The 143,121-nt window shown below is 47.3% G+C and overlaps 2 protein-coding genes across 2 annotated transcripts; one reads left to right on the forward strand and one right to left on the reverse strand.

Annotated features, from left to right (window-relative positions):
• The first annotated feature begins 5,715 nt into the window (after positions 1-5,715).
• PLD4 (phospholipase D family member 4) lies at positions 5,716-20,831 on the forward strand. The gene is made up of 11 exons (XM_013940947.2): positions 5,716-5,752; positions 8,684-8,773; positions 10,757-10,968; positions 11,618-11,801; positions 13,227-13,347; positions 13,739-13,866; positions 14,124-14,324; positions 14,767-14,906; positions 17,535-17,700; positions 18,715-18,811; positions 20,254-20,831. Exons 1-11 carry the CDS (start codon positions 5,750-5,752, stop codon positions 20,460-20,462), a joined length of 1,551 nt encoding a protein of 516 aa, XP_013796401.2. The 5' UTR covers positions 5,716-5,749; the 3' UTR covers positions 20,463-20,831.
• Positions 20,832-26,173: 5,342 nt separating this feature from the next.
• Positions 26,174-69,273, reverse strand: AHNAK2 (AHNAK nucleoprotein 2). Its single transcript, XM_067295689.1, has 9 exons — positions 69,181-69,273; positions 68,349-68,352; positions 59,393-59,463; positions 58,507-58,596; positions 57,704-57,742; positions 56,953-57,094; positions 55,990-56,168; positions 49,198-55,203; positions 26,174-49,161 (listed from the first exon to the last, which is right to left on the reverse strand). Exons 1-9 carry the CDS (start codon positions 69,271-69,273, stop codon positions 27,178-27,180), a joined length of 28,608 nt encoding a protein of 9,535 aa, XP_067151790.1. The 3' UTR covers positions 26,174-27,177.
• Positions 69,274-143,121: the final 73,848 nt, after the last annotated feature.

Here is a 143,121-nt window from a genome sequence, read left to right on the forward strand (position 1 = left end):
GGGCTAAACAATTTTTTAACTGCCTCTTTATGTTGGTGTTTATAAATACAGCGTAACAAAAGAATTGTCAGCAACTGAAAACTAACAGTGCAGCTGGGTCCATTGTGGCTCACATCTGTGGCCTGGATGGATCCCCTCCTAATAGTACAAGAGTCTCCTTTCCCCCACCCCCCTTCAGTTACAGGATTGAAGTCTGCAAGTCCCCATCTTCTGAGGATGGTCTTCTCAGTTTGGTATGCTGATGTTTTATTTCATTTTTATACTGTTTTATCTCATTGCCATGATTAACTGTGGTATTTTAAAAAGTTAAATCCAGCCTGGATATGACAAAGCTCCAGCAGTTACGTGGTTAAAGAAAAGTGTCATCTTACATATATTGAACTTGGTTTATCTGTGTGTGAAATTCTTTTCATTTACCCTTCATTACATCACTGTCCTCCTTTCTTCCTTGAGTTCCTCTTTGCGAACTTCGCATCCTTCATGGTGCTTTGGAAACACTATTGATTCCTCCTTTCCCTTTTGCACAGCCTTCAGGTGCTCGAGGCCCCACCGACTGGTGCAGGGTAGGACTCTGGCTCCACTTCTCTGCATTAGCACACCTCTGTGGGAAGTAAAATGTGTGTGGCAGACAAAGCAGCATTGGCCAGCAATGACCAAAACACAGACAAAGGAAAAAAAGACTGATATGCAACCCAGCCAGGAACAGTGGGAGATTTCCATCCTCTGGTGACCTTTGCATTAGATCCTTGAAAATGAGCTCTTTTATGTTTAGAGTTGGCCCTCCTAACAAGGGAGGATTTTTATTAAAAAGGTCTTCTGCCTCTCTTAAAAAGCTTTCTCAAGCTTTTCTGTTTCAGTCTGTATATGCTACGTCTGGAGAGAAAGCTTTTTGTGCTCTCTAAAATACAGGTTTAAGTTGTACACTAACTATATTACATCTCCACAGTCTTCCCCAGCAGTATTGAATGATATTTGAGTTTGGATGCTATGCGAAGTACCCTTTTGGAATCAATAGTGTATCCACTTCATTAATTTTTAACAGTATGACTGAATAAAAATAAGAGGTAGTGGAACTGTGGCCAAAACTATTTGCAGCATAATGAAAGCTGTTATCTGGCAGAATTTAAAAATAAACGATAAAAGGCAGAAGTAATGATCTCCTCTGTGCATCTTCCTGCTGAGCGTTCAGCTGAAATCCTGCCTTGCTCTTTAACATCCTCATCTGTGTTAGGAAATACACAGTCTAATTTTCTGTATGTGTATAGAAAGGAATACCAGAAAGTGTTCCCATTAGCAGGGCTTGCAGGATCCCTCCTTGGAGCACAATTTTAAATCATCAGAGAGACAGATTCTGATTTACTGACCTCGAGTGAAGAATTACAAATAGACCCTTATGCTTGTATAGGGTCCTGCCTCCTTTTCTGCTAGGGCACTTGTGGACTGTTTAAAAGCAAGACCCTGCTGACCTCAGTTTTTCTGAGTAGGTGGAGTTGGCTTGGAACAAGAGAGGGCAATGTGGCTGTGGGTGTGAAACTCCCTTAGGAGGAGTGCGACGATTTGCATGCAGTGCCGCAGAGATGCGGAGTACTGGTGCACAGGATTTGTGCTTGATGGTGTTATCTAGGCACGATGTTTGATTTTTAATGCACTGACTGCTTAGGTCTCTAAACAATGTGGGCTGTGCAAGGGAAGCCAAAAAATGAACAGAATAAAATATTGCTTACGAAGATGCTATCCTCCTTAAGTATTTTTTTTTCTCCTCTTAACTGAAGTTACTGAAAATTTTTTTTTTTTTTTGAAAATATTGTACTTGTCAAAGGACCTAGCAGTGCCAGAAGAGGCTTGTTCAAGAGTACCTCTTCTGTATATGTCAACACCCAACTCGCAGGAACTAAAGGAAGGAAAAAAAGACCAAAAAAGCAAAAAAACCCAAAACCTAACATCCACCTGGTAAAACTTTGTAGACAAGGAAAGCTCCAGAGGTGCCAGTGAAATTTGGTTTCAAGGAGAAGACCCATGGCTTTAGCACAGCAGTAACCGTAGGCAGCGGCCAGCTGTTAAGGGTGGTGTGTTTGCCATAGGTGTGGATCTCTCTTCTGCCTGTTGATAGCCAGGCAGGCTCTAAGAGGAGGGTTGTAACAGAGAGGGTAACATGGCTTCGTCACAGCACAGCTTCTCTGTGGAAGTGAGAAAAGCCTTCTTTATCTTCAGGAGGATGTGAGAAGAGTGGTTGCATCAGGCCAGTGATTTCCTCAGCCTGCTAAATATTTTGCAAATCAAATAGGAGGAATATAATTTATGAAATACAAAGCCAGATATATTAAGGACCGAGAGAACATACTGAAGCTTTTTCTAATACTTGTAGTTCATATTTCCCAGCTGCAGTTGGAAGGCAAGTGCCACACAAAAGGAGCAACAAGACTGAGATGGCAAAGGACCCTCTGAAAGAGTAATCATTAGAGCTGTGCAAATCACTGATTTTTTTTTTAAATCAAAATGAACATTTTTTTCAGCCCAAATCCGAATGAGAAAATTAATCATTTTACAAATAATAAATTTTAGATTGACAAAATGAAATTGATGAATGATAATTTTTTTAGATTGAACAAAGTGTTTCAAGTTGTGTTAAATGTTTCAAGTTAAACTCTTTGAGTCTAAAGTTAGATAATTTGGTGGATTTACTGAATGTTTTAAAAGATGGAAGTTCTCATTAAATCTTGAAATTAAAAATATTTTCAGACAAAAATGTATTTAGACTTTGTATTTAGACTTTTTCTCTCTAGGCTTGTTGGCCTCAACAGTTCACCGTGCTTAACCTGAAATGACAAATTTTTTCAGCTAACTTGAGTGTTCAGTCTTTTGACATAAAAATAGTATAAATAAAGCATTTTTTCTTTCCAAATATACAGACCCTGGCTCTTTCTGCCTCCCATCTTTTTGTTGATTGTTGGTGTTTAGAGCCCAGCCGGTTAGTCTTCATGAAAACGAAAGTATAATTTTGTAGTAATGTCTACTGTGGTAGCAATGTTCTTATTTATTTATAGCTCTTTGAGATGAAAGCATGTTAGACTAGCAGCTTCTTCTTAGCAAACCTCCCACATATATGTTAAAAGATGTTTCACTCTATCTTTCAGTGTAGCTTTAGAGCAAACTGGAGTCAAAGCATGTTTTTTAGAGGGAATATGTTAACCACAGAGTGGCATACGACTCTAAGGTGAGAGTTTTATTTACTTTGCGTGTAGGAAGGTGGCGAGCCAGCCAGAGCAACTGGTAGAAGGAGCCTTGTCTGCAAGACACAGAAGAGGAGGAATGAGATTACTTGTTTGCCCCAAACCTTGACCTTTCTTTCCTTTTCCTTACCTACCCCCATCATATCAGTTGGTCAAAAAACCCGTATTACTTCTCCCCACAAACCCACTAGCATCCTTAAAGACTCCTGGCTACAGCCCTGCTAATTAGATCTGAAATGCGTAATTGATGTTGGGCGGGTATGTGAGATCAGATAAGCAGAGGGAAACCAGGCCTTTGCAAGTTGGAAAGGAGGACAACAAGATTAATCAGAGTTGTATGTTAGAGAGCTGCCAAGAATGAGGAGAAATATGATTCCTTTTTCTGGAAACATGTTTTTGGGGAGCTGTTGTTTCCAAGTGGTCTCTGGAAACCAGTCCCTTTTCACCGTCTCAAGTTGAACATTCATAAACTCTTAAGCACATCAAAAGCCATTTCTGAGAATCCCGGCTGGAGATTGCTTGTGCTCTGTTGTTCAGAGTCAGAAACTTCAGGGAGAGATAGGCACTGGGTGGTCTGCAGAGGAAAATAGTGCTTATTTTGAGTTAGAGTTTGTGCTGTTGGAGAGTTGATAATCCTGTGATATAACCCAGCCTCTCTTAGTCTGAACTAAACTGGTGATACTGGAACAATTAATGATTCTTTAGTCTCTTGGAGACAGGAGGTTGTTGTTAGCTCACACTTCCAAACTTTGTTTAATACATCAAGGGAATATTAATAAACAAGTATGATGTAGCATTACTTTAGTGTTAAAGCTGGAAGTGACCAAAGTTAAAGTCTGAACATAATACAAGTATGCTGCTTCTTGTGCGGTAAAATCCTGAACTCACTGAAATCAGTGGCAGCTTTTGTTATTTATGTCAGTGTAATTCATGCCAGGATTTCAGTCCTGTATATAAACAGAGCAATGCAGGTTGTTGCTAAGCTTGCTTACATACACATCACAGACAGTGACTTGAATTCATTAGGCAGTTAGTTGGAATACTTATCTTGGATGCTTAGTCTCTCTGCAAAGTCAGTGGAGGGACTGGGGTACTTTCCAGAAGCAATTTGGACCTTTGGTGCGGTTGTTCACTGGAGTTGCCTCTTTCTGCAGACTGCAGAGGAAGCCTATGTCAAGCAGGATCCTGACTTCAGTTTTGTGGTAACTTGAGTTAAAAGGGGTGGTGGTAGGCCTTCGACTTGGCCCATCCCTGTTTTGATGGAGATTTAGGATGGTCCTGGTGATGGGTTATTGTCTACAGCAACAGCCCACAGACGAATTCAGGAGGGTGATGGCTCGTCAGGCAGGTGTCCTATCTGCTCCTCTGTCATCTGCTTTTTGGCCTTCTTTGAGTTACTGCTTGTGCTTTGATCACAGAGGAAGCAGAGGATTCATAACACCTTCATCTTTCCAGAGAAAGGCCTCTTTCTGCTGTATCCTGACCTTTTTTCTGACTCTTCCTAGCTTTTCCATCTACAGTAGCTTATGACAAGATATTATAATGCCTCGTGACCCTTCTTGGCTCTCGGTAGTCTCCTCAACTCTTCTCCCTGTACAGAAATGTTCCAGGAACATGCTGAACTAGGGAATTACAACCTTCAGTTCAATGGGATCAAGTCTCAAGGAACTGTTGGGAGGGTAACAGCAGGGTTGCTATACTGAGCCTTATCAACAGAGGTGCAGCCTTTGGATTCTTACAGGTGATGAGAGGACATCGTTTCTTAGAAGACGCTTCACACTTAACATGCACATATAACCTTCTCTCTCAAAAATTTTACTGCAAATTCTGAATATAACTTGTTTAAGATGAGGGATGTAAACTGCACCATTTCGAAGGAGCTAGCTTGCTCCCTTAAGCTAGTCCAAGTGATGAATGTTCCCTTGAAAACAGAGGGGGAGCAAAGAAGGGAAGATTGCACAGGGGATTTTACTAAGCAAAGTGCTTGCTTGAGGATCTGGGTAGAGAGGTGATTTGGGAGGGGTTGGTTTGTTCTTTGGCTTAAAAATGAAGCTTCTGGTGAGTTCAGCAATGAAGCAGTGAGAATACTGCCATGTCTGGTATGCATGCTACACTGAAAATTGACTAATCCTTTCAACCGGAGTCTTCTAATGCTGACCTAGGCTCTGATCTTACACCACTGAAGGCAGCGGGTATTTAGCCATTCAGGTCAGTGTAAGGAAGGTCAGGGACTGTGGAAAGCAATGCCAATGAGTTATGCTGAATAGGTGGAGATCAGTCCCTGGAGTCCAAGAATTGGGTTGCCACAGCTAGATGGGAACTTGGGATTTCTAACTGTCAGTAAGCGTTGTGAAATTCTGTGTTTAAGAGGAAGTAATATGTAACAGGAGGAGGAAAAAAAAACTGAAGAACCTGAAACGAATCTGCTGGCTAAAAGCGTATGCACCGTCTCCTGTAAGTGTAGTTGTGAGTAAGATCAAACTACAGTAGGACATCTGCAAAAGAAGAGGTCTCCCAGGATGGTAAGTAGATTGAATTATTACACCATCATTGTGGGAGTGCTGGGGCTGGTAATGGAGAGATGAATGCGCTTTGTTCATTTGAGGTACATATGTTTTATGTAGCTGTTTGCTTCTGGGGAAGATATTTTATACTTGAGTCTCATCCTTGTAAGGGTTTGAAATCCTGGGTCTGAAAGTTTGTTGCTGATAGAGAAAAGAAGTCCCAAAAGTTATTTTGGGGGGTAGAGAGAAAGCAACCTAATGTTACAAACTACAGTCGCCTGTGTGTATGCTGCAGGTCCTGCTATTAGCCTGTGTTCCAGGCAGTGAAGCAGTGCTTGTGTTTATTGCTTTTGGATGAACTTTAGTTATTGAAACTGGCAGCTGGTAGAAGCCAGAAGCTTAGAGGGAGCCATGGTTAATTACTGACCAGCTACAATATTATTATTAAGATTTCTGATTGAGTCTACGATGTTTTCTTCCTTGAAAATTGAACTGGAAGTAGCATCCCCTTCCCCCCATTTATATATTTTTGTACAGGTCTTATGAGTTGTGTATAGCAGCCAGGAATCTAACCCATCGCAGATCAAAGTTATCTAAAAGGCCTTAATTTAAACCAAATGGTAGACTGGTCTATTATGGCACACAGGAGATCTGTTCACTCTAATATTTTTATGAGAAATGCTGCTTTTTGAAGTCATTTTGTAACTGCTGCTGAAAAAGAGAACTGAAACAAGCTCAGTCTCACAAGCTCAGTCCTCCTGAAGCCATCACATGGCTGTAAGCACACCTATAGCTGCAGTCTGCCACAGCGATACTGCTAGGATCACAACACGTACCGTGGGGAGTAATTTAGCTCTGGGGGCTAGAGGGGCACCATGGCACCTACTGGGACTCCCTGTCACGCTGGTTCTGGGCTGCAAACCACCCTGCGCAGCCAAAGGGGACGGTTTGCTACCAGATAGCCCAGCTGGTTAGGACAGCTGCTGAAGCCAACCAGCACAGGGATAAAATGGAGACCAGATGGTGCCATCTTTTCCCCTAGGACAACCAGACCCAGGAGTGTGCAGGAAACTTATGAGCAGCTGCCAAGGCAGCCAAGGTAGAGAGCTGTGCAGCCCACTCGGCAGCCTGGCAGGCTTTCCCTGGCCTAGGCTGACAGGCTGCTGTTGCTTTTTTCAAGCATCTTTCTCCTCCTCCTTTAAAAATCCCTTTGCCTCAGACAAATGTCTTTGTCCTGTGCTTAGAACAGTCTATGAACTGGGGTTTCAAGGGCATTAGGATCTGACGCTCACCAGGGAATCACTGACTACATTTCATTGCTGGCAGCAGCTTGGTTTCTTCAGGGCTGGGGGAGTGAGTGTTTTAGTCTGCTGGTATTTATAACTATTTCTGGGCTAAGTACTTGCATGTGGATTTAGGGGCAGCAAAAGAAAGCGCTTGTGAAAAGTGCGAGTAAAACCATCTTAGAACTTAAGCGCTACTGTATTGAATACGATTCATAACAACAGGCAGACCCTGAAATGGAAGCTCAGATTTAATCTCTGTGGCTCTCAAATATTGTTAAGTGTGACTGCTCATATCCTTTCCATCTTTCTCATTCCCCCTTGTCTGCTCTTTCACCTTGGGTCATGTCACTTCTTATGTCCCTCTCCTCATTGTTCCTTGTCTCCTAGGACATCCTCCATCTCTTCTGTTCACTCCCACTAGTTCTTGTGAGTTGGGTCCCACAAGAAGACTTTGGGGCTGTGTCCACCCTGTGTCCAACTCCTGGACCATGCGGTCCCAGCATCAGCACAGAAAGGTGGAGCAGGCAGGGAGAAGGGTCTGTGTGGCCATGCTGCCTTACATGGTGGTGGGGACAGGCAGCATGCACCCATCCATTTCAGGTACTGATACCAGTGAAGATATGGCAGGACAGACTGGACAAGCCTGCTAGAACACTTCCTTCCTCAAAACTAGCTCAAGTATGACCACCCACAGAGCAACCACATATCTGATACCATTACAGCATGATCATACTCCAGGCTACAAATGCCCAAGGGCTCAGGGATAGGAAGTAGTAGTTTGGGGACTGGACAGGTGGTGATGTTATCTGATATCACTTTTTGAAATCTGCCCTACCCTAGGATGTGCATCTTGCTTCTGAGAATGAAAAATGACGTCTGACTCCTGTGGGGTAAATTGTCCCCTGCAGGGATGATTCATGACCCATTAGGCATGTAAGAAGTGTTTGATTTGAACATTTGAAAAGGCAAATTAGGGGAGCAGCCAACTACCCCTGCCCCAACATCTGTTTTGAATCTTGGGCATGTTTTGGTGGATGCCTCTGCTGGTGATAACACAAGAGTAGGAGCAATCCTACCTTAAGAAGAACAGAGGTTAACTTATTCCCTAGGGTCACGGTTGCCACTGAGGAGAAAGAGGAGCTTAGATCTTAGCCTACCTCGTCCATGTCCCATGTAGAGAGTCCCTTCCTGAAGAGACACCAACACTGAAGACAACTCACATGCACAGGGGAAGAGCAGAAGACTTAACAAAGTCACAAACACATTGACATTGATGCTGTACGCTATCTGCCATGGCTTGTGCACTTTATTATTGCTTGTTGGAAAATGTGTTAGCTTGCATCAGAACAAAAGTGGGTGTTGAAGGATAACTTGAAGAGACAGCGATGCAGTTGTTTACACATTAATTACTGACATGTTCTCTACACATAGACAGCACTGGGAAAAAAATGCAGGGGACTGTCTCTCTCTCTCTCCCCCTTTGGAATCTGTTAATGTCACTCAAGATCCATAATACAGTGAGAATGTTGCACAGATCTGTACTTAAATCTCAGAGCACTATATAAAGCAATGGCAGTAACCTGGTTTTCTCTCTGTAACTGGCTTTATACAAATGTTGCCATAAAGCTTTATTTTTCCCATTGCATACATTTCTGTTTTTCAGATTGTGAAAAAAGCATTAAAAACATCCCTGATGTTTAATGAATCCTCCAACATGAAATTAAGCGCGAACAATCAAAAAGGCGTCAAAATGGTAATTATTTGGATACACTACATTTGCTTACAAGAGCTGAGATTACACTGACAATTCTGAAAAGAAATAACAGATTAAGAAGAATGATTTTATTGCCTGTTTTAGAAATCCATGTAGGTTTTGATCCTATTTGTAAGCAAGCGAGTGACAAAACCCTCATTGATTTATCCGGCAGGCTGATCAAACCTTGCCGAAAGGGAGTAATGTGGAGCCTAATCCCTGCAGCCTTTGCTCAGGAGAGTAATCCTTGTTCATACAAATAGCCTCACTTCCACCATCAGCACAGAGGTTCGTGAGGGCCAAATAAGTAAATAGAATTAGTATTTCTTCTGGTGATGTAAAACAGAACGGACTGAAGTCAGTTTCTGTGAACATACCATATTCTGTACAAAGCAAGTGGAATTTGGTCTGTGTAACACAGATGATGAAATTATTTCTAAGACCTCATTTTCCCCTTTCACCCTGCTTTGGGAGGTCTTGTGTGTGTTGTATAACATTGGACTAATTGTCATTCAGGCTTAGTCTGAACATAACAAGTTTCTGGAATTATCTGATTTATTCAGGGTGCTTAGAGCACCCTGGACATCACAGTGTGAAGTGTGGTGACAGCCAGGATGTGACTTCAAAATAGCTCTCTTACCTTACACATTGTCTTCTAAAACCTGTGTGATGCTTAAGTCTTGTCAACATGTTCCTGGGATGAAACGCCAAACTATTAAAAAGTGCTGGGATTTTTTTTGGCCATCAATGAGAGGCAGAACAGGCCAAGAGGTAAGATTTTAAGTAAATCATCAGTTTAAAGGCATTTTTCTCATTCTAGATGCTGTCTGAAATTGATGGTAGCACTGTAGATCTTGAGAAAAGCATAGAAAATGAAAAGTAAGAAACTTTATCCATATAAAAACCTAAATGGATGTTTTCAGAGCCACCTGGGACATTGCCATTGGGTTGTTTACAGTGTATATGACAGCTAAAGAGTAAAACTGATGTCTGCACAGTTTTCTTATGTGTTATTTGGGGAGTTCACATTTATAGCTACAGCCTCTAGACAACTCCCAAAATGGGTTCCCCTGCCTGGAGGTCTGAAAGCTCAAATCTGCGAAGCGCAGATTGCCTGCCATGGGTGGTGAGAGCTCCCAGGTCCCAAGAACTGCCAGAGGGAGCAAGACACGCTAATAATGGTCGAGGCAAGTTGCTCTGCACTGGTGGCTGTCTTTTTCTCCTTAACGCAGAACATACAGGGCCTGGTGCTGTGAGTTTCAGAATGAGTGGCTGGACTCCAGATCTGGATACACCAAGTAGCCCGGATATTTCTTTTTTCATCCACATTCAAAAAAAAAAAAAAAAAAAAGGAAGTACAGAAAAAGGGAAATAAAGCTGATTAACCACATTAGAACTGTGAGGAAATACTATTTGCTCACCATATGGATAAATGAGATTCGTGCAGTTTCACTTAAGTAAATGAGGTTCAAGTTAGAAGGCAAAAACAAAATTTGTTCAGAAACCACAAAATGTCCTTCTGTTTCTGACTTACATTTTCAGACCTTTTTTTCCCCCCTGACATCATAAACTTCCTCATTGTGGTAGTGCTGGGCTTGATTCCACAGCTAACATTGTTATGGATATCCTTGTTTTGTTTTTGGTAGAAATTTTATTGAACTCCCATTCTTTTTGTGCTAAAATAGAAGTAATCATTTCAGATAGGGTTTGGGGAAAAAAACAGGGTTTTGATATGTTGGCACAGGAAAAATTGAAACAAAACTAAAATCTTAGTCCTCCCATAAACCAACCTCTATATAACTTGTGGTCCTTGCTTTAAGTGATATATCTAAGTATACTGTTTGCCGGTAGCTGAAAACAGAACTGCTCTTCAACGATTTACTCACTTACCTGCAACAGGTAGCTATCCATTAGCTGGTGTATCAGTGACTTGGAGATCACTTGAGCTTGGTCAAATCTTACCCTATTTGGCTTCTATTCTAGCTCCCGATCTTAGAGGCAATTTTGATGCTTAGTCTTGTTGTCCTCATGGCTGTTTATTTTATGGAACAAGATATTGTAATTGATCCTGAGGGAGAAGAAACAGTTGTCAGCATTTATCAAGAGGTGGAGGAGGAGCAAATCCTCTACAGGGATCTCCTGGGAGACAGAATAACTGAAGAGGACACTACCAACAGATCCAATGATTCCTGCAGGTAAACTGAGCCTGAAGGTTCATGGAGAAGTAATCACCTGGTAGAGAAGTAGCTGAAGTACCACTAATATGGGAAGAGTGGGCAAGTAGTTTAGGCATCGGGTCATTAGTAGTTGCTTAGTATGATGGTTGGTAGGGGCAGTAACACAGCTCCACTGCTGCAGCTGTGCTTTCACGTTCAGCCCAGCTCTGTAGCTGCTCCACCACCTCCAACCATTCTCCCTTCTGTGGCAGCGGGTGGGAGGGCAGCAGGGCGAGCATCAGGCGAAGCAGCCCTCTGCCAAGCTCACCTTCTTTCAGAGGCTGGAGGGGGCAGTGGTGGTTTGTCACGGGGAGAAAGTGGAGAAGGTACCAAAGCGACAACCACCCCTGGAAGAAATTTTTGTCCTCATCCTTATGATGGTAAAATTCAAAGTTCAAAATGGTTATTGAGAAGCCATTTTGCTGGATTTGGGAGGACAATGTACATATATGCTTGGCTATAAAAACTGATAAAGAAACAGATAGAGAAAAATCCCAGCTTGTTTGTCCAACTCAGCTTGTTTGCTGCTGGGGTTGACTTTCAAAACAGCCTATTGTACTACATGACAGAGTGCTGGGTTTCCTGCAGGGTGTCCCTTTGAGTCACAGTGGTTTGTTTGCCGTTGCAGCTTTGAACTTGTGGAAAACATTCCTTATGATCTAGCCTTTGAGATAAATAGCACAGCTGCCAAACCCTTGTACAGAGCCTGGATGAGTCTCCTTGATATAGCCCAAGAAAAAATTCACGTAGCTTCTTACTATTGGTCTCTTACTGGGAGAGATATCAACGTCAACGATTCATCTTCAAAACAGGTAGGAGAAAATCAACAACAAGCACATCTGTGGTTGTATGTCCCATGTACCTGTGGCAGATGGCAGACTGACTGTGCGGTCTGTCTCCCAGCAACATCATTTGACTCCTTCCTACAAATCCAGAAAGGTTTTCCATGCTGGTCTGAAGCAGCATGCCAATTTTCCTCTTCAAGCTTTCCTCCTAGACTTATCTGGGCTCTGTCCATATCTCTGAGTATTTATATCCTGTGTTTTAAAAGCAACCAAGAGGTCAGTCTCAAAACCACACTTGCCTGTCTTGCAGATGGTGAATCTGTGGTAGGGATAGCTGGTGGCATGGCTGAAGAGCCTACAGGATGCTATATACACAAGTGAGCACACCAGTCCACCCGGGCTATCTGGAAGACTCAGGCTTGGGCTTTTGGCTGCTTCGGACACTGCTTTTTCCCTGTGTACAGACATAGCATCTGTGTTGTCCCCTGTTTGACAGGTGTCCTTGAAGCATGCCATTGGACAGTAGCTGAGGACATCTGTTCTTCTCTGCAGGGTTCTCCTCTGGGGCACCCTCTGTGACCAGGTTTTCTGCAGGGCCTCTCTGCCTCCATCTCCAATAGCAAATGATACTGGCCAGAGGACGGGCTCAGTCACTGGCCTGCCACCATCCATCACACTTAATTGCTAGTATGTTCCTTGGTGTAGTTTTGGTGTGTGACAGTTAGCAATCTCCCAGGCAATCCCGGGCAGGGTCTGGAGCACAGTAGAGGCAGAATGGACAAGGCCACTTTATTTCAGGCAGGTAGAGAGTTTAGCCATCTGTCAGGAATTGTGCTGTTTGCCTGCTGGGCCAGAGACCAGATGCTGGCCTGTTTATTACTATGGACATGGCCTCTGTCTGCCTCCTGAGCCTTCTTCCTCATCATCCTCATGGACTCTCTGGGACTGCTCTCCCTAGTTTCCTCCCCAAGTGCATGCGGGGTTGTAAGTTTACTCATTTCCTCCACGTGAGAAGTAAAAGAGACAGAGGTACAGCTGAGGCCATTCCTTTTAAAGGGACAGCTCAGTCTAGGACTTTCACTTTTATCCTCAGTGAGAAATGACACAGAATATTTGTTGAGCATCAGCATCCAACAGTGGATCTTCATTGGGGGATTCACCTTTGAGGTTTGGAATGCTTGTGATTGTACTTTGAAATCTTATATCTAATAGCATTCAATAACAGAAAATAAAGTTTGAGTCATACATTGGATCAGAATCTTTGTTTTTTTCTCTAGCTGAAACACTCCTAAAATAGGTGACATTTCTGACCATCCTTGTGTCTGGTTTCTTTAAATGAAACATCCAGTAAATCCACACTTGCATATATCATAAAAAATGTACTATGACAAAATATAATAACAAGTTATAGCAAACAATATTAACAAACAAATAACAAAAAATATCATGCAGGGTGAAGATATTCTGAAGAGGTTTGAAAGATTACTTACAGAGAATGTTTCTGTGTACATTGCAGCAAGTATGCCAACTTTGGCTTCAAATTCAACTGACCTTGACGTTTTAGCTGAAAAAGGTAATTATCTCACTTCAGTGATGTCCTCAGCACTTCAATATTGCAAAAAGATGTCTGAGAGAAATTGGCCTTTGAGGTCTGCTCTGGCATGGTGCTTAAATGTGCTCTGAACTTGATGTCATACTGTTCACAGGATGAGCACTGTGTATGCACTAGGTCACAATTTTTGTGTATGTGGTTATGTCCTTAAGGATTTTTCTGAAAGTTCAAGTTTTGTGTATTTTTGCAAATTATTGTATTCCCAGGAATCAGTGCTTGTGAATTTTGGTAGATATTACTGGCTACAAGTAGTAGATAACCAGACATGTTCTGACTGTAAGGTGAACAGCATAGATTAACATCTCCATATTGTATCTGAACCTTTTTTACCCCCTTCCCTATCTTTCTTTAGGGGCTCATGTTAGAAAGATCAATTTTGGACATTTGACACGAGGTGTGTTGCACAGCAAATTCTGGATTGTAGACATGAAACACATATATATTGGTAGTGCAAACATGGACTGGAGATCTTTATCTCAGGTAGGGTCTGCTGCAGCATATTCAACCATTCAAACACCTTCCCATCTTCCCTTCCCTCAAAAATCTGGGGAAAACTTGCACCCAAGCACATAACAGAGATGAAATCCAGATGACAGATCTGAGAACAATGCATCAAATGCATTCATCATGCAAAATCCTAATGTAAAATATTGACTGAGTGGGGCAAAGAGCAAAGAAGCCCCAGAAGGTAGAGGTGGATCTTTCTTGGGCTGTGACATAGCTTGCTCTCTCTGCAGGTGAAAGAAGTCGGTGCTGTGATATACAACTGCAGCTGCTTAGCCAAAGATCTCTGGAAAACATTTAGTACTTACTGGGATCTTGGACATGTTAATGCCACCATCCCATCCCCCTGGCCTCTTAATTATTCTACCAACATTAATAAGTCTCATCCTCTGGAAGTGGAGGTTAATGGAACCTTGACAAAAGTCTATTTTTCTGTAAGTATGTTTTAAAATAAAAAGATTGACTGTAAAATATGCTTAACCCTTGGGCAGAAAAGTTTCTTCAGTGCTTCTCAATTACTTGTGCTCCAGTTGGGTAATAATTCATTCAAAATGTTTCTCTGGAACTACCCACAGAGTAAGGTAGGGTTCAGCTAGGCTTGCTTCTGTGTGAGTCAGGATCATGTTGGCAGAGCTAGGTTTGGGCTATCAGGTCACACAGCAAGGACAGGGTGTGGGAATCCTTGAATCATATATGGGCTCAATATGTCAGTGAGCATCTGACCCATCAGGGCATGGAACACATGAGAAGCGATAGCGCTCCACCTTAAAGGCATTGTGTTATTGTAATGAAAACTGAACAGAATTGAATAGAAATGAATCAAAGTCTGTCAAAAGAAGGATGAAATCATTGACCTGCATGTTTTCTTCTTTATAGGCTTCTCCTCATACATTTTGTCCAAAAGGTCGCACCTATGACCTCTTTTCTATTATCAGTGTTATCAGTGAGGCAGCAAAATTTGTCTATGTTTCGGTTATGGAATATTTCCCTACCAGCCGTTTCATTCATCCAGAAAGGTATGATTTTGATCCTGATCAAATTAGTTGACTTTATCAGTTACTTTTGTAGCAACTTGGGTTTTTTATAGGAAAAATGTCACCTTTCTGAAATGAAAATATTCAGTTTTCATGAGCGAACTGAGGCTTTGCTCCCCCATCCCAACTGTCTTGTAGGCTGTATGAATACTGATGGTACAGGAAGAATGGTATACAGTACTGCCCTTGTGCTTTGCTAGCATTTTAGAAGCAACCTCCCATGCACTTTACACAGCAAGAAATAACTGCAAAGTGCCAGACTATGGACAATCAGGTCCAATTCCATTCAAGGTACAACATAGCAATTTTATAAATACAGAAAGAGAAGAATGGGAAGAGCAGAAATATACTTGAGATAAGACTTTCCAGAGAAAAATATTGCTCTGTTTCCCTCTTCAGCTCCTGTTTCTTCCTTTCTGTTCTTCACCTCTGAAGGTTCTTGAGTTCTGGCTCTGCTGTCTGCTCTTTGATATATTTGACACACAATTTAGAGGCTGACTCTTAACTCTGTCCTTGCTGACCTCTGCCATGGCAGCAGAAACAGTCCCTAAAAGATACTTCTGGGCTTTGATTCTTCTCTTTTATAATTCCATCTAAAGACATCCAAGTTCCTCAAGCATGCTGGACACATGCAGCAGCAGTTTTCAAAGAGAGGAAAGTGGTGGTGATCTGGAATGATCAAATTGTGCATAGTGGACCACTGCCAAGGTCCCTGTGGGCTACCCAAGGTCACTGCAGAATTATGCAGACTCTGCACATCTTCTTAGATCTGAGTAACAGGGAAAGTTAGTGAATCATGGGACAACCACAAAGACTCCAAATCTTAGATATGCTTGAATTAGGATGTTTACATGCAACCAAGTGCTCTGAGCATTATCTGCTTATAACATTTCTGTAACAGTTCTGTAAATAATCTGACTGAGAATGAAATTCAAGCAAAATACACATAGTTATGTATACAATGTGGCTTGTAAAGAATAAGGTGAGCTCTAGGTTACCATTTACCCACAACTATATCATTCATCATGTCCTCTGGAATAACTTGTGTAAAGCCTCTGTTGTTCAGCTGTGCATATGTAGCAGTGTGTGTTAGCACAAAGTCTGCAGAATGATAGATAGACACTGATAATTCCACTGTCCTTGAAACAAAATCTCAAGGACTAGCTTCCACTTGAAGAATATTTTTGTAAATCAAACGGCTTAGAGGATTTTCTGTTTCTGTTGTAAGTTTGAATTTCTGCATTTCTCATCTCCTGCTTTTTGACTAAGAATAGGTTCACAGAAAGTCTCTTTTTCCCCTTAGGAATGAGTGTGTTAATGCTCCTCATTCTTCATCTTAAGCCTTAATCCACCATTTGTGACATCTAGGGCCTGATCTGATGCAAAGGAGAGTCTGAAAGGCCCAGGGAAGGCGCACTGGGCCTCAGGCTATCTCCACAGCAACCAGCTGTAGTGTAATGAATTGAGGCTGATTAGTTCAGGTTAGGTTCTTCTAGCAGCTGAGGCAGCAGGAACAAAGCTTCTGTTTTAATGCCTGAGCGTTAATCAACTAGAAAGTGATATATTAAAAAAATGGATACTGTTCAAAAAGAGTATTTCTAAATAGCATGTTTTTCCAAGTTTTTCAGGATCTGCAAGTAAGTTGCAGACAGCCTGAGTCTGAAAGCACATGGCTGGTCTGTTGATTGCGAAGGGACTATATGTGAGGAAGGATTTGAGGAGTCAGGCCTTTGTATATACATCAGATTAAAAGGAATAAGTTAGGGAAATTAATTCATCATTGCTCATGGGAGTGCTGGACCTCTCTTTGTGTCAGTCCTCCAAGCTGTAATAAAGACGTTTGCCTTCCTCTATTCAGTGCTTTAATATCTACAAACCCAAAGTGTTACACAAGCTTTTGAAGCTATTAGTCCTAGGCCTTGCACTGCCCAGTCCTTAGTGTTGAGTAGTTAGGTGGAGGATGTTAAAAATTTTTCCCTGTGCTGTTGCCAACAGAAGTGCCAGGAAAATTGACAGGCCACATGTTCAGAGAGCACAGCTGTGTTTGTTATCTTGGGGGCACGCTGCATACTAAATAAAGCAAGGACGATGGGGAGGAAGGGAGCCTTTCTGCCTTGGCTGATGGCGCAGGACCACCATGGAGACTAGAAACAGTCTCCAGGTGCCTGAAATGGCCATATTCTGCAAAATGGCTCTTAGGCTTTCCTCTGGGCTCTGCATTGTCCTCTACTTTGGGCTGTATGATCTGGTTTTCCATTGGAGTTTCTATTACTATTTTTATTTCCCTAAGGAAATGAGATTGATAGCCTCACACTGTGTGTGTATATGTGTATATGCATTCATCCGCCTGAGGTCGCTTTACTGAGTTTTAAACTTTTTGATCAATTTCAACCAAATTTGGCAGAGAGCTGGAGGTCTCAAAACACACTGGGAAAAGAAGGTAGAAGTGAGAAACCCTATTTATACCCCCAATGAAGGTATGAGTTCTCTTAAAGACATCAGAGAACCCACTTGTACATGGTATCACTTGTATTCTCAGTTTACTGCCAGAGCTTTCTAGTGAACCTGTTGCAGACATACCCCTCTCTCCACCTACTTTCTTTTCTCTAGATACTGGCCAGTCATCGACAATGCTCTGAGACGGGTGGCATTCAACTACAAAGTACAAATACGGCTTCTAGTCAGCTGCTGGGCCCACACTGACCCGGCCATGTTCCACTACCTGAAGTCGCTGCGTGCTCTCAACAACCCACGTATCAACATCAGTGTCAACGTGGTAAGACAAGAAAGCTGACTTTGAGAAGACAGCTTGAGGATTTGGGCCCCACACACTGATTTCAGTGTCTAAACTGTCAGTTGCGTGTGCAAGCAGAAGGTTTTGGTGGAGTGGACTGTTTCCATTGTCAGTCTGACAGCCTCAGACCCTTGAGAAAATCGGATCCAAGAGATAACCTTTGAGGAAGCAGCTATTGCAAGGGATATTAAGGCATATGCTTGCCTGTAGCACTTGTGACAATAGCAAGGCAGTAGCTGTCACTGAGCACCATGTCAGTAACAGTCTATATGGCAACTTACTGCTCTTATCAACCTTTTCATGTATGAAGTATCTTAGATGGGGCTAATTACTAACAGATTTTTACAAATTAAAGCTCTGCTAGCTGCCTCTACAAATTGACCCATTTGTCAACACTAAGTCTTACACAGAGGTCATAGGCTAGGCTGGGATCCATAGGGAGGGGAGGAGATGGTTAAGCTCCCAACATGGTGTAGATACCAGGGCAGAGAGAAGTAACAGAAGTAAGGTGCAATGATTTTTTTCACGTAAAAGGAACAGAAATTTTAGATTTTAGTAAGAGCTGACACAAAAAGTGAGACATTATTGTCTGCAGTGCCGTTTCTGTCTGTGATCAGTCCATTGCAGCACAAAATAACAGCGGCAATCAGTGGTAAATGCAGATCTATTAAACAGCTGCCTAAAACTGCATTTAATTGTCTGCCCCATAATGATAATAGCTGTGTCACTAATGGAACATTGTGAAGCAAACATTATCGTTATCTGATCTCAATTGCTTATCCAATTTTATGTCTAGTGGAAGTACTATTTGTTAGTTTTCTTGGATAATAGCAAAATCTCTTTTATGGTGCATTTAATATCAGTGTGGAATATTCTCTTCCCTTCTTTCTGTACTATTCTGTTCTTTGAAAATATGGAAAATCCACTTTGTCCAATTATTCGGTCTGTTCCTCGCTCTGGCATTTCTATATGTGTGTTTAATTTCTCTCCATTTAGAAACTTTTCATTGTTCCAGTTCTGAATCACACAAACATTCCTTATGGGAGAGTGAATCACAACAAATACATGGTCACTGATAAAGTAGCCTATATTGGTAGGTATTCTGTTCTTCCAAACAGTTACAATATCTTCAGATATATACTCCTGGGACTGAGATAGGATGGGGTGCAATATCAAAAAAAAAAGGTAATTTTGCTAGGTGGAGTAGATAAACATATCAAAATATATGGCTTTATCACAATGTCTGCCCTGGATGAAGTAGAGATGTGAAGGAGAAAAAATAATGTAGGTCAAGTTCAGCAAGAGATTATTTCATATGATTGTGAACCATTAAGAGTGGAGTGTGACAACTCTTGAGCACACAATCTGCAACAAGCACAGTAGAAATTTCACAGGCTATGCTCAGAGTGATACAGTGACAGCTAATGCTCTAGAATGTAACATTATCATGCTTTAATAAAAAGAAATTGCTAGGAGGAATTAATTCCACGCACTATTTGTTGGACAGAATTCTAGGAATGGAAATGAGAAAACAAAAGTATCAATCGCTGCTCAATTCCTGACAGTCATGATGGTGATTATTTCTCAGTCTCATTTTAGGATCCCTTAAAAAAGGGAATGTGAAGGGGGTCTGTCATCTCAGTCAGATCATTCTCCAAGCAATGCAAACCAGCAAATAGCCCAATCTTCCAGTGGGCTGAGGACTGGCACCTCCAATTGACTTCAATAGAATTTGTCTCTTACTAAGTTGTCTTTTGAAGATAGATATGCGGATAATTTGTTTTCATGCCTAAGGACCTCCTGGAATTGACAGAAGATTTTTCTGGCTAAGGCAAGCACCAGGAGAAATACTAAGTGCTAAAATGTGTATTTTTGCACAGTGTTTGATGTTCTTAATGATGGTGGCTTTGGAGAGAGCCTCATACAATATTTACAGCTGGATTCCCACCCTTTGCCTGGCAAAACGTGTTAAAAGCAGGCATTGCATGTTTAACTCAGAACAACTACTGAGGATTTATTCATCAAGAGTCCAGTTTCTCCTTTTCCTTTAACAAGTAAAGTTCTGCTCTGGAGCTCATTTTCGGTTATTCCTTTGCTCCTGACAATATACAAACTGCTTGAGATTATTTTACTGGTAGCATACTGGCCCACAGAAAAAGAGAGAATTAAGTACATCAGGGTTCTTTTTTTTTAAATGCAGAAGTCTATATCAAACACTGGCTTTTCCCCTTCTTAATATCCAAATGCTGTACTTTTCCCCCCAAATTTATAATGAGCAGACTCATGCATCTCTGCCACAGGCCCGAAGGAATCAGACTTACGAAGCTTCAGGGTAGCAGTTAATACTGACTTTCTAAAGTTGAGGTCTGAAATAAGAAAGAGTTGACCTGATTTTTGCTGCTCCATCGGCCCTAATGAGATTTGTCATTGTACAGCAAATCAGTAACTCAGGCAATGTGTACTTAACAAGTATGAAGATCAAACAAAATACTGAAAAATGAATGTTTTCTAATTAGCTATTTTTCCATTGCATAGGGACTTCCAATTGGTCAGAAGATTACTTCATTAATACAGCTGGTGTGGGACTTATTATCAAACAGAATTCAACCAACCTGCAAAGAAGGCAACTGCCTATCCAGGAACAACTGAAAAAGCTTTTTGAGCGGGACTGGAATTCCAAATATTCAGTGAATTTGGAAGATGTGCATGGGCAGAAAGACTGTAACTGGAGAGGTAGATTATGATGTGAATTAAAATATAAATTTAAAATAGAAACAAAATGATATTTAAATCTTGTTCCCTGTGAACTTTATGTCTTTGTCAAAGAAATCACTTCCTCGTGGTGTCCAAACTGCTTGATGATGTGAGAACTTCTCATAGTTGAGTCTACCTGCATAATCATTAGTCAGTGTGTGACATTTTCTTTGCTGTATATGATTATCCCATCTCGGAGTTAATAAAATATGCACATAATTATATGACAAGCTATCTGATATTAAAGTGGACATGGAAGGAATAACCAGATATTACAGAAACAGAACATTATTGCTGTGCTGTGCTACCTAAGGAAGCTATATATTTCAACATTAATGTTCTACTAACAGTGTCTGCTTACGTGCATTTAAGCATTTCTTAAATAAAATAAAAAATGACAGCTAAAAGCTTTGAGCCATATAAGCAACCACCTACAATACTAAAGGCACATTTTTAAAAGCATTTAGGCATTAAAGGTACAGGGAAGTACCTGCATTTAAGTGTCTGGAGGGCAATTGCCCATCAGAGTTAAAAGCCCGAGACTTAAATCGTGGAGCTGTCTCCCAGCTCAGTCACTCCAGATCCCTGCGTGCGCGGGAGCGCTTGGATGTGTCCGGGCATGAGCGTAGGGGAACTAACCGGAGGGAGGGAGGGAGGGAGGCGGCGAAGGTGCGGTGTGGCTGCTAGTGCGGCCATGGGGCGCGCTGCGACAGCCCGCTTGCTCTTTTTTAGGGCAGTCCCGCTGCCGGCCCTGATAGGCGTGAGCCAGCTGCTGTCCACGTTGGGACGCAGGGTCACGGGGGGACCCGCAGACCTGGCCCTCGTGCCCTTACGTCCTTCTCTGCCGCTGCGAGGCGGGTTCTGCCCTCGGGGCCTCTCTCCATGGGGGCCACGGGCGCCCGCCGGCTGCTCTTCCGAGGGCCCCGTTACCCCGTCGGTTGAGCGTGATGTTAGGGTGTAGATGGGGCAGATCGATATGTTGCTTAGAAACAGGGGAGCGCAGGGATCCCCGCAGAGGTGCCCGATGCCCAGGCCTGGGGCTGCCCCGCTCCCTCCTGGGGCGGTGGGTCGGGCTCCTTGTCCCGTGGGCAGCAGCTGGCCCGCGCGGCGCCCCAACGGCCATTGCTGGAGGGCTGCGCGGGGCCTTCCCCCGCGGTCCCGCTGAGGGGAGCACCTCCCTCCCCTGTTGGCTCCGGCCGTCCTCCAGAAAGGGACGCTTCCCTCCTCAGGGTGGTGATGCCACCCGCCCTTGGGTGCCACCAGACCTGCCACCAGCGGGTCTGGCTCCCGACCGGCCGCAGCGGCAGGTGCGGTGCGGCCCCCTCGCGGCCCTTCCTCGGAGCCCTCCGGCAGCGCGGGTTGGGGAGCCGCGGGTCTGCGACACACTGCCAGTGACGGGGGACGTGGTCTGGGTCTTCACCGCGTGGAAAGGGTGCCGCTGGGCCAGCACAAAGCTTGCCTGAAGCAGCTCCCGGGGTGTTCTGGTTACGCACGTCTGTGCCACCCGACGTGGCATAGATCACAGGGGGTGTCGCAGGTACCTGCCGCAGGGACCCCCCAGACACCGGCCAGGCGGCACAGCGCGGCGGGGGCGTTCGTCCCCACTGCCCTCCGTCCTGTCCTGGCGGAGAGGCTGCGCGGCGAGGGCAGGCTTGGGGCCGCCGCGTCTCCCCTCCCAGCTCGGCGGGCAGACGCTGCTGTGGGTCTGGGCCGCCACGAGATGGTGGTGTCTGAAAACGCGAGCGCGCTCTAAGCCAGCGGCGTGCTCGTGGCGTGGCAGGCCTGCCTTGGCGGAGGCGAAGGGAGGTTAAGGGAGATCTGAGAGGCTCAGGAGACGGCGCGATGTTAGATGACTCCAAGAAGAGCGTGTGGAGTCGGAGCGTGAGCTCTTCGCTTTGGCATTGATGTGCAGCCGGGGAGAGGGCCTGCAGGAGACCCTACGGCGAAAGCCTGGCGCGCGGCTCCTCTGCACGGCTTCAGAGACGAGGCGGGCGAGCGTCCTGCTCCAACACCCCCATCTCTGCAGGTCTGCAACCACCCCAGACCTCGCCAGCCCTGAAAGGCACCTGGCAGCTCAGGGTCTCACGCCACCAATCAGGTCAGTGCCCCGTTCAGTTATATTTCGCAGTCAGCCTGAAACGCACCGGTAAAACATGCTGCTGATCTTTAACACCATGTGTTAGCCACCATGCTGACAGCCCAGAGGTCTGAGGCCATCTCACGTGCCACAAGCACAGTAGGGACTGGGTAGAGGGAGTACAAGCTTCCCATCGGGGTGCCTCCTCCCCACCCTCCGGAGGATGCAATTTGTGTTCTGGTGCTGTTGAATCCCTGTCCTGTGCTGAGAATAACAAGGGGAATTGCCATGGTGCTTTCTGTGGACTGATTTATAGTGTTGTGAATGCCTACAAACCCCCATAAAAATAAGACCCCCCCCCCACCATGTGTGCCGGAGATGATCTCAAGCAATTTTCCATTGTAACATTTTTTTGGTTTCCCAGCAGCTCATTAGCCAGCTCTTCCAGGCCTTTCCAAGATTCCTTGGATTGATGTATTCATTATTACAAACCAATGTGTGTTGTTGTTAAGGCAGATTCTTAAGGCTTTTATTTATATCTACAAGTAACACTGAAATTTGTGAGTATTCACATATTTGTGAACATACTGATGAGAAGCAGTTGCTTTTAGCCCTCTCCTCCCCCATTGCCCTTTTTAGATTCTATTTAATATTTTGAGATTTCCCATTCACTAATTATAATTTCTTGCAAACTAGAAACCACACCTTGCTGGTTTTCACTAGCTCTGTTTCACAGGTTTATTATCCTGTACCAGAAAATACAAGTAATGCTGTGCTATATTAATACTTGTATGCAGGAACCACCTCTGGACAGATTTTTCCGAGTGCCCCGCAACGAGCACATCTGAATAGTAGGGTTAGTTTGAAAATCTTTTTGAAAAGTTTTGTCTATAATCCACAAAAGTACTTTGCCTCTGTTTGCTCCTCTAGATGGCACTCGAAGCTACATTTTCCTTGTGGTTTTGGGGGGGTAAATTTTGCAAGAATAAGGAGAAGAAAACTTTCTTTGGCTGTTGTGAGCTCAAATCTGCAAGCACTAAGCTGTTCAATGGGGCACAGTTACTGGGCGAACTGGGAGGCTTGTTTTTGGTAATTTAAGATTCCTGTGGGTTGAGATTCAGCTTATAAAGGAAAAATTGCTGCTCACAAGAGTGGTACTTTGTTCTCTTTAACAGCATCACCTGTGTTGTTTTTCCTCCAGAGATGAAGGAGGGGGTTACAATTAAGACAACAAACTGGTTCTCAGGGGATCCTGAATTTAATTGCCTAGTTTCTTGTAAGGCTTTTGAGGCCCCTTGGTAACTTGATTCTCATTTTGTTCTCACTTGTTCTCCTTTGCAAAGGTAGAATGTGGTGTAAATGATAACCAGGCCGTGAAGCTCTCAGTATTTTCATTTTCCAGTTGTGAAACAGGCTTAATAATAATCCCCCCCCCCCCCCCCCAGTTGCTTGTACCTTTCATTTAGATCTTAATTTCTTCAGGGTAAGGGCTGTCCTCAGCCTCAGCTGGGGCCTCCAGTATTATTCATCAACATCTATTATCCTTTGGAAGTCAGCTAAACCCTGGTTATAGGCAGCTCAGATGTTTCTCAGTATTGGTCTTCTTGGGCTTGGGGCTACTCTCCTAGGATCAGCTTGGGTCTGGAAGCACAGTACCCATGTTACAATGGAGCACTAACTGGCCCTGCAGTACCTGAGCGGGCTTCATGCAGAACTTCCGCACTGCTCTTCCAGCAGCCTCATTTCTAGAAGGGCTTGGTTTGATGCCATGCCTGGTCAGCACTATTGACAGCAAGACAGACTGCAGCAAGACAGAACCTAGCTGGCTCTGCAGGCTCATGATTCTGACAACACAGCAAAGTCACCTGGCTTCATGCATTGGGCACCAGCTCAATCCAAAAGCTATAATATCATCTGTTTGAGATTCACACCCCCCCCCCCCCCCCCCCGTTATCCAAGGTTTTCCTCTCCCAGTTATTCTAGATAATTCATACCTTGTTTGCTTTCACCCAGCTACTGAGAGAACTTCTCACCTGCCATTTATGCTGCCTCTATGCACATTTAATTTTTTCAATGCCATAAATATCTCCACAGACTCTGCTCTTCTGCCTGGGGCACTGATTCCCAGACCTCTGTATTACCTCATTCAGGATTAATGTCTTGCTTTTGGGATATCAGAGATTCTAGTTCAAAAATAGTAACAAAATAGCCAAACAATAAAGATGCATTCATGTCTGAACAATTCATGACATTATTGGAGGGGGTGAAGCAGCTTTCTTTTTTAATGTGTTTATACCTTTCTTAGCATGTCAAATCAGAGTTGTGGGTTTGTTTGACTGGAGACTGCACATGAGTGTTTAGCTGAACAGCCCAAGTTTTCAGATGTTCAAAAATAAGCAGCAGTAATCAATGAAACAAACCTACAGTAAATATGAAAGTAACCTGAGAGTCTCAGACTGAGAATGCAGGTGGGATTGAACCACAGGACTGTGTTGACAAAATGTCTGTATGTTCTGTGGGTTCGTCTCTGTGAGCCTTGCACCCCTTTGAGCTCTGTTCTTAGCTATTCCTGTAGTCAGACACCTGTGTACTACCTTGTCAATCTGGTTGCTTTTTTCCAAATCTTCACCTCTCCCAGAACTGACAGAGGACAGTTTTATTGCTGCTTCTTTTTTCTACTGTTCTTTCCTCATCTATTTCATTCATCTTTTAAAACATCATAGTGATTATTGCTCTGAGGCCATTACCATCTCAGAGATCAATTTTAATTGCCTTCATTCTTTTGCCACTCCCAACAGGCACCTACATATGTTGCTGTATAGGTGGATTCCTATTTGTGGGCCTAAGTAAATGCACACTTACCTGAGAACCATTTTATGTGAAGGCCACCTTGAGGGCTAATGTGAACTGCTGTTAGAATGGGGTGTCCTTTATTACACTCATTACATTTCCCTGGTCCTTTATTATACTCATTACATTTTCCTGGCCTCAATTTTTCTGGTTTGGTCATAATTCTTTTCCTCAGTTCTGGGGTAAGTTGTTGCTGGCTGATGTGGTAATTTTGGGTCTATTGAACAATGACATATAAACTTAGGGAAGCTTCAGAGAAGTGTTGCATGATCCAAAGAAATGGTACATGCCTAATACTTATGTGAACAAGCTCTTCAGAGAGAATATCAGAAACACAAGGTGCCAGCAATTCTCCTTAGAGTATTTGAGCCTGCCTCAAAGACATGGGAATGAAGAACACGTCAAGTTAGAGATGGTTTGACAACCAAGTACACTCCCTTTACAAGCCAAATTTTAAATGTTTTGCTGTATTTGCTTTCCCTGTACTAAACAGAATATGGGAAAAGAAAATATGGGATGAGAAAAGTACAATAAAGAAGCATGACTGCACATGCAAATATATAAAACTAAGGATTATAATGGCTGAAAAGTCTCAGATTAGTTTGAAAACATTACCTCCACATTTAGAAACTGTGCTGGCATGCAGTGGCCACTTCAGCAGTTAGTGAGGTATACTCAAACCTTTTGCAAATTTAAGCCATCTTTGCAGTAGCAGTTGCAGTTTTCAGAATCAGAAAATGCTAACAGATCAGTCAGTAACTCATGCTACTCATGTTATTATTCATATGGTGAGTTTATTGTGAATTAAGAATACAGTCAGTGTTTTAATGATACCTGTGAATGCTGTCACATATGCACTCTGGTTTTGGCTGTGCACTTGAGAGAAGCATTAATATAAACAAAGAGGTAAATAATTATATACATCTACTTTCCCAGAAAATCTTTGAAGCAATTCCACCAAAGTGTGACAGATCATTCTGTGTATTTTATGCATTTAACTAGTCAGTAAATATATACATAAAAACTTTATTTACCCACATTTTTCTCATTTTTATTTGTCACCATGTTTTATTCTGGTATTTTGAAACTTTGAATCAATTATATGTTTTTTGGTCTCGAATTTATTTATTTATTTTTTTAAATCTTTTAAGGCAAAGTATGAACCACCACAATAATCAAAAAAAGAAAAGAGGGGAAGGGGTAAAGTGTTATTCTATCTACACTAGTATTTTGTTTTTATTTTTCATTTTAAAATATGGAATATACATATACTCTAGCTGAAATAAAGAAAATATTTTAATAAAAAAGCAAAATAGGTCAGGCAGGTTTCAATATAAAATCTAAATGGGTAAGTATAGTTCTCATAGTATTAGTTTATACTCCTTTCTGCAAATAATCTATAATCTAAACATAATCAGTGTATTTTTGAGAAGCCTATTTAATAAGTCTTTTTCCTGTCTTTGAGCCTTTCAGTGGTTTACTTTCACAGTTCATGTATCTTTTCAGACTTTGCTAAAACTATGAACTCCCCTGTATCTGTAGAAGTTGTTTGTTTCTTTTGGGGTAGATTTGAAGAAACAAATGATTTTATTAGTGTGCAGTACAGCACATTCATGTACTTGAAAATTTATATATAGTAAATTATGTTCAACAAACTGTCTTCATAAATGTCAGTTTTAAGTTTTGTTTCATTTTCAGTTACTGGAAAATTCAGAAAACAGATTTTTTTTCTCTGTATGTTCAGATTAGTTTCATTGGGGGTTGGGAAAAGACAATTCTCATTTGGTTGCATCTCCAGGAATATTTGACTGACTACCTTTTTCTTCCTCCAACAAGATTAGTTCAGTTCTTGCTGAAGATGTAACGATATTTCGAGAAACCGGAACATTAGATGAAGTCCCATCAGTTTCATTTTTTTCACTCTCTGTTATTGTTTCTTTAGGTGACAAGCTTTCTTGTGCATCAAAAAATATATCAGGTTTATCTGATGGACTGTCTTCATCTGAGCTTGTTCTGTCTTTATGTCCTGTCTCCTCTTCTTTGTCAACAATCTTTGCCTTTTTGGAAGGAGATGTGAAACCAAGCTTGGGAAATCTAAACCATCCAGGTTTTTCAGTTTGCTTAGAAGAATCATTGTCTAATGTGTCAGTGGGTTTCATGTCTTCTGGAACTGATTTTTTTACTTCTGTTTTTAAATCTGAGCTTGTTTCATCACCAGAAGACGAAAAGCCAATATTGGGAAGCCAAAATTTGAATCTTACAGGAGATCTTTTACTATCAGTCTTTTCTTTTTGATCAGTTATGCCTTTTTCTTCATCTTCTAGTGCTTCAGCTACATCGTCATCTTTAGAGAGAGGAGCTACCATTATTCCCTCCGGTGACTTATCAGGATGACTGTCTTCGGGTTTACTGGAAGGCTTTACTTCAACAGCAAATGTTTCTAACTTTGGCAAACTGACACCACTAGATACTGCTCCACTAGATTCTTCAGTCTCAATGTGTGTTTTTTCAGATAATTTAAGCTCTTCATTGCCAGTTGTCTGTGCTAATGCTTCAGAGTTTTCATCAGAATATTTAGGTTTGCTCACTGATACATCAGTTTTATATTCTGTAGAAGATTGCTGAACTAGCACATCTAAGTTACTATGTGATTCAGGCAGCTTCACCTTGAGCAATGAGAATCCCAAAGTAGCAGTTTTAACTTCTGATGAGAGAATCTCTGATTCTTTCAGTATCTGAGTAGTGTAAATCTCACACCTTTCAATAGCAACATGTTCAGGCTCCACTTTCTCATGTATTTCTTCACCCTCTACATACGACCAATGAATATCTTGCCCTGTATTAACAGAGGAGTCTATGGTAGTAGTCATTTGTGCTGTTTTAATGTCAGGTTCAGACAGCATTAGAATTTTGCTTTTTGCCTTTTGAATACCATCCTCTAGAGCCTCTGGTGTTGCAGGGGTTGCAGAGCTTGCTTCCAGTTGCACTACTTCAATGTCAGTACTAGTTCCTTTAGAATCTGTTGTCAATTTTAACACTGAAACATCAGCTTCAGTTGGGAAAGCTCTGAAAGTGAATCTTGGTATTTTTAATTTTGGAATTTTTATATTTACCTCCAGGTCGTCTTCTGGTGTGCCCACAGTGTCCATTGTCATTCTGGCAGATGGTTCTGTAAGATCACTTTTTAGGCCAAAGGATCCTTCTGATTTTTGAAACTGGATTTCTGCTGTGCCTATTTCACTTTTAGGCACTGAAACAGCTTCTGACTTAGGCAAATTGATATCATCTTCAGAACCCTTCACTTTTGAACGCAACACTCCAAACTTTGGAATCTTAAACTTGTATGTTTTAATTTTACTTGTTTCTTCTCTGTCTTCTACTTGCACTTCCGTTCCTGCAGACATGTCCTTTTCAACACTTTCCACTTGAAATTCTATTTCAGGATCTACTCTGCCAATTTTAACATCCATTTCCACTCCTGGAACTTCTATCTTCAGATCTTCCAGCTTAGCTGCAACATAAACATCATCTTCTGACCCCTTTGTTGTAGACCATTCACACACAGGCCTTTTCAGTTGGCTTCCTTGACCATCTTTTCCTATAATTTTCATCTCATCCTTTAGCTTTCCTGTCTTAATTGCTGCATCTTGACCTTGGATGGCCAGCTCTGCCTTTGGAAGACTAACATCCATTTTTTCCCGTGTTGCATCTAGAGTCATTTCAGCTGATGAAGGTTTAAATTCTACTCTTGAAGTCTCTAACTCGATGGAACTTTCTACTTTGGGGATTTCTATATCCTGTGATTTGACTTTGTGCTCTTGAAGAGTCAGATCCCATGTAGGAAACTTATTTGGGCTGCCTTTGTCAATTTTTGAAGCACTTATTTCTGTTTTAGACAATTCTGCTGAAGATACTCTGAATTCCAAAGTATGCATTTTTTGTCCTTCAGCACTGCGCTTAACTACATCTGCATAAGTTTCAGTTTTTGGAATATCCACTTTACTATCTGTACTTTCTGCAGATAATGAAATATCTCCTTCCATCTTTGGCAGGCTAACATCAGAACTCTTCACAGAATCTCCTAATTTTAGAATGTCCTCTTCTTCAATAGTAATTTCAGTGGCTGCATGTGGCAATGATAAGATATTTTCGGGAATATTTATTTCAGTTTGTATTTCAGCAAAGGGAATGCCTATCTGAGGCTTTTCCAGACTTCTTTCAACATCAGCATCACCTTTTTTTTCCTTTAAGGATGTCCGGCCAAATGCAGGTATTCTGAATTTTGGCATTTTAAACCATCCCTGATGTTCTTCAGTCTGAATTTCTTGAGCTTTTATTTCATGTTCTTTTAATTTTATATCCTTCTCCTCAGGGCTCTCAATAGCTCCCTCTGTCATTGATGTAGTCACTGATCGGAGACTAATGTCTACCTTGGGACCTTCAGTGCCAGCTGTCAGAACCTGAGGTGTTATGATCTTCCCAGCATAAACCTCCACTCCTGGATCTGAAGTATCAGATTTAAATTCTGATGCTGGAACTCCCACAGCAATGTCAGCAATTTCTGTTGTCATTTGTAGCTGAGGTAGCTCAGCTTCTGTTTTTGGAGAGCTGATCTCAGGCTCTGGCCCTTTCACTTTTGTTAGGGAGATTCCAAATTTTGCCTTCTGGAAGTTGGGCATTTTAATCTTCCCTTCAAGACCTTCCAATTTCACCTTTCTTCCATCCACAACTGATGATCCTTCACTTCCTGTTTCAGGGCTCTTCAGTTCAGTTGAGGCTTCTCCTTTGGGAAACTTAATCCCTGTTTTTTGACTGGTATCTTCATCAGCAGAACTTGATTTTAGGACAACCTCTTGAAGACTGCCCTCTGAGGCAGGCAGAGCAGCATCAGCCTTTGCTAAGCTGACACCCATGTCAGTTTGGGAGGCTCCAATTTCTGTTCTGGAAAACTCCAAAGCAGGGATCTTAACCTCAGCCATTTTTATACTTATTTGTGCCCCCTCTTCTGTGCTTTTGGAATGACATCTTTCTATATCAAGTATCTGTATTGAATCATCACCATCTTCTTCTATTTTAGGAATAGTAGCATCAGCTTCAACTTTTGGCAATTTCACCTGAGATTTGGGAATCTTGATTTTGGAGAGTGAAATTTTAGGCATGCCAAATTGCAGCTTTTTAATTGGACTTTTTTGTTCACCTTTTCCTGCAGAAATTTCCAGATCAAGGGCTGTGCTAGGACCTTGATCATCAGTTGCAGTTCCTGTCACTTCTGTGTCTATTCTGCCTGACACTACAGTAAGTTTATCATCTTCCAGATGTGCTCCAGAATCTGGTTTAACACATGCTTCCTTTTTTGGTGACCTACTAAAGGATGGAAGTTTGAATTTGGGCATTTTGAAATGTCCTTCTTTCTCTTCTCCATCTATATCTCCATGCTTTATTTCCCCTTTAACTTTTGGTGCTGTATCTGAATCCTGAATATCACTGTCTGTCTTTGGGATAGAAATGTCACCTGATGGGAGGCGGACATCAATCTTTGATGCCCTATTGTCAGCTTCAGGCATTTGGGCTTTAGGGATGGAATTTTCTATTTCTGCAGCAGATTCCACCTCCAAATTTGGTGCTTCAACACCGATGTCAGCAATTTCTATCATCGCTTTTAACTGGGGAACACTGATCTCTGATTTGGATTGTATGACCTCCTTTTCTGGCACTTTTCCTTTCAAATGTGTAATTCCAGACTTTGGCATTTGGAATTTAGACATTTTAGTTTTTCCTTCAGGACCTTCATGTTTTATTTCTACAGTACCCATAGCAATTTCACTTGATGTTCTTTCAACCGCTGTCTCAGGACTCTTCAACTCAAGGGAGCCTTCAGTTGTTGTCATCTTAATATCTGAGCTGGAGAGGCTGGCATCAGCAGCAGCTGATTTCAATGTCAGGTCAACCTGTTGAAGACTGACTTCACATGCAGGAAGTATGACCTTACCTGTAGACATGCTAACATCCATGTCTACTTTGGGAGCTTTGACTTCTGATTTGGAAAATTCCAGGGTAGAGATTCTAACTTTTGGCATCTTTATACCCATTCCTGCCCCATCTCCACTGCTTCCTTTCTCAGACCTCTGCACTGAAACACCTCCTTCTTTGGGACCACAAACATCAGTTTCTAGTTTGGGCTGAGAGACATGGACTTTCTGACCCTTCACTTTAGGGAGTGAGATCTTTGGCATGATAAACTGGGACTTTTTCATTTTGCCCTTTTCACCATCTTTTTCTGTTGATGTATCCAATTCCACACTAGGATATTGATTCTCAGAGATAGTTAGGGTTAATTCAGATTCTGTATCTCCAGACAAAGCAGGTGGGGTGGGTTCCTCCAGATGTCCCTCAACTTCAGAGGGAACAACTGCTTCTTTCTTTGGGGACCAACTGAATGAAGGCAGTTTGAATTTTGACATTTTAAATTTGCTTTCTTTCTCCTCAATATCCTTCTCTACCGAAATTACTTCCTGTTCTGCCTTGCATTCTAAATTTGAATGCCCAATTTCCATTTCTACCTTTGGCATGGTAACTTCCATTGATGGAAGACTGACATCCAACTTTGCTGTATCCAGAACAACTTCAGGTGAAGGCTTTTGCATTTTTACACCTAATTCAGCTTCAGGAACTTGAGTTAGACTTTCACTACCAATATCAGCTATATCAGATGTTATCTTCTCCTTGGAAATTTCAGGTTGAACTTTAGAATGAATGTCAGTTTCTGATGGTTTTCCCTTAGACCAAGAAATTCCAAATCTTGGTTTTCGGAATCTGGGTATTTTAACTGTATATTCTGTGTCACCCACAGATATTTCAGCAACTGGTGTTTTACCTCCTGACTTCAGAATACTTTGCTCCAAAGAACCCTCCTCAGTTAAGATTTCAAAATCTGTGGCAGAAAGATTCATATCAGCAAGAGATGATATTTTGGATTCAGATTCTGGTACATTCATTTCATATTTAGTCAGAGTTACATCCCCTGTTGGTAATGCAGAATCCTGTTCAATTTTAGAAGAACCAATGTCAACTTTAGAGAAACCCAAACTAGGAATTCTAAATTTAGTATATTTAGAGGCAGTTTCTCCCTTATCATCAGGGGGAGGTTTTGGTCCAACACTGCTGGAAAGAATATCAGGGGTCTCCTTGGCTAATACATAAGATTCCGCCTGAGCAAAATCAATATTGGACGTGCTCTGCACCTGTGCTTTAGAACTTTTGGAGAGAGAAAATTTTGGCATTTTAAAAAGAGAACTTTTAGCTTTACCCATCTCACCATCTTTTCCAGAGGAGGAAACTATGACATCACCACTGACAGGAGCCTGGATCTCGGCCGCGGGCAGGGTCAGCTCGGCTTCGGCGGTTCCCGAGGGCACCGTCACCTGGGGCTCCTTGAGGCTCACGTCCACGTCGGCGGCGACGGCGCCCTTGGCCTCTCTGCTGCTGGACCAGCCAAAGGAAGGCATGCCGAACTTGGGCATTTTGAACTTGCTGTCCTTCGCCTTCGAGGCCTCCTTCTCTGGGGCTTTTGCTTCCCCTTCGAGGGCGAGGCCCGCCTCGGGCGCCTGCAGGTCGACGCTGGCCTTTGGCAGGGTGATGTCGACGGAGGGCAGGGTGATGTCCACCTTGGGAGCCTTGGTGTCCGCTTTGGGCATTTTGAGGGAGGGCATTTCCACCTTCCAGCCAGCCCCTTCGGTTTTGGCACCGGGGACGTCGGCTTTGAGGCCCAGCGCGGGGCCTTCCCCTGTGGCGGTCACGGTGGCGGAGGGGAGGTCGACCTCTGCGGTGGGCAGGCTGACCTCTGCTCCGGGCCCTTGGGCCTTGGGGGGCGACACTCCAAATTTGGGCTTGTCGAACTTGGGCATCTTAATCTTCCCTTTCAGGCCGGCGGCTTCCACCTCGGCTCCCTCCAGCGAGCCTTCGGCGGAGGGCCCTTTCAGGTCCACCTCGGGCCCCTGGAGGCTGAGGGAGCCTTCGAGCGAGGGCAGCTGGACGTCGGGGGCCGAGAGGCTGACGTCGCCCGCGCCGGCCTTGAGCTCTGCCTCCGGGAGGCTGACGTCGACTTTGGGCAGGCTGACGTCCGCGTCGAGTTTGGGAGCCTTGACGGTTGGCTTGGAGAAGACCACGCTGGGCACCTTGACTTTTGGCATGTGCAGTTTCATGCCGCCGCCCTCGACCTTCCCGGGAGCGGCGTCCAGGCCGCCTTCGGCGTCGGGGCCCTGCAGGGCGAGCTCGCCCTCCGGGATTTCGGCCTGGGCTTTGGGCAGCGAGACCTCGGCCTTCGGCAGGCTGACCTGCACGTGGGGAGCCTTGGCTTTGGGCAGTTTGACGCTGGGCATCTTGACGTCGGGCATTTTGAATCTGCCTTTCTCGGCGTCTCCGGCGCCGGCGGCGGCCTCGATGGTCAGCTCGACGCCGGGAGCCTGGATCTCGGCCGCGGGCAGGGTCAGCTCGGCTTCGGCGGTTCCCGAGGGCACCGTCACCTGGGGCTCCTTGAGGCTCACGTCCACGTCGGCGGCGACGGCGCCCTTGGCCTCTCTGCTGCTGGACCAGCCAAAGGAAGGCATGCCGAACTTGGGCATTTTGAACTTGCTGTCCTTCGCCTTCGAGGCCTCCTTCTCTGGGGCTTTTGCTTCCCCTTCGAGGGCGAGGCCCGCCTCGGGCGCCTGCAGGTCGACGCTGGCCTTTGGCAGGGTGATGTCGACGGAGGGCAGGGTGATGTCCACCTTGGGAGCCTTGGTGTCCGCTTTGGGCATTTTGAGGGAGGGCATTTCCACCTTCCAGCCAGCCCCTTCGGTTTTGGCACCGGGGACGTCGGCTTTGAGGCCCAGCGCGGGGCCTTCCCCTGTGGCGGTCACGGTGGCGGAGGGGAGGTCGACCTCTGCGGTGGGCAGGCTGACCTCTGCTCCGGGCCCTTGGGCCTTGGGGGGCGACACTCCAAATTTGGGCTTGTCGAACTTGGGCATCTTAATCTTCCCTTTCAGGCCGGCGGCTTCCACCTCGGCTCCCTCCAGCGAGCCTTCGGCGGAGGGCCCTTTCAGGTCCACCTCGGGCCCCTGGAGGCTGAGGGAGCCTTCGAGCGAGGGCAGCTGGACGTCGGGGGCCGAGAGGCTGACGTCGCCCGCGCCGGCCTTGAGCTCTGCCTCCGGGAGGCTGACGTCGACTTTGGGCAGGCTGACGTCCGCGTCGAGTTTGGGAGCCTTGACGGTTGGCTTGGAGAAGACCACGCTGGGCACCTTGACTTTTGGCATGTGCAGTTTCATGCTGCCGCCCTCGACCTTCCCGGGAGCGGCGTCCAGGCCGCCTTCGGCGTCGGGGCCCTGCAGGGCGAGCTCGCCCTCCGGGATTTCGGCCTGGGCTTTGGGCAGCGAGACCTCGGCCTTCGGCAGGCTGACCTGCACGTGGGGAGCCTTGGCTTTGGCCAGTTTGACGCTGGGCATCTTGACGTCGGGCATTTTGAATCTGCCTTTCTCGGCGTCTCCGGCGCCGGCGGCGGCCTCGATGGTCAGCTCGACGCCGGGAGCCTGGATCTCGGCCGCGGGCAGGGTCAGCTCGGCTTCGGCGGTTCCCGAGGGCACCGTCACCTGGGGCTCCTTGAGGCTCACGTCCACGTCGGCGGCGACGGCGCCCTTGGCCTCTCTGCTGCTGGACCAGCCAAAGGAAGGCATGCCGAACTTGGGCATTTTGAACTTGCTGTCCTTCGCCTTCGAGGCCTCCTTCTCTGGGGCTTTTGCTTCCCCTTCGAGGGCGAGGCCCGCCTCGGGCGCCTGCAGGTCGACGCTGGCCTTTGGCAGGGTGATGTCGACGGAGGGCAGGGTGATGTCCACCTTGGGAGCCTTGGTGTCCGCTTTGGGCATTTTGAGGGAGGGCATTTCCACCTTCCAGCCAGCCCCTTCGGTTTTGGCACCGGGGACGTCGGCTTTGAGGCCCAGCGCGGGGCCTTCCCCTGTGGCGGTCACGGTGGCGGAGGGGAGGTCGACCTCTGCGGTGGGCAGGCTGACCTCTGCTCCGGGCCCTTGGGCCTTGGGGGGCGACACTCCAAATTTGGGCTTGTCGAACTTGGGCATCTTAATCTTCCCTTTCAGGCCGGCGGCTTCCACCTCGGCTCCCTCCAGCGAGCCTTCGGCGGAGGGCCCTTTCAGGTCCACCTCGGGCCCCTGGAGGCTGAGGGAGCCTTCGAGCGAGGGCAGCTGGACATCGGGGGCCGAGAGGCTGACGTCGCCCGCGCCGGCCTTGAGCTCTGCCTCCGGGAGGCTGACGTCGACTTTGGGCAGGCTGACGTCCGCGTCGAGTTTGGGAGCCTTGACGGTTGGCTTGGAGAAGACCACGCTGGGCACCTTGACTTTTGGCATGTGCAGTTTCATGCCGCCGCCCTCGACCTTCCCGGGAGCGGCGTCCAGGCCGCCTTCGGCGTCGGGGCCCTGCAGGGCGAGCTCGCCCTCCGGGATTTCGGCCTGGGCTTTGGGCAGCGAGACCTCGGCCTTCGGCAGGCTGACCTGCACGTGGGGAGCCTTGGCTTTGGGCAGTTTGACGCTGGGCATCTTGACGTCGGGCATTTTGAATCTGCCTTTCTCGGCGTCTCCGGCGCCGGCGGCGGCCTCGATGGTCAGCTCGACGCCGGGAGCCTGGATCTCGGCCGCGGGCAGGGTCAGCTCGGCTTCGGCGGTTCCCGAGGGCACCGTCACCTGGGGCTCCTTGAGGCTCACGTCCACGTCGGCGGCGACGGCGCCCTTGGCCTCTCTGCTGCTGGACCAGCCAAAGGAAGGCATGCCGAACTTGGGCATTTTGAACTTGCTGTCCTTCGCCTTCGAGGCCTCCTTCTCTGGGGCTTTTGCTTCCCCTTCGAGGGCGAGGCCCGCCTCGGGCGCCTGCAGGTCGACGCTGGCCTTTGGCAGGGTGATGTCGACGGAGGGCAGGGTGATGTCCACCTTGGGAGCCTTGGTGTCCGCTTTGGGCATTTTGAGGGAGGGCATTTCCACCTTCCAGCCAGCCCCTTCGGTTTTGGCACCGGGGACGTCGGCTTTGAGGCCCAGCGCGGGGCCTTCCCCTGTGGCGGTCACGGTGGCGGAGGGGAGGTCGACCTCTGCGGTGGGCAGGCTGACCTCTGCTCCGGGCCCTTGGGCCTTGGGGGGCGACACTCCAAATTTGGGCTTGTCGAACTTGGGCATCTTAATCTTCCCTTTCAGGCCGGCGGCTTCCACCTCGGCTCCCTCCAGCGAGCCTTCGGCGGAGGGCCCTTTCAGGTCCACCTCGGGCCCCTGGAGGCTGAGGGAGCCTTCGAGCGAGGGCAGCTGGACGTCGGGGGCCGAGAGGCTGACGTCGCCCGCGCCGGCCTTGAGCTCTGCCTCCGGGAGGCTGACGTCGACTTTGGGCAGGCTGACGTCCGCGTCGAGTTTGGGAGCCTTGACGGTTGGCTTGGAGAAGACCACGCTGGGCACCTTGACTTTTGGCATGTGCAGTTTCATGCCGCCGCCCTCGACCTTCCCGGGAGCGGCGTCCAGGCCGCCTTCGGCGTCGGGGCCCTGCAGGGCGAGCTCGCCCTCCGGGATTTCGGCCTGGGCTTTGGGCAGCGAGACCTCGGCCTTCGGCAGGCTGACCTGCACGTGGGGAGCCTTGGCTTTGGCCAGTTTGACGCTGGGCATCTTGACGTCGGGCATTTTGAATCTGCCTTTCTCGGCGTCTCCGGCGCCGGCGGCGGCCTCGATGGTCAGCTCGACGCCGGGAGCCTGGATCTCGGCCGCGGGCAGGGTCAGCTCGGCTTCGGCGGTTCCCGAGGGCACCGTCACCTGGGGCTCCTTGAGGCTCACGTCCACGTCGGCGGCGACGGCGCCCTTGGCCTCTCTGCTGCTGGACCAGCCAAAGGAAGGCATGCCGAACTTGGGCATTTTGAACTTGCTGTCCTTCGCCTTCGAGGCCTCCTTCTCTGGGGCTTTTGCTTCCCCTTCGAGGGCGAGGCCCGCCTCGGGCGCCTGCAGGTCGACGCTGGCCTTTGGCAGGGTGATGTCGACGGAGGGCAGGGTGATGTCCACCTTGGGAGCCTTGGTGTCCGCTTTGGGCATTTTGAGGGAGGGCATTTCCACCTTCCAGCCAGCCCCTTCGGTTTTGGCACCGGGGACGTCGGCTTTGAGGCCCAGCGCGGGGCCTTCCCCTGTGGCGGTCACGGTGGCGGGGGGGAGGTCGACCTCTGCGGTGGGCAGGCTGACCTCTGCTCCGGGCCCTTGGGCCTTGGGGGGCGACACTCCAAATTTGGGCTTGTCGAACTTGGGCATCTTAATCTTCCCTTTCAGGCCGGCGGCTTCCACCTCGGCTCCCTCCAGCGAGCCTTCGGCGGAGGGCCCTTTCAGGTCCACCTCGGGCCCCTGGAGGCTGAGGGAGCCTTCGAGCGAGGGCAGCTGGACGTCGGGGGCCGAGAGGCTGACGTCGCCCGCGCCGGCCTTGAGCTCTGCCTCCGGGAGGCTGACGTCGACTTTGGGCAGGCTGACGTCCGCGTCGAGTTTGGGAGCCTTGACGGTTGGCTTGGAGAAGACCACGCTGGGCACCTTGACTTTTGGCATGTGCAGTTTCATGCCGCCGCCCTCGACCTTCCCGGGAGCGGCGTCCAGGCCGCCTTCGGCGTCGGGGCCCTGCAGGGCGAGCTCGCCCTCCGGGATTTCGGCCTGGGCTTTGGGCAGCGAGACCTCGGCCTTCGGCAGGCTGACCTGCACGTGGGGAGCCTTGGCTTTGGGCAGTTTGACGCTGGGCATCTTGACGTCGGGCATTTTGAATCTGCCTTTCTCGGCGTCTCCGGCGCCGGCGGCGGCCTCGATGGTCAGCTCGACGCCGGGAGCCTGGATCTCGGCCGCGGGCAGGGTCAGCTCGGCTTCGGCGGTTCCCGAGGGCACCGTCACCTGGGGCTCCTTGAGGCTCACGTCCACGTCGGCGGCGACGGCGCCCTTGGCCTCTCTGCTGCTGGACCAGCCAAAGGAAGGCATGCCGAACTTGGGCATTTTGAACTTGCTGTCCTTCGCCTTCGAGGCCTCCTTCTCTGGGGCTTTTGCTTCCCCTTCGAGGGCGAGGCCCGCCTCGGGCGCCTGCAGGTCGACGCTGGCCTTTGGCAGGGTGATGTCGACGGAGGGCAGGGTGATGTCCACCTTGGGAGCCTTGGTGTCCGCTTTGGGCATTTTGAGGGAGGGCATTTCCACCTTCCAGCCAGCCCCTTCGGTTTTGGCACCGGGGACGTCGGCTTTGAGGCCCAGCGCGGGGCCTTCCCCTGTGGCGGTCACGGTGGCGGAGGGGAGGTCGACCTCTGCGGTGGGCAGGCTGACCTCTGCTCCGGGCCCTTGGGCCTTGGGGGGCGACACTCCAAATTTGGGCTTGTCGAACTTGGGCATCTTAATCTTCCCTTTCAGGCCGGCGGCTTCCACCTCGGCTCCCTCCAGCGAGCCTTCGGCGGAGGGCCCTTTCAGGTCCACCTCGGGCCCCTGGAGGCTGAGGGAGCCTTCGAGCGAGGGCAGCTGGACGTCGGGGGCCGAGAGGCTGACGTCGCCCGCGCCGGCCTTGAGCTCTGCCTCCGGGAGGCTGACGTCGACTTTGGGCAGGCTGACGTCCGCGTCGAGTTTGGGAGCCTTGACGGTTGGCTTGGAGAAGACCACGCTGGGCACCTTGACTTTTGGCATGTGCAGTTTCATGCCGCCGCCCTCGACCTTCCCGGGAGCGGCGTCCAGGCCGCCTTCGGCGTCGGGGCCCTGCAGGGCGAGCTCGCCCTCCGGGATTTCGGCCTGGGCTTTGGGCAGCGAGACCTCGGCCTTCGGCAGGCTGACCTGCACGTGGGGAGCCTTGGCTTTGGGCAGTTTGACGCTGGGCATCTTGACGTCGGGCATTTTGAATCTGCCTTTCTCGGCGTCTCCGGCGCCGGCGGCGGCCTCGATGGTCAGCTCGACGCCGGGAGCCTGGATCTCGGCCGCGGGCAGGGTCAGCTCGGCTTCGGCGGTTCCCGAGGGCACCGTCACCTGGGGCTCCTTGAGGCTCACGTCCACGTCGGCGGCGCCGGCGCCCTTGGCCTCTCTGCTGCTGGACCAGCCAAAGGAAGGCATGCCGAACTTGGGCATTTTGAACTTGCTGTCCTTCGCCTTCGAGGCCTCCTTCTCTGGGGCTTTTGCTTCCCCTTCGAGGGCGAGGCCCGCCTCGGGCGCCTGCAGGTCGACGCTGGCCTTTGGCAGGGTGATGTCGACGGAGGGCAGGGTGATGTCCACCTTGGGAGCCTTGGTGTCCGCTTTGGGCATTTTGAGGGAGGGCATTTCCACCTTCCAGCCAGCCCCTTCGGTTTTGGCACCGGGGACGTCGGCTTTGAGGCCCAGCGCGGGGCCTTCCCCTGTGGCGGTCACGGTGGCGGGGGGGAGGTCGACCTCTGCGGTGGGCAGGCTGACCTCTGCTCCGGGCCCTTGGGCCTTGGGGGGCGACACTCCAAATTTGGGCTTGTCGAACTTGGGCATCTTAATCTTCCCTTTCAGGCCGGCGGCTTCCACCTCGGCTCCCTCCAGCGAGCCTTCGGCGGAGGGCCCTTTCAGGTCCACCTCGGGCCCCTGGAGGCTGAGGGAGCCTTCGAGCGAGGGCAGCTGGACGTCGGGGGCCGAGAGGCTGACGTCGCCCGCGCCGGCCTTGAGCTCTGCCTCCGGGAGGCTGACGTCGACTTTGGGCAGGCTGACGTCCGCGTCGAGTTTGGGAGCCTTGACGGTTGGCTTGGAGAAGACCACGCTGGGCACCTTGACTTTTGGCATGTGCAGTTTCATGCCGCCGCCCTCGACCTTCCCGGGAGCGGCGTCCAGGCCGCCTTCGGCGTCGGGGCCCTGCAGGGCGAGCTCGCCCTCCGGGATTTCGGCCTGGGCTTTGGGCAGCGAGACCTCGGCCTTCGGCAGGCTGACCTGCACGTGGGGAGCCTTGGCTTTGGCCAGTTTGACGCTGGGCATCTTGACGTCGGGCATTTTGAATCTGCCTTTCTCGGCGTCTCCGGCGCCGGCGGCGGCCTCGATGGTCAGCTCGACGCCGGGAGCCTGGATCTCGGCCGCGGGCAGGGTCAGCTCGGCTTCGGCGGTTCCCGAGGGCACCGTCACCTGGGGCTCCTTGAGGCTCACGTCCACGTCGGCGGCGCCGGCGCCCTTGGCCTCTCTGCTGCTGGACCAGCCAAAGGAAGGCATGCCGAACTTGGGCATTTTGAACTTGCTGTCCTTCGCCTTCGAGGCCTCCTTCTCTGGGGCTTTTGCTTCCCCTTCGAGGGCGAGGCCCGCCTCGGGCGCCTGCAGGTCGACGCTGGCCTTTGGCAGGGTGATGTCGACGGAGGGCAGGGTGATGTCCACCTTGGGAGCCTTGGTGTCCGCTTTGGGCATTTTGAGGGAGGGCATTTCCACCTTCCAGCCAGCCCCTTCGGTTTTGGCACCGGGGACGTCGGCTTTGAGGCCCAGCGCGGGGCCTTCCCCTGTGGCGGTCACGGTGGCGGAGGGGAGGTCGACCTCTGCGGTGGGCAGGCTGACCTCTGCTCCGGGCCCTTGGGCCTTGGGGGGCGACACTCCAAATTTGGGCTTGTCGAACTTGGGCATCTTAATCTTCCCTTTCAGGCCGGCGGCTTCCACCTCGGCTCCCTCCAGCGAGCCTTCGGCGGAGGGCCCTTTCAGGTCCACCTCGGGCCCCTGGAGGCTGAGGGAGCCTTCGAGCGAGGGCAGCTGGACGTCGGGGGCCGAGAGGCTGACGTCGCCCGCGCCGGCCTTGAGCTCTGCCTCCGGGAGGCTGACGTCGACTTTGGGCAGGCTGACGTCCGCGTCGAGTTTGGGAGCCTTGACGGTTGGCTTGGAGAAGACCACGCTGGGCACCTTGACTTTTGGCATGTGCAGTTTCATGCCGCCGCCCTCGACCTTCCCGGGAGCGGCGTCCAGGCCGCCTTCGGCGTCAGGGCCCTGCAGGGCGAGCTCGCCCTCCGGGATTTCGGCCTGGGCTTTGGGCAGCGAGACCTCGGCCTTCGGCAGGCTGACCTGCACGTGGGGAGCCTTGGCTTTGGGCAGTTTGACGCTGGGCATCTTGACGTCGGGCATTTTGAATCTGCCTTTCTCGGCGTCTCCGGCGCCGGCGGCGGCCTCGATGGTCAGCTCGACGCCGGGAGCCTGGATCTCGGCCGCGGGCAGGGTCAGCTCGGCTTCGGCGGTTCCCGAGGGCACCGTCACCTGGGGCTCCTTGAGGCTCACGTCCACGTCGGCGGCGCCGGCGCCCTTGGCCTCTCTGCTGCTGGACCAGCCAAAGGAAGGCATGCCGAACTTGGGCATTTTGAACTTGCTGTCCTTCGCCTTCGAGGCCTCCTTCTCTGGGGCTTTTGCTTCCCCTTCGAGGGCGAGGCCCGCCTCGGGCGCCTGCAGGTCGACGCTGGCCTTTGGCAGGGTGATGTCGACGGAGGGCAGGGTGATGTCCACCTTGGGAGCCTTGGTGTCCGCTTTGGGCATTTTGAGGGAGGGCATTTCCACCTTCCAGCCAGCCCCTTCGGTTTTGGCACCGGGGACGTCGGCTTTGAGGCCCAGCGCGGGGCCTTCCCCTGTGGCGGTCACGGTGGCGGAGGGGAGGTCGACCTCTGCGGTGGGCAGGCTGACCTCTGCTCCGGGCCCTTGGGCCTTGGGGGGCGACACTCCAAATTTGGGCTTGTCGAACTTGGGCATCTTAATCTTCCCTTTCAGGCCGGCGGCTTCCACCTCGGCTCCCTCCAGCGAGCCTTCGGCGGAGGGCCCTTTCAGGTCCACCTCGGGCCCCTGGAGGCTGAGGGAGCCTTCGAGCGAGGGCAGCTGGACGTCGGGGGCCGAGAGGCTGACGTCGCCCGCGCCGGCCTTGAGCTCTGCCTCCGGGAGGCTGACGTCGACTTTGGGCAGGCTGACGTCCGCGTCGAGTTTGGGAGCCTTGACGGTTGGCTTGGAGAAGACCACGCTGGGCACCTTGACTTTTGGCATGTGCAGTTTCATGCCGCCGCCCTCGACCTTCCCGGGAGCGGCGTCCAGGCCGCCTTCGGCGTCGGGGCCCTGCAGGGCGAGCTCGCCCTCCGGGATTTCGGCCTGGGCTTTGGGCAGCGAGACCTCGGCCTTCGGCAGGCTGACCTGCACGTGGGGAGCCTTGGCTTTGGGCAGTTTGACGCTGGGCATCTTGACGTCGGGCATTTTGAATCTGCCTTTCTCGGCGTCTCCGGCGCCGGCGGCGGCCTCGATGGTCAGCTCGACGCCGGGAGCCTGGATCTCGGCCGCGGGCAGGGTCAGCTCGGCTTCGGCGGTTCCCGAGGGCACCGTCACCTGGGGCTCCTTGAGGCTCACGTCCACGTCGGCGGCGACGGCGCCCTTGGCCTCTCTGCTGCTGGACCAGCCAAAGGAAGGCATGCCGAACTTGGGCATTTTGAACTTGCTGTCCTTCGCCTTCGAGGCCTCCTTCTCTGGGGCTTTTGCTTCCCCTTCGAGGGCGAGGCCCGCCTCGGGCGCCTGCAGGTCGACGCTGGCCTTTGGCAGGGTGATGTCGACGGAGGGCAGGGTGATGTCCACCTTGGGAGCCTTGGTGTCCGCTTTGGGCATTTTGAGGGAGGGCATTTCCACCTTCCAGCCAGCCCCTTCGGTTTTGGCACCGGGGACGTCGGCTTTGAGGCCCAGCGCGGGGCCTTCCCCTGTGGCGGTCACGGTGGCGGGGGGGAGGTCGACCTCTGCGGTGGGCAGGCTGACCTCTGCTCCGGGCCCTTGGGCCTTGGGGGGCGACACTCCAAATTTGGGCTTGTCGAACTTGGGCATCTTAATCTTCCCTTTCAGGCCGGCGGCTTCCACCTCGGCTCCCTCCAGCGAGCCTTCGGCGGAGGGCCCTTTCAGGTCCACCTCGGGCCCCTGGAGGCTGAGGGAGCCTTCGAGCGAGGGCAGCTGGACGTCGGGGGCCGAGAGGCTGACGTCGCCCGCGCCGGCCTTGAGCTCTGCCTCCGGGAGGCTGACGTCGACTTTGGGCAGGCTGACGTCCGCGTCGAGTTTGGGAGCCTTGACGGTTGGCTTGGAGAAGACCACGCTGGGCACCTTGACTTTTGGCATGTGCAGTTTCATGCCGCCGCCCTCGACCTTCCCGGGAGCGGCGTCCAGGCCGCCTTCGGCGTCGGGGCCCTGCAGGGCGAGCTCGCCCTCCGGGATTTCGGCCTGGGCTTTGGGCAGCGAGACCTCGGCCTTCGGCAGGCTGACCTGCACGTGGGGAGCCTTGGCTTTGGGCAGTTTGACGCTGGGCATCTTGACGTCGGGCATTTTGAATCTGCCTTTCTCGGCGTCTCCGGCGCCGGCGGCGGCCTCGATGGTCAGCTCGACGCCGGGAGCCTGGATCTCGGCCGCGGGCAGGGTCAGCTCGGCTTCGGCGGTTCCCGAGGGCACCGTCACCTGGGGCTCCTTGAGGCTCACGTCCACGTCGGCGGCGACGGCGCCCTTGGCCTCTCTGCTGCTGGACCAGCCAAAGGAAGGCATGCCGAACTTGGGCATTTTGAACTTGCTGTCCTTCGCCTTCGAGGCCTCCTTCTCTGGGGCTTTTGCTTCCCCTTCGAGGGCGAGGCCCGCCTCGGGCGCCTGCAGGTCGACGCTGGCCTTTGGCAGGGTGATGTCGACGGAGGGCAGGGTGATGTCCACCTTGGGAGCCTTGGTGTCCGCTTTGGGCATTTTGAGGGAGGGCATTTCCACCTTCCAGCCAGCCCCTTCGGTTTTGGCACCGGGGACGTCGGCTTTGAGGCCCAGCGCGGGGCCTTCCCCTGTGGCGGTCACGGTGGCGGAGGGGAGGTCGACCTCTGCGGTGGGCAGGCTGACCTCTGCTCCGGGCCCTTGGGCCTTGGGGGGCGACACTCCAAATTTGGGCTTGTCGAACTTGGGCATCTTAATCTTCCCTTTCAGGCCGGCGGCTTCCACCTCGGCTCCCTCCAGCGAGCCTTCGGCGGAGGGCCCTTTCAGGTCCACCTCGGGCCCCTGGAGGCTGAGGGAGCCTTCAAGCGAGGGCAGCTGGACGTCGGGGGCCGAGAGGCTGACGTCGCCCGCGCCGGCCTTGAGCTCTGCCTCCGGGAGGCTGACGTCGACTTTGGGCAGGCTGACGTCCGCGTCGAGTTTGGGAGCCTTGACGGTTGGCTTGGAGAAGACCACGCTGGGCACCTTGACTTTTGGCATGTGCAGTTTCATGCCGCCGCCCTCGACCTTCCCGGGAGCGGCGTCCAGGCCGCCTTCGGCGTCGGGGCCCTGCAGGGCGAGCTCGCCCTCCGGGATTTCGGCCTGGGCTTTGGGCAGCGAGACCTCGGCCTTCGGCAGGCTGACCTGCACGTGGGGAGCCTTGGCTTTGGGCAGTTTGACGCTGGGCATCTTGACGTCGGGCATTTTGAATCTGCCTTTCTCAGCGTCTCCGGCGCCGGCGGCGGCCTCGATGGTCAGCTCGACGCCGGGAGCCTGGATCTCGGCCGCGGGCAGGGTCAGCTCGGCTTCGGCGGTTCCCGAGGGCACCGTCACCTGGGGCTCCTTGAGGCTCACGTCCACGTCGGCGGCGACGGCGCCCTTGGCCTCTCTGCTGCTGGACCAGCCAAAGGAAGGCATGCCGAACTTGGGCATTTTGAACTTGCTGTCCTTCGCCTTCGAGGCCTCCTTCTCTGGGGCTTTTGCTTCCCCTTCGAGGGCGAGGCCCGCCTCGGGCGCCTGCAGGTCGACGCTGGCCTTTGGCAGGGTGATGTCGACGGAGGGCAGGGTGATGTCCACCTTGGGAGCCTTGGTGTCCGCTTTGGGCATTTTGAGGGAGGGCATTTCCACCTTCCAGCCAGCCCCTTCGGTTTTGGCACCGGGGACGTCGGCTTTGAGGCCCAGCGCGGGGCCTTCCCCTGTGGCGGTCACGGTGGCGGAGGGGAGGTCGACCTCTGCGGTGGGCAGGCTGACCTCTGCTCCGGGCCCTTGGGCCTTGGGGGGCGACACTCCAAATTTGGGCTTGTCGAACTTGGGCATCTTAATCTTCCCTTTCAGGCCGGCGGCTTCCACCTCGGCTCCCTCCAGCGAGCCTTCGGCGGAGGGCCCTTTCAGGTCCACCTCGGGCCCCTGGAGGCTGAGGGAGCCTTCGAGCGAGGGCAGCTGGACGTCGGGGGCCGAGAGGCTGACGTCGCCCGCGCCGGCCTTGAGCTCTGCCTCCGGGAGGCTGACGTCGACTTTGGGCAGGCTGACGTCCGCGTCGAGTTTGGGAGCCTTGACGGTTGGCTTGGAGAAGACCACGCTGGGCACCTTGACTTTTGGCATGTGCAGTTTCATGCCGCCGCCCTCGACCTTCCCGGGAGCGGCGTCCAGGCCGCCTTCGGCGTCGGGGCCCTGCAGGGCGAGCTCGCCCTCCGGGATTTCGGCCTGGGCTTTGGGCAGCGAGACCTCGGCCTTCGGCAGGCTGACCTGCACGTGGGGAGCCTTGGCTTTGGGCAGTTTGACGCTGGGCATCTTGACGTCGGGCATTTTGAATCTGCCTTTCTCGGCGTCTCCGGCGCCGGCGGCGGCCTCGATGGTCAGCTCGACGCCGGGAGCCTGGATCTCGGCCGCGGGCAGGGTCAGCTCGGCTTCGGCGGTTCCCGAGGGCACCGTCACCTGGGGCTCCTTGAGGCTCACGTCCACGTCGGCGGCGCCGGCGCCCTTGGCCTCTCTGCTGCTGGACCAGCCAAAGGAAGGCATGCCGAACTTGGGCATTTTGAACTTGCTGTCCTTCGCCTTCGAGGCCTCCTTCTCTGGGGCTTTTGCTTCCCCTTCGAGGGCGAGGCCCGCCTCGGGCGCCTGCAGGTCGACGCTGGCCTTTGGCAGGGTGATGTCGACGGAGGGCAGGGTGATGTCCACCTTGGGAGCCTTGGTGTCCGCTTTGGGCATTTTGAGGGAGGGCATTTCCACCTTCCAGCCAGCCCCTTCGGTTTTGGCACCGGGGACGTCGGCTTTGAGGCCCAGCGCGGGGCCTTCCCCTGTGGCGGTCACGGTGGCGGAGGGGAGGTCGACCTCTGCGGTGGGCAGGCTGACCTCTGCTCCGGGCCCTTGGGCCTTGGGGGGCGACACTCCAAATTTGGGCTTGTCGAACTTGGGCATCTTAATCTTCCCTTTCAGGCCGGCGGCTTCCACCTCGGCTCCCTCCAGCGAGCCTTCGGCGGAGGGCCCTTTCAGGTCCACCTCGGGCCCCTGGAGGCTGAGGGAGCCTTCGAGCGAGGGCAGCTGGACGTCGGGGGCCGAGAGGCTGACGTCGCCCGCGCCGGCCTTGAGCTCTGCCTCCGGGAGGCTGACGTCGACTTTGGGCAGGCTGACGTCCGCGTCGAGTTTGGGAGCCTTGACGGTTGGCTTGGAGAAGACCACGCTGGGCACCTTGACTTTTGGCATGTGCAGTTTCATGCCGCCGCCCTCGACCTTCCCGGGAGCGGCGTCCAGGCCGCCTTCGGCGTCGGGGCCCTGCAGGGCGAGCTCGCCCTCCGGGATTTCGGCCTGGGCTTTGGGCAGCGAGACCTCGGCCTTCGGCAGGCTGACCTGCACGTGGGGAGCCTTGGCTTTGGGCAGTTTGACGCTGGGCATCTTGACGTCGGGCATTTTGAATCTGCCTTTCTCGGCGTCTCCGGCGCCGGCGGCGGCCTCGATGGTCAGCTCGACGCCGGGAGCCTGGATCTCGGCCGCGGGCAGGGTCAGCTCGGCTTCGGCGGTTCCCGAGGGCACCGTCACCTGGGGCTCCTTGAGGCTCACGTCCACGTCAGCGGCGACGGCGCCCTTGGCCTCTCTGCTGCTGGACCAGCCAAAGGAAGGCATGCCGAACTTGGGCATTTTGAACTTGCTGTCCTTCGCCTTCGAGGCCTCCTTCTCTGGGGCTTTTGCTTCCCCTTCGAGGGCGAGGCCCGCCTCGGGCGCCTGCAGGTCGACGCTGGCCTTTGGCAGGGTGATGTCGACGGAGGGCAGGGTGATGTCCACCTTGGGAGCCTTGGTGTCCGCTTTGGGCATTTTGAGGGAGGGCATTTCCACCTTCCAGCCAGCCCCTTCGGTTTTGGCACCGGGGACGTCGGCTTTGAGGCCCAGCGCGGGGCCTTCCCCTGTGGCGGTCACGGTGGCGGAGGGGAGGTCGACCTCTGCGGTGGGCAGGCTGACCTCTGCTCCGGGCCCTTGGGCCTTGGGGGGCGACACTCCAAATTTGGGCTTGTCGAACTTGGGCATCTTAATCTTCCCTTTCAGGCCGGCGGCTTCCACCTCGGCTCCCTCCAGCGAGCCTTCGGCGGAGGGCCCTTTCAGGTCCACCTCGGGCCCCTGGAGGCTGAGGGAGCCTTCAAGCGAGGGCAGCTGGACGTCGGGGGCCGAGAGGCTGACGTCGCCCGCGCCGGCCTTGAGCTCTGCCTCCGGGAGGCTGACGTCGACTTTGGGCAGGCTGACGTCCGCGTCGAGTTTGGGAGCCTTGACGGTTGGCTTGGAGAAGACCACGCTGGGCACCTTGACTTTTGGCATGTGCAGTTTCATGCCGCCGCCCTCGACCTTCCCGGGAGCGGCGTCCAGGCCGCCTTCGGCGTCGGGGCCCTGCAGGGCGAGCTCGCCCTCCGGGATTTCGGCCTGGGCTTTGGGCAGCGAGACCTCGGCCTTCGGCAGGCTGACCTGCACGTGGGGAGCCTTGGCTTTGGGCAGTTTGACGCTGGGCATCTTGACGTCGGGCATTTTGAATCTGCCTTTCTCGGCGTCTCCGGCGCCGGCGGCGGCCTCGATGGTCAGCTCGACGCCGGGAGCCTGGATCTCGGCCGCGGGCAGGGTCAGCTCGGCTTCGGCGGTTCCCGAGGGCACCGTCACCTGGGGCTCCTTGAGGCTCACGTCCACGTCGGCGGCGACGGCGCCCTTGGCCTCTCTGCTGCTGGACCAGCCAAAGGAAGGCATGCCGAACTTGGGCATTTTGAACTTGCTGTCCTTCGCCTTCGAGGCCTCCTTCTCTGGGGCTTTTGCTTCCCCTTCGAGGGCGAGGCCCGCCTCGGGCGCCTGCAGGTCGACGCTGGCCTTTGGCAGGGTGATGTCGACGGAGGGCAGGGTGATGTCCACCTTGGGAGCCTTGGTGTCCGCTTTGGGCATTTTGAGGGAGGGCATTTCCACCTTCCAGCCAGCCCCTTCGGTTTTGGCACCGGGGACGTCGGCTTTGAGGCCCAGCGCGGGGCCTTCCCCTGTGGCGGTCACGGTGGCGGAGGGGAGGTCGACCTCTGCGGTGGGCAGGCTGACCTCTGCTCCGGGCCCTTGGGCCTTGGGGGGCGACACTCCAAATTTGGGCTTGTCGAACTTGGGCATCTTAATCTTCCCTTTCAGGCCGGCGGCTTCCACCTCGGCTCCCTCCAGCGAGCCTTCGGCGGAGGGCCCTTTCAGGTCCACCTCGGGCCCCTGGAGGCTGAGGGAGCCTTCGAGCGAGGGCAGCTGGACGTCGGGGGCCGAGAGGCTGACGTCGCCCGCGCCGGCCTTGAGCTCTGCCTCCGGGAGGCTGACGTCGACTTTGGGCAGGCTGACGTCCGCGTCGAGTTTGGGAGCCTTGACGGTTGGCTTGGAGAAGACCACGCTGGGCACCTTGACTTTTGGCATGTGCAGTTTCATGCCGCCGCCCTCGACCTTCCCGGGAGCGGCGTCCAGGCCGCCTTCGGCGTCGGGGCCCTGCAGGGCGAGCTCGCCCTCCGGGATTTCGGCCTGGGCTTTGGGCAGCGAGACCTCGGCCTTCGGCAGGCTGACCTGCACGTGGGGAGCCTTGGCTTTGGCCAGTTTGACGCTGGGCATCTTGACGTCGGGCATTTTGAATCTGCCTTTCTCGGCGTCTCCGGCGCCGGCGGCGGCCTCGATGGTCAGCTCGACGCCGGGAGCCTGGATCTCGGCCGCGGGCAGGGTCAGCTCGGCTTCGGCGGTTCCCGAGGGCACCGTCACCTGGGGCTCCTTGAGGCTCACGTCCACGTCGGCGGCGCCGGCGCCCTTGGCCTCTCTGCTGCTGGACCAGCCAAAGGAAGGCATGCCGAACTTGGGCATTTTGAACTTGCTGTCCTTCGCCTTCGAGGCCTCCTTCTCTGGGGCTTTTGCTTCCCCTTCGAGGGCGAGGCCCGCCTCGGGCGCCTGCAGGTCGACGCTGGCCTTTGGCAGGGTGATGTCGACGGAGGGCAGGGTGATGTCCACCTTGGGAGCCTTGGTGTCCGCTTTGGGCATTTTGAGGGAGGGCATTTCCACCTTCCAGCCAGCCCCTTCGGTTTTGGCACCGGGGACGTCGGCTTTGAGGCCCAGCGCGGGGCCTTCCCCTGTGGCGGTCACGGTGGCGGAGGGGAGGTCGACCTCTGCGGTGGGCAGGCTGACCTCTGCTCCGGGCCCTTGGGCCTTGGGGGGCGACACTCCAAATTTGGGCTTGTCGAACTTGGGCATCTTAATCTTCCCTTTCAGGCCGGCGGCTTCCACCTCGGCTCCCTCCAGCGAGCCTTCGGCGGAGGGCCCTTTCAGGTCCACCTCGGGCCCCTGGAGGCTGAGGGAGCCTTCGAGCGAGGGCAGCTGGACGTCGGGGGCCGAGAGGCTGACGTCGCCCGCGCCGGCCTTGAGCTCTGCCTCCGGGAGGCTGACGTCGACTTTGGGCAGGCTGACGTCCGCGTCGAGTTTGGGAGCCTTGACGGTTGGCTTGGAGAAGACCACGCTGGGCACCTTGACTTTTGGCATGTGCAGTTTCATGCCGCCGCCCTCGACCTTCCCGGGAGCGGCGTCCAGGCCGCCTTCGGCGTCGGGGCCCTGCAGGGCGAGCTCGCCCTCCGGGATTTCGGCCTGGGCTTTGGGCAGCGAGACCTCGGCCTTCGGCAGGCTGACCTGCACGTGGGGAGCCTTGGCTTTGGGCAGTTTGACGCTGGGCATCTTGACGTCGGGCATTTTGAATCTGCCTTTCTCGGCGTCTCCGGCGCCGGCGGCGGCCTCGATGGTCAGCTCGACGCCGGGAGCCTGGATCTCGGCCGCGGGCAGGGTCAGCTCGGCTTCGGCGGTTCCCGAGGGCACCGTCACCTGGGGCTCCTTGAGGCTCACGTCCACGTCGGCGGCGACGGCGCCCTTGGCCTCTCTGCTGCTGGACCAGCCAAAGGAAGGCATGCCGAACTTGGGCATTTTGAACTTGCTGTCCTTCGCCTTCGAGGCCTCCTTCTCTGGGGCTTTTGCTTCCCCTTCGAGGGCGAGGCCCGCCTCGGGCGCCTGCAGGTCGACGCTGGCCTTTGGCAGGGTGATGTCGACGGAGGGCAGGGTGATGTCCACCTTGGGAGCCTTGGTGTCCGCTTTGGGCATTTTGAGGGAGGGCATTTCCACCTTCCAGCCAGCCCCTTCGGTTTTGGCACCGGGGACGTCGGCTTTGAGGCCCAGCGCGGGGCCTTCCCCTGTGGCGGTCACGGTGGCGGGGGGGAGGTCGACCTCTGCGGTGGGCAGGCTGACCTCTGCTCCGGGCCCTTGGGCCTTGGGGGGCGACACTCCAAATTTGGGCTTGTCGAACTTGGGCATCTTAATCTTCCCTTTCAGGCCGGCGGCTTCCACCTCGGCTCCCTCCAGCGAGCCTTCGGCGGAGGGCCCTTTCAGGTCCACCTCGGGCCCCTGGAGGCTGAGGGAGCCTTCGAGCGAGGGCAGCTGGACGTCGGGGGCCGAGAGGCTGACGTCGCCCGCGCCGGCCTTGAGCTCTGCCTCCGGGAGGCTGACGTCGACTTTGGGCAGGCTGACGTCCGCGTCGAGTTTGGGAGCCTTGACGGTTGGCTTGGAGAAGACCACGCTGGGCACCTTGACTTTTGGCATGTGCAGTTTCATGCCGCCGCCCTCGACCTTCCCGGGAGCGGCGTCCAGGCCGCCTTCGGCGTCGGGGCCCTGCAGGGCGAGCTCGCCCTCCGGGATTTCGGCCTGGGCTTTGGGCAGCGAGACCTCGGCCTTCGGCAGGCTGACCTGCACGTGGGGAGCCTTGGCTTTGGGCAGTTTGACGCTGGGCATCTTGACGTCGGGCATTTTGAATCTGCCTTTCTCGGCGTCTCCGGCGGCGGCGGCGGCCTCGATGGTCAGCTCGACGCCGGGAGCCTGGATCTCGGCCGCGGGCAGGGTCAGCTCGGCTTCGGCGGTTCCCGAGGGCACCGTCACCTGGGGCTCCTTGAGGCTCACGTCCACGTCGGCGGCGCCGGCGCCCTTGGCCTCTCTGCTGCTGGACCAGCCAAAGGAAGGCATGCCGAACTTGGGCATTTTGAACTTGCTGTCCTTCGCCTTCGAGGCCTCCTTCTCTGGGGCTTTTGCTTCCCCTTCGAGGGCGAGGCCCGCCTCGGGCGCCTGCAGGTCGACGCTGGCCTTTGGCAGGGTGATGTCGACGGAGGGCAGGGTGATGTCCACCTTGGGAGCCTTGGTGTCCGCTTTGGGCATTTTGAGGGAGGGCATTTCCACCTTCCAGCCAGCCCCTTCGGTTTTGGCACCGGGGACGTCGGCTTTGAGGCCCAGCGCGGGGCCTTCCCCTGTGGCGGTCACGGTGGCGGGGGGGAGGTCGACCTCTGCGGTGGGCAGGCTGACCTCTGCTCCGGGCCCTTGGGCCTTGGGGGGCGACACTCCAAATTTGGGCTTGTCGAACTTGGGCATCTTAATCTTCCCTTTCAGGCCGGCGGCTTCCACCTCGGCTCCCTCCAGCGAGCCTTCGGCGGAGGGCCCTTTCAGGTCCACCTCGGGCCCCTGGAGGCTGAGGGAGCCTTCGAGCGAGGGCAGCTGGACGTCGGGGGCCGAGAGGCTGACGTCGCCCGCGCCGGCCTTGAGCTCTGCCTCCGGGAGGCTGACGTCGACTTTGGGCAGGCTGACGTCCGCGTCGAGTTTGGGAGCCTTGACGGTTGGCTTGGAGAAGACCACGCTGGGCACCTTGACTTTTGGCATGTGCAGTTTCATGCCGCCGCCCTCGACCTTCCCGGGAGCGGCGTCCAGGCCGCCTTCGGCGTCGGGGCCCTGCAGGGCGAGCTCGCCCTCCGGGATTTCGGCCTGGGCTTTGGGCAGCGAGACCTCGGCCTTCGGCAGGCTGACCTGCACGTGGGGAGCCTTGGCTTTGGGCAGTTTGACGCTGGGCATCTTGACGTCGGGCATTTTGAATCTGCCTTTCTCGGCGTCTCCGGCGCCGGCGGCGGCCTCGATGGTCAGCTCGACGCCGGGAGCCTGGATCTCGGCCGCGGGCAGGGTCAGCTCGGCTTCGGCGGTTCCCGAGGGCACCGTCACCTGGGGCTCCTTGAGGCTCACGTCCACGTCGGCGGCGACGGCGCCCTTGGCCTCTCTGCTGCTGGACCAGCCAAAGGAAGGCATGCCGAACTTGGGCATTTTGAACTTGCTGTCCTTCGCCTTCGAGGCCTCCTTCTCTGGGGCTTTTGCTTCCCCTTCGAGGGCGAGGCCCGCCTCGGGCGCCTGCAGGTCGACGCTGGCCTTTGGCAGGGTGATGTCGACGGAGGGCAGGGTGATGTCCACCTTGGGAGCCTTGGTGTCCGCTTTGGGCATTTTGAGGGAGGGCATTTCCACCTTCCAGCCAGCCCCTTCGGTTTTGGCACCGGGGACGTCGGCTTTGAGGCCCAGCGCGGGGCCTTCCCCTGTGGCGGTCACGGTGGCGGAGGGGAGGTCGACCTCTGCGGTGGGCAGGCTGACCTCTGCTCCGGGCCCTTGGGCCTTGGGGGGCGACACTCCAAATTTGGGCTTGTCGAACTTGGGCATCTTAATCTTCCCTTTCAGGCCGGCGGCTTCCACCTCGGCTCCCTCCAGCGAGCCTTCGGCGGAGGGCCCTTTCAGGTCCACCTCGGGCCCCTGGAGGCTGAGGGAGCCTTCGAGCGAGGGCAGCTGGACGTCGGGGGCCGAGAGGCTGACGTCGCCCGCGCCGGCCTTGAGCTCTGCCTCCTTTTGTTTGATTTCTGTCCCAGGCAAGGCTATGTCTATTTTATATTTTGTAATATCTGTATCTTCTTTTTGTGCCTTTACATCGTGTTTAAAAAAACCCATTTTAGGCATTTTGACCTTTTTCTTTTGAAGTTTTATTCCTGTCTCTTCATCTTTACCTAGTATTTTTTCAATGATATCGTCTCTTTCCTTGGATGGTACAGAGATTTCACCGTCTTTCATTTCAGTATCTGGTCTGGGAGGCTTCTTTTCTGCTTCTGACTTTGCCCACTGATTCTCTGAGGATGAAGTTGCTATTTTTTTAGTTTTCAAGCTTGGCATTTGGACTTCTGGTAGGTGTCTTATATTTTTTTCACTTATATTTTCTTCAATTATCCTTCTTTCAATTTCAGCACTTGGAGCCTGCATCTCTCCTATTGTTATGCTGATATCTGTTTTTTCATCTGCTGCTAGAGAATGCACTTTTGTTTCCCCATGGCTCACCTGATCCTCAGTTTCCCCTGTTTCGTCCTTTAGCGTTGCCCAAGTAAATGTAGGAAATTTGAACTTTGGCAGTCTGAATTTGCTTTCTTTTCCCTCTATATCTTTTTCTCCTGCCTTCATATCAATGTCCATCTTAGAGTCTTTATCAGTTGTAGGCACATCATCTTCTTCTGTCTGTGCCTTTTTTACAGTATCTATTGACTGGACTGTGCTCTCTTCTCTGGGTAGTTTTATGTCATCTTTAGGTATTTTGGCCATTTTGAATGATGGCATTTGTATTTTCCACGCAGATACTTCTGATTCTGCATCAGGCATGTCGGTTTTCACATCCAACTTTCTGCCTCCTTCCTTGCTTGTGTCATCTCTTGTTTCTGGTACCGAATGTGGAACATCACGTCCAGATTTGGTTAAAGTGCTTTCAGTTTCTGGTTCTTCTCTTTTGGGCATTGAAATCCCAAACTTTGTTTTCTGAAGTGTTAATATTTTTGTTTTATCTTCTGCCTGTTTTTCTCTTGTTTCCAGTGCGTCAGCTGTTGTGTGTAATTCTGCTTTAGCAGTGCCTATTTCTAGACCTTTTACTTGTATTGATCCTTGTGCCGTGTGATCCATTATTTCTATGTTAATTTCACTTTCTCCTTCTATTTTGTCTGTTGTTCCTTTCTGTTTCTTTTTAGGGGATTTTGATGAGGGCTGTGGTGTTTGTTTAGCTGGGCTCTCTTTCATATCAGGTGTTTCTAAATTGGGTTTTGATATTTGTGTTGATATAGCTGGCACTTCTGGTACAGTAAACTTCAATGTTGATTCCTGGTCTTTTTGTTTTTTAATGCTTATTTCAACTTCAGGGTGCTTTTTTGTTTGGGTTGGAATGCCATTTTTCATTTCTTTCAAGTCTTTTGTTAAAGTTTCATGTACCTCCCCTGTTTTCATTTCATAAGCAGAAGATGTGGTATATTCAACAGTTAGTATTTCAGGACTTTCCATGATGATATCTTCTTTATGTATTTTATCTATTTCAGTTAACAGTTTTGTTTTTATTTCTGTTTTTTGCTTCTCTTTTGGTTCTGGTTTTGATCTATGCATTTTGAATCCAATGTTAGGGAACTTCAGTTTCTTTTGGCTTCCTTTTTTTTCTTTGGTATTGACTTCTTGTTGAAATTGAGACTCTGTGTCTGTGCTTGTTGGGGAAATATCTTGTATAGCAGGCTCATATGCATCTGATGTACTGTGAGATCTTCTGTGCCCCAGTATCTTTTTATTTTTAATTGACTGGAATTTTGGCCATGATAATCTATCTTTTTTAGGTCGCTTGCTTCTTCCCACCCTTTGGTTTACAATTAATGTTTCCTTGTCTTCTTCTGAAATAGTTTTTCCTGAAATGTGCAGTGTTTCTTCAGGAATGCCTTCACTGAGTTCTTTTTCCTGAAAGAAGAAATTAAGTAATGAGTAGACTAAAAATAAATATAAGCTTAATACAAATTAAAATATATAATGTAAAATATATAGAACATTTTTTAATCCAAATTATCTATTTCTACATAAAACAACCTGAAAACTGAGTATGTAATTCAGGCAGAAGTTACAAAAAATTATTATATGACTTATATGACTGTAGTATGTGGGTTTCTGAACGTCTACATTCTTTGCAAAACATTTCAGTAAACAGATGCTTCCATAAATGTGTCTATATATATGTATGCATAAATATAAAGATATAGATATGAGAGAGAGAGAAAATATAGAAAAATAATTTTTAATGCGATGGAGACTTATGAGCTTGTCTCTAGAGATGTCAGTGATTAAGCACGTATTTTTAAGAGAAAATCTTATTGTTGAGCTCTTGAGGAAAATATTTTCTGAAATTTTACATCTTGAAAAATATTGAACATAAATATTATTGAGTTTATGTGAGCTAGTTCTGTCAATGGACACTTAACAATAAAAACAGTGCTGTCTCACTAGAGAAGAATGTTTTTCTACCCTAAATAAAGATTGTGGCTTTATCCAAAATCTATAGTCTTGCTGAGGATACTCATAATGCTGCAAATATTGTGTGTGGAGTTTATTCTTCTCATGAATATTCATGTTAGTACATTTAAACGCATGACTAAGTCTTAAGAGAACATGTGTATGTTTTCTGATCTATATTTCCACATAACACATTATTACAGTGTTATCCAAGCTTTGTAATCTAACCAAATAACTAACCTGACTTAATCTTTCCTTTTTGTACTGTGCTGTAGAGTGAATGTGTTCTAGCTCTTTCCCAACAACTTTCCTTTTGAGGCTGAACTGAACTCTGTATGGCTCTGAATACTGAAGAATCTTGAGGGCATCTTCATACTTGATATTATCAAAAAATATTGTAGCACTTAGAAGTTGATCACCTGCAACCGGAAGCAGATATTTCATTTTAATTAGTTTGTGCTTTCATGTGATTTTTCAAATTCTGTTGTACTTAATGTTCAAACACACATAAGAATAATTAACATATACCATATAAAATATAAAATGATCACAGAATAGAATCACAGAATGGTTGAGGTTGGCAGAAGCCTCTGGGGATCTTGTAGTCCAATCCCCCCGCCCAAGCAGAGTCAGTTAGAGCAGGCTGCTCAGGACTGTGTCCAGTCAGGTTTTGAATATCTCCAAGGATGGAGACTCCACAACCTCTCTGGGCAACCTCTTCCAGTGTTTGACCAACCTCACAGGAATACAGTTTCTTCTTCTGTTTTTCAGTATTTAGACTCTGTTTTTCAGTATTTAGACTTTGGAGTTTTGTTCTTGCTTAAATCCTTATTTATTGTAGTTTTGTGGCATAATATTTTCTAAAAAAGAGTCAGAGGCAAGGTATTCATGGATGTAATAATGAGTTATTTTTTCTTTGCATTCTAATAACGTATATATACTCTCTATGTATCTTTTTCACTGAAACAGTGAAAATTAGATTTTTTAGGGTATACAAAATATCATATTTCATTATTATTTAAGAAACTGATCTTGGAAGTTATTCATATAGAAAGGTTATACTCGTACATAATATTAGTTGGTCTGGGATCTACTCTTTCTATTATTTAAAGAACTGACAGATCAGATATATATCTATATGCACACAGAGCTACATTCCTGATTGTTTTAAGGTGAAAAAGATATCAGAAAATCAGACTGTACCTTCTCTCATACTAAATATTTTTGAAGCAGGGGATTCCTTAAGTACTTTTTTAATAAATATTCCTTCATTTCCTCCACCAGTCACGCTAAAACCACTAGCACCAGCTTCCACTTCTGTTTTCAGAGTCACTTCCATTGTGTCCTAAATGTAAAGAAAGGTGTGAAGTTATAATTTTTATTCATTTGTATCAAACTCTACAACAGAAATTTCAGTTTCTTCAGGTGTATTTTCAGCAGCTCAAGAAAGATTACCTAAAAATGGGGAATATACTTGTTCAGTGTGGGTTCAACTCAGTTCTAAATTAGAATTAAGCACATGTGTGAGGGCCATGCTGGATCAGGGCCACAGGGAACGTAGAACATATAGATTTAGATTATAAAGTTAAAATGTGAAACATATGGAAACACTCTGGGCTGAAAGATTCCATTTTCTGTGAAGATATTATGTAGCTGAATTAGAGTCAATGGGCCAGAAAGATCAGAGTAAGAGCTAGTGCTATACTGTACTCAATCCAGAGGAGACCAAAGAGTACTGAAAAGAATTACAGAAGGATCCCTAATAGGGCAACTGAATGTTCATGCCTGTGTCATAGCTGGGCAATTTATAAAGTTCCTAGCCAAAACAAATCTGAAGTTGTTCTTTTCCCATTCTCCATCCATCTGTCCACCCCATCCATGTCTGCATGTTGTAATGGACTTTACTGCTGTGCAAGCCACATACCTAAAAGCAACTGATCGCTTTTAGACTAACCTGTGGATGACTCTGTTTTGATTTGTTTTCTTCTTGAAGCTGAAAAATAAATTGCAATTATTTAGCATTCAGAAGCTGTGCAGTTGTAAAGCATAACAAAAGTCCTATCTGAGTTAAAAAATCCTGGTTTAGACTGAGAACTGAGGCTGATATAAATGGCAACAGAGCAAGGCTGGGATCTACAAAGCTAATTTTCACTACAATGTGAATGATTTAATTATATTATTACCAGTAGTAAATCAGGTACCAGGGCCTTCCTGTACTGTACAGAAAATTTGCATGAAATGATCACCAGAGACCAATTGTATTAAGAAGCCAGGAGCTTGTGTTATGCATGTTGGACATTTCTCATGCTTTCATCTTTGTGAATAACATACATGTTATTCATTTATTAGACTTCAGCATGAATTTTGAACAGCTACTTACTTTCTTAATATAACTGTGCTAATTAAATCTTTACCTTTGAGTAACCAAGATATATAGGTAATTTCAAAATATGTATTAGTTGGACTCAAGACAATTAAATATTCTAATAGGAAAATTGTTGTCATTTCTTTATATTCTATGTCCCACCTCCTGGAATGAAGTCAAATGGAATTTGTGGCAAGAAATAAGAATGTGACCAACAACAAACCCAACACAACATAAAACCATCAAGAGCATGGCCCTGATTTGGCAGGGGAGGTAATACGGCTTCAGCTATATCCTATTACATGATACATGAGTCTCAGCTACTTATAGGAGTTAAAGCCTCTTAAATGAACTCAGTAAATCCATGCATGCATGAAAGCTCAGTGTCTTGCCTTTAAATATTCTTCTTCTATGGGATATTCATAAACTGGAGAGGATCCTTGTGGCCTTGGCCGGATATCTTCTACTGCCACTTCGTTAACCTGCAGGAAAGAAATGAGTGGTAGGAAAGGAACAATCACCATTAAAAAGTGACCCAGTTTTTAGGAGTTTTTTTCTACTTAGACATAGTCTCCTTCTGCGTACAAATCTTTCATTATTAATAGTTGATGCAGGATAACTAATAACTCTTTCCTTGGGTCAACAATAAATCCATTTCTCATTTAAGAAAGTTGATCAAGAATGCAAGGGACAGAATTTTGAGAGACAAAAATTATGGTACCATGACTTTGGTTTTTGTTATGCACTGGATGCAGCTATGGTCTGAATGGATTAAAAATGCTGACAGGTTAGTCAGTAATGATTGAAAGAGGCTGTAGTGATTCCCTGTCCTGCTTTATCTGCACAGCTACAACCTCCATCCTGTGGCTTCAAATTGTACTGCCCTCTATAACCAGGCAAACCATGGAAGAGTCAAGAGTCCCAGAAGGAAACTCTGCTGACAGACATTTAGCATCCTTCTTTCTGGAGTCAGACTATGGGCAAGGTAAACCAGCTAAACATTTAAAGGAATGCTGTTTTAGTTAACAGCCATGTAATAAAGAGTTTGCTAGGTCTTGGTATAGAACTTTTGCTGGCAAGTCATGGTAAAGAGCAGACCACATTACACTGCAGCATTGTTCTGGCAGGAAGATTCCCAAACAGAAATACTAACAGCTACAACATTTTTGACGGAGAAAAAAAATCACCAACAAAACCCAACTATAAATAAAATACTAAAGATCAAACTTTCATAAGGTAATTTTACCCACCCCCTCAAAAAAACCTCCTCAAACTTACAGAATCTTCATCTTCTGCATCAGCATCAGCATCTCCAGGAGGCTCTGTTGGTCTCAGCTGTCGTCCAGAATCTGAAAACAATACACAAGTTGTGTCTGTACACCAGTACAAAGCACAGAACAATAAGCTTTGAAACTGAAATCCTCCAGATCAGTATGACTATGAGAAGTGCTCAGCCAGCTGTAGAAAAGCCTGCTTTCATTCAAATTCTTTATCTCAGATTTCATCAGACTGATCTTTCCAAAGATACCAGAAATATTCAAAGCCAGAAGTGTAGAGGCTTTTGTGAAGTAAGATGAAGAAAATAGTCACCAGCCTGGAAAAAAATAAAATTAAAAGTTGGCACAATTTTTTTTTTAATCACCAAGCTTGCGGTCTTTAAGACAGGAGTCAGAGTGAAAGCATCACAAAGCTTTGATAGTCATAAAGATTCAGTTGCTTTCCTTCTTAAAAGTATTCAGGGCAGAGATAGATCAGGTGAAGATAGGCTGTTTGAAAAGATGATTCTTTTGAAATGGCTTAAATTGAGCACCAAAAAACAAAACCAATACGAATACACTGTCATTTTTAGAGATCCAGTCTCAGCCAATAGATGACAGTTTGAGTGAACTACACATTCTCTGCTGCACAGAGTATTCTACATACACTATTCCTTGCCCTGATAACTCTGCCTTCTTTCCCATCCCATTCCTGCTCCATTTTTTTTTTTAAGGCATTGGGTTGTCTAGCTTTCTGAGGCCAAGTTCTGCAACCATCGTTAGCATACATAATTTTCACTCTTATAAACAGATCTGGCTCAAAAATATGCTCAAACACTAGAGAAGAAAACCACAAGCAGAACTGTGCAACTAATTCATTATCTAATTTAAATGAAGAATCCTTGGGCTGGAACATGACATACTTATTTCTGAACATGAACCTTACATGCTATGTAGACAAGCTGGCCCTAGTTCTGTTTGTATACATTCACTTTAACTTACATAAGCTGGCAAGCACTGTCTAAAATGGCCATGATTTTGATAGCCTTTCTTCATAGTTTTCTGAACTTCTACATTTTTTTCTTGACTTTTTAGAATATGAAATTATTTAGTACAGGCAGGGTCATGAAAGAACTATGCTATCTGATCAGTGATGGACCACTTCATTAAGTGAATGGTCACAGTGTGCTTCAAATGGGAATGTCCCATGTCAATCTATGGGCCAAGCTTCCAAACTTGACTAACTAGAGGGCACCTTAGCCATGTTTATATTATCTTAATAATCTCTCCTATGGTATTTTAACTCCAGAGAACTAGAATCAACTTAGAAATATCAGGGCTACCAGACCTTGCCTCTTTTAGCCTTCACAAGACTAGTCATGACACCTATGATGAACACTTCTAGAAAATGGTTTTAATGCAGCCCCTAATCCAGATTAAAGACCTTCATAAATTGGTTTGATATTTTCAAAGGCCTAGCAATTGTAATTTTCAGAAGCTCAAGAAAGTTGAAAAATGATCACAGCTCTATCTAAAAATTTAAATGTGGATTTACAAACCTGATTTTAGGCATCTCTTTTTGAAAATTCTCAGGTCCATTCATGAAGCTCTTAACCACATCTATTCTAATACACAGTGTATGTGTAGAAGACATGTGGGCCTGAGGCCTGATTGTTTAAATTGCTTAGTGTTTCTAAAGAGTCAGGTGCCAACCTTGAATTTTATGGCTGTTACTAAAATTCCAAGAAATAGTAAGGACTTGGACTTGTGGCATTATTGTATTTTTCACTTGGGAAAATCCCACCCACAAGCTCTGCAGTCCAGTAGAATGACTTAACAGAATATTGCTTGGATTGCTACAGCATTTGCTCTTCAGTGCAGCACTTGGAGGTGAATTACAACATTGGGCCATGATGGCTGCCAATAATTTTGCTACTGGAAAAGAAAAAGGAAAGAATTATCTGGGAGGATTCTTGGGTAGGTTCACTACTGTTTCTCGTTTTACTCTGGCATAACTTGTTTAGAATTGGAGCAATGCAAGTATGGAGTGCTCCATTTACAAAACTGGAATGATCCTATATGGTTTATGCGGCTGATTTATTTCACTATCCAGTAGGGCATATCCTCTGAGTCTAGCACACTGCAGCTATCCTACATGTCCTAACAGAGGTAAAACTTTTTAAACCAAATACTTTAAACAAAGGATACTTAAAATGAGTAGGTGACCAGCACCTTCAAAATCTTCTTGCTGCTAAGATTGAACTACTTAAAAGACCCAAGAGAATTTGGCACTCCACTGCTTTTCACAGTAAGACCTGAACACTTATTTCCCACAGGGATGCTCTTCTGGACAAAGCAGTGGTGTATGAGGCACAAGGGTGGCTTCACGTGCTTGGCCAAATACTAGCAGGCAATTGCTCTCCTTGTCCTTGTTAGAGGTGTTGTGAGTCAAGGTTTGCTAACATGTAGTCAGGAGCGTCCTGTGCTGTTAAAGGGGCAAATCTGTCAGTGTAAAAGGCCTTTTTCACCCACCTCATGGTGTGTAGAAAGGGAGAGACTCCTCCTGTGAAAGCTCTTAGTAAACTGCTACCTCTCCTAAATGGTAATAGTAGGATTTTTCCTACAAAATGGAGGAACAGATTCCTATCGCCAGGGTTAGTACAGAGATGGCTGAGATGGCATGGAGCAAAGATCGGCTACACAAATCAACTCCCCTCCCAAGCTTTGCACTGACGGCCTTTGCAACCAGCCTAATTTCTCCAAACTCTGCCTATTCGTATAGTAATTCTCCCCTCTGCATTAGTTAAGATGTGAAAAAGACTTTTTATGCCCCTGACTCCCCATGTAAACTAGGCGTAAGATTTGGTTCTGATTTTTTTCCAATTCAGATGACATTAAAAACAAATATATAGAAAAGGGGAAATTGGAGTACATTGCTGTATTACATTTTCAGCAAAGCTTTCTTTCTGTATATGCAAGACTGTGCCAATAAACTATGATTTATATGCATGTCATCCTCATGCTCCAAATAGCAGTGATGCCAACATTTTATAGGTTTTAACTTTTTTCATAAACCCTGGACAATCATTGCTTTGTTCAAAATGTTTTCATAAACAAGATGGAATTTACACCAGTGACTAGTTCTAATAGCCACTGAACTGACTTCAGAACAAGGGAATTTTTTGAAAATAGGCAGTAGGAGTTACACAGAATGGAACATTTTCATATCATATGACTAAAAATTGCGTTTGCTTTTTTAGATGCAAATTTTTTGATTATTTTATCCTTAATAGAACAACCCAACTGGATTGTTTTAGGTGCAACTGCAAATATGTAAAACCTGGTAATTGTTTCGATATCCACCTCAGGTAACAGTCTCCAAAAACACATTTTTTACATTATATATCAATTTAAAGCATGACGGTGTGATCTAATTCAAGTCCATTGTGGTTTAATGTATCATATAAATGGAAACCTGGCTTTAACTGAGACATTGGCATATTAATTTACCATAATCCATATTCTTTAAAATTAAATTAAGAATAAAACAGTAAAAGAGTATACTGGATATGTTGTTTAAAAAAAGCTCTTTTATAACCTCTTTTGCTGATCATCATCTGTCTCCCATGCTTATAAATTGTATCTCTTTCTCTACACTTCTGCTTGTGTTTTCGCCTCTTAGTGTTCAATACTAAAGATCTGTTTGCATATAATGTAATGAATTTAAGTAGCTTGATCTTATTTTTAAGTATATAACTTTTGCTCACATCAGCTTCTTAGGCATTGTCTTTCCTGCTAAAAAGTGGTTTTATTTTTGCTTTGTTTTGTTTCATTTTGTTTCATTTCATTTTATTTTATTTTTTCTTGGGAGAGAACTAATATATCACGGTTGCCTTGTTTTCCCCGGGATTTTAATTTACATCAGTTAATCCTAACAAGTGTAGCAACGGTTACAATGTACATATTTTTGACAAAGACACAGGTTAAGTCTTGCTGATTCTCAGGCCACATCCTCACTAGAAGAAGAGGTATCTTTTTGCTAGGTACTGACTGGCATGCATTATCTAACTTTGCTTCGATAGCTAATTTCTCTTAGTAGAGAGAAACCTAAGCTGTGATAGATTAATATAGGTCTTTGGGTGAAAACCTGTGTGCTTTGCTCACTCATTTATTATGGTTTGTTAACACAGGAAGACCACAAACTGCCTTTTCTTTACTAGGGTTTTGCTGTTTGCTAACTACCATTTCTTAGCTATGGTAAGAAACAAAGGGACCTGTTTGCCCAGTGTTGGTCTGGCCTTGCAGAAATGGATAGCTCTGAGTCCCTCCGCAGCTTGAGGACTCGTGCCTACACACCCTGGCAAGCCCAGGACATCCTTAGCAGGGTCTTTTCTGCCAATGCAAAGCGCACCCTGCGCACATAACATGATCTGTATTATTAATGAGGAGGAGGAGGAGTAAATAACTGTAAGACAAACAACAACAGGAAGAACTGAATATCGTTGTCGTTGCTAGCACTGTGTTTGACCAGGCAAATAATCCAGACATGTTGGTCAACTCTCTTCCCAGGGCTCCCTCCCGTGCTTAGTATTACGTGTGAGTCTCGTTGTAAATAAGGATGTGCATTGCTGCCACCCTGGAGAGCCTTGGCCAGCTCCTGTGTCCAGACCACTCTGCCAGGGGTGTATTTGCAGCTGTCAGGTCCATCCACCTGCAGATCAGTTTGTCTCCAAGCCCTCAGGCACCCCTGTCACGGGCCCATTGATGGTTAGTCACTGCTGATGCACTGCTCCACAGTTCCTCCTATTTTTATTTTAAAGCCCTTTTTCAAAACAGGCACTGTGCCCAGTTATTTTTTCCATGGCTTGTTCTCCTTCTCTTGTAGGTATCGTAACTACTTGGATTCCTTTACTTCCTTCACAGCTCTCACTGCCGCCTGAGCATTGCTACTGCAAAGCCCTGCAGCCCCTTCTGGTTCACTTCTTGTATTTGGAATTGGGAATATTTAGAATATTTAGAATATTTAAAATCGTAGATCCCAGCTCAGGAAAGCACTTGATAATAGGAACACTATGCACATGCTTGGCATTTGACTGGGCCTCTCAAGAGCACTTTTTGAGATAGGTAAGTTTGCCTGGCTTGGAACTTTAGTTTGCTAAGAGAGATTTTTTGCTTCAGGGTGATGGGCAGAAAGGCAGCAATTCAATCATTTTACTTCTTTGGAATCCCCAGTGCTTCAGTTTCCATGTCTGCTTCTTTTTTAGGTCTTCCCTCTCCATCCCAAACTACTATCATCTCATTTATTTTGCTAAGTTGTTAAATTAATGTATGTGTGTTGCATTCCGTTCTTTGGGTTTCCCAGGAGATCCCAGGACATTAGAGACTGATGAATAAATGTAGATCAACCAGCTAATTTTAATGTCACTTCAGCTAGGCAGTGTCATCAAGCATATAAGCTATTACATTGGTTTGGTTTCCTTAAAACTCCCATGACTGAAAAAATGGCCTAAGTCAGACTTTTTAAAAGCCCTCACAGGAAAACTTACAATGACAGCAAAAGGACCACCTTTTCCATCTCAATGAATATTTTCTGGATAAAAGCATGAATTTTCAGCCCTTAAAAAAGTAATTTTCACTGCTTTCCAAAATCAGCTTTGGTAAAGATCTCTGAATCCATAAACAGATCTTTGTGTTCTCCTAACTGCATCAATTGGTTTGATGAGTCAGGATTTGCCAATCCCTCTGCTAAGTATGTTGTGCAAATACTATGTACAGCACAAAGATAGTTACTCCCTCAATAGCAGCAGCAGCCTGAAATAATTCATTATTTCCCCCAGCGTTTTCTTATTCAGCTCAAGTTACAAATGGAAGTGATGACCTAATGCATTAAAGAAGACTAAAAGTCTGTAATACTTCAAGATCTATTGTTATAAAAAGCAAACCACAGAGGATTTGTTGTCCAGAACTGCTGTCTGGAGGCAACATGGCAAAGAGCATCAGCTTTAATATCGTACCTTGGGTTCAACTGTGAATTTCTTTAAATGCAAATACCAAAGTTAAATGTAAAGGCCACAAACAGGAACAACTAGGAATACACAAGAATAGTAGGGCTGTTCAAGGGCCTGCCTTTCACATTTTCTCTTTCCCAAAGGGATATGTTACTTAAAGAAAGACCTGAAAAACATCCTGGCTGCTCTCTATACCATGTCCTGTCTCTCTACCTCCCCTGGTGGTTACGTCGCATGAGGAGTTTGGCTACAGCAGCTTGGAGCAATCATCCCCACCATCCAAATCCTCCTGAGCAATTTGGATAGTGGAGGAGTCATGTTCTTCCAAGCAAGCAACACAGGCCGTGAGGGAAACCATCCTGCAAGAACCACTTGGTGAAGATGAGAAGAACCTGCAAGTGACTGCAGACAAACTCATTTATGCACACACTGTGCTTCCTGAGGAAGCCGCTGCATGGTTCAAAGCCCAGATGACGGCACCAGCTCTTGCACAGTCTGCATAGGCCTGAACGTGAGCTCCGGCAGGCCTGCGGCATTCCCCGCAAGCAGCTCTAACAATGCTTGGGAAAGGCGTCAGCTAAAAAGCAAGAGGTTCATTTTTCTACAGAAATTTTCTAGCACATTCCATAGAACTGGTTTCATTCCACTGCCCTGAGAGATCCCAGGGACTAAGTTACACCAACTGCTGGGCAGGGCTCTGGGGCACAGCAGGAGCGCCGCGGGAATGCTGTCGCTGTCACTCTATCCCTGGGCGGACACATGGCAATGGGAGGATGCAGGCACGAGGCCGTGGAGAAGGCTGCTTCTCGGAGCGCTCCAGCACAGGAAAGTGCTGCTACTTCACTTGAACAACTGCCAGTGAGACACTGGGGAACCCCGCAGCTCCACCTAGAAGCTAGAAGGTCCACCAGCTGTCAGCTCTGAAACGAACTATTGCCTCAGTGGAAAAAGCAGCCATTCTGCCTTGGAAAAAGGGATAAAGTAAGGAATAGCCCCCCCAACTTCTGCCTTTCCCCCAACCCTCCCTACCAAGCTCCAAAATTCTGGTATCCCTAGATGTTTCTGTGGGATGCAGACAAAAAGACTAGTCTGTGGACTGAAGATAAAATTTAGCTGCTAAAGGGGTTTAACAGACCTTATTCTCTGCAGGACACTATCAGAACCGGTTAGGGTTGTGCTAAAGCTAAACTCCCGCCTTTGTTTTGCCTTCGGTTTGGTAATGCCCCCTGGCTGCACTCTGTCACTTAACTGCATACTTGTACTATGATGAATGTAACTCAAACTCTGGAGCCAAAAGCAGGGGCTTGTAGCACAGCAGAGCTAAAGGAGCAGCTACTCCCAAATAACCAATGTGTGAATAGTTTCCTTCCATTCAAGGCATGAACAAGATGTCTTGATTCACTGCCTTGGTATGTTAAGCTGCCTTTGTCAGCAGTTAGAGTACTTCATTATAAGCCTTCGAATCATTGCATTTCAAAACCTTCCTAAAGCAGAAAGTATCTGTAAGTTACAATCATCCGCCTCCTCTCCCTGCCAGAAAGCTGTTTGTGGAGTTAGCTCCTGCTTCCATCAAAAAGAGAAGGTCTCTGCTCTGCAAAGTACATCCAAGTAGAAAAATGTTTAGGGAATTAAGGTTTCTTACAGAGCAGATGAGCTCTGTAGGGTTTTATAGAGCATTTTCTACAGGTTGACTAATATCAGGGAAGACGTGGAAGAACACTGGCATCTAAGAACAGATATAAACACTACCATAAAAAGAAAAATGAACAGCCCCCAGATGAAAAGGAGAGTGAATGGCTTTCCTGTGAGTGTGTGTTTATTGATAAGCTCTGTCCACAGATTTAAAACTATTAAAAGCATGCCTGCTCGCACCGCACAATAGGAGCAAAACCTTTAATGAGACCGATCAGAAACGAGCTCTTTATTTGTACAGTGGCACATCTTTCCTCTGATGGTAAAGATATATTTAATATAATTCATAGGACATTTCAGAGCATGAGAATAAAAGCACTCTGGTGGGGCTCTGCACAGCCTTTCTCAGCTTGAGTCATATTTAAACAAGAAAAGCACAGGGGATTTTTTTCTCCCAAGCCTTTTTTTTTCGCCTTTGTCAAACTGAAATTTCCCAGATCCCGGGTTAATGAGTTTCATCCAACTATCACGGGTTTTAGGGTACTTGGCTGAAAATTACTGCAACATGATTACAATCTTTCTCCTGCTCTACCTAAGAAACGTAATTTGGCCAGATCCACATAACTCTTCTGGTGCCAGAATAAAATATTTAGTGAAATATTTTATTTGCCCAGGATTTCACCTGATACTGAAAAAGAATAATGTTTTATAGGAGTAATACAGTGTTTTAAAATAAGCTCTCAACCAAAGTTTATTCTGAGAACATAACTAGAACGATGTCCAAAAGAGACAGCAAAAGCAGGCGTCAGTAGCTAATATGTGAATTTCTCTCCTGGTTCTTCTCTCCTCTTACTGGCTAGAACAGAGATGCAAGTGGCAGGCTGAAAAAAAGCAGCTGGAAAAACGCTCATGGCACCAACCAGACAAAGATGTTCAGTGCTGTTTCCCCCTACCCAATGGTTCTGTCTCAGAAGTACCAGTTTTGCATTATCTCTGTAGATTTAGTCTAATGATTGCCTGGAGGGTAGGTATAATGTCCTGTCCTGTGTCTGTGTTTGCTTGTCTTAGGCAGGAATTTTCCTCTCTCTCAGGGTGTACGTGCTAGAATGGGTTTCCAATGTGTGTTTTACTTCCTGCATGTGTTCCCACGGTGTGCGGGTGTATAATTATGGTGATGATCATACAACATTAGGACCTTCTCTGATAATTATCAATCGTGATCTTTTTCCAGGACTGCAGTGCCTCTATTCTCACAATGTCACTAAGAGAAGGGAGTCACTTTTGTAGCAGTTGTTGTCATGTATGTCCCAGCTGGTGGACCGAACCAAAATAGCTTACCACCCTTTGGAAGGGGGCAAAAGTGGGTTAGAGCTTCATTGCCAAATAAAACAATAAAAATTGGTTTAATGCACTGTGATCCTCGACAGTTTTATCTCCTGGGACATACAGGCATACCTCGGAGATATTGAGGGTTCAGTTCCAGACCACCGCAATAAAGCGAATATCACAATAAAGCGAGTCACACGAATATTTTGGTTTCTCAGTGCATGTAGAAGTTATGTTTACACTATACTGTAGTCTATCAAGTGTGCAATAGCATTATGTCTAAAAACAATGTACATACCTTAATTAAAAAATACTTTATTGCTAAAAAATGCTAATCATCATCTAAGCCTTCAGCGAGTCTTAATCTTTTTGCTGAAGGAGGGTCTTGCCTCGACGTTGATGGCTGCTGACTGATCAGGGTGGTGGCTGCTGAAGGCTGGGGTGGCTGTGGCAATTTCTTAAAATAAGACAGCAATGAAGTCTGCTGCATTGATTGACTCTTCCTTTCACGACGGATTTCTCTGTAGCATGCAATGCTGTTCGACAGCATTTTACTCACAATAGAACTTCTTTCAAAATTGGAGTAAATCTTCTCAAACCCTGCTGCTGCTTTATCAACTAAGTTTATGTAATATTCTAAATCCTTTGTTGTCATTTCAACAATGTTCACAGCATCTTCACCAGGAGTAGATTCCATCTCAAGAAACCACTTCCTTTGCTCATCCATAAGAAGCAACTCTTCATCCATTAAAGTTTTATCGTGAGATTGCAGCAATTCAGTCACATCTTCAGGCTCCACTTCTAATTCTAGTTCTCTTGCTATTTCCACCACATTTGCAGTTACTTCCTCCACTGAAGTCTTGAACCCCTCAAAGTCATCCATGAAATCAACTTCTTCCAAACTCCTCTGAATGTTGATATTGGGATCTTCTCCCATGAATCACGAATGTTCTTAATGGCATCTAGAACGGTGAATCCTTTCCAGAAGGTTTTCAATTTACTTTGCCCAGATCCATCAGAGGAATCACCATCTATGGCAGCTATAGCCTTACGAAATGTATTTCTTAAATAATAAGACTTGAAAGTTGAAATGACTCCCTGATCCATGGGCTGCAGAATGGATGTTTTGTTGGCAGGCATGAAAACAACATTAATCTCGTTGTACATCTCCATCAGAGCTCTTGGGTGACCAGGTGTGTTGTCAATGAGCAGTAATATTTTGAAAGGAATCTTTTTTTCTGAGCAGTAGGTCTCAACAGTGGGCTTAAAATATTCAGTAAACCATGCTGTAAACAGATGTGCTGTCATCCAGGCTTTGTTGTTCCATTTACAGAGCACAGACAGAATAGATTTAGCATAATTCTTAAGGGCCCTAGGATTTTCAGAATGGTAAATGAGCACTGGCTTCAGCTTAAAGTCACCAGCTGCATTAGCCCCTAACAAGAGAGTCAGCCTGTCCTTTGAAGTTTTGAAGCTAGGCATTGACTTCTCCTCTCTAGCTATGAAAGTCTTAGATGGCATCTTCTTCCAATAGAAGACTGTTTCATCTACATTGAAAATCCATTGTTTAGTGTAGCCACCTTCATCAATTATCTTAGCTAGATCTTCTGGATAACTTGCTGCAGCTTCTACAGCAGCACTTGCTGCTTCACCTTGCACTTTTCTGTTTTGGAGATGGCTTCTTTCCTTAAACCTCATGAACCAACCTCTGCTAGCTTCAACCTTTTCTTCTGCAGCTTCCTCACCTCTCTCAGCCTTCACAGAATTGAAGAGACTTCGGGCCCTGCTCTGGATTAGGCTTTGGCTTAAGGGAACATTGTGGCTGGTCTGATCTTCTAACCAGACCACTAAAACTTTCTCCATATCAGCAATAAGGCTGTTTTGCTTTCTGATGATTCATGTGTTCACTGGAATAGCACTTTGAATTTCCTTCCAGAACTTTTCCTTTGCATTCACAACTTGGCTAACTGGCGCAAGAGGCCTCGCTTTTGGCCTGTCTCGACTTTCGACATGCCTTCCTCACTAAGCTTCATCATTTCTAGCTTTTGATTTAAAGTGAGAGACCTGCGACTCTTCCTTTCACTTGAACACTTAGAGGCCACTGTAGTGTTATTAATTGCCCTAATTTCAATACTGTTGTGTCTCAGGGAATAGGGAGGCCTGAGGAGAGGGAGAGAGATGGGGGAACAGCTGGTCGGTGGAGCAGTCCGAACACACACAACATTTATTGATCAAGTTCGCCGTCTTATATGGGTGCAGTTCGTGGTGCCCCACAACAATTACAATAGTAACATCAAAGATCACTGATCACAGATCCCCGTAACAGATATAATAATAATGAAAAAGTTTGAAATATTGCAAGAATTACCAAAACGTGGCACAGAGACACGAAGTGAGCACACGCTGTTGGAAAAAATGGCACCGATAGACTTGCTCGGCACAGGGTTGCCACAAGCCTTCAATTTGTAAAAAACACAGTATCTGCGAAGTGCAGTAAAGCAAAGCGCAATAAAACGAGGTATGCCTGCACTGCTTTTGCTTGAGACTGAACACTGTAAATACTTGCACAGACACCCAGCTAAAATCTCCCAGGGTGACACTGTCCATCTGGCTGTTCTGGATTTTAAGAAGGGCTTCGGGGCCATGCGGCAAGTGACGTGCTCTCACTCGCTTACCAGCTTCAGAAATACTAAGACAACCCTGGTGAGAACAAGCTGCAGTTATTTGGCTATCCAACGTATTGATTAAGTGTGTTGCAGCCTTTTTCCCCCCAGTAACAAACCCGCTAGGTTTGTCCTTCACATATACAACAAACCAGTCTTGCGTGAAAACAGAGCTGTCTTCTTCTCACAGTGAGGAACCCTGATTCTTACTATCCTCCCTCGTAGATAGCTGTGAAGTCAGCTCTTATCATTGCCTGTGTAGGAGCGGAGGCAGGTGGGTGCCTCCTGCAGATAAGGCCCATAAACCACAGGAGAACTCACTTTCCCACATGCCTTCTCATGGCTGATTCACCCACCCAAGAATCTAGGCTTGTCCCAGAGCGCAGTTCCCATTCCACTGCCAAAGCTCAGCCCTGCTCAGACTTAAAAATTAACCAGATTAATGCCTTTATTAAAAATGAATGCGCTGCCTGCGTAGGCTTGATTGGCAGCCTCAGAGACTGATGTTTTCCAGCAGTATCCCCACGCTGTCTCTTAAAGTAGCCCACCACTGACCCGGAGAGGCAGCAAGGTAAGCTGACTGTTCTTTGCCCTCTCTCTGGCACATTAAAGGAGGATGCCCATTCTGGCTATTTTTGGTAGTGTGCACCTTTGTCCCCTAAGAATAGGTCTGAAAGCATCTGCTAATACTATGTAAAAATATTAGTAGCAACTGATACAGACTTTATCACTTCTGCCATTTATCACTTCTAATTAGAAACAGATTTTTCAGCCCATACTGCTCCTCAAAACCACTGCTTAAAAAATATTCTCACCAGAATCAATACACAGTGAAAATTTATATATATGTTTATATATATTTCGGGTTAAAGATTTTTACAGTCTAGGAAGACTTTTATTTCTCCATACTCCACTGATAAAATTCAGTGCAAAAGTGAGTGCCCAGATGCAGCAATATTAATGGAGTGATGTTATTTTGCACATCTCTCTGGTATGCTGGGAACATCCCCTCTCAAAACAGGAATGCAGCAAAAACCTTATAGCTTTCACACAACCTTTTATGGGGGCTTTTATATAAATATCTGCCCTTGAAAACAGGTTTCCAGTTGGGGAGAAAGCTCCTTGGGCAAATTGTTTGAATGTAAATCACTATAGAAGAAAATATCTTCTGGCTTTTAAATTCCTTAACGTATATGTAATACAAGAGATATGGGATAAAGGTGACAGAAAATTATTATGGGAAAATATTTTACATCAAAGATAAAGTTACCAGTTCCTTCAGTTTGCTAAGATAAAAATCGTTTCTGTCAATAAACAGTGATGGCAGCAAAATAGTATTTGGCATAGCTCGCTTTCTCTTGTTTTTATGTGGTGTAGGAGAGTCCCTTTAAATTTAAATTAGAGATAGTTTCTGGACATTGCAAACTGTAGGTTTACAGAAGCATAAAAGCTCATTTACAGATAAATTAGTCCATTAAGTCAAATTAATATATTAATTAGTACAGTTCTTTTGACATCAATGAAATATAAATCTGAGTAAATGGACTTAAAGAATGGATTTCCGGCCCCCAAAAGTTCAGATTTCAAAATAACTCAATGGGTGACTTACCAACTTCTTCTTAAAAAAGTTGCCTTCTTATCTTGGTTCATTGTCAAATGGTCACCTCTTTTTTTTTAAAGCCTCCTGTCAATGGTCGTGTACCAGAATCCCACCTCGTCCCGCAAATTCTAAACTTGCAGTTCGATAACCATCTTCATTTACAAATTTAATCATGCTTTTTTTTGTGAACTTAATCTGTATTGTTTGAAATTAGAAATAATCAAATCTGAGAGACTGAAAAACGTTGGAATTACAAGTTCTTGTTAGTTACAAAAGGATGAAACTGAAGATCACAAACTCGGCATTTCTATGTATCATATTTTTGCAAAAATTTGTTTGAATCTTTGTGTGTGATTTAATGCTCATTTTTCCCCTCAGCGCCATCTAGCCAGCATGGAGGCACCCAAAAATAACAAACCAGCATGCTTGCCTAATAGATTAGAGGAAAACACAGTTTAGTTAAGGAAACAGATTTCAGTTTTATGTTTCACAGAGGTTAGTATAAACAACAGGGAGAAAACATTATTTTTTAAAGACTCTTTGCTGCAGTTCTGTATTTCTTTTTGACTAAAGGCTCAAATAGAGAGAAAGTAACCACACTGCAGTTTGTCTGTGTAGTAACTGGTGAATGAATTGAGAGGGGTGGTGGTGTTAGAAAGTACTAAGAGGACGATTTGTTCGGTTTGATTATCAACATGAAGGCTGATTCGGAGCCTCTCTCTAAGAGGAAAATAATGATTTCTCATGGAAATGAGTAACTGTTTCTTTATCATAAAAGTCTATTCACACAGGTTAAATATGTTTTAATTCAGTTAAAACAATGCATTCTTTCTGAAGGTACATGGTAACATTTTTCTCCCCTTGTGCTAGGTTCAGACTGATGTGTACAGGAGGGTGAACTGCATTTTGCCCTTGAAGTAGATCAGGGACTCTACTGAAATCAGCAGCCTTGCACCGATACAAAGCTGGTAGAAGGAAAAAGAAGACCACGTGGATTGAGGCACAGTCTTTGCGATCCACTGGTTAGCAGGTAGGTCTGATTCGTCTCTCAGCTGGCTTCTCTGGAGTCATTTGCATCAGTGCAAAGCGGGGACAGTCCAGTGGCTTGTCCTCACTCTGCAGATCGGCAATGACCACCTTGCTTTGTACAACCCTGACAGAATGGGAGGCACCCGGAGAGGTCCCGAGCCTGTCTGCAGGTTGCTTTGTACGCTCTTGCAAAAAGCAACTATTGTAAAAGCGACTGTGGTTTACTGCTTGTGCCCTCTTGCACCCTGCCTCACCCGATGGCCCCAGTGGGGGCTCTCAGCGTCCTGCGGGCGAGCTGCAGTGGGTCACGCACGGCCGAGGGAGGCTGCTCTCCTGGAGGAGGAGGCGGTTGCGTTCCTCGTCCCACCGCCACACACAGCTCACAGCCAGGGCAGCCAGGCAAAGAGAATGACTGCTGGCTTGAAATTAGCCCGTCTACTGTTTGCGAGGTAGAGTAATTTTTACTTTACTGTCAACAAACCAAAAGCTCCATCACTACCTTACTGCGGCATTTTTAAGTACTACAGTCCCGGAGTCCTGAATGAACTGGGATGTCAGTAACATTTTAGCAATGGCTGAAATATTTTGCTTTACATAGTGCTGTCGGGGTGACTTTTGACAGCATTCTGAAACTAGACTGACAACAGAACTTGTTTTTTCTTCATTACAGATACTTTAAACATTAGTTAATCACTCTTTCAACACTCCTGCGGGGGAAGCCTGTCCCTGTTCAACCAAGGGAGTAAAAGAAACAGAAAGGCTGCCGGTCTGATCTTTGAAGAAGACAAGCAGTCAGAGCTCTCGTTGTTGTCGGAGAAATCAAGAGTGTCTGGCATCTTTCAACACAGGGCTTGATGAAGCTGGGGCATGAGTGGGGAAAGGGTAAAGACAATCTTCACGTAGCCCAGAGTGAGTCCTACCTCAGGGACTGCTAGTCAAAAAATAGGTCCTTTTTACACTTCTACACCCATTAAATCTTTAAAATTTGAAAAGAAACCAGAGCCAGATTCTCAAGTGCTCAGAACACAGGACAAATGATGCCGAGAAAACATGCTGAACAGAGCCAGGGCTGAAATGCAGGGTCTCCTGGAGCACGTTCTTCTGCTTATGGGCTGAGTTAAGGAAAAGAGCTCATTGTTTCTGCAACAAAACTTGGCCAACGCATGGTGATGGATTTTGTTCTTGACGGCTGGACTCAGAGGGCCTCCATGCACATGTGCAGAGCACATGTTGCTGTGTGCTTATCCTCTGCAGCTGGAACCACTGGCCAGCTAAATAGTTCTGGACCGGCAGTAGCATCCTGTAGGTGCAAGAAGGCTCTGGGAATTTTGTGACTCTTATTGCTTGGATGCATGCGGTTATTAAGCTATTGAACTGATAAGTTACTCCTCACATCTCTGAAGTGGGGAAGGTCACAGACGTTTCTGAAGCTGTGTCTGAAGGGAGGGGTCTGAAAATGTATCTGTACATTTCCAGGGAAGTTTAAGCTCTCCTTGCTGAGCAGTGCCAGCCCAGGGATACTGAAAACACATTTTTCATGCATGTGTTTCATATTAAATGCAGCCATCAGAAAAAGAGGAGGGCTCATATTGCAGAAAGGTGCAGTGAAGAGAAGACAAATGGCCAGGATAAAGCATTAACAGGAATGTGTCTGCTCTGCCTAGGCAGTAATCACCACTTCTATAGACCCTTCAGGGCAACCTCTAAACTAGCTGGCTCAGGGACTGGGAGCTGTGTAGCTGTGGGATTGCAGGGGAGGCTGCAGCAACCCAGCCAGCTCACTGGGGCAGCCGGTACTTGCTGCGCAAGCCGCTCCTCCCGGCCCCGGACGGGCTGCAGAGACGCTGGCTCTGCACGAGCTGCAACTGCACCTTCCCCTTGCTGCACGGCACATCTGGAGAGAGACAGTCTTTAGCCAAGCCTCGCTATTCCTGCCATGCTGCAGATAACGTTTTCCAGGTGTGGTGGCAGTGAGCTTTTGTCATCTACCAAATCTGATAATGCCTACCTCTACTCGTTCTGCTGCAGTAAAATTACGGAAGTGAAAACAGCAAAGGCAAAGGGAGCGTTTATTTGTTTGATGATGATTTTCCTCTTTCTCAATAGATATAGGTTCGGATTTTGTTCTCTGATCTAAATATACATTGTGAAGGCGTTCAGCTAGATTTACAGCAGTGTGACAGCAGAATTTGGCTTATGATCTTCCAGCGACAACATCAAGTAACAGACTTGCTTATTTCACTGCAATATATTCTATGAATTTTCTATATGGCTCCTATTCAACAAGCATAATAGTCTAACTAGGATGCGGTTGTGTGGCAACAGTGTACCACATAAATTAAGCTAACTCTGGGTAATATCACCAAAAAAAAAAGTGTTTATAGCTCCATGCCAGTTTCTGACTAATGCTTTTGTTTGTTGCTATAGCAAACCACACATGAATCTGATAGCCAAAAGCATGTTTATGACTAACCTTAGCTCTCTGGGGATTGAAAATATGGAGTAAAAAAAAAAAAAACAATACGAGGAGAACATGATAGGAAACACCTTTTTTGGCACAGGTTGCTACGAACATTAAAAGTGAAGAACATCGAGAGTGGAAAACATTAGGAAATGGGAATGGTGGGAATAACCGGCTTTAACCCACAGTGATTCAAACGCAGCTCTTATTTCACATAGCAAAGTTGTCTGTGCAGGACTAGAGTGCATTGCAGGAAGTCCTGGCTGGGTGTTAAGGGATGGATTTAAGCCTTTGAAGTCTGGAGAAGCTTTGGATCAGACTTTAAAACATTCAGACCACTTTACTCAAGATCATTTTACACTCTGCCTTGACACCTATGACACTGGTATTCACTTAATTAATTTCTATTACAATTTATACTTGGGTCGTTTCCAAGAGCCTGTCCCAGGACTGACACCTCATTACACTAGGTGCTGCACAAATACTCAGGGAAGAGCAGTCCCTGGCGAAAAGAGCTTTCTGTCAAACCAGCAGGAGAGCCAAAGGGAGAGGAGAGCGGACTGAGGGGGAACGGGCAAGCAGAGGCTGGAAGGCAACGCCACTGCACCACCCACCAACCCTAACCAGGGGTTGAACCCAGCTGTCCTACACCCCAGGTCACTGCTCCAGCTCAGGGTGACGAACATTTTACTTTGGGAAGAATAATACACTATCTACCCTGGAAAATGAATACAGGTAAAGTGATTCCTAAACTAGGAGAGCTTACAACATAGCTACGATAGGTCAGGCAAAGTTTATGTTAGTGTTGTTCTGTTAGTGTTAACCTCTTTCCTTTAGTGGTGAAAAAAAAAGAATTAAGGTGAGTACTGCTGCATAGTGTATAAAGATTGAAAAGATCCATTTTTTCTACTGATATTAATTACTCTGACTCTAGACTGAATATTGCATCTTTATTCACAGTTTCTAGTGTGAGTAAAGACACATCATTATCACAATTCATGGCAAGTTCTTCCCTCATCTCTCCCACACACAACAGAGAGTTTTGAGACTGTTTGCAGCTTTGCTGAGACAGATTTCAATTTCTGACCAAGCTCTAGTGATCTATGTATTCCCAGGTGGGTATTCACGAAAGATGACCAGTCAGTAAGATAAACAGGATAGTGTCATAAATGGAAGCATACAAAAATGTGTAGGACTCAGATGATACCTGCCAATCATTTAGTGCCACAGGATCAAATCAAGTACTCAGATTTCATATCATGAATACTGAAGCAAGACATCCATTGACCTCAATGAAACTGATATACGACATGCTATATTGTGTGCATCTTGTAATTCAGGCTGTGATATAGGTTAATATTAGCTTGGATTCAGTCTTGCAAGATCCGACAGTGTACACAGCTTTACACATAGTAATAATGGCTTCATCTTTGTAAAAACAAACACTTTCAGAAAAAATGCAAACATTATGTAGTTTAACAATAAGCTCAGTCTATCTATAGATCAACTAGCAGAAGACATCAGTGTTGTATAAAATGAAGACCAAAGGCAAATAAGATATACGCAGTGCTTTTCCAGCTATAGCCTAAAATCACAGAAGATATGCTGAGGGTCATATATGACTCTCTCTTTGCTTTCTCATGGTTTTTCAGTTCTTTGTATTTGGCTGAAAATGCATCTTATAGAAAAGAAAAAGATGCCATGTTGAGAATAGGAACCTGAAAACAGCTTCAGGAACCAGAAGCATCATGCAGAACAGCTCAAAAGAGCTACCCCGTCTCCTGTGACTTTCTCCAAAAGCAACTGCTCTTCCCTGGGAGTGGTGCAATAAACGAGATAAGAGACCGTAGGTCAAGGTGGAAGGGCTGCCAACCCAACCCTTGCTCTGCTTGCCTTTCCCTTGTGCGGCAGCAGGAGGCACTGATTAGTGGTACTTATTGATATTTATGGAGACGCAGTGCTGCTTAGCAAGCACCTTTCCTCTGGGCTCTCGGAGGGCATGGCTGCCCCTCCTGAAGCCTCGGGGTATTGGTCACCCAGATAGTGCTGGCTGACACAGCACGTGTGGATATACCAGCTTGGGCGCTGCAGCGTTTGACCGTGGTTGCACAAGCTCCAGGCCTGAGCTGGGGTGTGCAGAGCCACGACGAGTGTCTCTGCACCTGCCCAAAGCACTGTGTGAAGGCAGGCGGGGTCGCCCCGCCTCACCGAGAGTGAGGCAGCAAAGCGAAAAAGTGACTTGCGCAAAGTCACAGAGCAAGCTGGCAGCAGAACCTGCAATAAATACAACCCAGATGTCTTGGACTGCAGTATCTCCCTGCACCATGCTGCCTTTCTTAGCTCAATGCTGAAAGGAAATGTTTTACATTTGCTCATCCCTCCTCTTCCTTTGTCAATAGAAATTAAAGCAGACACCTGACTGCCTAAGCCTTGAATACTCCGATAGTTTCCAAGGCTTGCAATGAAGTCAGCCAACATTTCTATTGAATCCAGCCCTAAAGGACAACTAAAAAGTAAATTCTTTGCCAAGTAGCCTATCAGTACAAAACTCATCTAAGCACATATTACTTCTATATAGATATGCATTGTACAGATAATTTCATGACTTTGCAAAGAACCACTAATTACAAAAGTACTATTGTTGCAACTCAGCCAAACAGCAAATAGACTGATCTACTACTATTTAACAAAAACAAAAAGTGCTGCATCATGATTTTTGTAAGCATGGATTATAGATTTAAAACAACCCTCTGTACCTTTGATTTGTGCTAGAAGGTAGGAGGGTCTGGCAGTATAGTTGTGGCACTGAACCTGCTAAGTTCTGCTTAAAAACTGGTGGCTAATTAGTATTAATTTCCCATCAATTTATTTTCTGAACAGATTGTTCAAAAATTTCAAATTTGCTCATTAAGCAATTTATGGTGTCTGTCTGGAGGGCCACTTCCATGTATTTTCCAAAAGTGATGTAATCTCATTTCCATGGGAATATGTCATGTCCTGTCAGCAAAATATCCTTAGTGCTGTCAGCCCAAGGCGAGTTTAGGTCTCTGAGTGGCTGAGCTTATTCTTACTTGCCTCTTTTTTTTTTTTAACCCTCAGGGCAAATGCCACTTCATTTTTCCTGCCTGTCATCACAAAAATCCAGCTGGGAATTGCAGGTGTTGTGCTGCTGTTGCTACTGCTCCACTGCCAAGGTGTTGCTCTGGCTACCGAAGGATACTTCAGAGGGGCTGGACAGAAGTTAAGAGCAATGCAGCATTATGCACTGTATCCTTCTCTCTCCCAAACACCCGACGGGCATGACGGTGGGAACAAAAACCTGAGCAGCTGCAGGTTGCCCAGAATACTTAACTGCCCTTCGCAGAGCCCCAGCGCTTCCCTTGAACAGAAAACACAGGTCCATTTTCAGAGCAAGGTTTTGCATTCAGGTCTGCAAGCGCAGGCCCCTCCGTGGGACAAGGGCAGGAGCTCCCACACGGAGTGGGACCACGGTCCCCATGCCCAGTAGCACTGAGTGCCTCCACCAGGAGCACTTTGCACTAACCCACTTGCTGGATAACCGCATCCACAGCTTTCTTCCAACCAGCAGGGATTTATTAAGGATGAGAATTTCTGGGATCTTGTAGACAATGAAATAAACCAAAATACAGCCCAAAAAAGCCTTCCTTCTTTCCTCTGTAAAAACCTGCTTCCACTGTTTCTGCATTACTGTCACCTCTGTTTTGCTTGACTAGCTTCATACAAAGCTTGTAAGTCCTCTGAGGCCTGTCTTGGGACGTGGCTATATATCACTTAATATGGTAGGGGCCTTAACCTTCCTGGAAGTCTCGAGTGCCATCAGAGTGCAGCAGCAATAAATGACACGAATAAGCCTCGACAAACACGGCTGGGTTGTGGCATTTCAGTGAGACAATAGCAAGTTTGACAGATTGGACTCTGCCTTCATTCCAGAGACATTTCCTTTTCTAAAGTCTCCTCAGAGCAGGAAACACTGTCACTCCTTCTCTCAAAGCCAGGTTAAAGACCTTGCTCCTTGCTACGCTTTGTCAGTGCCAACTCAGCCAGCCCCAGCTCCCTTCGCTGGAGACTGCCGTCCCCGGCTGGACTCACTCAAGTGTGTCCAGGAGCCAAAATCCTTATCGCAGCCCATCTCTGCCTCCTCGCAAGAGCAGAGTTAGCAGAGGAGTCAGCGTGGTCTGTTTTTGTTGCTGTGACAGCCAGCTCCTGTTGTGGAGCACAGAATGATGGTTTTCCTTCCCTTTCCATACCTTACTGGCCATTTAAAAGAGAAGGGAAGGAAAAAATGTTAATTTTCATATTTTTTATACCTCTTTTCGCTTCCCTTTGCCCTGGTGCAACTGAAAGCCCCAGGCTCATGGGCTGTATCCGCGTGCGCTGGCAGGGGCCTGACTGCTGAGCGCCTCTGGGCCACGGAACCACAGTGAGACGGTGGCGAGGTGCTTCGTGCAGCACCCGAATTTACCAGCACCTCCCCACACGGCGGAGCGCTGGCAGAAGACTGCTTTTCAACGCCTGTCACAACTGGGGAGAGCATTGCGAAAGCACCACTTGCCTGTCACACGGCAGGGTGGGGAGCTGCTGACTCCCATCACTATTTTTAAGAAGAGGGCAGAGCCTGAATGTGAACCAGCCAGCAGTGCCGAACTCGAAGGCGTGCAGATAAGCGAATAAAGCACAGCCGAGAACAGCCCAAACCTCCTGACGGACGGCTGGGAGGATTGCTGCCCGTCCCACTCAGTATGTCCCAACGCACCGACACATGTGATGGTCAGATGCCGCTTCTTCACGACAGCTTCCCCTGGGCTGGGCTCGCTGGCTGCTGCCTGCGGTGCCGAAGAAGGGGTTCACTGTGTGTGGGGGGGGTGTTTCACCCACGCTGTTTTTCACTGTTGTCCGCCTGCATATGGGTGCGTGGCCCTGCTCTCTCAACGCCCTTGAGAAACAGCCCACAGGGTCACTGCAGGTTTTGTTTCCCTGCTTTTCGCTTCTGTCCCTGCTCCAGGGTTCTCCACTGCAGCAGGAAGGTTTGGCGGCACCTTTAGGTGATCTTGCTGAGGCACTGGGGGAGTCTGGCTGTGGCAGCGGGGCACACTGACCCCTGAGATACCATGCTGCAAAGGACTTCAAGGTGGGCCTGTCACAAGCTTCCCTCATGGAAGCTGTATGAATTTAAGCTTTTCTTCAGGAAAAAAAAAAAAAGTAAAAACTCAGAAAAGGAACTCAACTTTTTTCCACACACTCTTCCTGCCCATGCCCTGCTTCTCAATTCCATCAACTATCGTCCAGCAAGTTCATCCGCCTCCCCTACTTCCACCTCTCCATCTCAGAGAGTCCTGCACCTTGCTGGTGATGAGCGCCCTGAACTCCTCCTGCCAGCACCGCAGCTGCTGGGCTGAGCACCGTGGCCTGCACGCAGACACCCCCCGTAGTGAACCACCAACCCATCTGCTCGGCCATCTGCCTGCCACAACCTCCCCTGCCGCTGCTCTCGCGCACGGCTGTATAGTTATCTCCCGGGCAACTCAGGGTCCTATGCTGAAAAAGAAGGAATGCATCACTTTTTAAACTAAGAGAGACAGACATTTCTGCATTAACATTCGGTCAGCAACGTGCTCCAGAGCCCTTAGCCAGACTGTAACGTCATCATGCAAGGCACTGACCGGACATACAGTAAATGCGGCTGCGTGGGTCAGCAGCTATGAATGCTGGCTCAGAAATTACAAAGCACTGCTGCCCTCCAAACAAGCGTGTGTGCTACCATGTGCCCCCTACCTACAGCAGCTGATACCCCGCTCCTCTAGGGCTTCATATTTTCTAATACTCTCTGAGCAGCAGGGCCTCTAACCAGGAATATCCCTTGTGTCCGTGCATCGGCCCACACTCCCAGTGCTGCTGTGCTCATCAGTAGTGAGCGGGGAGGGATGGCCCAGTTCTGCTGGAGGAGCCCTGCGGACCTCAGCTGTTCATGTAGTCGGAAAGCGAGTGGTTCAGCCAGACCGGGACTGTCTATCCAAGGTAGCAAAGCAGAGGAAGGGAGAAAGGAAGAGAAGGTGGGGAGCAGAGCTTCTTTGCAAATGTGCTGCAGACAGTTTGCCTGGGCTCCTCAGAGATTCCCAATGGGAAGAACCAGGGTCCATAGCGCCAATGGCTGCAGTGCTCTCCTTGCTATGAGGACCAGGGATGATTTGTTGTCACACGCATTGAGTTCCCTGTTTTCTTTCTGTGAAACACGTTGGAATATTTAAGAGATTACATTCATTCTTGAGCTTATCTGCAAGTGCTAGGCTTATTCTCTGAGCTTTAAGGTTCATTTTGAATAAATAAGGTTTATATATTTGGTTGGTGAAGCATGTAATATATACACTGTAATTATGTAATTAATGCCCTAATCTCTGTGATGAGCTTTCCTGTCATAACCCAGTACAGTTATCTAAAAGCTTCTCTTTAATCTCTGAGGAAGGATAATTTTAAAAAGCAAAATATGATTTCTCCAGTTCTCTGTATCCAAACCATTTCATTCACAGATTCCTGATAGACTGACTGAAGCAGTTGTTAAATCCACTGTGAATATACAATCCAAATATAGATCTAGATCATGGTGCTATTACTAAATGTATTCCTTTCACAACCATTCTATGTGGGTTCTACTTCCACCCAGATCCACAAATCACTAAAGGAACTGAAATCTCCCCTTAAAAATAGGTGTGTAATATCTTTCAAAAGTCTGTTTTTACACCACTCATACAGTCAATAATTTTCTAGTCCAACACATGTGCCAAAAGAAGAGACTAAGAACAGAGCCTAAGAACATATTGCCATTCAGTAACCACTCCAGCACTGACTATCTATTCATAGGAACCCTGGTTAATAAGAGGTTAGACTCACAACTGCACACACAGTTTGCCTTTGTAGCCATCCATCACTTTGAGTACAAATCCTTCCTGTAGTCATTCTCATGTGAAAATACTCAACCTCCAAAACAGGCTCTGACTAACTGCTTACTTTAATTAGGCACTGAATTGTCTGAGCTCTTCAAAAATAATTTTTCTCATAATCAAGCCCATTATGTGAAAAAGTCAACCTTAAGGAGTGTGGAGAGAGGCAGTTCATATAAAAATCAATGCAACCTTTCACTAAAACATGAATCAGATCAACTCTGACTTATTCTGAACATTGAAAATATTTGGGGAATGTTTAATGACATTTTTGCATTCTTCTTCAGCTGATTTTAAAAGCAGGAATAGGGAAAGCTCAGCTCACACCAGGAAATACCGGCAATCACAACCACTAGCTTTCTCATGAGAGTTTCATAGATCTTCAGCCCACATACCCGCTGATAAGCTTACACACATTTCATACAGAAAAACCCAATCTCTTGGACACTTATCTCATCTGAGGGAAAGCTGTTAACTTCTTTGAGGTTCACCAAAAACTGGTTTCTAACTAATTTTAAAAATAGCAATGCCTATTCCTACTTAGACTTTATTTCCCTTGCGGAATATAATGCAAACATCAGTTAAAACAGTTCTTTGCTATGTACCCATTCTCCACCAAAACCTAATTTTTGCTCCTGTGTGTGTGCCTTTTGAGTTTCTTGTCCATGCTAAGATTTCCATTTTTCACTTCAGTCCTCCATTCTGCTAAGGCTGGATCTTTGGACTAAAATGAGAACGGGGTGAGGCATGGAGAAGAAAAGTTTTGGTACGTGCTTATTTTGAGGGAAAAGTAGGGAGTTGCGGGTGGCTGAGAGTCAAAGGCTTGGGTGCTGGGGGGCAGATTACGTTGCAAATAAATGAAGAGGTGACCTCTGGGAAGCTGAAGGACATTATCTTTCCAGGGCTGGGACAGAGTGTCGGTGTACTTAGGAAAAACAGGGATGGTTGGACTGGGAGAACGTGTGAGCTTTCAGGACTCACTCCAAGGCAGAAGATTCTGTATCTACAGTAGTTAACGAAATGCTTGCAGCTTTTCTTTCCAGTGCTGGGAGACCAAGGCAGAGCCTTGGGACCTCAAACATACCACTCTTCAAGGGGGCAGTGGGGAGAGGTCAGTGGGCAGGTAGGAAGGTATCTAAAATCAGATGGCTGCAAGGATAAGAGCTGCTCCCCTGACTGCGTATATCAGACGCAGCCCACCGCTAACAAAATCAAGTGGCGTTTATTCTCTTAAGAACGGGGAGAAATGACTTTTGCCCAACAGTGACGACCAGTTACTACGTCCTGGGAGCCTCGAGCATTTATCAGCAGCCTTGGAAACGATACAAACCTTATCTCCTCCTCTGCGTTTTTGAAAAACAGATAGCTCGGCCCTCTGAAGACACTGCTATCTTTACGGGGCGGATCAAGCGGAAGGGCTCCGTGCCTGCGCCTCGGCAGGCACTCGCACTCCTGCTCCCTGGAATCCTGCTGGATCTGGGCTGCGACCGCAGCCCGGGAGCCGCTGCCCTGCAGCGCTGCAGCCCCGGCGCCCCGGGAGCAGGTGGCTCCCCTGGAGCTACCTCGGCTTGTTGCTTCCATGTGGGAAGAGCTTTGAAGTGTTTTAGCTTGTTCCAGCCCTGCTGGGCCACCGCGTTCAGTCAGATTTGGCTGGTGAATCCGTGGCTTCGCGTTCCCCAATCACGAGCCGTAGGGCCTGTTTTCTGCAGGAAGACAGCAGTTGCTTCAAATATTTACCCACCCACCGCCTCCTTTTAGGAAGTAAAAGTGTCGGTGAGAAGGATTTAGCACGTGAAACATTGCGTCCTAGCCAGAAGCCTTGCTTTCCAATATAAAATAATAAATTCCAGCGTTACAAGAAGCCTTGACCTTAAATTGCTGAGCGAGAGACCTCAGCTACCGCATGGACTCGGGGTATTTAATCCCCCCGTGCAGGGGCTGGGCACAGCTGCAGATCATCCAGAGGACGGTTCTTGTCACGGGAGCGTAGTCCTCATTTCTGCCGCGTGCGCAGACACGGCGACCGGTGCGTTCCCGGGCAGCCCTGGGCTCGGCAGGGTTTAACCCGAGCTCGCTCAGGAGCCAAATCCCACCGCGCCGCTCGGCGCTGCGGGCTGCGCAGCCTTGGCTTTGGGGGGAAAGCGTGTCAGGCCGAGCGGAAGCTACAGCTAAGAGGAAATAGGCTGCAGTTGTTAGATGGTGTTGTCAGGAAAACAGTTTTTTAAGCGCACTAGGATTCAGAGAAGAGGCCATCTGCCTTAAAAAAAAACCGCTCGTCTTGCTCGGTCTGCGCGTGCCTGTGCAGAAGGCCGGGTCCCCTCTCACCACACGGGGCTGGCTCTAATGCTGAGGCCGTACGCGCTCTTACCGGTCTGAATCAAACCTGCAACGTAAAGCCCAGAAACACAGCAGGCTGCTTTTCCAGAGGCGGAAACTCTGATTTTTCCAGTGAGCATTTTACTGCTCCCCGATGCGGGGGGCATAACAATGCAAAAACAGCTGGCGCAAAAAAAATAGATTAAATATTTATGTTACTTTCACACCTTTTGGATGCACTGATTTATATTCTGATTATTCAGTTCTTTTGACATGAGGAATCCCAGAAACATCTTTCTTAGATCCCGCAATGGTTTACACTTGCATAGGCTTCTTTGCCCTAGCAGAAAACTCAAGGAAAAAAAAAAGAAAAAAAAGAAACCAACTCTGTGCATCCTTAGAAGTTCAAATCAGGGGAATATATACATTCTTGTGGCTTCCCGGAAGACGTGGTACTTCAGCACGATCCAGATCCTGTTTGTCCCACTCCCTTCGCTGGCGCTGACAAGCGCCTGATGGCTTTTAGCAAAGCGCCGTTGATGTTCTTGGCGTTGCTTCCTGGGGAAGGGTGTCGGAGCCCGGCCTCCGCTCGCCGAGCGCAAACCTCCGAAGTCAGCAGGAGGTTAACTCGGATTATAGCTATTCCCCTGACCGTGTACTACAGGCTGTTGGATTCTGTTTCAGTGATGAGCTTCAAGTACAGCCAAAAGCGAATAAAGGCACGTTGACCTCATAGCTGTGAATACAGTTTGAGCGGCCAAGACAATTAAAAGCATAAAATATTCACCATCTCCAAACTCTCGGCGAGTCAACGCTAAGAAATTACCCCTGCCCCGTCTGACTGAAAGACTTAAGCACCCGCGGTGCAGCACATGGGAACGCAGCCATCTCCAGTGAATTACTCACGAGTACTGACTACAGTCAAACCGACTTCAGTCGAAGAAGATTTACACAAGCCTCGAAATCTAATAGTAGAGTTTACTTTACAAGAGTGCCACACCAAAGATAGTAAAATGCAGTTTTAGCTAACAAACCTACATGCTTCCACAGAAAAGCTACAGCTATCATGGAATATGTCAGCGCTGCAGAGGGCCTCGTGCAGATTTATAGTTTTCACAGTTTATTGTTAAAGAGTTATTGTTAACTCTATTGTTATAGACTTACTGCAATTAAGAGTTCCAGTCACACTTATTTTAAACATAACTAATAAAACAGCCCAATAAATTCTGAGACGTGATGTATTTTCTTATGCTGCTAAACTTGTGAAACCTTTTCATGCTGGACTTTTAATCTATGTCAAGATAGGTTTTGGAAGCAAATTGCCTGCTGTAAGCTGCTTTTCTTTTAATTTGCTTGGATCTGCAAAATTCCTTATGACTTTTCTTTACCATAATAAAATATATGACAAGGCAATACTTAAAGATTTCCCTCATGCATGCAGCAGGTGATCATAACCAAAGCACTGTATCTCTTAAGAGAGTCACATACTAGACTTAACATTTCAGTGTTTCTTGTTTCATAAATGATAAACAAGAATGATTATTATTGTTGTGGCAGGACAGACCTTTGGTGTTTTCTCATGTGAGTAATGCTTTTTTTATTTTTTATCAAAGCTTTAAGAACATGCACTTTTCATCCTTTCCACAGGTGGCCACAGCTACAAGTCCTGCTTCAGATCATCTGAATTCATGTGATCAGAGACATATTAAGGTACATGGAGGGGCAAAGAACCTGGAAAGGTGGACGGATAGATTTTACCCAGCATTTCCTAACATTTTGTGAATTGCTCCCAGTAGAGACATACATGATCCCACTTGTACTCACAGGGTTATGGATCTCTCTTTTTTTTTCTTTTTTCTTTTAAATGCTTCAAGGTTAATCTTAGTCTCAAATACCACTAACATACAAAGACCCTAGTGCCAAATCAGTATATTGCAATGCTATATATATATACATATATTGCAAACGGTATTTATTGAGATATAATATCCACACAAACAGAATTCCTCTTGTAGAAGCACAGCTACCATAAAAATCCAAATATATGTATGGAGAAAGCACATAAAACAAAACTCATATTCATCATAAATCAACTTCACTGTAAACAAACTGCAGTTTGCACCTTGCAATTCGTTGCAACAGTTGGGGCTACGGCTCTTTGTGTGCTAAAGAGAGTTTCACTATGTTTGAGTTCATGTGATGGGTTAAGTATACCAACAGAGGAAGTAAGAAAAACAACGTGCGCGATCTGGAATAGAGATTACTGAATGGAGGGGTGTGTATCGGACGGAGAACCAACATCCCTCTGAGAGCGCTGCAAGGCTTCGCGCACAAGTCTGAAATCCGCTGCACTAAAAACGCAGATCAGAAGCTTTTTCAGCGGGTTGCACATATCTGCTCATCCCTGCCCGTATTTCTTCCCACATGCGAGGAAGCGATAAAACTCCACGCCAGGTGTGCCGCACCTCAGACGGAGCTCGGGCCGCGCTTCCCCCCAGGAGTATCAGCTCACCCACGGCGCCTGCAGGTTTCACCTACCAAGCAGAGCAGCTGGCAGCACTACGTCTTTATTACAATGTGAATGCCCAGCTTCCAGATCAAAGGACGCTAAATACACACACCCACATCGCCTAACAGTTTTAAATGCCCATCATCTGCTGCCAGCTTGTGCAATATGCATCGGAGATGGAAAGAGAGAGAGACGAGGGGGTTTTGGAAAAATAAAGAAAACTTACCAAAAGTAACTGAAGTTCTCTAAAGTTGCCCTGAAGTTGAAACAGCGCAGCGCAGGGGCGCAGCCCGCCGCTCCCGCCGCCTCCCCCGCGCTCAAGGCGGCCTGCGCGGAGCCGCGGCCAAGAGCCTTCCCCCACGCTGCGCTGCGCTGCGCTGCGCGGGGCGTCGCTGGGGGCGGCCGAGCGCGGCCGCGACCCGCCGCCCGGCGCCGCCCGCGAAACCCAACCCGCCGCGCGGCCGCTCCCGCCGCTCCCGCTGCGCGCTATAGGGGCGCCCATAGGCGCCGGCCCCGGCCCCGGCCCCGGCCCCGGCCCCGCGGGGCGGGCAGGGAGGCAGGCAGGCAGGCAGGCAGGCAGGCAGGCAGGCAGGCAGGCAGGCAGGCAGGCAGGCAGGGAGGCGGCGCGGCCGCCTCGGAGAGCGCGCGGGCTGCGGGCGCCCGCGCGGAGACAACATCGCTCTGCCTGAAGCCCGGTCCCAGCCTCGCTGCAGGACATAAGTGGCTAATTAACCCTATATATATATGTACACACACACATATATATTAACAAAGTCTCATGGGAGCGTGCGCGCGCGCGCGCAGGATACGGCCTGTCACGACAGCACGGTTCAAGTGTGTTTCAAGGCTGTTCCAGCGTCCTCTTTAAGCTCATTTGTGTCATTTCTTGACAACTGTTTAAATGCTTCCAAAAACTGGACGCTGAGCCGACCCGCAGCAAGCGCGACTCGCAGCTGCGGCGTGCCGGCGTGCTCAGCGCTGCCTTTGCCCTGCCTCATGGTGCCAGCACGTAGAGCGAGCCGCTTAACGCCCGCAGAAAAGTCATTTATTAGACTCCCCAGCCCCTCCTCTCTCCTGCTGCTTTCTATTTCTCCACGCCCAGCAAAAGAAAGAAACTCATAGCGCAGCTGATTCCTCCCTTGGCCTCAAGCTTCAAAACCTCACAGCAACGCATTTCGGTCGGGGCTTGCTTGCTTCACAGAAGTATTTCACTATTTGTTTGCATGATGTAAAATACGTGTCAGGTGGGAGAGTGCAAAATGCAAACACCACATAAGCACCTTGGCAGTGTCCTGCAATTGCTCCGGCTGCTTTGCCAACACACCGGAGCGGAACGTGAACAGGCAAAAAACATGCCAGCAAAAGGAAGAGGCTTGTGTTTACAGAACAGCTTCATTTCGTGTCGGGGCAGATGTTGTAGTGCTGGGGATTTTTATGCTGTAGGCTCCAAAGACGTTTCTGTATCTGAAATTCTGCAGATCCAGTATTTTTGGACCCAGGCTTAGAACGGGCATGCACCGTTTCTACAGAGGGCGCGTGGAAATCCGACTGGGAAAATTGAGCATATAGCTCTGCCTCTGTTTTGTGTGGATACCTTAACACAGGCATTCTCTGAAAACTGGATCTGAACAGAACTATAGTATTTATATCAAAGTCAGTTCTGGAAATATTTCTGTATAATCAATCTATATATTAGGTATTAATTATATAATTAATACATATCCAGTTCATATGCACACATAAGACTACTGTCTTCCAGCAAGCATGTCAACCGCATCAAGAGAGGCAAAAATAGGCAAAAATAGTTGGGCACTGCTTGTTCAAGCCATGCGACCACACCGAGGCGCAGCCTTTCCGAACCAGCTTTCAGCATAATCCCGATAAACAACACACATTTTTAGAAACGGATGTGCAGAACAAGAAGCCTAACCTGACAGCAGGGAACAGCGCAGCAACAGCGCGTTTGGATGCAGAAATTTGGCTCCCACCTGCAGAACCAATGATGCCACTGGCAGTGCTCAAACAGGGCACAGACTGCGTGTGTAACAGCAGCAGTGTGTTTAAGTCTCCCTTCAATACTTTATTTAAGCTGCCTTTGCTGAATATATCGATGGCTTGTTGTTTTGTTTTTTAAAAATTCTTAAAGCACACAAGAGAAAAAAAGCATATGGCCAAGTTGACAAAAGCCAGCTGTTTTCCTGCAAAAAAGAACAAGGGAAAGCCATAAACCTGGAAGAAATGAGTATATTCCTTATTGAAAGTATTGGGAAATCTATGTTCATTGTCACTGGCTTTTTTCCAGTTTCATCTCGGAGCTGAACATGTAAGCCCTAATGCCTGACCAGTGCTGTGCTGTTATAACTCTGGTGAACTCACCTCATATATTAAAAATTTACCCCCACATAACTTCAAGCTTAAAATCATGCCTTTTGCCAATTAGTACAATGTCTGTATGGCACAACTCTATGACTATTGAAGTATTTTAACATTATTTTACTGACATGAAAGCGCAGTGCTCACTTGATTTATTAAAGAAAAACAAACAGTGGGATAGCACAATGTTTATGGAATCAATTACTTTTCTACCGAGCTATTAAAAATGGTACCATGCTGGTCATTTCCAATTCTCCAAACGATCCCAGCACAACAGAGCTGGCTTACTCACTGGGCATAGCCCAAATAGCAGCTTTCAGCTAGCATTGGATTCACAATGAGTGGATTTACTCTTCTTGACAGATGTCCTAATATTAAAAGAGAAGCTCTTTGAATTATGCTGAGGCAATAGTGGAAGTTCCTCTCTGCTCCATTGCCTTGCCAGGGAGCGCAACTGTATCTCACATTTCTCTCTTCCACCACTAATCCTGTTTTCCCAGCTCTCTAAATTACGACTTCTTTACCCAGTTTGCAGGTAGGGCTGAGAATGCACAATAGAATGGCAGGAATGACACGTGAGTTTCGATTACTCACACCCTGACCCATCAGTGGACTGATATCAGGCCTGCATATAAGGGTGTGCTGCTTTACTAATAATTGTGAAATGGGATGAAAGCCAATGGGTATTTTCCTCTCTTGTCTTTGGTTCAAAGAGAGGGAGACAGAATGTTCGCTGAGAGTATAGTAAAACATGCTCTGAAACATAAATTCATGTAATGTACTGTGGAGGATGTATGTGCAATCATTTCTATTCCTTTACTTTGTTAGCAGCTATGAATGTTGAGGCATTTGGGGGAAAAATATGAGGACACAAACTTCCACATGTCAAGGAGAAGACTGGGCAGCAGAGAAGACCAGTTATGTGAAGCGGTCTTGCCAGCACGGTTCAGAGAGGAGTTAAAAACTGTGCACTTCAGAAATGTGCACCTTAAACGGAAATGGGCTGCCAAGAGACGGAACCACAGAAAAAAGAAAAACGAAGGGAAAACCGAGAGCAATGTGAACAGAAGATGCAGAAGAGCAGATGGAATTGAATATCAAGCTAGTAACGGCAGGAATGAATAGACAGCTGCAGAGAGATCCAACCACCAACTCTCAGAACAAGCACAGGGGAAGGTAAATGTAATATTAATCATCAGTTTACAGCCATCACCTATGCTTTGTCTCCCATGAATCTTCATTTTGGTAACACACAGTGCCTATATATATATATATATATATATACACACACATATACATTATAATCCTTTAGTTTGAACCTTGAAAAAGGTACATTAGCCAACCACACAGACTTCCTCTGAATTTCTTCTCTTTTGCAATACATAAACCATTAATTTGATTGATTTGCTTCAACAGTTTTTTGCATAAAACTCATCCAGCTGCAGGTAGGTATATAACCTCATAAACAAAAAGAGAGCCAGGTATGGAAATGAGGTTTCATCACTGCCTCTTTTAAGAAACCTCAGTATTGGACTCAAAGACCTCATTCTGAAGTTAGTCAGTTCAGACAAATTCGAAAAAAAAAAAAAAATGAAAGGGTGTCATTCACGTATCTTGTAACCTAACTGGAATCTGTCCTCCAAATAGATTAGTCTTTTCTTGTGCTCTTTATGGCCGCTGCACCAGGAGCTCACTCGAAAGCAGCTCCGGTGCCGACCTGCTCTGGCCAGGCTCTACCAAGGCTGCCGGCGTGTGGCCTGGCAGCACGCTGTGACCGCCAGCACTGCACGTAGTAACAGGCTTCTCCTCTGTGAACGTACACAAATGTCAAGTCCACAATACCCAGGGACGGAGTAGTAAAAGCCAAGCTCAAGGAAAAAACAAACAAACCCAGGGTGGAGCTGTGTATTTTAAGAAGGTCAGATGTCCTCTTCAGGGATTCCTACATATATTGTTTTCAGTTTAGTGGTTAATATTCTTGCTGATGATCAAAAAAAAGGGGGGGGAGTTAAAAATGCTGATCTGCAACTAGCATAAATAAAAAAACAAACAAAAAACCCCCACCAATAACAGAGAAAGCATTAGCTAGAAATGAAACAAAGCGAGACATTCCCAAGACTGATGATCCTTTCATTAACAGGAGGAGTACAAAAAGGAAATTAATTCACTCTGGACGGTTTTACTTTGTAAAAGTATCCCCATCAGCTGCGGATCAGCTCATCCGGGACGTGAAAGCCGGAGGGAGAAAAAGGGCAGCGCCGGAGCCTGCCGCGCTCCTCGCGCGCTGGCTGAGCTGGTCATGCCGCAATTAGCGTCCTCCCGGGCGCCCAGCACGCGTCGGTCTCAGGGTTGTGTGCTGCGGAGGGCTTTGATTAGAAGTTAATATTTATTCCATGTCCCCCCCCCCCCCCCCCCCCCCGCCATCTCTTTCCCTTCTCTCTGCTGCTCTTGATTTTCTGCTCAACCTGTGTTCGGAGCTGGCTGACCTCGGACCTTTATTATTTTACTATTTCAAAACTCATAACTCTGGACAGAAGGCAGAACCAGACTCGTTCTTGAAAAGTGAAAATTAGTGACAAATAGCAGATGAAACGGGAACAAAAGCATCATTTCAAGCTGGAAAGGCAGGTGTTAATTACTCACGAATAACCTGATTGCACCAGGTGGCAATGCTTAATATCTGAAGAAAGAATGATCTGAAACAAATTATTTCTCATTCTACAGTGTCATGATACTACTTAGGCTTGTTGCTTGCCACAGGCTTGGTACTTTTGATTATCACCAGCTCAAGATGTTCAATTTTCTTCAGTTTGGAAACCCAGAAAAAAACTCTAAAACCTGCCAAACTCTAAATGCAACATTCCAAAGTTCTGCATTTTTGAGCAATTGTGTAGTGGGTATTTCTGCTTTCTGAGGAGAAAGGTACTTTTAAAAATCCTTGTGGGACGTTTGTTGTATTTGATCAAGACACTTTATCCAACCAAAAGTCGCAAGGATGTTGCCACTGATGTTTCTAAGTCGCATATAAAAATCAGACACCAATAAAAAAAGAAAGTATAAACATTTGATGCAATAGTTTAGATACCACTTGGAAAAAAAGCAGAAGTTTTCAGTTGTTATAACAATACAAGACTTTGGTTGCTTCACTGTGTTTTTTTGGCACTTTTCCAGTCGCCCTGCGAAGGGGTGGTATGGGGTGAGTCCCATACAAAATTCGAGGAATGGACTTTCACCCTTTGCTAGTTTTGCAAAGTTAAACTGCTTTTTGGGGGGACTTGTATGGTCAGGTCTTGTGACAAAGGCTGTCACCAGCTGTGGAAAGGATTCAGCGTGAACCCTTCCTCACTTTTTTTTTTTCCTGAAGCCTTAAAAATGGTTCTTAAGCAAACATCTTAAAGAAAAAAAGTACTGGCAAATGATCTCACTGCGTGCCCTGGGGTTTCCATGGCATTTACAGAACAACCACTGGTCCACACATCTGTTGAAATGCAGAAGATAAAGGAGTAACTAGGAACTGAAATGAAATAATCCCTTTGCTCTGGCTCCAGGGTTTCTGTGAGACCCTTGGTGGTGGCATGGCCGTAAATATTCACAGGGCCCATCTGATCTCGCCCCGAAAAGGGCTGTTTGTACAGTGCCCACGGTGGCTCCCAGCACGGGGGTACATTTCTGCCAGTTACTTCTGTCTGAGGCTGTTTTGACCCAGGCCCACGCTCAGCCTTTTGAAGGCCAACTATCATTGGATAACCAGCGGCCGTAATTTTGCCCCGCTGTTGGGGCACAAGGTAGAAACTGGCCCTTGGGAAACCCAGTGAACAGCAAAACCAGAAGAAACTCCCTCAAACTGAGACCAAGTGAGCACCAGCTCCCTTCTTGCTTCCTCCTTGCTAGGCACTTCATTGCCTTCTGCACTGCAATTTACTTGGCTTAATGGGCTGGCGGGAGCCCCAGAAGGGGAACCAGGAGGAAACGACGGTTCCCAGGGAGTAAGAAAAAGTCGGCTTGTTCCATGGCGCATGGTGTGACGTTGGCTTCGTCCTGGGCAGATCTCACCACTTTGATCAGGTTCAGCTTGTGAACTCAGGAGCGAGATAGCCTTTGCGGGAGAAGTGGAGACCTGGGGAGGTCTGTCCCAGCCTCAGAGCGGCCACCGTGGCAGCTCGCTGGCACCGAAGCTCAGGTGTTGAAGGGTCCCTTCCGAAAGGCCCCCTCCTTCCTGAGGGCACACGCCAAAGAAAGGAGTCCTGGTGACGGTGACGTGCTGAAAAACACCTTTCCCCACCACCGCACTGGTGCCTCGCAGCTCAGCTGCCAGGCGCTTGCTTGAAAGAACCAACCCTACGTGTAATCATTAATTCCTCCTAATTTGATAATGACGCTGATGGTAAACAAAGCCACTGTTCAGTCTTGCATGGCACACAGGGCTGTGTTGGTTCTGGCTGCGTTTGTCCATAGATAGGAATCAATGAAATGAAAGGAAATAAATCACCTTGTTTTGGGAGGAGAGATTATTGTAGACTTTTGCTAGCAGAAGTGCTCTCAATTTCTGATGTAAATGCACAGCAAAACAGGCTAAGAAGAAAGACTGTAGAGCCAGAAATGGCCTGGAGGTCGGAAGCAAGGAAGAACAATTTCTCTGGGAGCAGAGCGTCCCGCAGACTCTGAGCTCTAGCAGCAGCGAGTTGTATTCTTCCATAACTTGCCGTCTCACATGAGTGCTTATTTTTTTCATCATTTCTTTGCTTGTAAAGAAAATTGTTTTGGTTTTATTTTTGTTTAAAAAGGTTTTTTTTTTTAAGTAAGTATTTGGTGAGCAAGGGGGAAAATGATTTGAATTTTAATGTTTTTTTTCCAAAATGTTGATTAAAGTATTTGGGAAATTATTTTTATTAATTAAAAGAATCTTTTTATTAATTAAAAGAATCCCAAGAGGTGCCTAGGTTGACCAGCGAAAAAAATCGTACACACACACAAAAAAAAAGGGGGGGGGCAAGAAGGGGTATTGCTTTACTGTTTTCTACATCATGCTTGGTCAGCTTAATTATACAGTAGCTTTGTTTAAACATCTTTCTTTTTTGTAAAATAAAAAAAAAAGTGTCCTTAAAAGCTTCTTATTTAAAATGAGTATTTCTATGCATAAATGGGTAAGAGAGAAGTTATTGGGGGGATTTTTAAGGTGTATTTTTCTGTCCCTGCCAAGTTCTCACCACAGGAACTAAGACGGGTGTCTGAAGTGCTGCTGGTGGCATCTCCTCCCCAGCCCTGCCCACGCCCGAGCTCCGGAGCTCCCTCCAAGCCCCGCTGCTGCGCGGATCAGGCTCCAGTGCGGGCGAACACACGCTGCATCCCAGCCCCTGTCTGTGACTAACGTAAATGACTCAGGCAGCAAACACAAATGGCTATTCACAGGCAGCTCTATTAATGCTTCCCTTTTCATGCTAAATATACACGATTCATCATCTTCTTATGCTGACTGTATCTGTATACAGAGAGATTCAATTAAGCAGCACTGACCCTATGTCTTTCCAAACTCAAAATCCTCCGGGGTTCAAGAAGCTATTCTGTTTCCAAACATTCAGTTTTTCCTACAACAGAGAGATGACAGAGGAAAATGTGTGATTAAAAAAAAGGTGGGCAAAACTGTAATTAGTCTCTGTCACATGTTTAAATCTAACCTGTCAGTCCTTAATGAAGCTCTTAGCATGCATAAAGGGAAGCCTGTTATCCTTAAAGCAAGACACACAAAAGGTAAGGAGTCTGAACGTGGCAGTGGCCAGCCCCGAGGTCCCCCGGTGCCACAGGACAGCGGCGAGGGCTCGGTCCCCGTGCCTGAGTCTCTGCACAAATAGCCGCCGGAGTCATCTCATAACCGCTCGCCGACTGACGGCAGGAGCAGGCTCAGCCCTTAATACGGCAGAATAAAGCTCAGTTACACAGGCTTATTTATTTGGCTTCGAAGAAAGCTTATCCAGGCGCTTATTTACAGGAACAGAAAGGCTCAGCATGTCTTATGAGGACCTGCTGCCTGAAGCCCATCTTCCATCTGTAGTTGCTAACGTAGCTGATGTTGTCCCGGGTTAAAGGAACCTGCCGTTATTCTGGGCTCGGCTGCATGACTCAGCCCCTGGGAGCTATTTGAAGCGGCAGAGGGGAGAAGCTGCCAGCCCTGCATCCCCTTCTGTTTTCCTTGCAGAAGTGGGATGCGGCTTCGCGCGATCAGCGTTTTATCTGCGAAGCAAAGAAAGCCTGTTCGTGCCCTGCGAACTGTCTGGAGGGATTACGTTGACTGAAGCCACAGTCGTACGCTCTCCTGTTGTTGATGTATTATAAATGGTCCATTATTCATCCGCATGAGGAAAGCCAGGGGAATGGAAAATTAAAACGTGAAGCTAGTGAGCACAAAACCCGAGCAAGTGATTCATGCTGTGTGGAAAACGGGCCTCACTGGGTGTAGGTCTGTAGTTACGTTGAACTAGGTACAACTACAGGGGCTAATAATTTAGCTCATTAGCAATAATATTTGTCTTTCTCTCAATCCTGAAAAATGCGTGGGTAAAAACGGCACGGGAACTCTGTGTGAAACTTCGTTCAGCAGATCCCTTCCCCGAGCCTCTCAGCCCTGGCTGGTGGCAGAGGGAGGCGCAATTATTTTCTGCCCTGTGAACATGGAGATAAGATGGCAGAGCAGATTTTGACCAGCGTGTAAAAACAACAACATAGCAACAACAATTACCCAGATTTGATCTGGCCGCCTTGCGTTCCCTCCTCCTTTCATCTACAATTGTGCTGAGTTCAGAGGGTTTCTCACTGACTCGCGTTTCTACTGCCCCTCCACTTGGAGGGGGTTCCGTAAGAAACACGAAGAATATTGCCACCTTCCTCCTGCTGACTTGTAAGGGAAAAACAGAAGCTCTTAAAGGTAATGGGAAGTCCCCCCAAAACAACCTGAAACTTTAGAACTGGCAAAGGAAGGAAGAAAGAGCGAAACATCCCAAATGCCCCATCGGTCAGCTGTATTATCCTATCATGTGTGGGCTCTGTGAAAATCTTGCCATATCTCACAAACTGTGAGACCATGAAGAAAAATGTTGTGTATGTACACTCTGTAATCACGTTATTATAAAAACATGAAAAGGTTTCTGATGTGAGTCATCCGAAAAGAGATGAGACAGGGCAGTCAATTCACTTTTAAACAGGAGCGTGAGTCTAGAATAAAATCAACTGATCCAGAGGACCATAGGTACTGCAGACAAGTTTGAACAATGTTTTATTTACACTCTCACACCTACATCCCGGAGAGGCTGCAAATCTAACTCCCTTCATTGATTTGGGGGAGGAGGGAGAGTGCAGGTGCCAGCAACAGCTTTGAAGATTTATTTGCACTCTGTGGCACCCGCCTAACTTTCCAGTAAACTTGGAGAAAGGGGGAAGAAGGGCTGTGAGTCGGAGGAGCAGGAATATGGTTGAAATGGTCTAAGGTAACTGCACAGAAAAGAGGCCTTAGTGAAATCCTAAATGACAGCTTGGAAAAGAGATTAGATTCAGGTACAGTGTTAAACCTTCATTTTCTTAGTTTACACTTTTTTAACCTGGGGGAGCTTTTGACTTTTAGTGAGGGAACAAGTTATAACAGAGCAGTATTGCAGAACAGCCCTTGGGATGCCTACGAACCAGAACAGGTTTGGGAATCAGCAGAACAAGGCCCACTGTCAGCCAGGGGATCATCCACTCCTCCGTAAAAAGGAAAAAGTCATCCTGACAGAAGTTACCCAGAGCCTTACCTGCAAGACAACCCTTGAAATTTAAGAAACAGTCATGATCTGAAGACCAAACTGACCAGGCAATAGGCAGAGTGGGAGAGCAGCACTAGAGCCACGAATGGATGGTGAGACGACTGGGGTGCGCTCTCCTGATAACGCCAACAGGAGACACCCAGGAGCCTGAAGCAGTCTTCCTTCCCACTCACTGCTAGATTTTCTTGGCTACCCAACTTAATTCAGTGGCCCTGTTTTTTCCCCCTTAAAACTTCTCTGCTTCTAGCCAAAACATGTCCCTACAGGGAACATCCACCTTCTGGGGACGGTGGGATTGGCAGCAGCTCAGCCCCTGCTTGGGGCGATCCTGCTGATGCGCACAGCTCGAGAGAGGAAACAGCTGAGAAAAGCCATGGTACACATTAGTGCAATATTTACTGGAAGGATTAGAGTCGGATATAGGTTAGACCTGGTCAAAGCTTGGCTGAGGAGAGCACATCTTCACCTGGACTGAAGGAGCAGTATGGCGGAGACCTCCTGAGCCCTTGGAGACAGACACCAACAGGAGAAAAGAAGCCGGAATTTGCTGTGCAGAGCAAGGTGGAAAGGAGTCTAGGGGAGCTGGTGGGAAACAGTCCACTCAGGTATGTGGCTAAGATTTACTTCTTGCGCATTTTCTGCCTGTCACAACTGCATTTTCACAAATATTCTAGCAAACAAGTTTATTGGGAAGAGATTAGAGGAAAACTTTGAGCATGTAGCTAGCAGTAGGTGTAGAAATTGGGCTGTAAGATCTCTCTAGCCAAGCTGTCTCAAGTGATGGACAAACAGCATAATTCCAATTTTAGACCCTGAGTAGTCACAGCAAAACTTATGAAAGACCAATACACAGAGGAGCCTCAGCTGGAGATTTCAAAACTATTGTTATTCCTCTAGAAAGCTGAGAAATCTCTAGCTCTGCATAGAAGCTGTTAATAATTGTCAATCATGAAAGCTTTACGCTTTTAAGTGGCACTTTGCCAGGAGAAAGAAAGGTGGTGCACATCAAAAATATTGTTTCTAATTTTGACCGCACCTGTTGACACTGACCCAGCAGCAGATGGAACATGTCATACATTTTATAACAAATACTATGCAACTCTGCACAGCCCAGATTGCAGGACTTTCCATAGCATGATACACTGGAAGTTCACCCTTCCTCCTATACTGAGAAGCCCCACACATCTAACACAGTAACTAAAAGATGATTTCAAACCCACTGCTCCTTCCTGGGGGTTCCCCAACCGTTGTATCCTTTTGTCTTTAATTTCAATCAGTACCATTCTCTATTTAAAATGAGAATAGGGATATCACTTAGGTATAGGCACACCCATGAATGTTTACGGCTCTGCTCAGTTCATCAGCGATTGCTTGAAGGACAGAGAACAACTGTCAGAAATGAGGTTGTTGTTGTTGCAAGCTTTTACACTAAGTCACACCTTCCCCCCAACCTCTAGGCTGAGTGAGCTGTGCATGCTGTAATTCTGGAGGGGTGTCAGACTATTTACTGAGAGCCAACATGAGTAGATGCCTGATTTAGGACTTTTCCATGGTCCATTGAAGTATCCAGGTAAGACAGAGCAGCAAGAATTGCTAGAGAATTGTCATCCTCAAGCAAAGACAGACTTTTATTCTGAAAAAACTACTTGCATCCAATCTGCTGCTGTCTAGAGGAGACAGAATTTGTGTAATGTATATGCCAGAGGAACAAAATATGGTGTAAAATAAGATCTCAGCAAGCTGCAATCCAGCTTACATATTTGGCCTGTTTAATCCAAGGATGAAAATAATTACACAAAGTCAGTCTAAGCAATCCCAGAAGGATTTGAACATATGAAATACAGTTATTGCAAGGAACGGAAGGAAGGGAGAACTACACCAGTTTGAGTTCCCCTTGGCTTTCTTAGACTCATGTGTGAATTTGGCCCAGAAAACTGTCTGGCATCAGGGATGGTGATCATTCATCCCTTCTATTTGCACAAGAATGTGGGAAGGGCTTACAAAAAGCTCCTCTTCTCCCATCTGGGGGCCTGGGTTGGTGCCAGTTAAGTCCAATGATTCATAACCATTTCAAGAAGCTCCTTGCCACTCTCTCTGTTGCAAGCATTTGTAAAGAAAGCAAATGTACATGCCACAGCAGCACATAGGTTACTCTGTCAGGACGAGGGGATTCTACTTTCCACTGTTTGTAGTGACAGCAATGAGAGGAGAAGGAAAATAAAACAAACTGATCATCTTATCACACACACCCAGCAAGATTTTCAAATCCTAGCAGCGGTGATCAGAGAGAAAAAAGATCTATCACACACGTAGAAGCACTTAATGCTCTCTTTGCTCAGAAAAGCAAGTAACTGCATCTTTCAAGTGCACCAGGCCCCTTCTCCTCCTTTGCAGCTACAGGAGTGACCACAGCGCAGTAGGCATGGCAATGCACTGAAGTTGTGCTGCACAGAGATGAAAAAGGAGCGCCTACCTGGAAGACGCGGGTCAACGTCTGCCTCTGCCTGCCTGCTGACAGCTGTCCCTGCCGTGATAGACGAGGTGCTTTGGGTCATTCATGGCCCGAGCCCCGGGGTGGGGTGGCTCCGGCTCAAAACCCCGCCTTGCATCATGTGAGCCCTTCATGACTAGGGATTCCTAAAGCCAGCTCCCTTTGCCCACGTTTCTGTAAGCCTTCATGAGCTTTTCTGCGTGTTGAGCAGCAAATTGCAGCCGTCTGTCTTGTCTTTGAACACCAGCCAGGATTTTGTTTGTTTTCTCTTCTCTTTCAAAAGTTCTTTGTTTCTTCCTGGCTCACTTAATGAGCTACAATACTCAGCTCCTCCACTTTAAAAGTGCTGCCCAGAGTTGATCAGCTCTACATCTTCCTGTGGGACAGCTAGGCAATGGGTATGCTAGGCTGGAAAATGAAGGTACTGCTCTGCCTATCCCAGCATGAGTGTGACGGATTCATCCAACTGATACAGATAACAACATCAGCAAAGACATGGTGGCTTGGGTTAACAGCTGTAATAGGGTTCATACCTCGGTTTCTGCAGTGTCCGAGAGCCCATACTACCACAGATTTGTTCTTAGTGCTTGCACAGTTAGCTGAATTAAGGTATTGTCTTAACAACACCTGAACTTGCAAGACAGGTGGTTGGAGCACAGAGCAAGGGTGACACTACAGACTCATCGGCTGTTGGGACCATCTCCAAGGAGTCCCCAGCAGCCAGGAAGGGTGGGAAGCCTGAGAAAAAGACATCTTGAGGATGGAACAAGTGCCTCAGAGACTACTCAGGAGGAGTTGTAAGAAGAAAGCCAGACAGGTCATGCATAGCCAAGAAGATTAGGAAGAAAAGTGGCCTCAGATATTTGGAGCAGTTCTACCAGATGGCCCCTCATACTGTGTTTTAGCAGGTTGTCTGAGTTGCACTATTCTCACCTTTACCTATCACAATGCAGTCCGATTGTGGGTTAAAATTGCTATTTTCAACCATGTGACAGGCTGTTGCAATCCATCTCTATTACATAACCCAGCAAATATTTTGCTAAAGTTCATTTAAATTGCATGACTGATGGTGGTGAGGAACAGATTCCCCTTTATGACTTTTTCCCCTCTGAAAATTAGAATAGTGGCATGCAAATGGCAGCTTTTCCTCTGCTTGCCTAATTCAGTGTCCAAGCAAAGGCACCACGCTGTGCTTCACACCAATCACATTCTGCTTATCAAGGAAAAGGTTTGCATTTCTCCCTTCCCTCCTCTCTCCTGCTGTGGGACAGGGAACAGATCAGAGTGTAAAAGACAAGCATGGCACAAGTCAAGCAGAGAAATGGAAACAGTGTAGAAAGGAGGTAAATTATCTTTAGAGTGAACTAGGTGGAGCCCAACTGTCCTTATGCTGCTATGCTAAGGTAACTCAGGAGTAAGAGAGGACACAACAGGGAAAGGAGGGAGGCAATAAAAGTCTTGTTATTTAGCTTCTCCTTGAGATTGTAAGTTGCTTGACATATAATTTAATGATCATTCATGGCAACTCTTTCCCAGGACTTTTTTTCTTCCTCCATTTAATGCTACTTCTGCCTTTCTGGTGATGCTGAATCCGTGCAGCTCTCACACTCTCATATTTTCTCCTGCTCTTCCTCGTCTGCATAGGGACTGGAGCCCAACCCTGCTTCTTTTTTCTCATCAGGTTTCTCTGCCCTTTTCTGTATTACAAAGAACCACTGTTGAAGGCAAAGAAACTATGACTGTTGGGCCAGATCACCAACTACTGCTTATTTTACAACAGCATAAGATCCAGCTCCTTCTGGAGCTGCTGGGACTCATCTTCTTCATCTTTTTTGTACTTTTTGTTTTAATCATGGTTACTTTCCTAATCACTGCTTTAACCCCCGCTTACTAAAGCTTTTGGTGGCCCAGCTACCTTTTCCAGTTACACTAGTGTGAATCTAGAGTAAATCTGCTGGTGTAGTTGGGATTGTAAGATATGAGAAGACTGTATGTTCCATCGACTAGAGCCAAAACCAATGTCACCATCGTCAGCATCTTTCTTGCTATTGTTCCTAATATCAAAGAGAGAATGTAGTCTGGGAATGGTGATACTAATCATCAGACTTTGAGTTGCATAATGTCCCTACTTCAACCATCTCCAATTGCTTTACAGCCATTAATTAAATATAGGAGCCCAGTAAAGAAGAGGGTATTCATTTTCAGGGTGGGGCATTCAGAAGGCAATGTTCTCAAAAGCAAATATCAAGAGTCCAGCCCTGCTTTGTGGTGAAATCCCTCACTGATTTATTAGCTCCTGGTCAGCAATAGAAGTCAGCAGAAGACTCCCTGTCTCCTGTCCTTCTCCTGCCAGAACATTTATCCTACTGGGAAAATGGGTGTCACAGAAGTGCTGGGTCTTCTCTGTGGTACAGCCATATCAAATTCAAAGGTAGATCTGGGGGTCAGTGGAAGAAACCTTTCTTGCTATTATATTTAGCAGTGGCAGAGAAGACCTTTACAGAACAGAAACTGTGCTCTTGAATGTGAATGTGTGGGGCAAAACACCCTTTCTAGCACTGACTTTGCTAGGGGCTATTACATTTCCTCTTCCAGCCAGTGGCAGCAAGATTTCCGATCCCCCGGCAGTCTAGGGTAGATTTACCCCTTTCATGCTACTGCTGAACCCCAAAGGGAAGTACCGAGGCTGATCATCAGTCCAAGATGAGCACTGCTTTGGTACTGCCAGACTTTGAAAACATGATTGTCGTGAATCTAGTCTTTTCTGTATTCATCCACAGTCACAGCACCTCTCCTGAAACAACTTCCGATACTGCAGTAGCTCAAAGTATTCTGCTTCATGCTGTGTGTCATGGACTTTTTAAAAAAAGAAAGTGAGTCTGGAAAACTTCCCAGATTATGCAATGCGTCTGCCTCCTGTGCCTTAAGAAAATGGTGAAGGTGATGAGGCTGTTTCCTTTACTTTTCTTGTTGCATAGATGTGTATCATGCTCTCTCACTGGGCTAATCCACTGATCCCATCCCAGCTGTATGTTTCATTAGAAAAAGTCTGTGTTGAGGTGAGACAGAAAGTCCTGTGGCAGTAAAGGACAGATTAAACAATTTCATTTCCTCTCTTATATATTCTCTGAATGCAGTACTGAGTGTAGATAAGAGAGTGCTTGCTATAATTTACAATGAATTTACCAGCAAAATTTTACTAATATTTTTCCCACAGTGATTTTACCGACTGGACACATTTCTTCCAGCCTGTTCTGACAGAGGAACTCACACTGATATAGATCTAATGGTGCAATTGTACGAAAGAAAACCCTGCAAGCACAGCTAGTACTAATTACTCTAACCTCAGAACTGGCTGCTGCCTACATGGCTAGACTCTGTGCGGGGACATGGGCTACCAGGATTAATAGAGCAACAAACTAATGGAGAAGCAGAAATGAAAGGTTACGCTTGTGTGACCCTCATGGCTGCAAAGATACCTTGGCATTAAATGAAGATGTTATGCCAGTAAGTTTTGATATAACAAGAGGGATTAGAGACTACTATTTAGTAAGCAGATAGAGTTCAGTATAGAAAATCAGAATCTTGTAGGTATTTAAAAACTTGTCTGTGTCTCATAACTAAAAAGATTATTTAATGGCCTGTGCTGATGTAAAGATGGGGATGTATCCTTGAGAGCTAGCTATTCCTTTGGTATTTGATAGATTGGTGGCACTAATTTTCTAGGATGCTGTTCCAAAGCCCAGAGCAGTCAGTAGAAAGACCTCTTTTCAGTGGGCTTTAGCACAGGCTGGTCAGGGTGGAGGAAGCTCCCTTGCGCTGGGAAGCAGCTCCATGTGCCTTTTCTTGGACAGCAAACTACCCTTAGGAGATCCTCCCCATCCTCCTCTCCTGCATGTTCTTACCACCGCATCCCCCAAAGGGCACACTGAGCCACACCAGTGAGCTGACCCCGGGTGAAAATAAGCCTCCTGCAACACCACTGCCACCAAAGCTCAGCAGGAATATCCCACTTAAATACTGCAGCCTGGCACGTGCCGGGGATGCAGACTGCCACGGGCGACTGTGCTGGCACATGCTGCGGGCAAGGAGCACCGGGGATGGGGCTGGTACGCGGAGAAGGGCGCGTGGAGCCAGCACGCTGGCGCTGTGGAGCTGCGCACGCTGTAAGTGCTGATCCAGGCTTATTTTGCAGCCGCTTCTCTGTACAGACAAGCCCAGCCTAGCTGTTTGCTTGACTGTTTGTCTTGGCAGCGAGTCCCCCCATCGAACCGAGGGTGTCATTTATCTCCCACAGCAGCAGCCCTCGTCAGAACTAGTAGCAACAGCGAAGCCCCGGAGGCCCTCGCTGGCAAAGGCTAACCCTGGCCTTTGGCTCGCATTCCTCACCGTCTTGCACAGTAACAAGGGTCCTTAAAAAGAGCCTGTTGCAGCCAGAGCGGCTTGGACAGAAACAGATGGTGCTTGAACCACTGGGCAAATGCACCCCAAATTCAAGTTGTTCATGGAGGAATGTCCTACCAGAGGCCACCTGAGATCTCTAGAGTCTTCTCCTTCCTTGAAATTTTGAAACAAAACACTAAAGAAAAAAAACATGTCTTTCAGCTCATTGTGGTGTGTTCCTAGGGCATGTCTATTCCTCTGATGAATCAGAAACGCTGGCAATCACTATATATTATGCCTCTAACTGGTACATACCATCCTTATTTCTTGCCGTTAGATGAAGAACAGCAATACAGTTTATTGCACACTGGATGGACAAAGAAAGCTTTGTTGACTGGGATTTGTCATGTTGATGTTTCTTTTCCACTTGATGCTAATACGGCACCAAAAGGGCCGGTGCGCACCAATTGGAAATAGAAGTGTGAAATTAATAGCCAAAAATAAAAACTCATGAAATGATTTTGGAAAGAGGGAGAACAGCGAGAACCCAGAGGAATGTAATTTACTGAGCCTGATTCACTATGCTGGCAAGGAGCTCTGTGCCAGAGCCGGATGAATCAGATTGTCTTTCAGTCTGTGCTGGAACTGCAATTATTTAGGTGTAACCATGGGTAGAAGGGGCATATATTTGGGAAGCATTACTGGACAGACAGTGAGTTTAGACACCCGGACATGTCTGCTGTAACTGAACCGGCTTGTGCCGTTTTAGCATTGTATGCACTGAGAGAAGTAAAAAAGGGAAAATGAAATATGATGGCATGTCAGGTCAGAGCCTCTTCTGAGAGTCAGGGTGGTTGTTCCTCACACGAGCCGAGTCTGGCTCCTGCAGGTTTTGTTTATCTCTGTCTCGCAATGGGGCTGGAATAGATGCTGTTGCAGCTCATAGACAAACATCTTGGGATAATATTTCTAAGAAAAAAATGCATCTGGCATTTTGTTTTAGCTCCTCAAAACTTTCAGCCCATATTCAGCAGCTCTCAAGACACGGTGGACCCAGCCCGTGCCGCACCCACGGCATCGCTGATAAGAGCAGAGAGTCTGCCCAGAGGAGAAGGGATGCCACTGTCCCTTTGGCATTTTGGGGATATCGCAGATTGCTATAGAGTCCCGCGCGTGGATTTTCACAGCTCTGGCTGATCTCAGGAACCCACTTGTGTGCTATTCTCACAAAGTGCAAAGATGAATTTGGCACCTGAAGAGCATCAGTATTGCAGTTCAAATGCCCATTCAGCAAAGTCCTAAAATAAATGTATTTCTTTGACCCTGTGCTCAAATCCTACGACAATCAGGAGGATGTACAACCTTGCCCAAGTGCTTTACTGAACTGGGCCTTTTAAAGACTGCCATTAACTTCTGGGGATTTTGGATCAGGCCCCAAACAAGCTAAAAGATGAGTTTGGAAAACATTTGTGCTGAAAAGACCTCCATATTTTAGGATTTGGCCAATTGCCACCGTTTGCTGCTGCAGACATTCTCTTCTCCAATTTATTTGTTTCTCTGACTTAAAAATTACCCACAAAAAACATTGCCTCAGCGTTCAGCAACAAATGCAAAATGCTGCCGGCACCCTCCAGATGTCAGGTCTGAGTGCACGCTGCTGCTTGCCCGGCCAGGAAAGAAACGTGGCAAATCTCTGTTTATCTGTTTCTCACCTGTAACATCATGACAGCGAGCTAAAGCTAGGGCAGACGCACGGAGCCCGCAGAGAGACCCGCTTACGAAATGGGCCTATTTTTAACAAGCCTTCCTTCCCCGCTGCGGAGGAAACGAGGGGTTTAACACGAGCTGCTTGATGTGGGGCTCGCCGTGCGGTTGTTCCCCACCCCCGCTGGGACGAGCCTGCCTCATGGCCGCGCCGATATACCTCGTCGCTCCCCTGCGCTTGGCAAGCCTCCCCAGGCGCCTCTCGCGCCTCGGGCAGCCGGCCAGCCCACCTGCCTGAGGAGAGCGGGCCTGCTTTCCCCGCCGCGCCCTGGCCGCGAAGGGCGACAGCCCGCTGGCACGCAGCGTCGGCGGCGGCTCTAACTGCTTGGAAAACACACGCCCCTCAGGTTTCGCCCGCAACCGGCTCTCCCAGCCGCCCGCCGGCCCTCGCCCGCCGCGCGGCGCCGCGGCCTCGCTCCCGCTCTGCGTCGCGGGGGCACGCGCGGGAGAGCGCCGTCGGCATTTCCGGAGGGCATCCTCGCTCCGGGCGCTCCCCCGCTCAGCTAGCCGAGGCAGAGCGGTGCCCCCGTCTGCCGCCTGCGCGGCCCCCTCGGGGAGCCCGGCGCGGCCCCGTGCCGTAGCGTGAGCCGCCCCGCTGCACGGGGCCGCTGCGCCGTCCTCTCCCGCCCCAGGAAATCCGGCCCTGGAGCTGGCGGCGTGGGAGAGCGTCGCTTCCCTAGCAAAAATCCCCGAACCTTTCGGCTAATGAGGGGGGAAAGCTTGGATGGTGGTGAAGTGTCAGAGCAGAGCACCAGGTTTATGTTATATTTTTATTTGCTTCTCTTAGGCAGCACCCAGAAGGCCCAAGCAACATGTCTCTCATGTTGGAAATAGTAAGAGCCGTAAAACTGATGTGTTTGCTAAATAAGTAACTCTGCGCAGGCAGGCAAACATTAGGAAAAAATGACACTGTTGAAAAAGTCGCATTTACAAAAGAACGCCCCCCCCCCCCATTAAGGATAGTATATTTTGAGTAAATCGAATTAAATTACTGTTTGGGTATAGCCCCAAAATATTTGCTATAATCTTATACCAATTCGATTACTTAATCTAAATGCTAGGTAATCAGCAGGGACATGAATTGTATCTTTTCCCTGGGTGGAGAAGTAACTTGTTCCTTGACTTGTCTCACTGATTTCAACAAGGCAACTCAAGCAATAGTATGCTACTTTGTATGACTGAGCATGCGACAAACACACCGACTTTCCATTGTTGTGGAAAATAGAATCCTAAACTATTTACAAAAGAACAGCAGAAATATTCAGGCATATTTTTTAAAAAAGCTCTCCACTTTTAGTCTTCCAAAATGTTTACAAGCTGTGTTTTGTAGATTATAACTTCTTCTACCAGAATAAATAGTGGGGAAATTTACTGCAGAATGTAGATAAACATAGATTTTGTATATTTTAGGAAAAAAAGGTACTGTAGAAATTTTAGATACTTGGCATTTTTATAGGCATGACCTTAAGACAACTAATTGCTTATTTTAAAACAGGCTAATTTGTGCATAAACTAAAGAACAGATTTGTAATTTATTGATATGCTTCTGACAGCAAAGAACTGGTTTTCATTACTCTTTTGACTCATTCCTCCAATCATCGTTGTTCTGTTTCAGCAATATTTCATATTACAATGTGTATATTTTTCCCTTTAAAAGAAAGGTTAAATTTCTAATTTCCTTCTGCTCTGCAGTAGGGAAAAACAGGAAAAAAAAAAAACCTTCTTTCAGAGTGCTGTATTGTTCAGCCAACAGATTGAATACAGAGCATAGGACACGTTGAATTTTGCAAACATACACTATGCAGCGCAGCTTTTAGCTATTGTAAATGCCAGGTAGATTGTATCATGCACTGTGTCCTGCTAGTCACTTCCTAATTGCTATGAGAAATGAAGGGCAAATGTGAATTAAGGCATGCAATCTGCAACAATTAATTTAGACACAATTTAATTTAATTTGTATACAAAGTCAAAGGCTTCCTCAAGCTTAGCTTCAACATAATGCAGGCACTGAGGAAAGTTTAGGAGGGGAAACTATAGGCTTTTCTTAGCTCTATTTTTTCTTATCCGAATCATGCAGCATCAGAGAAAGCCACACCCTAGAAGCTGCAGGCTTTGCCGCCAAGGTTGAGTCGCAGCTAGCAGAGCACAGTAAAGCAGAAGCAGAATACAGAAAAGTATAGAAAATGTAAGCCCACCACTGGCTGGAGATCCTGGCCAGTTAGGAAGAACTAGATGAAAGCAGTCACACATCTTGGTAGATTATGGTGGCACAGCAATAATAAGAGAGGAAAACTTTGTCTTTTCAGAGGCTCCCCGTGCAGAATCAGTCCCAATCCAGATGCGGAGACTGTGTGATTCTGTGCTGCAGGAGGAGTGCAGCTAGACTGAAACTAAATGCTGACACACTCCTTAGCCGCTCGACGAATATACATCCTCGGATGCCAACCAGATTCTTCCGGGCTGTCCTGCATTGCATTATGCCTGAGTGATCATTGCTTGCAGCGCTGGAGCTTCAGGTCACTGCAGAGAGAGGGAAGGAGTGATGTAGATGCTCCCAGCAGAGCCCGAAGACACTTAGTGAGATTGATGAAGGATGCCCGGGCTGCCTGGCGGCCCCGATTGGCTGCTGTGCTCCCGGAGCTCGAGTTGAGAGGGCAAACTGACACCGAGAGCGCAGCAGCCTCCCGGTGAGGGAGAGCCAGTCAGGAGACCCCCGGGGCAAATGGGGCTTGGAAATATCAAGGCGAGTTTCTGCATGCCTCCCTGGGAAGATGTGGGTGAGGTGGGCAGGAGGGGGAGCGAACCCCAGGATCTTCCCTTTCCTGGCAGGGCCTGATCCAAAGCACCCTGAAGTCAGCAGAGGGAATCCAACTCATCTGCCAGTGCTTAAAAACTACATGCTTAAACCCCTGTCTCCTAGCAGAGGAAGGGGTTTGGGGCACATTCGGAGAATGAACTTCAAATCATGGTCATCTGCTTACCACCATCAAGGATGAATAAGAGTCAGATAAAGTTTATATGAAGATCTTTAGTGTTGGACTTATGATAATGCTCAGATATTTATGCAATGCACATCAGACAAAGACATCCCAAAGCCCCTCTTGGTCTTTTATTAGTAATTTTTACAAAACATAAAAATTATGCTCCCCATTCTAAATACAGCCAGCCCCAGGCAGAAAACAGCTGCTATTCAAGAATGCTCACTACGTCTGATCCAATGCCCACTTAGATCAATGGGACCAGTTTCCATAATCCCAGTGGGAGCTGAGTGGAAACTGAGAACAGTCAGTGCGAGCCAAAAGGTGAGTACTGCTAAAGGCAGTGAATTTACCCTTACTGTCTCCCCTGTTCCTGTTTGTGAGTGTTGCAGTGGTATTCTTAATGAGGACCAGATAGGAAGGGCTTCAAAGCTTCATGCTAGAGCTGGATGATAGCAGTGGCCCTGTGACTGGCAATTCATGGTGAAGAAGGCAGCAGGTGGCTGTACTGCTTCTGGCACCGGGGTTAGCTTGTCCCCAGCCCTCACTTCATCTCAAAAGACATATCCCCCATGACATCAGTTAGCCAGTCCCATCCAGAACTGTGGGGGTTCAGTGCCTCAGAAAGCATAGGAGAGCCAACTCCCAGCAAAAGTGAGGTGTGTGGCCTCCTGAGGGTGGGTTCAGCTCCCATGACTTTAAAGGTCTACAGTATAAACATCTACACTTTGGGTCCCTTTACAGTCAAGGAACTACAGTCATCTAACCAGTGAAGGTGTTTAGAAATTGTGCTTTAGATCTCTCTGTCTTTATGGACCATACAACCCACAGTCTTGCCTCCATGACTCCTTGAACTGCCATGGGAGACTAGATGCCAAGCTTAGGTGTAGAGATCTGCATTGCAAATACCTTGCAAATATGGTTAGGTGAGATGAATTCCACCCCTGGCATTTGTGGGTTTGTGGATGCCAGGGATGAGCTACTGCAGAGGATCTAGAGATGAGAACAACATTTATGTTAAATGTACCAGCCTAGATTAAGCAACTGTCACAGTGCTGGACCAGTCCTTGTGACGGACATAGCCTTCGCTATGTGATGGGAGTGTGAGGTCACAACTGCTCTGCTTGTGTGAGTCCCTTATGCCCACCTGGACATAAGCAGGGCTTGAAAAGAGGATATTCACTATCACATGTACCGCTTGGATAGGAGCAGGAGTAGGCAATTATTCTCTAGAAGCTGATAAACATTTTGCTAGAGTATTATATTCTTAAAATTTATAGCGTATGCTAGGTTCCAGAATTGAAAACTAATGGTGCGTTTGAAACTTCTTCTCTCTGCTACCTATGTCTTATGGCATAAAACCTTGGGTGGCAGAAGCAGTCCAAGATCCCCCTGCTTGTCACTGAATATGAGAACAATGAATCAGAAGACATAGTGAAGTGACTCAGGGATTCTCTGTGTGCATAGGACATGGTTCCTCTATATTCACAGAACCAGCTGATCATAAGAGTGCAGTGAGGCATCTGGCAAGCAGATTATTCTTAGTGCAGTAGAGAAAGAAAAACCTATGTGTTGTTTCCTATTGTTGACAGGCCTTTACAAATTGTGCTTTTAAATGTAGTAAACTATTTAGTGAAGATGACAACAGTTACAGTAAAAATGCAGGTGCAAGCACGCACACACGCATACACACACAAAGGAGGACAGCTCAGCTAGAAGAATCCCATTATTTACTCATTTCAGCTATGTGTTTTCACCTACAAAGCCAAAATACTTCTTGTAGCAGGTCCTTTTCTGGTTAGCTTTATTTTTGCCTCTGATATCAGTAGTGAATTCATGTAGAACGTAGAAAGTTTGCAATATAAGGAATGCAACAATACGTCACCATCTGGCACAGGAAACCACAGCAAAGCAGGACCTTAAAGCATGAGTTTAAAGCATGATTTATGCAGAAATTAGTCACCACTGTCCAGCATTGTGGTCCCAAACACCCCAGCTCTCTACTCAGGCTGCTGCCTAATACTGAACAGAATTGCACTGTGCAGGCACCTCATTTTGTTGCCCAAGAGATTGGATCTGTTCCTGCATATGCCCATAGCTGTCCTGTGGGAGAGGTTCAATGTTCAGCTTACCCTTGAGCCTATCTGGACTCCCAAGCTTCTCTCCACTGGATCTCCAGAGATGTTTTGTTGATAGCTGTCCTTGGAGCCTGCATTATCTGAACTAGCAGGTTTGGGTTTCTCAACATGCAGTGATTTAGGGTGGTGCCCACTTTTATCATAATAATCCAGTGTATAGAGCACTCCCCTGGAATGTGGTTTGTCTGGGTTCAGTTCACTCTCTGTTTAGAGAGGGTTCAAATCCACATCTTCCATATCCCAGAAGAACCAGAAATGTGAACAAAGAGCAGCGCTGGATCTGGGAAAGCACTTTGTCGTAAGGCCATTATGAAAGCTCTGGGGCTCTTGACTGCTGAACACACTCCTTCAGACAGACTGTTTCTGAATACAGATGAAGGGAAAATGACAGCTCCTTTACAGAGGAAACGGTGAGGAATCAGTAGCTCCTCCCTGATGGACCAGATGTGCAGTCACCACAGGGGGTAGTGGCAGTAGCTACTGAAACGTGCGGTTGTCTGAGGTACTGATGAAAGGGAGCGAGACTTGGAAATGACACGGTACACATCTGGCTGCACATAGTGGACTCTGGCATGTTTAGTTTGCATGTACTGGCTACGCAGAGCCTGGCTGTTAGAGTATCTCTACTGTAGCTGTACAACAAAACAGAGACCTGCCAGCCAACCTCTGCAGCACCAAAACTCAGCTCCCTCCATTCCCAACCTTCCTGCATTCTTTGCAAGCATTTTCAACCTGTGAATAAAGCTAAAGATGCTTTTATCTAAACGTATCCTTCCCCTGTAAAATCCAAAAGCTCAGCCTCTGAAAACATCCTCTTCTCCATTGCACCTCACTATGTGTAGCCAGGTGGAGGTGCCCTCTGGGCTGGCAGCTTGGGTCTGATGGATGCAGGGCAAGCGCGTCATGGAAACATCAACAGATGACAGAAGAATAGGGAAAAACAATTGCAATGTGCTAACGCTCCCTCAGGGACCGCAAACAAGAATAAGATAAAAAAGACAATACCAGACCTTTATTGTGACATTTCATACCCCAGAAGGGTTGCGCTGGGGGAAAGAAGGGCTGTGCCCTTCTCTGGAAGAACAGCCGCGGGTGTGAGTGCCCCAATGGATTGTGGTTTGGGAACATCGTAAAACTGCCTGTCCCAGGGCCTTTTTCCACTTGCTGTGTAGTCATGCAGCTCTGTATTCCTTCTCTGCTTGTCACGACTTTACTCCCCTAGCCCTGGCTGAGTTGGCCTTGGTATGACAGAGCTGCAAGGCTTGACCACAGATTGAGCAATGTCACAGAATGAGGCAAAGTCGCTGTGCATCAGGAGGTTGTTGGTGGTACGATATTTCTGTTTCCCTCTGAGTCTACAAAGATCTAGGAGGGAGGTATTGGTGGGGTTATGTTTGCGCGGGATTAACTGAAAGGTCTTCAGTTCTCTAAAAGGCGTGTGTTTGGTCGTAAGTTCATTTTCAAGGATCTCTTTATAGTTTCTGGGAAGAGAAATGGACCTCTGAAGGGAGATTCCTACTCCTGTCTTCAGCGCCAGGCGCTGAAAACACACATGTCTCTCCAGTACTGTACGGGAAGCCTGGAGGCCCATTTCATTCCAGTTTCTCTATTTCATTGCCTATACTTAGGTACATAGCACTGTTCCAGCCACCTTAGGGCATTGGAGGCATCTGCATAGGGCTGGCAGATATGGCACAGGGCTCAGAAGAAACCTGTGTCCTTCCAGAGAGGCTGGAAGAGGCAAGGCAGGATACCCTGAACATCTCAAAGAGCACTAGACACCTACATCTGGACATCTGAACCTAGCCCAGGAGGTCTAACTTCTAGATTGTTAAAGCTGGGTGAGCACAGCTGTTCTGCATCACATTCACAGATTCGCAACTGGATCTTGACAACCTGAGTGACTGGATGATTGGAATTGTTCTGTGTGGTGTGTTTATTTTTCTACATTCATTCTTACTTCTTTTGTTTGATTTCCTCTTTCCCTTGTGATTCTGTTTTTCCAAATACTGAAGCACCTGCAAAGTTGACTCCTTAAGGGAGCTCGTGTTTCTGTCCTCTCCGTATGTGCTTACATGGTAATGAGGCCTGCTTGTTAGATACTGCCTTCTCTAGCCACTTGGTCTATTTCATTTCATGGGCAAGGTTCTTCCAGCGTGATTTATCGTTTTGGCCCTGCACACCATGTTCCCTCCGTATTGTTCCTGGCGGCCCCCTACACGGGAGCACAATGGCAGGGTGAGACCGCAGTACACGGCGGTCACTCGCCTGCACTGCACGGCGTGCACCTGATCCCCCCTGCAGTCAGGAGATCTAAAGATTCACAATAAGGCCACAGTCCTGTCAAAATTAAAAATACTAGCAGAGATCTTGGGTTAGAAATCTACTTCCTGGAGGTATTACTTGCAATTCCTCCAAGTTTTGGCTGGGCCAGTCCTCACCATGTCTCCATACACTAATGTGTTTGAATGACTTTGCCATGGGTCAGCAGCAGTATGTTAGGGAGAAAGAATTCCAGCTGTCTTCTTAGTTTGCAGCTTTCATGCCATTGAAAGGTTAATGGGGCCAAATGCCTCCCTCATCCTTGAATACATGGGGAAAACACAGGGAATACAGTTAGCCCTTTGAAACTTAGAGCTGGAAGAGGACTGACAGGTCACTTGCATCTGTTCCCAGAGGCGCTGGCTGCGTGAGATGAGCAGTATCTTCTCTAACGCTTCAGCTGCTCCGTGTTGGTACGTTGCTTAAGTGAGAGAACCTCCTTCATTTCCACTGTACCGGATGTCCCTGTCACTCTGCATTTGTACTTTACCAGGTTCCATAATTCTCCCCCAGACCTCTATTCCTGCATTCCTCTTCTGTGTTTGCACTCTAGCAGCCAGATTAATATCCTTATTCTTGTAAAAGCCCTGATCCCTCTCTCCTTCTTCCTCGCTCTAAAAGAGAGGGTTCCTGCATTTGTTAACACTGACCCTGAATTGCTGATTACCAGTCAGATGGTGCTGCCATTGCATGTGCAAATGCAGAACGTGTGTGGCGTGAGATTTTTTCCACTAAGGTCTACTGGGACCAGCAGGGAGCTGCACTGTCCTGGGACACTTTTTCATACTGTCATGCCCAACAGAAGGTCCACACAGTCTCTCCCCAGCCTCCTCGCTCTGCTTCGTTGGCTTCTTGAAGTCTGCCCATTTTTATTTGCTATGAATCTTTTGCTTAGATTTATGGTCTGGCCAATTCAGCTATTTGAAGTCCAATGTATCAACTTGCAATAGGGCTTGCTGCAAACTCTCTTGAATTACTGATCATCTGATTTGCTATGTCTGTCTCTATTTTTTAAGGATGTCTTATTCAACTTTCTAGATTCTAAGGCATTTTAGTCTATGTGGCATGGGCAAGTTCCAGTGATGCCTGCCACCTGACTTTTGTGATTTGGTATCTGCTGAGTTATACAGTCTCCTTTGTCAGGAACATCCAGCTAGGCACTTTCCCAAGGTAAAAATCTGCTTAGGGAGCTGGTCTGATCACATATGCACAAGACTTTTCTGGCACAAATGCAATATGAAAGTAAAGCAACAAAGCTCACTGGAGCCAAATGGGTGTCATTCATTTCTGTCATCCAATAGGTCTTGCTGCTTTAAGCAGTACTGCAAAAACAGAATGAAAAATTAGACACAAGTTTAGAAGTTGCCTGGAACTGTTTCTACTGTACCTGTAGGTATGCAAAGCTGATAATTGTGCATGGAAAAAATGGATGCAAACCAAAATGCAATAAAATCTTTAGCTTAAAATAAAAACGGCATGCTCAATTTCCCCCTTCCTCCCCCACCCCCCTCTTTTTAAATGTCTGTGATCTTCTCAGGCTCTGGAGTTGTGTGTGTGCAATACCCAAAGTTCACATACAAGTCAGCACGTGGTGCCTTGCTGCAGTCCCTGGGCACCAAAGGAGCCTGGGTGCATTGACCTTTAGCCTGAACAATCCAGGTGCATGGAAAAGACTGAACTTCTCTAAATTTGGGCCACTTGTTTACACTGCTGTCTTCTTTCTAGCCTGAGATCAGCCTTAGTCACCTGCAGTCACACTACTTTGCTTGGCACACATGCGTATATGTGTTGGCACATCTTTGGGGCAAGGGAGAGGGGCAGGGTCCGGTGAGTGTGTGCTCTCTGTAGGGTCAAATTTTGATGTCCTGCCTCAGCCATTCCTTAGGCAAAGCTCCACTGATCAGCTGTGTAAAGCCATTTAGACACTGGACTTCTTAATATATTTCAGTATCTGACTTGAGCTGAATGAGGATTGAGCAAAACCTGTAGACACTGACCCCCTCCATGGTTATTATTGGTAAAGACACTGGCTTTTGCCACTGATATAACCTGGCCCTCTGTACCTCAACTTTTGTTGGAGATTTTCTATTATTGCTCTTAATGAATTTTACAAGATCTGCTTTCTGTTTTTCTCTGCTTTCTGTTTTAGCCTCCTTCTGATCAGCCTTTAGGCAGAGATCAAGGCTTACACAGAAAAGAGATTTCCCTACCCCAAACCATGGAAAAGACGTAAGACAGTCACAGGTTTAGCTTCATGGACTGTAATCAAATTATAGTAGCGCAAAAGTGCAGTACAAATATTCCTAGGAACATATATTCACTTTCAAGCCTCTTTTTTGAGACGTCTCAACTTTGTGGCCAGAAAGACTCTTTAAGTTAATGTTCTATTAAAAAAACTTGATTGGTTCATTAAAGCATATCTGAATATTTCTGAGTGAAATATATCAAACTCAAATATACCAAACCTTTCATTTCTATAAGAAATACTTACTTACTGTGACTTGTCATGTCCCATTATGAGCATAGTTCATTTTTCTCCTTCTGTCTCAGGCCTTTAAGTCCTAGAAAATCAATTACAGAAATTTTTTCCCTTTCACAAGGAGACATTTTTCATTATTGTTTTGCTTGGGCTATGAGGAAATACTGTGAGCCTGGGAAAATGCCCATAGTAATCTAAAACCTGCCAGCTTTCTGTAGATCTATTTCCCAATATTCTCTTTCTAGCAAACACCAGTGCAGAGAATCCTCTTCTTCCACAACAGTCAAATCAACGCTTCTCCATTAACCAGCCAATAAGAAATGATCTGTTGGCTACCTGGGTGATATCCATTACCCAGATGAAGAGGCAGAACTGTAAAAGGACTTAGATGCTGCAGGGTTGAGTATTTCAGGGCTTTACCTTGTGTGTTTCCCTGTCTAGCTCTGACTTGAGCCCTAAGCTCCTATGCAGGGCATGGAAAGAGCTAGACATATATGAGTGGGATTCACCTAAGCCAACAAGGAGTAATTATCTAAGTTAGCCTGCATAAAATGCCAAGGAGAGCAGCAGAGACCTTCAAAGAGATGCAGACACTTAGCTCTGTGCTGTAGAAGCACCTGCTTACACCTTGGAGTTGTGCTTACACCTTGTGGAGTTGGGCTTTTTTCTGGAGATAGTGTCCAAGCCACCCTTTTCTCACAAAACACAGCTGAGGAGGTGCACTTCTCCCTTTGCGTGCAATAGTGCAGTGTTTAGAGGACTCTTCTGGCAGGCGGCAAGCTGAAGTGCAATTCCCTTTGTTTCCTGGAGAAGACCTCCTGAAGGAGACCTCCTTCACCTTATGGTGCCTGTTGTAAGCATTGACTACGCAATGGAAAACTGCTACAGTAGAAAAGAGGCACTGTGCCCTACACAAAAACGTCCTTTGGCCAAGTGGTGAAGGGGCTTGAACTGGGCTCTGCTATGTCTGGAAAAATGCTTTAGCTGGTGGGTACCACCTTCTTATGTGTTACCAGAGGCCCTGCTCCAGACCTTGCTCCACTGGATCAGCTTTACTGATTTGTAAAGCTCATCATGACTCATCTCTGCAAACTCATCTTTCACGTGAGAAAGGCCTCTTAACCCCAGAGTCTCATGTATTATGGGTATTATGCTGAAATCTGCCCAGTGCGTGTTTGCTAATAGGTCTTCTCTATCTACTGAAGATACATGTGGCGCTTTTGTAATCCTTGCTACTCCATTAGCCTTTGTTGCATCTGCTCTGTCTCTCAGCCTCATCCATACCAGGATCGTTCCCCTCATTTCCCAAGGTTGGCTTTGTGGGGGGGGGGGGGGGGAGCCTTTTATTTTGACATGAGCGAATTCATAACCAGTGGCTCACAATCTATCTGACCCTCCCTGTTCCCTGTCAGTTGGATTCCCAAGGGGAGCACTCAGGAGGTGACGATGAGTTCAAGCCCTTTGAATGTTATGTGACTGCCATGCTCTAGTGCTAGCTCTGTGCATGCACAGTTCATGCAGCTGTAGTAATTCCTTAGTGATCAGACAGGGAAGGCTGATGGTTTGCTTCTGCTGTGTTTGCAATTTTACGCTTGGCCTGTGCCTATCAGGTGGCAAGAAGCGTTGAGCAGAGCACCCAGCAGGCCAGGTGAAAAGTGCACTAATGAACAAAATGGTGGTGAAAGTTATATTTGAGTTAATCAGAAACCATCCTTAATGGTTGGAGATTATAGAAATATCTATCATACCTCAAGTAAATCTTTGTTACGGTTCAGGCCAGTGGCTTCCAAGGTGCTGATGGTTAAGATATATAGAAACAAATTCATTTCTGCTCAGGACTCCTTTGCTGAGGTGACAGGAGGCTTTGGCATTGGGACCTCAGCCATTAGAAGTCCTCTACTGAGACCCAGGCTCAGTCCTTCCCATTGGGGATCACTGAATACACAACAACATCATGGCGCTGGCGTCCCTCTCAGCAGATCTCCCTGAGATGAGGATGGGTCATGGTGTGGATGCCAAATTCCCACTGCTGACCAGGCTGGGAGGGGACCCCCAGGAGGGCTGGGAGCAGCAGAGGGGCTGGGAGACTGCTCCAAGGTGCTGCTACCACCCCTTGGCCATGGCAGCCTCCAGCTCACACTACTCACCCAGCGAGCGCCCAATGCATGACACAGGTCAGGAACTGCTCACGATTTCCATGCATTGCCTTTATCTCTGCGAGGGGGTCTCATGGCTCTCTAAATGACACTGCTTCATAAACAAAAGCATTTGCTTGGTTCCTTTATCATTTCCTGAGCGGGTACATTTGTCTCCATCCTATCTGTGGCTGACAGCCAGCGCCTGGATCTATGCAGGAAATCTGCCTTGAACAACATGTGAACGCTGCCAAGAAATGCATTGCTGGTCCCTACAGGCACCAACAGACAACGTTATAATTAGTTTTCCTTGGGAGATTGAGTTGCGTGTGGTGTTTCATATCCAAAAACCTGAGCACTTTCGTATTGCACAGTAGTTCTGCTTTGAGAGAGAGGGAAAGTGCCTGAGGCTTTTACTAGACCCAGATAGCCAGAGATCTGCTGCAGAATCATTTTGGTGTTGCAACTTCCTCAACATCTGACTGACCTGTTTGTTGTTGTGCTCGCCGGGCTCTGCCATAGTGGGGAGAGCCATGACTCACATGGGACTGGATATTCAGAGCACCGTGTACGCTTGGCTTTCTGGAGGCCAGAGTCCTGTCTGCAGGGAGTGCTGCGGGCTGCTCCAGGAGTGTGAGAGGAGGAGGATTACAGCTTTTTGCTATCTTGTGCTGTAACCCCACGTCAGATTGACTCCAGTACTGACTTAGGAACTGCAAAGCTGGCCACTGATCTCTCCGGGTGGAACTGCCGCATCTTGCATGTTTGCAAAACCCTTCGCACCCTGAGAGCTCTCCCAGGGAGGAGCGGAGAGTGTTTTTCCTTTGTGTTTAAAAGCAGGGAGCCATAGCCTGAAGTCCTTAAGGAGATTTCATGTAGCCCTCACTCCAGCCTCTTGCCAGCAGTGGGAGTTGCGCCTCCCCCAAGCCCTGGCCTCCCTTCCTCACCCACCCGGCAAGAGCCTCCCCTCTCCGGCCAGGATGGGGACCGGTGGCTGACACGGGATTATTGCCCCAGATCCTCTGAGAGGTGAGCAGCCAGGCTGGAGGAGGGAGAGGCCCTGAAAAGGCAATCCTGTTGCCCACGAGGAGGTCTGGTCCCTAGTAAGGCGGGGGCCTTTCAGTCGGGCTGACAGTATTTCTTTATTTCATACATGCTGTACCTCTGCGAAGCGATAGAGCGAGAGTGACTCAGTTGCTGCCACGAGGGATTTACAGCTTCAGGCAGGAACAAGGAGGGGAACGGTTGCCCTGCCAGAGCACATGAACATGCAATCAGCTGAAGCAATTGCTCATTGGCTGCCACAAAAGCTTTGGATGGTTTCCAGCACTTCTGGTAACAGGATCCTTCACCTCTGCCAGGTCTGCTCCACACAGCACCGCCTTCGGGAGCAAGCCAGCAAGGAAGGCTTGCAGAGGTGGCTTGTCTCCTCCTTGGTTGGCACGGTACAGTTGGGCAGGCTGCACTGTCTTCCAGAAAATAAGGACAAAATTCAAATGCATGATGCTCGTGTAACCAATCTCCCTAGGAAATATTGTTCACACAGATGAACACTGAACAAAAAGGTGATCCAAAACACAAAAATGGTCACATAATTAAAATATGTATACAACTGGAGGAGTGTTATACAGTCAGGGAGAGGGAAGGTAATTCCTGTACCCGAGGAGGCAAAGGGATTTTCTGTCTCTGCAAGAAATAACCTTCTAATCCCCATGGAAAATGAGGGTACCTCTGCCCTATGATGTCCAACACAGGATCAAACCTTGCAGAGATTTTTGAGCCTTCAGGCAGAGACTGTAACTGTTGTGCTTGAATAGAGCCCTCTCCAGCAGAAAACCCGTGAGGGTCTGCTGGCCACTTGGCCTCGGCTCTTCTCCTGGTTTCCATCTGCTAGTGTCCTATTAAATACATTGGTTTCTTCACATTGACCATCAGTGGCTGATATTGCCACAAGGAGTATACATGAACTGGAGGAAGAGGGTTACCTGTCAGTAGGATAGAAATAGGTGGTCTCCTTGCAAGGAGAACCCAACACCCCGCTAGGATCCACCACCTTGGACCCTTTTCTGAAGACAGGTGTGGACGCAATTTCTTTCACAGACCTCATCAGAGCTTGCTCTTTTCTTTACAAGCAAGTTCCCATTCCTCCTCTTCAGTAACTATCCAGAGGCTGGAGCTGTGGCCCAAGAAGTGGGTTGAGTCGGTGAGTGAAGGGATTCAAATCCAGTCTCACTGACAAGTTAGTCTGGCTGGGTCTGGTGAGACTTTTCCATTCCTCTTGCTGAAAATGGTTCTGCTGTTCAGCAAAGAACTTAAACCCTGATCAGCTAGAGAGAGCACCAGAGGAAATATGGCTGTGACTTAGTGGTCAGGGTATGCAGGTTGCTGCCAAACCTTGTTATGCATTTTGCATTAAATATTTAGCAGATAAAATAAGGAAATGCTTTTTTTGGAGAAGAGTGCTCCTTCTCCTAGGTGAGTATCTGGACTACTAAACCTACAAAGTCATCATTTTCCCCCTGCCACAGATTATCTGAGGTTTCTTCGCATTCTGGAGTCAGAAAGAAAAGCTGAAAGCTGAGTGTCCTGTGAGAGGGAACTTGCAAAACATTTCACTGGGGAATATTAGAATAGCATTATCAAAACTCTGCTTTCGGTGAGGCTATGGGATTTTGTTCCAGCTTCAGCCTGTTGGATTTTGAGTTATTTTATGATGCAAGACACTACTATAAGATAAATGGAGTGAAATACTCTTGTTTCTAAGCTGCCCCACCGCCATGTAAAATGGCAGTTTTCCCCTCCCTCCTTGTCTGTTCAGTTTGGCTGTGAATCCTAAGCATTCAAAGGCACAAAGAAGTCCCAGGTCCTGGTGCTAGAATTCGCTACATCCAACTACAGTGCAGGGCACTTTTTTAATAGCAAAGATAATTATGCAAAGGTGTTGCTGAGAGACGCTGTGGTGGCTTCCCTACTACTTTAAGCCCTTAAAGAAAGATTGCTATCTTTGGGAAGTCTACTTAGCATTTATCATAAAGTATGAGTCAGCACATGGGCATGAAGAGAAGGAAACAGAGGGCACAGGACAGGGCAAAACTGGAGGTGGAGGAAAGGAGGGATCACAGGCATGAAGCCGTAGTTCAAGGAGGCAAGTGTACAGCTGACAGGAGGCACAGAGACAGGATTTTAAGAAGGGAGAATACATTGGAAAATAACATAATTTGGCTATGTAATTTGGCTTCTCCTTCTTTTGCTTTAAAGAAAAAATGTAGTGTCTTCTGTGTAAATCTGTGCTGGGACCATCTGTATGATCCTGCTCTGAACCTCAGTTTGTGAACAGCCACTATCTGGGGCCTTGGTTTGTAGTAGGTATTTATAATAGGGAAAGAAGAGTCGTCCCAGGAACAGGGGTGCAGGCGAAAGCATCAGCAATGCTGACACACGGCTGGGATAACTGCAGGTGGGCTCTGCCCCTCTTGCAAACCTAGTGACTGCCACCACAGCATGAGCGCACCTTTCCCGTCCATAACGCAGCGCTGTGTGTTTCATCTGTAATTCATTTTGCATGGTTAACTTGACATGATGTAACCCCTGTCCTTGTGACTCAGCACACTGACTATAAGCATCAAATGACTACAGAGTCATCTGATTTGCAGAAGTCTCACTTATAACAGCTCGTTACAGTGCAAGCAAAGTATTTCCGAGCCAGCCAGAGAAGCGCAGACTAGAGAGCTAATGAAAGCAGATTTGGGGGAGGACGTTCCTAGTCAGGCCTGTGAAACAAACCACTTTCATCTGATAAGCAAACCCATTCTGCCTCGCTTTTTGTTTTCCCTTTTCCACTTCAGTTTTCACCTCTGAGCCAGGCCACTCAGGAACCTGAGCTGCAGTAATTAAAGCCACCTAAGGAATGGTCCAGCAAGGCTGTTTAAAACCAAGTGAAAAAGAAATCTGGCTGAGAGCTAGACGTTGGAAGTAAAATTTTCCACCAACACAGCTATGGCTCTGCTGGCAGCAGAGTTTGTATGCAGTATCTCTGCCCAGCTTTCCCTTTGCAGGGCCCACTGGCTTTTGTGAGTAAATAGGTAGTCAGAAGCTCCTATGGGGTGTGCAGTATATTGTTCACACACAACATTTCTGCATTTATTTTATTTTTTAAGTTGATCCCTCCTAACATTTTTCTTAAAAGAGCGTATGTGTTTTGCTTTCCACTCTTCTAAATAGTGTGTGACTTCCACTCTTCTAAACAGTGACTGTGCTAGATACGATCAACGTCTTGCCAAGGGCTGTGGGTAGTTTAGTCTAAGAGATATTCCCTGAATTACTACAACTAAAACTATCATCAAGGGAATATCCTAGGCACTAAGCTTGCATTATTTGACTGTAAAGCAGCTGTTTGATATCACCTTTCTTAAGGCTAGACTAATAAAGGAGATGGAGCCTCTTAAATCCACAAGTGTAGTGCCACTGACATTCAACTCCTGCCTAATCCAATCCCAACAGCACATGCATTTCTCTTTCTGGGTTTGCGCACAGCTACCTGGGTCTGAAAACAAGAAGTAAGAGGCCCACAGATCGTGCCTGAAACTAGTCACAGGCCAAATCACAGGTTCAAATCCTTTCTCCATACAGTACAACCCAAACATCTCTCCAGCCTGGGCAGTTCCCTAACCTCCAGGCCATACTTGAGACAAGACTTTTCCTGGAAAAGGGACTGGCACCCAGGTCTCCCCACAACTAACCGGGTGCAACACCAGTTCCTTGTAGCCAAAGAGGAAAGAAACAGCAAAACGGTTTTCTTCAGATCCTGGGGCTGTGCCCAGCCCCGCGGTGCGGGAGCACCTCCCCATGCACCTAAAGACAAGCATGGGCTGAACGCTTGGCTGGATCAGGGCCGGAGACCTTGCGGGCTCAGGCCCTAAGATTGGCCATGTCCTTCTATAAACGAACTGATGCTTGTCCTTCTTCCTTAGCAGGACGTATAATAGCTGGGCTCTTCCTATTTACTGTATTTGCTTGAATCACAGCTGCACCCATGCCACGGCTACACCCCCTACCTGCACGTCTGTTGTTAACCAGTGGTAGATTAGAAAATGCATGAAATGGACTCAATTTTTAAGGAAAATGCAGACTGTTTGGGTGTATGGAAATCCTTGGGTGTGTGGAAATCTGTGGGTGTTCATACTCTCTCACCCTTTTTATGTGAACATCTGACAATCATCTGACATCTGACATCTGACAATCAGAACAATCAGACAGACAACCAGAACCTCTTAGATTTTGTCCATGTATGACAGCTGTTTTTATAATAATAATAATAATAATTCCTGAAAGTATTGGGCCCAGTTAACATGATTTCTAGCTTCAGGTTCAGTTTTTCCAGAATTCTGTGATATCTTCCAGGATCAAAGAAGCCTAGCAAAGGTAAGGCACTATTATCATTTTGTCTTCAGTTGCCTTATTTTTCCCATGGGGAAAAGTAATTATGAATGCAGTTTGTGCCTGGAGGGAGTATATTCTACAGAAATGCCACTTATTACTGTGTTGCATTTCATCTGCAGAGGGGGAAGGCGATGTGAAAATGCCTGGAGGAACAGAAATGCGGCAATATGACTGTCCTTCTGCTGTGCCTAGAAGAACCTCAGGCAGACGAGAACTCGACAAAAGAGAGGCAGCGCTGAATAAAGACTCCCAATTAGAGCACTATCAAAAGTAGCACTTGTACGGAGAGATGTATTAATTCTCACCCCTCCTTACGGAAGTCTGTGCTAGTGGGTGCTTGCCTGGCTTTTTTATAATCTCTCTGTACATCTCCCATCTTGAAGTTGTTGCTTTCTTTCCATCTATCTTCATACAGATTCAAACAGTTTGATGGCTGAAGGCACTGGGTGCAGTCTGGAATAACTGGAAAGAGGAGCTGCAAAATTATTTCTCCAAGATGAGGCACTGGAAATTCCCAGTCCCAAGATAAAGGGTTTTTACCTGCATCAGTTACCATCAGTTTAAATGGAAACATCCAATTAGCCCAGAACCCTATAGAAACCTCCAGTACTTGGCAGCTCAGACTCCGCTTCTGTAAAGGTCTAAATCTAGAAAGAGAAGCCTCATTTTCAAGGCTGCGTTTGGAAAGCAGCCTGAGGGCACAAAGGTTTTTTCTGGGGGCTGGCAGACCTGGTTTGGGGGCTCCCTGTGCTGCTCCTGGTGCCCGCACCCCATGGGTTGGGGCACGGCCCTGGCTTGTACCAACCAACACGACCCTTGCACAGAGGCAGGTTTTCAAAAGTTACGCCTGGCTGAGAGAGGGGCCTGTCCCAGGGCTGCTTGAACGGGGATCTCATGATATGCTGGGCCCTTGAATCAGCACAGCAACTAGCTGTTTAAAAACAGGCAATTAAAAAAAGGCAATTTTGAGGTTGCTTGTGTCTTGGCAAGCCCTCTTGGAGCCCCGTCACCGACAGCCAGCTGTAGCAGAGAGAGCGCTTATTCTAGCATGTGCAGGTGACCTCTAACTTTTGCCCCTTTTGACAATTCCTGCTCCTTCAGGGCTCGAACAATGTGGAAGAGGTGGTCTTCATCACCTCCCTTCCTTCCCACGTGAACGTGGGGCATCCCTGAGGACAGGCGTGAATCAGGGCTCCCGCCAGGCTGGAGATGTAAATGGCAGCAGCGGAAAGGCCAGGCTTGCCTGGGCGTCCGTCCTGCAGGGAGCAATACCTACCTGAAGCATTGCAGCGCTGATGGAAACCGAGCTGACTCAGCAAAGCCTGTGTTTGGGATTGTGCGCGGTGGCAGCTGGTTTTGGAAGACTTTTTCTGTTGACAAAAAAAAAAAGCACTGCAGCATGGCCAAAGCCTGGGTAACCCCTCTCCGGTCAGACCCCGAGTCCAGCAGCAGTGGCTGTCTCTGCCGCAGGTCCTTATTCATTCCCTGCCTGCCGATGTAGCTGCTTTTCTGTGGCATCGGCCTTGCAAAAATCTCTGAAGGGGAAACTCTTGCTGCAGCACGCAGCTGGCTGGGGAGATTACACCGCGTGCGTGCAGCCGCTGCACGCTGCTGGAGCCCTGACCCTGCTTTCAGCGCCGTGGCTTACAAAGGGCAGGGCTAATTAATAAACTAGGGCAACACGTTGTAAGGCTTAACAGTGCCAAAAAAATGAAGAGGAAAGTCCTTCCAGGTCTTGTCTTTAACACCACAGAGCCCAGGCTTGGCTTGTCCTCCCCCCAAGCAGTCAGACCCATGATGACTTCTGAGCTTGAATCCGCCAGCTCAGCTCTGTAAATACAAAGACCACCAGGCTTTCTGCTGTTAATTTAGAAAAAAGCAGGAACCAGGACAGGCTGGAGCATCAGGACTCCTTCTCTGCATTGGAGGAGTTCTTGGACGCTGTGTTAGGTGCATCTTGGCCACGCACACAGAAACACATGTGCACACACATGTACACACATGCACTCCACCCCGGAGCATTTACGGATTTAATGGACGGGAAGGGAAAGCACTGTGATGGGAGAAGGTTTCCCAAAAGGGTTGCCCAGCCCAGCGGGAGGCTGCAGCGAGGAACAGAGGCATCGAGATGCACCATCAGTGCAGATAAATGTGCTGAGTCCGCCGGGGCAGCGTGTGTCCCGCCGTTCACGCGGGCACCCATCCAGCGCTGCATGAAACTAGCACCGTCGCGGGCCGATGCAGGACGTGCTCGTTCCCCTTGGAGCAGCAGGACACCCCTCTGGACAGGCTGAGCGGGACAGGGGGGCTCTGGATGAAGAATGGGGTTTTTATGCACAATTTTGCATTCAACTCCCCCTTCCAGCCCCAGGCAGGGTTTACAGCATCTGATTCTCCTCTCAGCAAAGCAATGTCATCGACTCTGACTGAGTTATTTCTGATTTAACCCAGCGTAAAACAGATTCTTCTGCTGGGCCATTTATAACCGACCTGTCACAGGGTGCCATATATCCTGCTGTAGGAACGAATGCTGATGATTTATCGGGTATGCTTCTGCTAAGAAATTACTCATTTTCATTCAGGGGGGAAAAGTAATTTTTTTCCCTCATTCTTGCACATTTTATCACAAAATCATCAAAAATAAGGGACTTATGAAAGTCATTCAGCCCTGGGGCTGAGCCAGGACATGCCGAGCATCTAAAATTCCCTTTGGCTTTTACTTGGCCCCAAAATAAGGGCATAGCCATACACTCACAACACTGCAGCCTAACAACTGCTCTGTAGCAAACAGTTTGCAGGATTCGTCTCACCTAGTATTTCAGACAGCTCCAGGGCAGACCTCTATGCCTGAGTTCATGACCCTTTGCTCCCATTAAGGATACCAGCATTTTCAGGTTGGAATCTCCTAGCTAAATATAGACCTTGATTTTAGGATGAAGCGTCTCACATCCCATGGTGGCTCCCACCGTGGCTGTTTGCACGGCTGTTCTTGGGCTGTGGGCACGCTAGGTAGGATCACATTGCTCATGCCAGGGATGAGGGTTGGAACCTGCACCGCTGCCGCAGCTCAGCTGATGTGGGGAAACTCGTCAAGCTGCAGCTAACGCAAATGCAGGTTGGAGTCCGCTGGGCCAGGCTGCTCTGAACTGGCTTCCCCTGGAGCAGAACCAGGATTTCTCACCCCTGCCTCTGTGGGTATTTTACTACCAGACCCATTCCCCTGCCACTTCTGTGCAATATTACAGACAATTTCTCATTTAACATCACAGCCCCAGGACTACTTTCCTGCAGAGCTGAAGGGCAATTGCAAACTCTGGCGGTGACTTTCTGTCCTTCGGAGAGGTTACCGCAGGGGCAGCTGTACAGTGACACCCTGACAATCTACATTTTGAGACCATATGATCAGTTTGTATCAGTGAAAATTCACTTAACTGTGGAGGTGTGTCTGGGAGCAAACACATTTCCCTCAAATACACTCCTGATGGGGAGGTTTTCCCTGGAAATGAGTATGTCGGCATGAGCCGACACTAAAGAAACAACCATTGAAAGCGACCGCAGAGCCCCCGTGGCCTCAGCAGTGCAGGAATGGCAGGCACAGCCAGTGTCCGGCTGGCCAGGCGGCCGTGGCACTCAGGAGGTCTCCCTGGAGCACGCCTGGAAGGGTGCTCTCATCCCTTCCTCTAAATCACCCCCACGAGACCACTGTCTTCTTGGTAATCGCCGTGCTGCCGCATGGTTGTACTGCCAGCAAAATGTACCAAGCAAATCAGCCAGGTGACCCATGAATCTGGAGGTCTTTGCAGGGGGTGTCAGTCTTCTATAGGCAGCCGGGTCATCGTCTCATCTGCAAAGGGCCTGTATTAAGATTTTGATGTCCATGGTACAAAATGCCTCTGTGGCCACAGCATAAAAACTCCTTCTTCCTACAGTAGGATAAAGGCGTTTAAAACATGCCCCTGGGTTTCTGATTAGGCGGTCATCTTTGTTACAGTCATCCAGTTTCCAAGCAGATCTATTCTGTAATTTCTAAAATGGTCTGGGTGGGAAGCTGTGTGTTGCTAGCCTTATTGCCATGTGAATTCTTTTTTCAGATATTTATTTGTTTTGCTAGTGTCCTTAATGCGTCCTTGCTATGGGTGTAGCATAGTGCCAACAAAAACCTCCAGAAATTTCAGTGAGGGCATCTGATTCTATACTAGTTTGTAAGAACAGTGAGTATTTTTCAGCCAGTACTTGAACTTAAAGCCTGGTCATGATTTGTACGGTACTTACCCGTTACAGCCAGACAGAAATCCTTTGCAAGTGCTGTATCTTTTTTCCTTCCTTGGTAACATCTGACCTGGGCTTGAGGTGGTGAGTGCTGTGGCTGGTGAGTGGCGGTATGGTTTTCACACGGCGCTGTCTCCCCTGACTGCAGCCCATCCTTCAGAGGAGTGCTTCCAGATGTTGCCCATGTTAGGGACCATAGAGCAAAACCAAGAGCCGAGAAGTGAGTTTGTCCTTTTCTTAAGTCATGTCTTACGAAAAGGGGAATCATTGTGAAGGTTATAATATAATAGTGAAGGACAGTGATAAGGAAGGACAGTCATTTGAGTCTTTGCTTAACCTGAGAAGTTCATTCAGCCCATGAACATGTCCATCATTTAACCCATGAAGCGAACAGTTCAGATGCAAGTGAAAGGTGTTGCTGCTTCCCCTCACTTCTGCAGTTTCAGTATGAAGAGTGTTTATTGCAATTTAATATCTACACAGAGCACTCAGATCCCACCAGTCATTGTATTTAGTGCTGGTAATGGGCTGCTAAGAGAGGAGGCTTTGCGGTCTGAAACACGGTTAGCAAAGTATATAAATGTGAGGGGGGAAAAAAAACCTAAAAACATCCCTTATGCATAACCACATACATAAAAATTTAAGCCACTTCAGTAAAGTACACGCACAAATAGTTTGTTGTCTGTCCTGAACCCCAGTTGTTTTACTGTGATTTTTAAATAGAAGATGATTAATGTTAAAAATAATCCAATAGATGAATTCTGTCATTTGGATTGTTTTACCAGGTCAAAGGCCATTATTGCAGTAACTGAATAATCCCACAGACCTTTGCTCCAGACATTCACTATGGAAACTAAGAAATGAGGACTGGCTATTCTATTTTCCAATCATCCAGACAGCATTCTAATGGGAAAGAAAAGTCTGATGCAGTTAAAAGCCCCTCGAAAAGCAGATTATGGGGAAAAAATAGATACTCAGATGAAATGCAGGCTGGTGATTCACTTCAGAGTGCTGTAAATGTTAAAGGCTCTGATAATCACTTTGGCAGGAATGCAAAGACATATAAATGTTTTTTTTTCCTTCATTCTCTAGGCTGAGAGACAAGGGGAGGGATGTGTTCAGTCCATAAAACCAGTAGAAAGCACAGATTTTTGAAGTAGTAATCAGAGTATTGTTCTGAGGGTGTTTTGAGACTATCAAATGAAAGATACTCTGTTGTTAAAAGTTCTGCATGCCACATTTAGACAACAGTGAACAGGGCAATGTTTATTAATTATACAATGGGATCCTCTAATAACTCCAGCTGAGACTGTGACATAGTGCGCCAAGTATTACATACACATCATGCAGTGAGGTGTAAACACAGCCAGGAATATCTTACTTTTAAGTAGTCTTGTAATCTATCACTGCTTATTTCATCTGTTTTTACATCCTTGTAAATCCATTGATTTTAGTTGAAATACTCCTGACTTATCTCATGTTTCAATGGAGACAAACCATAGGAAAATATTATTGTTATTCTTATTTTATATGAGAATGGGGCAAGAAGAAGATAGGTTACTTGTCTAAAGTCATGAGAGAAGCCTGTGGAAAAAGTGGCATTGAGTCCGGAAACAGTGATTTAACTGCATAGATCTCCTTACTATAAGAAACTGACTGAGCTCATTTTAAGATGGGTGAGAGTTAGCCAGAAACTTTCAGATATTGTTTGGTGGTGGGTCTCCAGTCCTCTTCCTCCAACCCCTTGGATCTTTGCTAGTGTCCTGGTAAGTTAGCATCCATGTGGTCCTTTCACAGCCACCCAGAAAGAACCTGTAGATCTTCAGAGATCCAGGGAAAGCATGTGCAAAACTGAGACACAGACACGAGGCGGGATCCAAACCTTTGACCATGCACAGCTGCCAATGCAGCACTCATCAGGCCAATAACTGAGCCAGCCAGGCTCAGATGATGTTGCTAAAAACATAATGGAATTTGGTTACAGAATTTAACCTTTAGAAATCCAGCAACTGCTCCACTGGTCCTCTTAGAGGCTAAACAGTCAGCATTTCAGATTCCAGCTTTGAAACACTGCAGATTCATTTTTTATGCATCTTCAATAATCCCCAAAAAGCTAGGCCAGCTGAATAGGTATAGCTGCAGTACAGAGAGTGAGCCATTTAAGGTCTGGCACAGTGAAGAGCAAACGTTTAAAGATGTGCCTTTCACTCTGTAATGCGGTTATATGGAGTCTGAGTGGTCATCGCATTATTGAGTAATCCTTAATGTAATGTGCACTGAATCTATAATTAAAGCAGTTTCCCCCTTCATCTTACCTGCCAAATCTTGATTTCTCCTAGTTCTTTCAAAATCTCTCTCCGTTTTAAAGGTGCATCTGAGGTATCCAGGAGCCGTACAAGCATTCGTCTTGACTAACCCCGTGGCACAGCGAAGGGCTCACTTAGAGTTGTACAAGAGAATGAACTGAAGCCCAGATCCAAAGTGAGATTTCTCTGCAATTAAGTATCCTTCCTTTTCAACACTGCCCATTGGTCCTGTGACCTGCCTAACACTTATCTTGTAGGAGGAATTTGTCAGGGAGAAAATTCAGCAAATGCAAGCAGACCAAACAGATTTGAAATGCTGGGTGTTTGCAACCTCTTTCTGAACAACTCATCTACAGTAGAGTCCAGTCCCTCTCTGCCTATGTAGCTTACCTGGTAGCTTCTGCAGCCCTTGAGACCCTCCTCTAAACCCAGATCTTTCCTGTGGCCTCCCATGCCTTGTGTATAAGACGACCCTAGAGTAGCCCAGATGTCTTTGACAGATCTGGAGACCTCTAAAACCCAGTCAGATGGTTTTCAACTGAATAAAATGCCCTTATAAACTCTTGTTATCCATGGGCTTTTGCTGCAGTATGCCTCCTGTCTGCTCACACTCTTTCCCTACCGAGAAAGTCTTTTCTGCTCTTTCTTCAAAAAATCCTCTTTCAGTTCAAGAAGCTCTTCAGCTTCCCAAGGGGTCTCCTTGCCTTCTCCCTGGCCTAAAGCTCTCCCAGCAGGGCCATTGTGAAACTGTTCGACAGCACCTGTTGCTGACAAAAACAACTCAAGGCAAAAATAATTACCTATATTTCTAGAAATTGCAGCCTGGAACCTCTTACTCACTCTTAATGGCTGCCAAGATACCCACAGAGATAAGAAAAAGAAGAACGTTTATAGATCCTAAAGGGCAAATTCTCACTGAGCAAAACTGGCATGAATTGAGTTATGCCAGACTGAGCCCTATACCTGTCTTTCTTGGGTAACTGTGCAATTGTTCTAGATGGAGAAAAAATATTATCAGATGATTTTCTTGTGGTCCAGACACTGAACAACATTTGGGAATTTTATTTAGTTCCTGGCATTATGGCAGGTTCCCTGAGTGACCTTCAGAAAGTTTCTTAGACCAAACTTCCCCTCAAAAATTTTGTTCCTCATTCCTACTGAGTTAGGTGGCTATGTATTAAGGACCTCCGCAGTCATCACGCTCTCCCTCAGGATCTAGCCTGTACAGTCTTCCCTTTCTTTCTTCTGAACACTTTCTTCCTTGCTGAGACATGTTGGGACTGGGTGGCAGAGACTCTCTTTTGCAGCATCCATGAAAAGAGAGCTCCAGTTTCATTTTTGGGTCTCCTTCAGCACCACAAAACAGAAGTCATAAAGTACAGATAGCAGCAAAGCTTTCATGTCTGAGTAAGAAGTACACAGAGTACTTTATCTCCTGGTAGCAGATAACCTGAATAAAACCTTAGTTTTTCTCTAGATACTGAACTAGAAGTGTGCACCAGGCATAATTTCCACGAAGCGAGATAGTGATTTATCTAATCATGTAGCCATAGAGCGGAGCCATGTTGATAGCTGGCTCAGCACAAAAAGATAAACGTCAAGAGCTTCTGTTGAAGCAGGAGCAATGCTTGGGCTGCAACTGTGCGAACCATGCTGCCATCATCAAGATTTCAGAAGAACTGGCATGATTTTACAGCACCACTTGTACACAGTATGAAAGGTTTTTAAGGGCAGGCGAGTAGAGGGCATCTTTCTAAACACGCCAAGTGTGTTACAAATAGCTCCTGAGAGCTGCAGCCAAGTCCTGCTGAGATCTCCCTCCTGACTGCGATGAGAGAGGGCTTTGTGCATGGGCCTGTAACTCCTGACCATATGCAAATACGTGGAAATGTATCACAGGATGGGGGATTTCTGCTCCCATTTCTGGAGGGAGGATTGCCAGTTTGCTCTTCCGTAGCTCCTGCTGCCCCTGCGCAGAGTTCCTGGGTTTGCAAGCTGGAGAAATGTCATGGTAGGGCCTGGCCAAGCCCCCATGAGGATGAAGAAGGCACACTGCCAGGGGGACTTTTAGGTGTTGACCTTGGAGCGGGAGTCCCACAGTTTGTTAAGTACTGACCACATTCCTCATCCCAGCCCTTACCAGGCTTGGCAGGGAGTTGTGGGGAAGTTGGCCACCCGGGAGGATTGCACGGGAGGGGATTCGGGGAAATTTCCACTGTCTTTGCCTGAGCAACGCAAAAAAGTGGAACTGAGCTTAGGCTCTGACACTTTGAGCAAAAGCTCGCCTTTGTTCCTTGTTCCTCTAATGTATAAAGCACCGCAGCTAAACGCAAAGGGACTTATCCACAATGGTATATTTGCACCTCATTCTTATTGAACTTAATGGGAATTAGGCAGCTAAATGCATTTCTGGCTCTGGCCCTAACTCTGTAATGCGTCCAGTCCTCCACTAAGAAGACAAACTTATTAAATGTTGCAAAGCCTCCGAAATGAAGGTGACTGATGTGTTGGTAAATTGGAAATGCAATTCATTCCATCTTTAGTTAGAGAACTGTGTCCTGCATCTGACACAGGTTGCATTATAAACATGTTTTTCTTTTTCTTTTTTGGAGATCTTGCTCCTGGGGAATTTGAGCCATATACAAATCAACCTGGTTTACATTTCAAGTTTTTTATTAAATTGAACAACTACTGGAAGTCAGAGTTTTAGGAGAGAGCTTTCAAATTAATGTGAAGCTTGAATTATTCTTGTACTGGAAACCAGTGGGAAGGAATAAAGTTCCTTCTGACTGGCAGCCAACAGGCACTTAAATTAAGGAAGAGTCAAAACTTTTGCCAGTTTCCAAAAAGTCAACACATCTGTCTGAGTTATGAATTATGATTGCTGAGTTTAGACCAAAAATATGGACAAAACCAGATCTGGATCTTCACTTTCGATGCAGAGGACTGAGCTCTGCTACGCTTACTTTTATATATTTATCAGGACAATGATGAAAAGCACCTATGCTTAAACAATTGAAATGCTCATTGGAATAATAACAATCTTGGAATCCCTTGATACTTTTCTTTAATTTAGGCTTTTCTTTGTTAGTTTGCTTACACTAAAACTCCACCTTGCAACCAATGGCAGTTTTGCTCTATACTGAAAGAACCTGGAAGATACAGGACCTTCTGGGTTACTCTGAACTGTTGTGTACATTGTCTCAAGTCATGCAAAAACTAAATTTTAATACCAATTTTAATTATAATTTAATTATGATGAATATACAATTTATATATATAATTTGATTCTAATTTAATTATAATAGCCATTACCAGCCCTGTAGGTAACATTTACTATGAGTAGACTTCAAAGCATTTCACAAAGAGAATAAACATATGATTAGCATTGTTTTACAAGTGGGGAAACTGAGGCAGGAGCTGACTTGCCCAGAAGAAGGCAAAAGGTTAGCACCAGGTATGGCGCCTCAGTCCTCTGAGTCCCACTCTGTGCGCAGACTACAGGGTTGTCTGGATGCTCTTGTGCCTTTCTGGATTGCATACGCTAAGCTGTGTATTTGGGATCTGTATCTTTGTTTTCCAAACACTCTTCTCCCTGCTTCTGCCCAGCAAAGCTCTAGCTATCATCTGTCCTAAAAAGAAAAACATTAGGCAATACATGCTAATTATTACTGTGGCAAAACTTTCTATCTTTGGCAGTCAGTCACACAGCACACTGTCATGGGAGCATTATATATCTTTAGTCATCTCTCTAGCTTTTAAAAATTGTCTTTGAAGGGGCTAACCCTGTTTAGATCAATTAAGGCTGCAGTGCCTTCAACTGTACGAAACCATGTCCCACGTGCAAGCATTTTGCTGTTGGGCTACCTCCTGTGAGCCTTCCCGGCCATTTCAGCTACAGCCACTGCTTAGCCGTACAGAAAGACACACCAAGAACTTAGTTTTTTTGCCAGATCATCATACCAAACAGATAAGCAGAACCGGATTGCTGCAAGAAATGTGTGGGCAAAGAATTAATCCTTGTTTAATTTGCTACTAATAACCCACTAGCTATGATGTAACTTCATACCAAGCATTAGAGTGTACACAGTATCAGATCTTATGAAAGGAGAAATAGGCAGCTAACCCACAATGTGATCCAAAAGGTATAAAAAAGGTGAGTTTATAAAAAAATATAAAGCTATAAAAGGAAGGATGTATAAGAATATATGAGGATATTAAAAACAAAAAGTCGAAGCAGAGATAAAGGGCTTGACCATGGCAGTAACTGACCTGCCTGACTTGCGGGATGTTGATGATGATTTTTGTCACCAAAATAATAAAAAGAGAGGTTGAAATATGTATATTTTTTTCATTACTCTTTAACAAGCTCTCTGCAGTGGTGAAATGACAGCAATTTCTCTGGAAAAGAGGAGACAAAGTCATAGTTCAAACAATTTGAAAAGGAATGGGAGAAGTATGGAGTAAAGATATGTCTGAATGAATCATGCATATACTTCTAGGAAAGATGAAGTTACACAGGAAAGCTGGCATGTTTTTAAAATTTTCTGCCTAGATTGTGCCAGCAGAAGTCACACATGGCTTTGGAGCCTGCAACAGCCCTCAGGTGCCTGGGCCAGGGGCTTTTGTCCATGTGATAGTCTGTTCTGCAGCTTTAGATGGTTGCCCAGAGTCACAGTGCAGAGGGACGGGGGACGCAGACACACAGTCACAGCAGGAGGCGTGTGAAACTTGGCCCTGGACTTCTAAGTAGTTTCAATTGGACGAGGAAGGTGAAAAGTGAGGTACAGGTGTTTTGTACCATTTTGTTTAAAGCCCTACAACACAGAAAACATTGCCCTGAAGTGTAGGATTCCCAGATTTGAATCCTGGCACCTTTGTCAGCTTGCTGGTTGACTTTGGACAAGACACTTAACTGCCTGGTATCCCACCTTCCCCTTCATGCAAAGGAGTCTGCCCGGAAATCACATTTGGAGCACTCCAAGATCCGCTGTTGAAAAATACATACATGTAGGTATTATCTTTCTTTAGCACTGCTGAGCATGTGCAATGGGTGGCTTGTGCCCAGCAGGCAGCAGGCTCTTGTCCAAGAGGACTGTGTTTAAGGTATGAACATGGCAGCATGACATGAAATAAGATAGGGTAGGGTAGGATAGGGTGGGATAGTTACTATTAAAGCTACTTTGTAGCCAAAGATACCAGTGCCTGGAAGTGGGTGGGTGAGTAAAGCTTGCTTGATGAGCACTAAAATTGTTCAGACCCTATGTGCCATAAGCCCCCTCCACATGTGATTCTCTGCTGCTCCCTCAGCTTTTCCTTGTGCTCCTGCCCTACCCACCTATCTCTCATCAGAGAGGTCCAGGGCTTTCTTCTCCCTGGATCTCTGTTGCTGCCTATTTTTGGGGAAGAGTTCAAAGAGGCTGGCTTGTGCACTGTGCTCACCCAAGCGAACGGGAGGGGAAAGAGGGGAAAAGGTACAATACAAACACAGCACAAACCAGAGAGGGGCGAGGAATGGCACATGGGTTTCCTGTGATGCTGTTGCACAGAAGAGCTGCAGCTGCAGTGGGCTGTCAGCACTTCCGGGAGATGTCGCTCCCAGTGGAGGGGATGGTGCAGAAGACTGCACACAGCAAGGTCAGGGTGAAGGAGTTAGGCAGCAGATGAAGGCAGACACTTGGGTGCACATGAAGGAGTACAAGACTAAAGGGGAAACTTGACCTAGATACAAAAGAAGAGAAGAATCCAGAGAAAGGGTAAGGGATGATGACAGGAAAGAGCAAGAATGTTCACGAGCAAATAGGAAAGAAAATCTCTCTGTAACAATATTGAATAGTTAAAAAGTCTGAACATTGGATCACATTATTGCTGGCTTGTTTTCATCATACTGATTACTGAACAAACTGTTCAACTTGTTAAATATATACACACACACAAGAGGATTGTGTCAGCCTGCATCCCTGGGGTGACTCTCACTTGTAGTCATCCCTGGGTTAACAGGCTCTGGGGAAACACTGGTCCAGGCAAAATTTTGTCACCTACCCAAGACCAAGTGCACTTGTAGCAGTATTGGCCCACCGTGGTCATTGCTGTTAGTTGCCGCTTTCACCCCAGGCTCACCAGGCTGAGTCACAGCAAAAGGAAACAGAAGAAGTAACATGGGGAAGAGAGAGAACGAGTATAGGCAGGGTATTAGGAGCAGTCCAGCTGCTGTTCAGGAAATAGCCAAAGCCAGTGACAGGAATGATGTAGTCAAATTGCTCTCTCTAAACCAATCCAGAGCAAGACTAGAGAGGCCCACCAACTCTAAGGTATAACCAGGGGCCATATAACTCCAGGGGAAGCTGAAGAGTTAAATTCTCCCCCAGGATAAATCAGAAAACACTGTTAAAGGCAAAGCAGAGACCCTGTTTCCCAGTGGCTGGAGGGCTGGCCGAGAAGCGCTCTGTTGAGGCTTCTAGGAGGTGGCTTGCACCCTAAAGAAGGAGGCTGGCAATAAAGGTTTGAGGTTGTGGAACTGAAGGCAACATCTTAGCCTTCTCCTTACAAGAACTGGTGAGGACTGGGGATCTGCAGCTAAAGTCCCATGAAATCGGAGGAGGGAAGCTCCAGGCATCCCTGGCCTGGGAGATCAGGCTCAGAGGCTTGTTGTGGGCCCTTACTTAAAACCCCTGCTAATCTGAATTGATATTTGCTTGATTCGGGGTGGGGCAGGGGGGAGGGAAAAAACTCTAGGTTTTTCCTAGGTGCAGCTTTCGGGGTCAGGGCAGTGGGTCAGAAACCCTTTCCTATTGCCCAGCCTCTGCCTACCCTGAGACCCTTCAGCAAGATCCCCAGATGCTGTTCTCCTGAGGGAAACCCCCATGATGTAAATGGCATAAATCTCTTGGCTTTGAGTGCTGAAGGGGAATAGCACTAATCTGAGCCAGCTGAGGATCTGGCCCTGTGATTTGTTTGAGCCCAGAATGGTTTGACTTGAGAACAAAATGCCACCCCAAACAGGAGTATGCCAGGGGAGCTGGAAAAAGTTGACTAGCCTAATGGGTGAATGCTGTCCTGAAAAAACTGATGTTTCTACAGCAGTTACATCACTTGTATTTGTTATTCTTCACCCATTCCTAACATCTCAGTTCCAGGATGTCTCTCTGCTATTGCTATATAATGGGAAGCCTGTGTATCTCACTCAGATGTTATTAATTCCAAGCGAATACACTTGTTAGCTTTCTCTACTTACCCTCCTCATGTTCTCACATAAAAATGACTCAAAAAAATGTATTTCCTGGAACAGTCCTTGACAGCCTGTTTACCATCTTAAATTGATCACCCGTCGCAGACTCTTTCTCTGCCATAACCACTCAATATTTCAGGGCCAGGCCAAGAACTCACATTAAGAAGAGAAGATTTGCACACTGTGTCTCCAAGACAGAGGAGCCCTTTGAAAGGTTAAATGCCGGGGTCTGCAGCACTCTCCGTCTTGGCTGGAGGCTGAAGCGCTGCAGGCAGAAGTGAAAGGCAAGCACTCTGCAGCAGCCCTCAGCAGGCATTGCTGTTTCCATCAGTTTGGGACTGCCAGCCTAGGAAGAGCTTCCATAACTGAAAGCTGATGAAAATGGGAGTAATTCCAGTTCTAAAGATAATTAGAATGATTTTTTTCTCTTTTTTTTTCTCACAGAATTTTTCAAATCTGCAGTAAAATCATGTTTTTCATTTTGGTTCAGTTTGGAAAAAAAAACCAACAGGTTTTGGTTTTCTTTATTTTTTTCTCCTTTTCCTTTTCGCCCAGTTCCATTTTTACCAGATAATAGGACTGAGAATGGAAAAGCAGAGAGGAAGGAGAAACAGGGACACAAAACCTAAATGAATGAAAAATGTGAATGAACTTGAATCACCAGGAAATGTTTCATTTTACATCAAAACAAAATAAAGTTTTGCTTAAAAAATGAAGTGCTGAACAAGTAAATAAATAGCCAGCACTCTTTTATTGTTTTAGAAGTAGTCTTTTATTTCAAAAGTGCCACTCACTGATAATATTTCAGCTTCCACTCAACCGTCTATAATCAAAATTGTAATCTGGATTCCTGTATCAGGTAAGGTCTGGGGATGGCCTGACTCAAAGTCAGGGGGACCTGGGGATATCTGAAAACACAGACTGTTCCCAGCTTTAAATGGCTGCAGCGTTGTGCATGGCTCCACCCCGCCTGGACACCGACTCCTTGGTGGCCACGGCTGCGCTAGCAGCACGGCACAGCCCAGGGTGCACACCGGACCTGTGTGCTGCTGCGCTGGGACCTGACCTGGAGACATGGATGTGTCCAGCCGGGGCTGTCACTGTCAGCCGTGCAGGGCAGAGAGACTCTGGAGCTATGCTGAATCAGTCTAGGGTGGCATGTGATAGCTTGCAGCAAATTATTTCATTAGAGTCGCTTACTTTCATTAAAACAGGCTGGTGAGCAGCAGGACTTTCAAATCAGTCCATTTCCTGGATTGTCTTGGGAAATTCTTTGTTTCCAATGGCATTAATTAATGATGGCTAGCTGTGCGGGGGCATTGTAAAAACATGACTTTGGAGGTGGGGACTGGTACCGAGGCACTTTGAAGACGGGATTCAGGGCATTTGTGTGCAGTGAGATGTGAGTAAGCCAGATGGGCTGGTAGCATGATACAGCACGGCATGTACTGAGCAGAGATAGCAGCAGAGAGCCCTGAGATGCCTATTTCCAGCAGCTGTGGCTAAATAGCCCACGTTAATAAGGAAATATTCTGCTCAGGTACATCTGTGCTAGGACCCAGCTATGGCTTCTTGTTCTAGTGCTTGCAAAACCTGTGTTAATTCAGGGGTCTCTACACAGTGTCTGTTGCATGGATGAATCCCCCCTTGGTCTCCAGCATCATGTAGGTCTTGCAAAGCTGAACTGTGCAATGCCTGAAATACTCCTCTCCTTCTGCTTCAGTTCTTCAGTAATAAACTGGGTACAGTAGGCCATTTACCTTAAAGGAGAGTTTTGAGGAGAAATCCATCAAAAGTCTGAGCACTGCTTAAACAAGGCCAAATAAGGCCCATCCATAGTTTCTGAATTATGGCTAACCCAGTTCAGGCCTTGCCTAGCTACGACACCGTTTTCAGAGAACAGTCAGTGTAATGTCAGTGTAAGACATTTCCTAGCAAGGACAGGCTCCTACCGATAATCCTGATGTACCCTGGTCCTGGGGACTGTTTTTATTCCAGCTCTTCAGGGAATAGAAATATTTTCATTGTGGGTTTAGCAGAGCCCAACTGAAATCCATATAGATCCATTGCAAAAGTGGAAGCAAATGTCCAGCGATCCCTGTCTGAGATTTCTTGCCATTTTCCTGCTAGATGCTCTGTAAAGGAATATGGGCTGGGGCTGAACTAGGCTTCCTGGTGGCTATCTATCATTCCCCTTCCCTCACCTGATAGTGAAATAACCCTTTTGCCAGAGCTCCCAGGTGAGTCCATCAATGATTTTAGCCCCCTTTTAATGTGAATCAAGCACCCTACTGTCTGATCTAGCTCCTACTGGATTTTGCCTTAGTTTTGCCAGCGGTTTCTCATGGAGCAGGATCAGGCCATTCTGAGCATTAGTCCAGCCACCCCAGCACTGCGCTCTCATCATCACACAACAAGGCAGATTAATGCATCCCTCCCTTGTGCACTCATCCACTCCTTGCTTTCCCACATTAATAGCTTCTGAGCAGCTGACTTTAGCATAATGCAGTGATCCAAACATAAGCAGACACAGCAGGATTTACTGGAAGACACCATCTCTCACAATTCATTATTTATAACACAGCATTTTATGATTAAACCTGAAGCCATTAGAACGGCAAAAGCTTAGACTCAGACAACGTCAGCTTGCTCAGAAACATACAGGCATGGCTGGTCCAGAAAAACACACTTTTTTGTGACCTGTCTACAGGATATATAGGCAAAGTTTGGGCAAGGAAAGAAGTTGACAGTGTAAGACTGAAGAGATTGATTCTGATCTTGTGGGAAGGCAGGTGTCTCCCTGTGTGGAGGACGGCATTGCAGTTAGTGTGGGTATTGCTGGGGCTCTCTGTTGGGGCCAACTTGTCTGCACAGACCTGACTGGAGGTGTGGAGGCGTCATACTTCTCCCGGCCCGGCCCAAGGGCAGCTGCTCTCCGGGGAGGAGTATCGAGTCCCTCAGAGCACCACAGCCCTGCCACCCTGTGAGCCTCAGGCCCCGGCAGCAAGTGTTGTGAGCCTCCCTCACACTGGCATCTCCAGTACCCTTAGAAGGTGTGCAAAATCCTAATGCTCAGTCCTTCCGTCACTGATGCGTCCAGAGGGGGCTCTTTGCCAGACGTGTGTCTGAGGAGCCCCCTGCAAGGCTGCTGGTAATTGCTGGCAATTACAGCTAATATTCAGACAACGTTATTGGCAATACTGAGAGCACCAAGAATGCGTCTAGGTTCTGGCAGGTCTGAACTTGCAGCCCTCAATTCTCCAAGCAGGCTGGGGACTGCTTGCACTCTCGCATCCTAAATGTGCTCACCAGCCTTCACGCTCAGGCCAGGCAACCCACATGGTCATTTGGATATAAGTACTGCTGGGAGGGAGCAAGAGGAGAAGCCTTGCTCCTCCCCCAGGAGACGGTGCCCAAGCATGTCCACAAAGCACAGCCATGCTAACGTGCCTCCTGAAGCATCTCCGAGCGGTTATCGCCCTGCTACCCTCTCGAGGCCACGTCTACACTGCAGCCCTACTGGGCTGCTCCTCTGCTGAACTGCAGCCCGTGCTGACCGTTCAGGGCCAGCTGCTCCTCTCCAGTGAGCCACCAGTCCCCTAGCACCATCAATAAGCTTGCTCAGGTGAACAGCTGTTCACCACAGGCAGGAAAACGTTCTCAGACATAGACTGAAGGAGGCTTTTCCACCCCACCTAGCGCAGGACTTCGGCTCCCAGGCGGGGCATGGCTCTTAGCCAGCCTCAGCTTATTAAGTGAGAGCAGCAAAGGTCCCAGAGGAGACTTAAAAATAGGCCTCTCCAAGCCTTCTGCTTCATGCAAGGCTGCCAGCGGGCACAGCTCTGCCTGAGACCTGGCATGCACTCTCTCGCGCTGCGGTGCTGTCAGTGCGAGCTCCCTCCGGCCACAAACTGGAGACAAGGAGACCCCCAGGAGAGCGGGAGGAGGTGTGGGAGAGGAATTGCTGCTTTTCCCTCTCTCTCCTCCTCTCTCTAGCACTTAATGTTAATGAATGAGGAAAGACAGCCTAGGAGAGCGGAAAGGAGGAATAAAAGGATAGGTCCTTTTTTTCTTTGAGAATACAAGGCCTTGTGTCTGCACAGTGGAGTTATCTGTCAGCTCCCTTGCACAATCCTAGGCACTACAGACAGGGAAACTCATTTATCATCTGCTGTGATGTAGAAGGAACAATTTTTCAGTGTCCTTCAAAAATATTTGCAATGATGCTGTCCAGAGCCATCCTTCTGATATCCTTTCGTTTGACCCCTTTCTCACCCAGTATCTGGCTCTGAACTGTGCCATGCACAGGCAAGGGTCAAAGGTCAGGAACCTCCAAATTCAGAGAGGAAAAAAATTGTTTTCTCCACCAAAGAAAGCATAGCAATCCTCCCCACACACACACCAAAAATACATCAGTTTTCCAGAGCGGTGAAATAAGGAATCTCTCAACGGCAAGCATAAAGCCAGCATGGCATCTTTCTCAGTTCTTAAAGAGTAGGGGTTGCAAGTCTATCACAGATCTCCGATAGCCAGCCTGCATCATGGCTCAAGCTGCAGAGTCACAATTTTTATCTCCAGCATCACTAGTTCAGTCCTGAATAGAGGCTATTTTAGTCATCCTTGCTTTTGTTCAATATGCCTTGTTTGACAGGCCTTTATTCTGCTCCATTGACTTTGCCAGGTACAAGCTGAGGACCTATATGCTCAGTTCCCAGAAATGGGTAGGGTCTGTTCTTGTTTTTTGGAAAATCAAAGAAGTTCCTGTTCCTCTGTCCAAAGCCACAGGCTAACAGTGCATAGAAAGGCTCAGAGAAACAGAGAAGGTTTAAGAGAGCAAAGTGCAGAAGCAGCTGAAGGGGACAGTCTCACCATCACACAGAAAAAGCCACCTAAGTTCTGCTCCTTGGTCCCCTCTCTGTCACTCAGTTTCCCTCTGAGGAGAAGGAAAACAAGAGGTTTTAGTGTCCTTTTTTGCTAGCTGCCCCATCACTGCAGGGGAGTGACAGGAGATGTGTTTGGGCACTGCAGATCCCTTCTGGCCCCCGTGCCCAACCTCCTTCCCGGGGAACCCGGGTGGTCAGAGTGTGCCTGGGCCTCTCTGGACATGCTGCTGGGACGCAACCCAGCATGCACACTGCAACCTGATAGACGAG

Source organism: Apteryx mantelli, chromosome 4, assembly GCF_036417845.1.
Source record: "Apteryx mantelli isolate bAptMan1 chromosome 4, bAptMan1.hap1, whole genome shotgun sequence".
Taxonomy (NCBI): Eukaryota; Metazoa; Chordata; class Aves; order Apterygiformes; family Apterygidae; genus Apteryx; species Apteryx mantelli.

Excerpts from the sequence above, each read along its gene's own strand:
- PLD4 (XM_013940947.2), top strand. Across the intron at positions 8,774-10,756 it reads ATCAAAAAGGCGTCAAAATG|CTCCCGATCTTAGAGGCAAT; the intron begins GTAATTATTTGG and ends CTTCTATTCTAG. Across the intron at positions 14,907-17,534 it reads CGTTTCATTCATCCAGAAAG|ATACTGGCCAGTCATCGACA; the intron begins GTATGATTTTGA and ends TCTTTTCTCTAG.
- AHNAK2 (XM_067295689.1), bottom strand. The coding sequence starts at position 69,273 with ATGGGAGAAGATCCCAATATCAACATTCAGAGGAGTTTGGAAGAAGTT. Across the intron at positions 58,597-59,392 it reads ATGCAGAAGATGAAGATTCT|GTTAACGAAGTGGCAGTAGA; the intron begins GTAAGTTTGAGG and ends TCTTTCCTGCAG. Across the intron at positions 49,162-49,197 it reads GCAGATTCAAAATGCCCGAC|GCTCCCCACGTGCAGGTCAG; the intron begins GTCAAGATGCCC and ends GCCAAAGCCAAG.